General features: G+C 41.9%; 3 protein-coding genes across 9 annotated transcripts in view; 2 read left to right on the forward strand and 1 right to left on the reverse strand.

Moving 5' to 3' along the window:
* Positions 1–1,738: 1,738 nt before the first annotated feature.
* LOC137615386 (dnaJ homolog subfamily C member 11-like) lies at positions 1,739–121,302 on the reverse strand. 3 transcript variants are annotated; one of them, XM_068345208.1, is made up of 14 exons: positions 120,968–121,302; positions 105,302–105,431; positions 93,313–93,445; positions 92,962–93,081; positions 84,452–84,549; positions 83,636–83,854; positions 61,108–61,315; positions 60,656–60,772; positions 37,289–37,480; positions 37,020–37,127; positions 36,698–36,833; positions 33,444–33,573; positions 14,220–14,255; positions 1,739–3,265 (listed from the first exon to the last, which is right to left on the reverse strand). In XM_068345208.1, coding segments are annotated over exons 1-13 (1,662 nt in total). In that variant the 5' UTR covers positions 121,037–121,302; the 3' UTR covers positions 1,739–3,265; positions 14,220–14,253. The 3 variants fall into 3 exon arrangements, with proteins under 3 accessions (XP_068201309.1, XP_068201307.1, XP_068201308.1); XM_068345206.1 differs by lacking the exon at positions 14,220–14,255 and having other exon boundaries at positions 120,968–121,300; XM_068345207.1 differs by lacking the exons at positions 1,739–3,265; positions 14,220–14,255 and adding an exon at positions 31,183–31,872.
* Positions 80,769–82,307, forward strand: LOC137615387 (uncharacterized). Its single transcript, XM_068345209.1, has one exon. It carries the CDS (start codon positions 81,208–81,210, stop codon positions 82,180–82,182), a length of 975 nt encoding a protein of 324 aa, XP_068201310.1. The 5' UTR covers positions 80,769–81,207; the 3' UTR covers positions 82,183–82,307.
* A 6,134-nt stretch (positions 121,303–127,436) lies between the features above and the next one.
* Positions 127,437–132,920, forward strand: part of LOC137615388 (unc-112-related protein-like) — a 96,433-nt gene continuing 90,949 nt past the window's right edge. For 2 of the 5 annotated variants that reach the window (XM_068345210.1, XM_068345214.1), the window contains exon 1: positions 127,437–127,556. The gene's annotated coding sequence lies outside the window, so the exon portion shown is untranslated. Of the gene's footprint in view, positions 127,593–127,715; positions 127,816–132,920 lie in introns of those variants that run through there. The other 3 variants (XM_068345213.1, XM_068345211.1, XM_068345212.1) reach the window with 3 other exon arrangements.

The following is a 132,920-nucleotide window of genomic DNA, read 5'->3' on the forward strand; positions in this document are numbered from 1 at the left end:
TTGCTACGTACAAGTACTGTATAATTTATATTTGTAAGGTAACATATTTTGTAAATGCTTTGTACTGTAAATACTGTATGTACTGTATCATTATTTATCACTATCATCATGCGTGTTAAATGCCTTGTTTGTTCTGAGCGTGGTTGTTTACTGAGCGTACACGCCGTCGTTTCAGGCGGCGTCATAAAGAAAAAGATTTCATTTGGAAGTCCTAAGAAAAATACGTAAACTAAAACATTGGTAATAAAAAAATCAACATACAGTACTGTATAATCAATATAATCGATGCAAAAACTAACCATACGTACATATATGTGTACACTAAATGAGTTTGTTTCTTCATTATGATCAGAGATGAACGTAAACAAAACATTGGTTGCCATTTTTTATCGTGCTTTTTAGGTGTTTAGGAAACACATGATATAAAATCGCCTTTAATATTTGTGCCTGTTTTAGTTTAGGGTGCTGTAGTACATGCATTAAGTGTTCTGTACATTACAGGGTGTAAAGGGTGGTTTGTTAACAGTACTACGTACAAGGGAAGGTTTTAAAAGTCCGAATATACATGTTAAATAAATAGGTAAATATGCTGTCACTACTTCGCGGATTTTCACCTATCGCGCCCGCGTCTGGAACCTATCTACCGCGATAAACGAGGGTTCACTGTATGTTGGTATTAAAATAAGCTTTAAAAAAAAAGTATCGACATCAGGTAAGAATAGAAATAATAAATGTTATTCAAATTCTGATTTTATGATCTATCGGTGGAGTACTTAACCAAATGCAAAAGACAAGGTTGATTATATTTCTTGTAACTTTTTCAAAGTATTTTAATTATCGTCTAAAAATGCATTAGTATCTGTGTGATGCTGAAAACACTCTTATTTTGTAATTAGGAAATTTCAATAAGGCATGTTTTTTACCATCCATACATTATACCGTTTTACTTTAATTATTCAAGTAAGTTTGTTAAAATTTTATTAAGACTTCAAGGATGGTACAAGCTGGAAACATTGGTGATATTTACTGGTTTTTCATAGACATGGAACATGAATTTGAGATGTATAATACACCCACAAAAGTTTTTTTAAACCTTCTTGAGTTGTTGTGCAGTAAGAATTACATGTTCCCAAGGTACTCATTCCATGTTGTATAATCATAGTTGCAAATAGTGACATAGAATGTTTAAACAATGTTAGTATTTCCTGCAGGCAATAGGGCTTAGCAACATAGAAAAAATGCATTACATATGCTTGTATGCCTGGCATTCAAAATTTGATTGTATGTTATGATGAATATAAATTTGAAAGAAGCAAAGTCCAGCTTTGGAACAGTATGAAGATTGGATAATTTGTTAAGAATGAAAAAGGAAATAAATTATGGTTTGAAAGAGCATTGGCCCATTAAAAACAATACCATTATACTGGACAATAGTTTTTGTTCATTCACTTTAATTACTATACATTGATACACTAATCTTAAATTATTATTATACATTATGTTATCAGCAGTATACCAATTGAATTTTATTTCCGACTGGAAAATTTAGATAACGATTTTAGGGCTTATTATTCGGATGTTTTGATGTATAAGAATGATTGTTACTTCAAGTGATATATATTTGCATATATTTTGTAAAAATGTCAAATAGTGTCAAGACTTACTTTCAAGATAGTTTTATATTTTTATTATGAATATATTGTGATATCTTTTAATAGAAGGGTAATCAAACTAAACAATATTCCTAGTTTTATTCTAGTCCAGGATTTCACTTCTTTGTTCCACACTCAAAAATAAACTAGATTTTAATTTAATGAATTTACTAACATCTTAAATTTCTTTCCAATTACATACCAAGGTCCAGCTGTACAATGTAACAATTTTATAAGCGTCATGAAGATGTTATGAGTGGCAGTATGAGTATTATCAACCAGCAGGACAAGAACATTTATTTTTAGATATATATGTGACAAAAATTTTGTTTTACCAACAAAAAAAAAATGTTGGTACATTTCTAATTCTAACATCTCATACAAAAATCAAGTGATAAATGTTTCTACTATTTACATATTAAAGTGTACCGGGGAACAATTACAGGATATTGTGGAGGAATGATTCATTAGCACTTTATATGCCAGTACAAAGTGATAAATGTTTCAATTTTCATTAGGGCACATTTGTGGGACAATTGAGAAGTATTCACTAGCATTCTATATGCCAGAAAATTACTCTCATAAAGGTACCTGATACTTTCTTAAATACTGCAAAAGTACATAAAATTAATGCTCACTTAGTACAAAAAATTTTAAGGGATTGTAAATGCTAAAACCAATGTGTCTAAACAGATGTTTTTCAAGACATTTCAAAAATCCTTAGTTTTAATCATTTCATTACGATTGCCTTTCAAGAGAAATTTTTTTTTGCTCCAAATTTAAAAGTAAGCAAAATTGTTTTTATGTACAAGTGGATCAAATACTTCAAATCCCCTGATACTTTCAAATATATGTACTATCACTTTGGATTATCATATGATTTATTGCCATATTTACATAGTACTGTAGCTGAAAAACTACAACTCAAAACCAGGTAAACTCTTGAACAGTCTACTGGAGGAAGCTATAACAATTAATTTTTGTCACACATATTCCTTTACATAAAATGTTCCTTTTTCATATTATCATACCATTTCAAGTTGATAAAAATAAAATTCAATTTTTTGTTATGACAATGCGTGTATTGTATATATGGCTGTTAACTTCTTTTAATCTGTTAATTTCTCATAATTCACGTAGGTTCCCAAGTGGTTTTCCCTTTTCTTCCCAAATAGCATTCACTTACCAACAATTGAGAGAACAATGAAGACATGTATAAACATATGGAGACAATGAAAACTTATTTAGAATTGCCAAGACAGTAAACTTATAATGAAATTAAAACCAAATTCTTGACAAACAAAATAAATTCTGCATAAATTAAACCTATAAGTCAACAACCTGTCTAACAACTGTTATATCACCTCGACCAAAGCAACAAGATTATGAAAATGTCTTGAATGTCAAATAAAGATAAAATATAATTACAGTTTCATAGCCAATGATCCAACATTGACATTCTGTAATGACTATAACTCTCACTAAAAGAAATGTACATTATAACCCTTCAAACTTTAAATTATAAAAGAAACTATACATGTCTATTGGAACATTATATACATGTAATATGTACAAATTCTACCGTTAGTCTCGTTAGGTTTCCAATCGGTGTGCTGAAAAACAAATAACATTACAAAGTACTTTCATTGAAAATTAACATTTTAAAAATTTAATGCAATGTTTTAATAATTTTTCCATGAGATCAGGTATTTGTATGTGTGAATAGAACTGATGAGTAAGACATGCTATAGTTCATTGGATATTGTGTACCTGTCCTATGGATAAGCAAGAGACAGCGACACATTTTCCAACCATATAAAACAATTTTAATACAACTGTATTTGAAAAGGATATCTCCAAAGTAAAAAAAATTGTAAAATGCAATAGAAATAACATTTATGCTGAAGGTACAGTACTGTTATTTAATAGAGCTTAAAAACTATTTTTATCAAACCCTTATCAATCATTTTATGCTCACATTTGTGGTCTTAATTGTTCTCAGCCACAGCTATCTATCTTCCAGACAGAAGAATTATTGCTCATGCAACACTTGGAAGTACCTAACTTCTTTGCTGTAAGTGTATCACTGTACACAACCCTAAACTTAATCTCCTCAGGGTATTGCACAGCAATGGTGTCAAGTCATCAACATTCATAATTTGTATTATATTTTTTATTTTTCATTGGTTCTCTCTTTTCATACAGGCAGCCATAAGAAGTTCAAAGCCTTAGACAGTAAAGCAAGGTCAAGGATAATATTGCAGGCAATCAAGAAGGTGCAGTATGAAAATTATGAGTTTATAATTATAGCCATGTTCTTGGTTTCTGCAGTAAGCCCACAACAGTCTCATGCAGTTTTCCATGAAGGAGGACTTCTGGACATCCTTGGACCTGAATTCTGATCCACTCATCAACAAATTTCCACTCTTTTAGTTGGATAGGTAAAGAACTTCAGTTATGGGTGCCGTTCATTCTGGCTACAGATGTACAACATTATTGGTTTTAATCCTTGAAGTGTTTTGTTAACTCATATCTACAGGATAGAAATCATTTAAATAACAGATATTAACATTCTCTGCAAGTCATCTTCTGGGCTTTAGGTTCAATGGCCTATCTTGTGAGATCCTTAAATGATTGGCTAGTGATAGCAACCAATATCCGAACGAGTTCTGCAGTCAAACTTCATCTAAAGGGAAGGAGTCTGAACTGGTTCCTGTGACATTATTTCAATCACTAAAGGTCAGCATCAAGACTGTCATACACAATTTGACTGTTTTAGTGCTATCCAAGCCATCCAGGTAGTCTCTGACTGGCCCTCCTTAAGAAGTTGGTCTCCAAAAGAGGTCCAACCAATATCAGCTGTTGAAATTGTGGTCTACAGTCAGTCTTGAAGATGATCCTATCATATTTTTGAAGCACTAAAGAGAATCTTATGAGCTAACAAGGTTTCAGTACCCTCTAAGAGATTTAGATTAGTTCATTACTCTTTGGAGATATACTGTTCACATGCAGACTTTGATGAGAAATGGATAATTTTAACCATCAAGTAAGAGGTACCTGACCAAGATCCAAGACAGTAAAGGTCCTCTATAGACAACGCGCCTGACTAAAATTCACTTGGAAAATTCTACCATTTGTAGGCATTGCTTTTCTTCAAAATATGTAATATCAAATCATATATGTATTTATAACTATTCAGCAGCAGTGACAAATGTGATGCATATTTAGTGGTTTTTTCTCAAGACCTGAGGCAAAACAAAAGACCAAACTGATTAGCTTCATCGCCAAAGAGTCCTACTAACAAGGGAAAATGCTCACGGAACTTCCAGTGACTTCCCATTTCCCTTTACTGTCTTTGATCAAGAACAAACGGTAAGAAACACATTAACTTCTCAATTTGCAGAACTCTAAGCATTCACACCATTATTGAGAGTAATAGACATTAGTCAAGTAATAGACGTCAGAATGGAGACAGGCATTTGAAGATCGATGCCTGAAGATAAGCCAAACAAACACAATATCAATACATGGAAGAGAGGGTACAGTCAGTTAAGAACACCCTCCTCACACGTTTGTGGAACACGGGCTCTTGCATTAGCAGCCCATATAAAAAGAAGGTAGATAACTGCATAGGTGTTTTGAGGGTTCTTCATATCTGAGAGATTGGATGAAAACCATGCTGGATCAGCACAGTTACATGACAAACTTATAATAGAGTTTGTATTTTTCCTAACATACAAACCTGAATTATTTACTATAGGAGATATTCTAGCGCGAGCTGGAAAATACGGCAGAAAAACCTTAACAAGGTCGTTATCGACCGGCCAGGTAATTACCCACTTGTTAGTGGTAGGCGGACCGCTGTTCGGTAGCTGCTGTTTACCTTCAATCAGATTCTAGCTAGGACTATCCTAGGAGGCGGTGATGGAGGGAAGATTTGTGTAAAGAATTCAGGTTTGTATGTTACGAAAAATACAAACTCGGTTATAAGTTTGTCATTTGTTCCTACACTGATACAAACCCTCATTCTTTACTATAGGAGACTTAAATCTTGAGGCCAGGGTGGCCAAGGAGTTCCCTATTCCTAGGGAAGATAGTCCTCAGACTAGACTTTTGAAGCAACAATCTTCCGTTAATTTTCTTTCTTTGTAGATCCCCATAATCTCAGTACAGTACTACAAGGTTTGTAACTTCATGGAAACAAATGTTTCAGGATGAAGTGGGTCAGGAACATTCGACTCGGACCCCTTCAAACTTAGGATTTCCCCAACCTTGCAAAGGGGAAACCTCGAGACCACGAGTATAACTTATACCCTGTGAGAGGAATCAGATGAGTATCATACCTTACTCCCATTGGCGAGTCCAGCTGAAACTGGATACAGACTAGGATCCCCAGATGGGAGGGAGAAGGAGACGAAGAAGAAAGATGGATGTCCTTCTTAAAACCTGGTGCAACCCAGTACCCTCAGCCAATGGTTACTGTCCCCTGAAAGGGCGTAAGGTAGCTACAGCACCCGTTGACCTGTCACAATAGGGCCTACAGAAAGGGTGTCTAGAGACCTCTTGTCACGTCGCTCAAATAGTGAGCGATGCATGTAGATTAGCGTTTCCAGACCCCAGCACTTGAGACTTGGGAGACTGACTTGATGGGCTATGGGTTGTGCTGCCTCTGGGTCTCCGTGAAAAGACCTCACAATAACTTTCTTGAGCCAGAAAGGGATGGTGTTGCGAGAGGTTCTCTTCTTTACCTTGTTGGTACTAAGGAAGAGATGACGGAGACGTGGTCTGAAAGGTCTGGTGCGCTTCAGATATTTCTTTTACGCCCTAACTGGGCATAAATCTCAACCGGGGGGGGGGGGGGGGGGGAGAGATACTCAAAACCCGAAGGAGGACGTCGCCTAAGACAAGTTTTCTCCCAGTTCAATGGGAAAAACGTAGGCGTAATAATCTCCCTCTCGTGAACGACAGAGAAGTCTTCCCGAAGGAGGAAATGGCCTAAGACAAGCTTTCTCCCAGTTATATGAGAAAAAAGCATAGGCGTAATAATCTCTTTCACGAACGAGAGAGAAGTTCTCTCTTAGGTGGACATTGCCTAAGACAAGCTTTCTCCCAGTTCTATGCGAAAAAAGCATAGGCGTAATAATCTCTCTCGCGAACGAGAGAGAAGTTCTCCCGAAGGAGGACATCGCCCAAGATAAGCTTTCTCCCAGTTCTATGGGAAAAAAGCATAGGCGTAATAATCTCTCTCGCGAATGAGGGAGAAGTTCCCCCCCCCCCCCCGAAGGAGGAACAAGCCTTAGACTTGTTTGTCCCCAGCTCAAGGGGAGAAAACAGTCTTCAGGGACGACATAGCAGAGGTAAAACTCATCGAGCTGTTCGCAACTCTTCACGAAGGAGGGAAGGTTGCTGAATGCCTGAAGTGGGGAAGCTTTCCCTCGGAAGGGGGTTGGTTCTCTCACGCAGCCCAATTCCGGGGAAGGTTATCACTCCCTCGTAAGGGGAGGTTCTCTAACCCCTAGAGGCGAACCTCCTGGCAGCAAACTCTGTTTCCCAACAAGTTGATCAAGTTGCAGGTTGACAACGAGTGCTACCTCGTAACCTGGGCAGCTCGTGAGCTGCCACATGAAGCACAGGATAACGAACAGAGTGGCCGAAGCCCTCAGCATTGTGTTCTACGTCGCTGCTATCTGGGTGTTTTCTTTTAGCCTCTCTAACCGTTTCCCCTTTCCCTCCTGCTCTCAACCCAAGAGAGGAAGGGCCGAACCCCTGCATCTTCCGAGGTTTCCGAGAGACTCGCAATCCTTAACTCATTAGGGAGCAAAGGAACAGGGGAGGTTGTCCTGTCTGAAACACGAGAGCGAGGGATTGACCCCGCGAGTGTATGACCGGAGATTTGTGTGTGTAGCGCTAATTGCGCGCGAACACCTTGTGTGACGCGAGTCTGAAGACTCTGCCATAAAAGTAAAACTCTTGATGGTCATGGGCGCAGTGTTGGTTGAGCGTACGCGAACACTCCGCGCGACAAGAGTCCGAAGACTCTCTGTCATAAGAGTAAAACTCTTGGTGACTTGTTTCACGAGAACCAGAAGGTTCAGCGTGATCGTGTGTGCCCCTAGAGGTTGTGTTGCGAGAACCCGAAGGGCCAGAGCAACAGGAAACGGAAGTTTCCCTTGTCACGAGACATCGAAGTGTCAGCGAGACTAAATGCACAAGAGCCCGAGGTTTCATCAACTTGAGTTGCGAGAAAACAAAGGGATAGCGCACCGGGAAACCAATGTTTCCTTGTCACGAGACCCCATAGGGTCAGAGATTGAGAAGTCGAAGGCGAGAGTGATCTTCTCTGAAGATAAGGAGTGAAAGTGAGGAGAAGCGCTCTAACTGACTTTTCTAGAGCGAACGGAGACCCTCAAACTATTATGCAAAGAAGAGGGTTCGAAGTCAGGACGTGCTTTGCCCTTGGCCGTGCTCCTTAGATGATCCCTCGCGAGAGAAAGATGATAGCGAGGCAGAACGATGACGAGAGGGAGCGCTCTTCTTAGGTTTATGACAAGAGCACTTATAGTCTTGAGGAGAGACAGAAGGTGAGGAAGAGCAAGAACGATGATTTCTCTTCCTATATCGCCTGTCTCTTCAGCAAGAACATCTAGGTAAAGGAGCGCTAGCTCTCCTTTTCCTCTTTTCTCTCTTCCTCCTAACCTCCGAAGAGGGCGATGACAAGGAGGAAGCGCTCTTCTTAGGTTTGTGACATCTAGTAAAGAGATAGAAGGTGAGGAAGAGCTAGAACGATGATGTCTCTTCCTATGTCGCCTGTGTCTCCGGCAAGAACGTCTGGGCGAAGAAGACCAAGCTCTCCTTTTCCTCTTCTCTCTCTCCCTCCTAGCTTCCGAAGAGGGCGAGGTGATGATGAGGAGAGGGGGAGGAGGAGGAAGTACTGCGATGTTTGCGCTTGCGACATTGTAATTTGTAGATACGCAATAGAGTGCGAAGCAGGCGCTGCACGAGCTGAAGTTACTATATCCACTAAAACTTCTGTGGGCCCCGAGTGAGTTGATGGGAGGTAGGCGAGGTCCGGAACTCCCGAGGGTTCCAAAACAGAAGGGACCTGAAGCACTACCTTGCCCGTGAGGAACTGGTTCCAAACTTCCTCCGAAGGGGACCCAGGAAGTCCAAGGGCAGGCCATACCGGTCGTACATGATCTGGAATGGAAGCGGTAACAGAGTCATTCCCGGTGGCGGAAAGTATTGCCCCACTGGGGGAGGCAACGTGATCCGCCTGACCAAGAGGAATGGGGGTTAAATCACGCAAGGCTTTGATCTGGAATGGAAGCGGTAACAGAGTCATTCCCGGTAGCGGAAAGTATTGCCCCACTGGGGGAGGCAACGTGATCCGCCTGACCAAGAGGAATGGGGTTTAAATCAATGGTGCCACTCTTCCTTGACTTCCCCCCGGAGGAAGGCAGGCAAGGAAGAGAGGAAGAGTCTGAAGGGGGAGATCGAGAGGCCGAAGAAGAGGTCTATGACTCCTTACCTTCGACGGAGATCCTTGAGGTAATGAGTCCTTCTAGGACTTCCTATTCTACTCTCTCGAACTTCTCCCACTGAGAAGGCGACCACTTCTACATACTTGGCAGGGGGAGCCTTCAAAATGCCTATGACCTCTGTACCCAGGACATAGGGAAAGAGGATCCACCTTCAGCAGCGACATGAAGGTGAACGGAACACTTCCTCATAATAGAGGACATCACATCTAACAAAGAAAAAGAAAAAGGATTAATCAAAACACCAAAAAAGAAAGGCTAGTCTGCCAGTAAATGAAAGCAGGAGCAGCGGTGTTACCACTGCGACGGCTAGAATTCGACTGATGGTAAACAGCAGCTACCAACCGGCGGTCCACCCCACCACTAACAGGTGGGTAATTACCTGGCCGGTCGTTAACGACCTTGTTAAGGTTTTTCTGCCGTATTTTCCAGCTTGTGCTAGAATATCTCCTATAGTAAAGAATTCTGGTTTGTATCAGAGTAGGAACAAACAGAAAATTAGGACAGCCAGAACATTCGAGTGATAACTAGACGGGAGGGAGTCCAGAGCTGAAGTCTAGGGGCGCTGGTAGCTGCACTTCAATATGAGCTGTACCCGAAACCTCTGGGGTCTTGGAGTAATTTTCTTGTACTGACCTTACTGAGTGCCAGAGAAGAAGAGTAAATTGAAAATGGGCTTAGATGGCATCAAGAGGGTTGAATCAAATGAAACAAAAGATGGAAATGTAGGCTCAGAAATTAACCAAGAATAAAGTGTGCTTGGATATGGAGGTCATCAGGAATCTTGAGAGACAAGAGGATTTTTGTGAAGTTTAAAGGAAGTTACATAAAAGTGTAGTTGGACCACCAATGGTTTGCCAAGACATGGACAAAAAGGCTGAAAAACATAAAATGAAAATTGCTCATCCACCTCAACTTTCTCATTTTTGCAAAGTTAAGAGATAGGACCAGTAATGTTTTTAATAAAAGAACAGTCAAAGTAGTGTCAGTATTGAAGAAGGTTCAACTGAAAGACTACAATGGTTTGGTCATATAATGCATGAAGAGGACCATATTTGTTGAAGGGACATAAAACCGGAGATGGATGAATGTTAGAATGGAAACATAAGATGGAAAAATAAAAGTTATGGCATGGAGGCCAAAGCACTAGGGAGCAAAATATGCAAGTAAGAAACTGGAAAGGGCTGATATGAAGCAGCAACTAAATACCATGAACCTTCCTTGAGAAAATTTCTTTCCTAGGGAAGGGTCATTTTTTTAAAAAGGTATTTGCAACTCATGGCTATTCCATAGCATCTATACCACGGTATTCCACTCCATGGCATGGGTTAGTGTTTTCTTGCTTGAGGGTACCATCAAGCACACTATTCTATCTTTCCTTATTTCCTTTCCTCACTGCGCTATTTCCCCTGTTGGAGCTCCTCAGCTCATAGCATCTTGCTTTTCAGCCTAGGGTTGCAATTTAGCTGGATATAATAAAAAGTCAGATGGTTTTTGTATTTAAATATATGATGAATATCCACGCACTTTCTCTTGGTTCCCACTCTGACCCTACAACCTGGTCGTCTGGGTGTGCTTCCCACCACCTCCATCAACGTATCTGAGAACAGTTACATGACTGGAGGCAGAGAATCGAATGGGAACAAGACAAAACAGAAGACCCCTGTCAGCTGACCAGGGATCCTTCAGATGCCACTGAGAGAGGAAGACAGGTACGTTCAAGATGACTCATGAACAGGCCCTTGAAAGATACCCACTGGCAAGACAGGCATGCCCCTAATGTAAGCAGCAGGATAGGGGAAACACCAACATCAGTGTTTCCCTCTACCTCTTCCCAGCACCACCATTCCTGAAAGGACCAGGTTGGGGTGTTCAAAAAGGCCTGTGCATCCACAGGCTCTCTATGTGAAGAGGTTGCGGGTGGTGCCGATTAAGGTCTCAGAATAGGTGCTGGGCCCTTCTACGATCCCAGTACCACAGGCTTGGCCACACCTGAAGGTTTGGTTACTGCTGCCTTTGAAGGGCCAGGACCCCTGAAGAAAACAAAACACTGGATCAGGGAGTTCTGCAAAGTAGTCCACCAAGATTCCAGGGTTGGCTGCAAACTACTCCTAGGAAGGAGAGACTTGGCCCCACACTGACGAGTTCCTAAGCGACAAGGCCACCTCCTGGGTAACTTGTTTTGAGAAACATGAAAGCTAAGTGTCCCGTCACTTCAGAACCAAGTTAACCCGCTTGTATGTCGACTGCTGACCGAGAAGAGTTGCATCCTTCCTGCCAGACAGCAAGAATCTCCTAAGACTTCTGGGTTGACTTCCGTGTTGTCTTTGCACAGTGCGTAACTGCTTCCGACCTCTGGTCAAGCCAGAAAACACTGGAGAAAGTCCAGGACAGACAACTCAGAGGCCTAGAAGGATTTGCCTTTTGCTGAGTCTCTACAACAAGAGGCCCCCCCCCCCCTCATTACTGCACAATGCGGATTTTATTTGACCAAATGGCCTCAAGTATGTTTTCAGATTCAGAGATCTAATTATCAACATGATCAAGGCCCAAATCAACTCGTTCCGACCATTGCAACTCCAAAAAGGGTCCTGAGCACTGAGAGGCACTTAAGTGCCAATCGAAGACCGAGGTTCTTAATCAAGGAGGTGCCAAGGTTGCCTCTCCCAGGTCACCAACCAACACTCGCCAACTCGGGTAGTCTGCCACTGCACTCCAGTGTTTCTGGGACAGCCAGACCCTGAGTGCAGAGGGTGTTGGACGATGCACCTCAGGTTCTACACCCTGCCCACGGGTATGCCTCTTCCACCCTAAGGACAGAACCTTGTACATAATCAGTGGCTGATGAAGGCCAACAGCAATTAGAGGAGAATCCCAGCAGAGACAGACAGAGTACCAAATACTTCTCCCTATGCAGATCAAGGCGGAGGAACAGCACGGAAAAGATCCGTCCGCCACCACCTCCCAACCATGACAAGTGAGATGGAGGTCAACAAAGCTCTTCTATCAATTTGGAAATAGAAAGTGTATGGAGCTGGTTGTGCACTCCTGTTCCTGGCAGCAATCGTGATGGCCGGGGATGTGGTATAGGGTCAAAGGCCACATGGGTACCATCCTCCCCACACTCACCCAAGAGAGAGCTGGTATCAAATGAAGCCCTTTCCTTAAGATTATGATGGGCCTTCCTGGACTTCTTCCATCTCTTCCCTCTTAGAAGAAGAGGAAGAACAGCATGCATGTTTCTTCATCTTCCTGGCTCCAAGCTCTGCAAGGGTTGAGATCCGAACGACAAGGAACAACAATGTTCCCCTGGGGAAGAAAACATATGGGTTGCTCCAACAGGAGCCACAAGATTTGGAAGTATTGTCACGGGAGAGGGAAGGCACGCTCATAGGGCCCAACGACACTGCAACGAACAGGGCCAGAGCAACCACCACTGGCACAGAGGGAGCAGGTAATATCAATATTGGACCTCCGAGCACAAGGGTCAAGGTGACAGACACTGAGGAAGAGGTTGGGTACACTGGGAACAGGTCATGGATTGGAATAACCCCAGGCACACAGGCAACATGCACACTGGCCCTTGAGGACTTTTTATACTGAATCTTGGGGCCAACACCTCTGGTGCCAGCAAAGGAGTCACTTTACAAGTATTCACAGTCCTTTTGGGAGGGAGGGGAGAACAGGAGTCCCTGATACAGTGGGCACCACTATGCCTTTCACCACTGGCATCACCAGGGACACCAACTACAAGCTCTGTTAATAGTCATCGAACAGCTACCTGATGAACCTAATGAAGTCCAAATCTTTCATAGGTCAAACTCGTCGTCAACACATATGTATAGTAACAGACAAAGAGCTTCCAATTTCCAAAGGTGTTCGGCAAACACTGGGAGTACCCAAAACCTAAAAACGCCGCTGAAGCAGATCCGAGGGCTCCTTGCGCCTAACACGGGCAGCGGAAGCATTCACATCCCCTGGAAAGACTGAAGCAGAAAAAGACTTCATTGTCTTCTTGGCCATTGCCAAGACATACTGTGGTGAAGGTTTAGCTCGCATCTTCCCCTTTAGACTGTACGCCTGCCACTGCACAGGAGGTCACAACCTGCACTCAGTGCATGAAGATAATTACGAACAACCATGCCCCCTACAAGATGCATAGGGGGAGTGTGGATCTACAGCCAGTTTACTCAAAGCAGTTACAGCATTCAATCTTCCCCAGCAGGTACAAACATCCTGTTTCACTTTCATTATTAGAAGTCCACATCTGAATTCACTTCCTGCTATATTAAAAGAAAATGAGAAAGTTTGGTAAGATACTGGCAGACATGCATATTAAACAGCAGCCGAATCAAAAGTGAATGTCTCGGTTGGGAAGGGGGCGAAGCTCCTAGCTCACACCCTTCACCTGCGGGGATAACCAATAGTTATCCAAGTTTAAACATGTGTCTTATGTTGTATACAAACAAAGAAATAAAGTCTACGATGAATTTTACATTCTAAATGAACATAGCATTGAAATCAAGAATAAAAAATTATAAAAAAAAATGGTAAAGTTTAGAATGAAAGCATTCCTTGTAAATCTTTACAAGACTACAGTAAAATTGCTGCCTGTATTTTTGAACTAAAAAATCAAGTTTTACATTTTAAATAAATTTTACATTTTAAATAAAAAGCTTAATCCTACTTGTAAATCAAAGAAGCAATTATACAGATCTCATAGCTTCTAAAATTAGGTGGAGGTTTGCTAGGAGGATTGTCATTCTTGGTAGACAAAATTACATGCAATATGAAGCGTGTGGGATATGGTTAAATTCTACCCAAATTCAGAAACACAGCATGTCAAGAGGTTCAGAAATACAGAACTTTAACAAACAATATAAATCCAAACATATTTTTCTAATTACTTCTTGAATCAAAGAAACGACCCTTGCTATGGGATTTCAATAATTAATACAGTAGGTCAAGCACTCTCTCACTGCAAACAAAACTGCATACTAACACTTAGACTACAAAAGTGTTTGCTTACTTAACAGCATGAGGTATTTAGCAGCACTTGTGATTCCTGAAGGAAAAATATTTAAATACTACTGAAGACTAGTAATATTCATCAAACTATCCAAACCATGATACAAAGATAAAATCATTCTTTTCTACAAAATACAAAATTCTATACAATACTAAAATATATTAAAGGTCTCCACATCATTACCAGAGTATAAAACTAATATTGTTAAGTGGGAAAATTGTACACATGATGGTAATTTGGTAATTCTTCTCCACTACGTTCACTTGAAACATGAATAAACGGTACATCAACACCATATAAGTGAAGGGGGTTGAAGTTAAGTAAATCTATACTTTCACTATGGCTTATAAGGGTTAAGGTTAGGCAAATCTATACGTTCACTATGGCTTAGGAACCTTTTGCGCTAAACATTATATAATGCTGGACCTATTGCAGCATTATGCTACCCTACTCTGTCATTCATTTCTAAAAAAAAAAAAATTTAATCAAATTTATTATTTCAAACCTTGCCTGGTTCACCTACCTTGCTTTCTGCATCCATCATTAAAAAATCTGAATAATTCCATTACCATCTGTGATACTCAATGGTAAATAACATCACCTTTATATACTTCATATTTGAAGTGTAAAAACTTTTTAACATCACTATCCAGTTGGGTTGGGAGGTGGCAAGGGCCACTGGTAAGTACATACAGATCCTCAAATTACAAACGAGATCTGTTCTTACGATGCGTAGTCAGTATGATTTATAGATTACATAACATATTGTACCCTATGCAGATACATACAGTACAAACAAATACTGCATATGTATAATATACTTTCAGAAGAAAAAAAATCCCTCACCATTCATAAATTACTATGCCCTATATATACAAATACCTGTACCCTATAAAGTAGTATAACTACACCAATACAGTACTAGCAGGCACTAAATAATACTGTACGTTATAAAAATTCCTTAACTTCATCCAGTCTGCACACTGGTAGGAATATTGCTTGTGGTTGAGTGGAAGGGACGCTGCTTGTGGTTAAGAGACAAGCTTATTGGGAGGATGAAGTAGTAGATGCTGGAGAGTCAGAATGAGATGTTGAAGAAGCTAGAGAGTTGGAATGAAATACTGGAAGAGGTGTTTGAGAAGTTGGAGGTGCTGCAGAGGAAAGGGTTGACGTTCAAGTGCAGGCCTCTACCTTTTAAAGTATATACACAGGTTTATCTGCCAGGATTGCAGCTTCTCATCCAAGATCTAGTAACACCTCACAGCATCCATGAACCCCTCCCGACACCTTTATAAACCTTTCCATCCTTGGATCTTCTTCCTCAAACTTGCCATTGCTCCTTCTAGCAAAGCAAAACCTTCTCTCACGACCTTGGCTGTAAATTTCTTGGGCTCTGGGATCGAGGTGTTCCTCTTCTGCAATCATCTGGCTCTTCAGCTAAATGAGGTCCTCAGCAGACAACTTTCCATGAGATACCAGGAGCTTGATGACATCATCATGCACCTCAATATCCAACTGCTTTATAGGGTCAACAACTTTCTTGGCGACAGCCTCCACTGTCTCATCAGTCAAATAAATATTTGACAAACTTGGAGGAAAGCTTCTTCCACACACCATTCATGTTGGTGGCTTCACCTCATTCCAAGTTCAGCAAAGTTCTTGAAGGCATCTCTGTTGTTTTAGGACTTCCAGAACATCTTGAGGGTCATGTCCTTTTCCTTCTCTGTTGCCACGAAAAGCATGGCAATTGTCCTATGAAGGAAGTAGTCCTTAGGAAGCTATTACCCCTTTTATAGGGTGTAACAGGGAAGTAGCGTTAGGTGGCAAGTAAATCACCTTGACATTGGGATGGAAGTCAGCGAAGTTGGCAGTTACCAGAGGCATTGTCCAGCAATAGCAGCACTTTAAAAGAGTTGCCCTTCTTAGCACAATACCACTCATCCTCAGGTACAAAGTGGTTGAAAAACCAGTCCTCAAAAACCAATAGGGTAACGCATGCCCTCCTATTAGACTTCCAGATGATGGGTAGCCGACTCTTCTAAACCCACTGGGATTCTCAGCATGATACAAAAGCATAGGTTTCAGCATGCAGTCAGTCTTTCCTAGCCAACTTGTATCCTGGTGCGTCTTCTTTATGATGTATTTCATGATCAGCATACGCTTCCAGAATAAGCCAGTCTCATCCACATTGAAGACATGTTGAGCACAAAACCCACCTTCCCTAATAATCTCAGCCAACACATCAGGGAATTCGCTTTCTGATTCATTATGAGCACTAGGAATTTCACCTTATACCATAAGGTTATGCAAATGGGCACAAGCCTTAAATCTGATAAATCAACCCCTACTGACCATAAACTCTTCACTGTTACTCCCTTACCCCTTTTGACTTTTCAAGGCCTAAAATAAGGGTCACTGGAATACACCAATGATTCTGGTCATCCAACCAGAGCACTAACAACCTCTCCATCTCAATCATGTGACCACTGCACTGTTTCATAAAAATGATCAACTCCATAAGGGGCGGTTCCTTTCACGACTTCAAGGATACAATGTTTATCCTTGATGATAGTTGCAAACGTAGAACAACTAACATCTAACACCCGACATACGTTAGTAGGGATCTCTCATTTTTCCTTTCAGCTTATTATGCCCATTTTGAGCTCCATCGTAATGGCTTTCCTGTTCTTGGATGCACTGCCATCAGAAGTCTCCCTTATTTTTTCCAGACATGATGCAAAGTAAAAAAAAAAAATGCATAAAAATAAAAAAATAAGAGCAATACCGAAATCCCAAATGCATATCGTAAGCTAAGACGGCGAACTGATGCTAGTTATGCGTAACACACTATTATGCTGCTAGACAACTGCGTTAACTACTCTAAGCATCGGCAAGGACTCGAAACCGAATTACACTAATTTTTAAAGTATCATATGGGAGGCTGTTCGTAACCGTGAATCATCATAACTCGATAACATTGTGACCAGAGTACCTCCCATATTGAAATAAGTTTAATTATTAAAATTCTGTTTATTTCAATGAATCTTACCCATTTTATTTTTTATGAATCTTATGTATGGTTCACCTCCCAGAATCCTACCCTTATATGAAGGTGGCTAAGATAAGAAAAGAGCCTAAATACTATAAATAAAATTTAAACCCTGCACAAACTAACCTGGATGAACTCACAAATTTGATCAATATTCCATGGATTTACAGTATAAAAAAGGGATTTTGTCGAAGGAAAAATCTATTTCTGGGCGAGGAACCTGTGTCGCCCAGTGAAATGCTCCATTACACCTAAAGCTAGAGTAACTCCCCCTTTGTGTTTTGTAAATCACGGCACAATTCCTGGAGGAAATCTAAATAAACTATTGGCATGAGGGAAAGAGAAAACAAATCTCAAGGTAGCACTGGGTTCTCAAATTGGTCGATAAATAACTATCGGGTTGGTGAATGGTCATTGCTCGAGTCACAAAACCAATAAAGCTTCAGATTTCAAATTCTTGTTAAAAATTTGCATTTATCTTAATTATACAAACCTAAGCAGACACCACAGGATTTGCAATGCTTGCTTACCAGAATGCATGAAATATTACATGAGGTTGGGCTAAAGATACATAGAAGAAAGACAGAGATGATGAGAACGGAGTATGCAATGGAAGACGAAATATCATTGGAAGAAAGGATTAAAGTGGTGAATCATTTAAGTATTTAGGAACTATGATCTCCAATACACGGTCTTTAGAAATAGAGTTTAGTGAAAGATTGAAAAAAGTAAATCAAACAATGGATAGGTTAAGAAAAATTTGGAAATCAAATTGCCTGAATTTACTTATAAAAATCAGATTATATGACAGTTTAATGAGATTGATGTTAGTCTATGGACATGAGTCATAGTATGACAATGAAACAATCCCCAATAGATTTAGTAGATTTGAGAACATAGTCCTCAGAAGGATATTGGGAGTTGAATGGCAGGACAGAATTAGAAATGAAATTATAGGAGAGATTACTCGAGTATCATATGTTGATGAGATCATGATGAAGGGTAGATGGAGATGGTTTGGGCATGCTCTTCGCACTCCCCAAGAGAGATTAGTTCACCAAATGTTCAGCTGGGCTCCACAAGGCACTAGAAGAGATGGAAGACCCAGGCCTACATGGCTGAGGACTATGAAGCGCAAAGTAGGAGATGATGAATAGAGAAGTATTGAATTAAAAGCTCAAGATAGAGACGACTGGCGAAATCTAACAGAGGCGTAAGAGATGATGAAGCTTTTTAATATGGATATAGATGTTATCGCAAGCTGGGAAACAGCCATAAAACTTTTAACGAGGTGTCAACAAATATATCAGCTGTTAACGGTAGTAGCGGGGGAAGCACCCCACACAGCTCACTCATACCTTCTTCATTTTGATTGCAGATGGGACTTTCTTCAGGGTAAGTGATGGCAGGTAAAGGACAGTATGTGTAAAGAGCTTAGGTTTCTATAGTTAACTAATTACTCCCAAATTTATCATTAGATCCTACACAAATACAAACCATTTTCTCTTTACTATGGAGACTTACCTAATAGGTGGGTGAAAGTCCCTTCAACTGGCTGAAACTTTTGTCCTGGGATAACTGCATCCGAGCATGGTGCTGCGAGGGATGAGCATCCTGACACCTTGTTGACCAATGGCCTGACAATACCAGGGGGTTAACAGCCCGTGCGAAAGTGATTATGAACGCAGGAATGTAACTGTGATGGTCTATATATAATTCACAGGTTTGTGAATCTATACAAACGGGACCAGACGTCTTAACTCCCACTCGTAGGGAGATTGTGGACGTAACAGGGAATATAAAAACATATAATCTTGCTACCAGCGATATGGGGCACGCCTAAAGTTGAACAGATCCTGCTGACAGGGTCTTCGGCTGCTGTACACCATTGTCTTGCTTTCTAAACAAGTGATGCACTAATTATCTGATTTAGGCCGACATTATAGACAGGTAAACACATACTGATACAAGATAAACGTAAATATTTTGGCATATTAAAGGAAAGTAAATGTTGTATTGCATGAGACACTTGTACAACAATAAAGAAAATGGGGCAAACATATTTCAGTGTTGCTGTTCTGCTCTGTTACAATGCCCTGTGGAACATGTGCTCAGCGTTGTTGTATATGTGAGCCGGGTATAACGAATGAATGGTCATTCTGATGGGAGCTAAGAAGTTTAAGTTTTAAGATCAGACAAGCCACACAATGCAATAGAATGTACATGTGTACATGAGCCATATTTGATTAATGGGTCATTTGAGAGCTAATAGACAAGTTAGAGATTTAAAATCAGACAAGCCACACAGCTCAGTAGAGAAATAAGCCGGTGACTTTTTTTTTTATATATATATATATATATTATACTGGCGACAGCCCACCAGTACTCTGTTCTCTTTATGTGTTGATACAGACGCAACGACAGCTCATCAACTCTCTCGGATCTACACAGCCACACCAAAGAAATTGCCTTCAACGTAAGCCAGTATTTTCAACAGACGAGGCAAAGACAGGTAATATAAAGATTATAACCACACAAAGAGAAAGAGAAAACAATGAAAATTATTGGCAATGGCCAAGCTGTAATTCAATCTAACTCACATTACGTACTTTATGACAATATGTGGTGTTCACACAAACGCACATTTCAAGCCTGACAATGCACATTCAAATTTGGTGACTCACTGACTAACAGTCAAGTAGCATTGGTTGAAACATGGTAACACTGCGCGAAGGGATATCCGCAGCTGGACTCCCCCAGACCCTTGGTTTCAGATTGGTAGGAATATAATAGTCTATCTAGTGTAGCTCTACTGAGAGAGTGAACAAGAGAAATTGCTAAATAGATTGGTAAAATCACCCACTGGTGGAAAATGTTTCAATGTTTGAAACATCTGCTGTGTGTAAATGGACTTGAACTGCATGTCTCGGAGTGTCAATCCAACGTTTGCTTGCCCAAAGGAGGAGGCAAGACGTAAACGGATTGTAATCAAGGATTGTTTAAAAAAGAAAACTAAAAAACGTCAACTATTGTAGTTTCTTCGTCTTAAATAAAGGGCTGGTTAACCCTATTTCTTCCAAGGGAGGAGAAAAGAACGGAAGACGTATTCATTGAAATTCCAACTCAACGGTCTTTAAAGACAACATACTTAAACAAAAGAAAACGGGACTGTTTTGTTTCGTTTGATCGCCATCAGCTAACAGCTACTTCCCTGAGGCAGGTAACTTTAATGTGAAAACAATAGTTCATCCAAAAGAAATCTATATGAATAAAACTTTCAAGAAAACTAAAGGCAAGTGAAGAAACAGATAAAAAAGAACACGATCGATCTCACATCATGCATAATGCTAGGCAAACGCATTACCATTGTATTAGAGCATTCTATAGTTTCTAACTTTGCGAAGGGTAGTGTCTTACACAAGCATGTATGAATTCTTGTTGCTATCTCTAAGATTGAGTCAAATGCAAGATCATGATCGTGTATTCACAAAAAGAGAAGTTACAAACCTAAAGCAATTTCTATTTCTTTTATACAACTGAATTCTCATCACTGAGTCAGGTCGTACAAAATTTTTTTTAAACCTTAACAGTTTAACCCAGGATTTTTATTTCATTCTTATATATATATGAGAGAGAGAGAGAGAGAGAGAGAGAGAGAGAGAGAGAGAGAGAGAGAGAGAGGAGAGAGAGAGAGAGAGAGAGAGAGAGAGAGAGAGAGAGAGAGAGAGAGAGAGATATATTAGTATCATTATTATTAATATTACTTGCTAAGCTACAACCCTATTTGGAAAAGCAGGATGCTATAAACCCAGGAGCTCCAACAGGCAAAATAGCCCAGTGAGGAAATTTAACAAGGAAAAATTAAATATTTTAAGAACAGTAACATTAAAATAAATATTTTCTATATAAACTATAAAAATTTTAATAAAACAAGAGGAATAGAAATTAGACAGAATAGTATGCCTAAGTGTACCCTCAAGCAAGAGAACTCTAACCAAAGACAGTGGAAGACCATGGTACAGAGGCTATGGCACTACACAAGACTAGAGAGCAATGGTTTGATTTTGGAGTGTCCTCCTAGAAGAGCTGCTTACCATAGCTACAGAGTCTCTTCTACCCTTACCAAGAGGAAGTAGCCACTGAAAAAATACAGTGCAATAGTTAATCCCTTAGGTTAAGAAGAATTGTTAAGTAATCAGTTTTTTCAAGTGTATGAGAACAGAGAAGAATTTGTAAAGAATAGGCCAGACTATTCAATGTATGTGTCGGCAAAGGGAAAGTAAACCATAACCAGACAGAAGGATCCAATGTAGTACTGTCTGGCCAGTCAAAAGACCCCCATAACTCTCTAGCGGTAGTATCTCAACATGTGGCTGGTGCCCTGGCCAACCTACTACTTTACATCAAATCATCTGAAAACTTTATTTCTTGCCTTACGACAGAGACTCAGGCTCTCAAATGAATGTTTCCATTAACTCTTCAATTGTGAACGCTGGATAGCATGCAAGCATACAAGTAGCTATTGCAGGTACTCAAGTGTCTCATAAGAAAACAAACTTGAGATCAAAGGTTTGAGTGATGTCCATGAACAAGCTGTAAAACTATTTTTGTATTCTAGATTCCTAAATACTTCATGAACTTTAGAGGCCTAGTCAGCGTCACTGTCCTAAAGAGCAACTGTGTGATCCAAATTGCATGCAATGAGAGTGCTTGTTACAAGTCAAACTCAATGGTGAGAGGATACCTTTCACGTTTGGCGTTGCGATCTAGGTTCACTCCAAATCCGGATTGCAAGGGTTGCAAGATCACTTGTGTAAAGCAACTCCCAGGTGAAAGACTAGCTTTCACCTTATAAGTAGTAGGTTGGCCGGGGCACCAGCCACCCGTTGAGATACTATCGCTAGAGAGTTATGCGGTCCTTTGACTGGCCAGCCAGACAGTATTACATTGGGTCCTTCTCTCTGGTTACAGTTCACTTTCCCTTTGCTTACACATACACCGAATAGTCTGGCCTGTTCATTACAGATTCTCCCTTGTCCTCATACACCTGACAACACTGAAATTACCAAATAGTTCTTCTTCATCCAAGGGGTTACTGTAATTTAATCGTTCAGTGGCCACTTTCCTCTTGTTAAGATACTACCGCTAGAGAGTTATGGGGTCCTTTGACTGGCCTGACACTACTACATTGGATCCTTCTCTCTGGTTACGGTTCACTTTTCCTTTGCCTACATATACACCAAATAGTCTGGCCTATTTTTTACAGATTCTCATCTGTCCTCATACACCTTACAACACTGAGATTACCATAAAATTCTTCTTCACCAAAGGGATTCACTACTGCACTGTAATTGTTCAGTGGCTACTTTCCTCTTGGTAAGGGTAGAAGAGACTCTTTAGCTATGGTAAGCAGCTCTTCTAGGAGAAGGGCACTCCAAAATCAAACCATTGATCTCTAGTCTTGGGTAGTGCCATAGCCTCTGTACCATGGTCTTCCACTATCTCGGGTTAGAGTTCTCTTGCGTGAGGGTACACTCGGGCACACTATGCTATCTAATTTCTCTTCCTTAGGTTTTGTTAAAGTTTTTATAGTTTACATAAGAGATATTTATTTTCTTATTATTCTTAAAATATTTATTTTTTCCTTGTTTCCTTTCCTCACTGGGCTATTTTCCCTGTTGGAGCCCCTGAGCTTAGAGCATTCTGCTTTTCCAACTAGGGTTGTAGCCTAGCAATTAATAGAATAGACTCTTTAGCTATGGTAAGCAGCTCTTCTAGAAGGATACTCCAAAATCAAACCATTGTTCTCTAGTCTTGGGTAGTGCCATAGCCTCTGTACCATGGTCTTCCACTTCCTTGGGTTAGAGTTCTCCTGCTTGAGGGTACACACGGGCACACTGTTCTGTCTTGTTTCTCTTCCTCTTGTTTTGTTCACGTTTTTACAGTTTATATAGGAGATATTTATTTTAATGTTGTTACTCTTCTTAAAAATTTTATTTTTCCGTTTCCTTTCCTCACTGGGCTATTTTCCCTGTTGGAGCCACTGGGCTTATAGCATACTGCTGTTCCAACTTTAGTTAGCTTAGCAAGTAATAATAATAATAATAATAATTACGATCTAGGTTCACTCCGAGTCTGGATCGCAAGGTGTTGCGAGATCACTTGTGTAATGCAACTTCCAGGTGAAAGGCTAGCTTTCACCCTTGGTGCTGCGATTCAGGCTCAGTGAGACTGAATCGCTTTGCGAGCCAAGCTCGCAAGGGGGGGAGAGAGATTGCTTGCTTCAAGCAAACTCTTGGGTGAAAATAAAACTCTGCGGTGAAAGGAAGCTTTCACCTTGGGGGGACCGCGATCCAGACTCGCTAGAGCTTGCATCATGACGCTTGCTATGGGTTGAAAGATTGCTGGCATGAAGAACAAACTTTTACTTAGTGTTCAAAACAGAAAAGGTTAGGCCAAGAACACTGCCACCTACTGTATCACAGGAACTATTCCATAAAGACTGTAAGCTTATCACTCTCGGTCTGAACACTAATTTCTACACCACCACCCAAATCAACTAGTCTAGCCTGGTCTCAACCTTTGCCCCGATTTCCCTATCAATTTTTCTTTCATGTTTAGAGTCCCTACATAAACCCTTTTATAAATTGATGTAACATTCTTCCACAAGGTTATTTTGGAACTCTGCACATCATGAACTTCGTAACATCATTGCTCTCGACAAGAACTCGAGGAAATGAGGATCTTTGTCTTATCAAAGTAACCTATTCAGAGAACATTTAGCACAAAATTTACAAATTTGGAAGTAATTTATATTTTTCCAAACGATGCAAACCTGCAGCTATTTATAGGGGTATTACTTTCAATGAAGCTGGAAAACAAGCCATTAGACTTTTAGCAAGGGTTAACCACCCATACTGGGAGAGGTGGGAGGTAGTAGCTACCCCTCTCTGCTGATTTCCCTGAGAGGGGCGGATGAAGAAAAGAGAGAGTAAGTCATTCTTATTCATTCACTCAGACTAAAACCGGGTAACCAATGCCCTCAACCTCCTGCTACTTGTCCATCAAGAAGCTTGAAGTGGTAAACCAGTTGTTGTGCAGCCACCATAGGACCTATAGAAAACGTATCAAGTCTCCTGTAGATTACGTCTTGCAGATAGTGGGCGGTGAAGGTCGTTTAATGGTTCCACACGCCTGCTTGTAGAACCTGCGATACAGAGTAGTTTCATTTGAACGCCTGGGACGTAGCAATTCTCCCAATGTCATGTGCTCTGGGTCAAAGTGTCTGAGGAGAATCTGGATTCAGTCTAAAGTCGATGACCTTGTAAATAATACTTACAGAGATGGTGTTCATGATTCTCCTCTTGACCTTCCTCCTGCTGATGAAGTGTGTTGACGCTTGGGGCGAGCTCTTGTGGTTTTCTTGAGGAAGGGCCTCCAGTTTCCCTTTGGCATAATAACCATTTATCTAAATCATTGGTGATGTTGCGAAAGACTCCCGGACCGAAGGGCTCGGATTCTGGAATCTGAGCTGCCAGAAACTAGGTGGAGCATTACTTGGCCCATCGTCATGAATGAGAGACGCTAAGGGTGTCCCATGGGCTTTGCCAACACAAGCCAGAGACCTGTCATCAAGGTCAGGAAATCTCTGATGCATGGAGTCCTGGAACAAGGTCTCCTTTCCGAGTAAGGGTCCATTGGCTAGAAACTCCGTGTGAGGGGCAATGCGGACATGGAGAAAGGTTAATTCCTTACGGTCTGAAGGTGAGGCTCAAGGACTAGCGGTGGCCTTTCCTTGCCAAGACCAAGAGAAGCTTTCCTCCCAAAGGTAATCAAGGAACACCCAGAATGCTGTCATAGTGATATCAAGGGCGGGATATCCCTCTTCTATGATACCAACTTACAGTCCACTTAGCCTGAATTGGCCGAAACCAAAGATCTATCCAGGTATCCAGATGCAATATTCTTTTTAGGGTAGTAGGTTGGCCAGGGCACCAGCCATCTGTTGAGATACTACCGCTAGAGAGTTATGGGCTCCTTTGACTGACCAGACAGTACTGCATTGGATCCTTCTCTCTAGTTATGGTTCACTTTTCCTTTGCCTACACATACACCGAATTGTCTGGCCTATTCTTTACAGATTCTCCTCTGTCCTCATTCTCCTGACAACACTGAGATTACCAAACAATTCTTCTTCACCCAAGGGTTAACTGCTGCACTGTAACTGTTCAGTGGCTACTTTCCTCTTGGTAAGGGTAGAAGAGACTCTTTAGCTATGGTAAGCAGCTCTTCTAGGAGAAGGACACTCCAAAATCAAACCATTGTTCTCTAGTCTTGGGTAGTGCCACAGCCTCTGTACCATGGTCTTCCACTCTCTTGGATTAGAGTTCTCTAGCTTGAGGGTACACTCGAGCACACTATTCTATCTTGTTTCTCTTCCTCTTGCTTTGTTAAAGTTTTCATAGTTTATATAGGAAATATTTATTTAGATGTCATTGTTCTTAAAATATATTATTTTTACTTGTTTCCTTTCCTCACTGGGCTATTTTCCCTGTTGGGGCCCCAGGGCTATAAGTATCTTGCTTTTTCAAATAGGGTTGTAGCTTAGCAAGTGATAATAATAATAATGTTGCGGGAGAGACTCCCTGAGAGGAAAAGTTAGATAATCTCCAGGTGTGAAGTCACAGCAAAAGTACTACTTTGTGAAAGGTGTTCATATGTGGCTGTTAAGAGTCGCTGAGGGGTTCTTTCGGGATCTCCGTTGGGAGTTACAAATGAGTCGACTAGGCATGAAGAGTCTGCTGGGCAAGACGAATCTTGCTAACGGGACAAGTCTGCTGGGCAAGAAGAGTCTTGTTGGCGAGACGATTCTGATGGCTGTTCCCAAAGATCAAAGGCAGGAAATGGATGAATCCAATTCCCATAGGATCTTTCAGGATCTACGTCAGTAGGTGATACGAGTCTTCTAACGAGATAAGACTGAAATGGACGAGGCCTGCTCAGATGGGAAATGCCGGAGAATGGGCGAACACAATTCCTGGGGGAGGACTCCCCCGAAGAGGAGACCAACAGGAAAAGGAAGATTCTCTCGCGGATGGGAAAGGTGCCCACCGTTTGCTGCTGCTGTCGGTGATCCTTCGAGCGAGCAGGAAGATTGCTGCATAGTGGCTGGTGGAGGAACTACTCCCTCGGCAGGGGAGTGGATGAATCCCTATTTTCGATGGAAGAATCCTCTGAAGGGGTGACCAAAGGGAGAGGAAGACTTTACTGCAGAAGGGAAAGACACGATCAACATCTGCTGTCATAGTTGGTGATTCGCCCCACAACGGAAGGGAGAGTTCTAGCACCCAGAGGCGATCCTCTTTGCCGTACTCTCTGTTTCCAATCCCCGAGTTCTACCCCAAGTTGAAGGTCGACATCAGGTGTTGTATGAGAAACGAGTCGGAGTTCAGAGTTCCCCTCAAAGGGGGGTGACCTCTTTCCCACAAGGAGGTTGCCCTCATCTCTCAAAGGTTTAAGAGGTGGTCTCGTTTGGGCGCTAACCACAGCCCAGAGGTTGAGTGGTATAGCATGCCTCCCCCCTCTTTTTTTCTATGCATCTGGAGGGAGAAATCAATTCAGGGAAGAACAGAGGACATTGACTCCCTGGATGAGATCCTCATCTGGTAACCTCCTTATCAGGACAGTCTCTTGCTCAGAACTCGTAGAAAACCATAGGAAAGGAAGATGCCTAGTGCCGAAGGACCTGGGATCCGGCTGTTCCTGAGGAGGTTGGATTCGACGGAGACTGATGCGGTCTTGTCGAACCTGGGGAAGTTTCTGCAGGCTGATGACTATGTCTATAGATATCCGCATTCAATTTGACAGTCGGGTCTCTTCTGAGATTACTTTAATCCTCAGGTCGTGGTAAACTTGAGATGTCTTGGAGGAACTGGAAGCTGTTAGGATCAGCCAGTTGTCCGAAGTCTTCGGAGACAAGGTCGATCCTGAAGGGGAAAGTTCATCTTAAGGTAGAAACCCTTGTGACAACCCTCGGTGCTTGGTTAAACTGAAGCACCATTCCCCGACATGACAGGTTGAAGACGGATATCCCGAAAAGGGATGCTAGGATTATTAGTCTTAGGGGTCGATCCTGTACAGGAATCCATGGGCTAACTGTTTGTATGATCACAAGCCTTCCCCTCGTATGACAGGGTTTGAATATTAAACGCGTTCCATGAGGAGAGGCTAAGTTGGAGACTTTTGTAAGAAGTGACCGAAGAAGCTCGGCAGTATCTTGACGAAATGCGTCTACCTATGAGACCTGATGTTCCGACCACGAGGATAAAAAGGGACTGTTTCCAACCTCCTAAAGGAGGATGGAAGAGACAAGAGAGTATCTCTTGCATTGGATGTGGATTCTCTGTCCTTGGTGAAAAACATGAGCCACATATTTCTAACTCATAGGAGGGGTTTTACCTTTACTAGAAAAAACCTCCCTCTAGGATGAGAAAGGAAGATCTTTTCTAACAACTCTGGCTGAAGGGAGAGTTCCGGTTACGGAAGAGTCATTGTCCGAATTCACGAACAAGACTGAGTTGGCAAATTTCTCAGATAGAGGCTGAAGGTGCTCAGAGGAAGGTCCAAGGGTGTACAGTATAGGCCAACGGAGACTGGGAGTACACAAGATGACGAAAGCCTCTGGTATTCTAGTGGGTCATCCATGCCAGGGTTGAATGGAATTCTAGCAACTAAGTTGCCATAGCTGTCATGTTGAACAGCAATGAATTCAATCTTCTACGAATGAGAGAATGAGTGGGGCTGGTAACCCCATGGTGTTGTGCCTCCCAATGCAGGGGGAAGAACAGATTCAAGTGATCTGCCTCCTTTTGTAGTAGGAACGAAGTAAAGGTGAAGAGCGTACATTCATGAGAGATGAACGTCCGCTAATGTGCGGGATTCGATGAAGAAACCTGGCAACATGACTGCGGTTTCTTCAAAGTTCACAGGTGATGAAAACTTTGGGAACTAAACCCTGTTTGTGAGAAACAAATAAAACTCAAAAGGGGTGTTAAGTGCCAAGGGTAACCCTCGTGCATTACCCCAATCATCAATGGAGTGTGCTGGGTTAGGTTCCCAGAAGGAGATCTGTGTTAAACTCCAACTCTAGGTGGGAGGGATCCCAAAGTAGCATAAGCCCAAGAGAGAGATGAGAAGACAATCTATGTCGTCTAGATGAGAGCACTCTCCGAAGAGAGAGACTCGGGAGTCGCTCCTTCAACTCTACGTGAGAGGGCTACCGAGGTGGCATAAGCCCAAGAGAGAGGAGAGAAGACAACCTTGAGCTGGCTTGGTGAGGAACACGAGCTGAACACAAGCTTGCAAACAGCAAACGTAAAGTCGACGAACTGAGACCTGTTGCCTGTCAAGAACGGCAAAAGACGAGTGGTCGAATGCCGATCAGCGATCGGTAAGAAGCTGAAAATAGTCTAGCCACTGAATCGGCGATTGGCGAACAGCAAGCTGGCAAATCGGAGATCTGGTGACCTGCAAGCAGGCAATTGGCATGGCAATCAGTGAGCTGGCAAATGGTTAGGTGGTGATTGGCGAGCTGATGATTAGAGAGCTACAAATAGGCGAGCTGTCAAATGGTCTAGCTGTAAGGTGGCAATCTGCAAGCGGAGGTCTGAGATGACGCTCAGCAAGCTGGCAACCGACAATCGGTTAGTTGAACAGCAGTACGGCGATTGGCGAGACTGGAGATCGATGATCGGTGAAAGACAACCTAGCAATCGGCGATCGGCAAGCCTGACGAATGGTGATCAGTGATCAGCAAGCTGACAGATGGTGATCAGTGATCAGCAAGCTAGCCATCAGCGATATTACCTAAATTGTCAAAGGCATGTCAGGAAATTCAGAGATTTGATAGGCGACGGCGAGCCATAAATAGCAGTTCGATGGCGAGAGGTCGGAGAGGAGCGTTGGACAGGAGAACGACGCAAGGCTGGCAAACTGTAAGTCCGAGGAGTCCAGTGAGGCAGGCGAGGGTTGGGAACCACAGGGTGAAAAGCGACTCATCCAGCTGACGATATCTTGGACAAAGGCAATAGTTGAGGAGTGGGCGAACGGTCAGGTCCTTCACGATCCTCCGAGGGGATCGTTCGACAGATGTCACCGACAACCCAAACAAACTTCTCTTTGTCAAAGGCAAAAGAGCATGTCTGAGGCAACGAAGAGAACTACAAACTCGGGGAGCTTGCCAGTGACAATGATGATCCTGCGCAGGGAAGACTGCTCAGGAAGATCTGTAAGGGTGGTCTCTCTCGCGAACGAGAGAGGGGACCACCTGCAGGAGAGACTTGTTCCGCTCCCAACAGAGGAGTCGGCTCAGCATGAAGGGAGCATTGTCTTTGGCGAAGAAACTGCAACAGCCGATGTGATGTGGCTATCATCAATTCTCCCCGCAAGCGGGAAGGTTGCAGGACAGAGATGATGAAGCAGGAGAGAGATGATGAAGAGAAGTTTCCCTTCGCGAAGGGAGAACAGCCCAACACCTGAGGAGGATAACTCTCCCTCGGAAGGGAAAGTAGTCTTTCCTTCCCATCAACTAGCCTTGTTCAAGTTGAAGGTCTGCATCAAGTGCTACGTGAAAACGCATAACCGGAGACAGTATCTCGAGGTTAAAGTGCTGTTCAGGAGTTGCCACAGGTGCAAGAGAACAGGAATGTGACGGTGCAGTGACAGCAGGTTCCACAGGAACGAACGGCATTGCTCTTCTACGTCAGCTATCTTAGCAGAACAAAGAAGTACGGCATCGCTGAGGAAAACTAAAAACAAATTATTCAAGAAAAAACTCCCTCGGGAGTCGGGAGGATCACCTAACACGCAGACGGGAAAGGAGTGCCTGAGACAGCAGACACAAATTACTGCGCACTCCCCTCCCCGGCCCAATCGACGGGAAGAGGAGAGCGGCAACATAAAAACTGTAACAAAACAAGAATTACAATTAATCAATTTAGCTGTCAAAACAAGTTACTCAGGAGAACCGCAAGCAGATTCCCTCTAAGAACACCGGGGGGGGGTTGTTTTTTTTTTTTTTTTCCCCCACATCCGAATGAAGGAGTATAAAAACAATGATAACTCCCCTGCGGCAGTGTAACTCGGAAGGCTACCCGCCTACGGGATATCCATTGTCCAAAGGAGGAAGGTCGTAAGGGAAGGTTCTCCGCCCTTTAGAACCTTCCATACTATGCTGTCACACAAACAGCAACATTCACTGTAAAGAAAGCTTAAAACATATATAAAAACATAAAGAATGTTTTCATAAATACTGAATAAAAAAAAAATAAGATTAAAAAGTCCAAAGCCTGGTCAGTTGGAGAGGAGAGAGACACATAACGTCTCTCTCCCCGAGCCATAAGTAAAGGTAGTTACAGTCACAGGTGTGTGAGTGAGAGGGGTAGCTACTACCCTCACCCTCGCTAAAAGTCTAATGGCTTGTCTTTCAGCTTCGCTGAAAGTAATACCCCTATAAATAGCATTGGTTTGTGTTCCAGTTATGGAACAAATTAATCTTAGATGCAGCAGAAGATATACATGTATACGGTTAAACTATCCAATATACGAAAAACCATAAAATAGTCAAAATGAAAAATCAAGTTGCCAAATGTAAAACTTCCGGATTTGATAGATTCAACAAGAAATATAAACCCTACATAAGATGATATTATTTACCATTGAGTGTGATGGCATGCCTAACCATAACATACTTATGGGGGCAGGCAATTGGAATGAGGGAAAGTTGGAATTTTATATTTTTTTAATCATAGACGTTGAAAACAGTATTTCTGTTTCACTTAGGAAGCTAAATGAACCACAGGTAAGTCATTGACATAATTCTGATTTCTTTAATAAATTTTCTTCCTCACTGTAGCTTTGTTTTTTGCCCAGTTCTCAAATATATGAACTGACACCATCTACATCTTCATCCCAAAATTAACTGAAAACATTCCATGATAAATGGGAAAACATATAAACATTACACACCATCAATAATTTATCACAAAGTTGTAACTACTATATGTGTGATCCTCTTGGTTGGTGGCAGCTTCCACCAATATTACAAGGACTGACTAGATCATGTTGGCAGGATCTTCATGGGTACGACTTTCTAACTCATCCCCTTTCTCTATGTCTGCAATTCTCATATTTGGATTAAGATTAACTGGGTCAACTCTGAAAAGGGCTAGATCAACTAGGTAAGTTCTGTTACCCAATTGATTGGCTTCAATGCAACGTAGGGTAGTCAGTTTTTTGTAGCCGTACCATGATGATTCAATCGTTACTTCTCCTAAAATCACAATCTTTTCTACCACTTCTCTTTTTCTTAAAGTACTGCGAAATAAAACTACTTTTAATCCTTGCTCAGTCTTTGAAATGTACAGTTCACAGCTGGATGGTGAACTTCTGCCCTTAACGTAAAAGTCCTAAGGTAGCTGGGAGAATCAATATCCCCTTGGCAAATAATCATATCTGCCCTCATCTGATCAAAGGGCCTGGGGTACAAGACCACAGAGATTGATGGTCTATTATGCTCAGTCTGATTAGATTCTTGGGGATCCTAGACTGTTCACCCACAAAAAAAGAGAAAAGAATTAGGAACCTAGTGTGATACGATTTGTACCACATAATATAGAGCTAAGACGACAATTCATCTCAAAAGATTAAGGCTATTTTTAAAAACCTAATAGGATTTTTGTTAACATTCAAGAATAAAATTCTTTGTTTACAACCCTTAAAAGGATTGAGACTACTGTTCATGCTTTAGCCTGATGATTCACTTCTAATATTGCATACGAAAGTCAACCACTTCCACCTTCCACAACCAAATTCACATTCATTATGTCATATCTCGCTTGTAATTAAACGTACAAACATTTTCTTTAAACTTTCTATTTGAAAAATGCTTATGTCAGGCTTTGCATCTTTTCAATATAACCAATCAACCATGCATCATCTGCAAAGATCACTAAAACTATTTTTTTTACAACAACCACTAAATAATCTCTTTGACATAGCTATTACAGTACCTGTTCAACAGGACAGCAATAGAATTCTCTATATCAAAAACATCTTATGCATAAGCAAAATCAAGGAAAAAGTGCCAGTCAAGTAACAAGGAAAGTGTAATTAGAAACTGAATAAACTCCAGTAGCAAATGCACCACCAATACATGCAGTCTTTCACCAATATGAATTACACCATTCTAATCAGCTAAAAAAATTATATACAACATAAACCTGAAATTTTGAATGATGAAATCATTGATGATTAAAGATGAAAATAAACTCAAATTTTTATAAAGTAGCCATTCATATCTTTCAAGATCAAAGAGAGAACAGCTAAAGCTTTGTAACAGCTATCAACTCCTACTGCTTTTCATAAGGCAAGAAGTTTGAAATTCGTATGGACACAGCATATGCACGTATGTAAAAACTATTATTTGGCTCCTGCAAGAGCAAAACCACAACAAAAGAGCTTACCAACCATAACTTGAATCTCACCTTTTGGAAATATCATGAGCAACATGATTAGTTTCCTTACAGAGCATGGACAAATATGAGTAATGGTTGTAGACTACCAATTACTTATGATGTACAGTACTGTACACTTCACATGTATAAGAAGGGAGATCTTTGGGAAATCATATAATCTTTCTATAGTTATCATTGCTAAAGATGTAGAAGATAAAATGTCACAAATTTGGTAGGGAAAATTTATGAAAAGCAGCAAGCTCTCATTTGAAAGATGATAATGTTATTCCGGATGAAACAAAAGTGAGCAGGGTAACACAGGTGTGAAGCCACCAATAAAAAGAAATACAGCTTCACATTTCAGGAACAGTAGTTCTATTTCCTAATTTTAAGGATTTTATAAGGGAAACATACCAGATGGAATTTAAAAAAGTACATTCTTATGGGACTACTTCCATTTAAAATAGAAATTTATGGTACTTGTTTAATCCACCAGTTAAATATATAACACTACCCATGAATTGCTTCAATATTTTTTGTACAATTAGTAAATCTATACAAAATGCTATAATTATGTGTACTGTAGTTATAACTCCTAGAGTTTGACTGACATGCTAACTACAACAGCAATAATTACAACTTTCTGGACAAACTAATACTTACATTGCTTCGGTATCCTCAAAGAGTCATTATCACTTATAGTAACTTCATGGGTGACCGCATGAAAAAGGTAACGTACTCTAAGGCTCTTCTCTTCCCCAGGACAAGGATCATAAAACCCAGGCAATGAGCACTGTAATAAAGCAATTTATAAGTAAATTACAAAAACATGTAACTTTTACTAATGAACTGTGCACATTGTGAGCTTAATAAACACAATGAAAAATAAAATTTTAAAGGTAATTTCTAATTTTCCTACCCATACAAACCTAAGTGATTTAAAAATAGGGATATATTTTCAGCAGCAGTGGAACAGCGACTGAATCATTAACAAAGTAGTTAGTTAGCAACAGGTGACACGGAGGAGTAACCCTGACCCCCTTACTGGACATGGCCTGAAGGAATCAGTCAACAGATTAACTCTGATTTTCCCTCCTGATGGAGGAGAACCGCTTTTAAGACTCAAGGACGTTCTTCCTACTCACAGCAGACACAAGTTAAGTGCAAAACGTCTTACCTTCACCTGGCCTTTATAATCAGTTGGGTCCTGGCTGAGACTATTCACCTGCATCCAGTCCAAGGAGACAACCGTAACACTGGATTCACAATCACTCGACCAACCGCGAATATACCAGCCAAAGGATGAGAGCGATATTCACTACAAAAAAGGAGAGCAGTGTTCCTCCTATGTCACGACAGGCAAGTTGAAAGTCAGAGCAATGCTCACCCTCAAGTGGCCTACAGATCCATCTGACCAAACCGCAAAGAACCGTCATCGGTCGAGACCTGGCACTCTCTCCCAAAGGAGAATAGAGCACTCTAGAATCACCATGGAACTTTGCAAGAAGTCTCCTGTACAACTATTATTGCTACTGTTTTCTTCTAAGAAAAGTCTGAGGGAGAGATTTGGCGGAGGAAGGAGGAGTTGGTAGAGAAGAAGTAGAGAGAGAAAAATCTCTCGCCTCCCATTGCAAAACAGTTCTTCCATGATACCTAAAGTAGTTAAGTGGTTCCTACTGATCAGGAACAGATATGCTTCTTTTTGAGTTGGCTGATGAGTACATTGAAAAAATTCACAGTGGAACAGCATTACCAGGTATTCACCTTTTGTTTGGGCATGAGACCAGACTCCTTAATCACAATCCTCAGATCATAAGAGCAAATGCAGTCTCAATCTCGTCCTGGAAAGACACTAAAGAGGTAATTCCCAGCTGCCCAAGCATAAACCCTCAGTTGGACACTTGAGTAAACACCTGAGGAATGAAGAAAGAGCTTTTGGAATGACTGAAAACCTCGAAGTCTTCCTCTATGGTGGCTGAGTATGGCACAAAAGCTCTAATTGGACACGGCATGACAATTACTGGCTCAACCGAGAATAGTACGGACTCATGATCTATCCCTGCGATGACTCATGAAGAGCAAACGGAAGAAGACTGAAGGTCATAGATGACTCGAAAAAAAATTCCAGGATCATTCTACCTATGACATATCCAGAGATGGAACCTGCTAGGTAAGTATGGAATGTATTTAGATAAAAGGAAAAGGGAATATGCCAGGCAAGGCATCCCCTTACTGATAGCAAGGTACATACCTCTCTTAATTCCCCCAACTTCTTCCTCCTAACACCCTTCCAGGACTAAGTATAGGAGGGGCAGGAACAGGCGAGCAGGGTTCAATCCCTCTCTGGAAGGTTTTTGGTGGTAATTGCTGAGATTTGGAGAAAGCCACAATGTTCCTTAAACACAAGCCAATTGGCATGGCCAGTTCCTGAAGCTTGCCGGGGGTGTTCCTCAAAGATCAGAGAACTTGAAGGAGACCCCTCCTATACTGATACACAGAATCCCCTTTCCCCCACTACCTCAACTTCACCCTCCTCCTCCTCAGAGGTAAACAAGGCGTCTAGCACCTATCCAAGTCTACTGCATGTGAATTCTTGGTAGGCTAGTCAACTTTCTTGCATACAATGATTGTAAGTTAGACAGCTAAGACATTAAGATAGATAAAATGTAAATTGTAGAAAAAAAACAAGGCATGGATAAATGGATGCAAGAAATTCAAGGAAATAGCCCAAGCACTGGGATCCACAGATCATTGTTCAGTGTATGTGTAAGCAAAAGTAAAATGAGCTGTAACCAGAGAGAGATCAAGTCAAAGAACCCAACAACACTCTCATGGTAGTACCTCAACAGGTGGCTGGTGCTTCCGTCAACATATTACCTACATGCGACACCTCATGACTGGTGCCTTCGCCAACCTATTACCTACATGCGACCTCTCATATTCTATCTGTTATTTATCTTAATTTGTTTTATTCTTTTGTATTTCTCTAAATTTTTACTTGTAAGTTTCTTTTTCTTAAAGGGCTGCTTTCTTATTGGGCCATCTGGCTTGTAACATCTGCTTTTCCAGCAACGCTTGCAACTTGACTTGTAATAATAATAATAATAATAATAATCTATTCTATTTACCATGGCACTTCCCCAAATTTTGGGGTGGTAGCCAACATAAAAAAAAAACAAAAGGGGATTTTTCTTCTTCGTTCCTCCCCGCCTGACATAAAGGATTCAGCCGAGTTTGGTTGGTACTGCTAGTGTCACACAGCCCACCCTCCTCCTTTATCCATCACTATGAAGCTTCATATGCTGAATCCCCTACTGCTGCTACCACACTGGTCACCATAGCGACCATAGGAAGCAGCAGGGCCTATCAGAACTGCACCACAATTGGTCGCCATTCATTCCTATTTCTAGCATGCTCTTTTGCCTCTCACATATATCCTTCCATCACCCAGAGCTTTCTTCACTCCATCCATCCCCCTAAACCTTGGCCTTCCTCTTGTTCTTCTCCCATCAACTCTAGCATCCATCTCCTTCTTCAGCAGACAGCCATTTTACATTCTCTCTGCATGGTCAAACCCCCCTCAACACAATAATATCCACTCTAGCTGCTAAGCCATTTTTTACACTTGTTCTCACCCTCGCTACTTTGTTCGTAACCCTATCTAATCAAGATACACCAGCCATACTCCTCAGACACTTCATCTCAAACACATTCGATCTCTCTTTCTCAGTCACTTTCATTCCCCACAACTCCGATCCATACATCACAGTTGTTGCAATCACTTTCTCATACAAAGCTCTGTTTACATTCATTCTTAACCCTGTATTCTTTACCACTCCCTTCACTGCCCCAACACTTTACATTGTTCATTCATATTAACTTACTGTTCACTCAGCCCAAGACAAGATGATTCTTACCTTTGAAGAATCTTGTAAGATGAGCTTTGAATCTTTTACTAAACATTGCAGAGCAATTGTTACATCCACTACTTCTTGAGATGATCCACAGTCTTCTTCTGATGTACCTTCAACCACTAATTGACCATACCAGGCTCTGAAAATATTCCGCATCTTAGATATAGAAACACTTCTGATAACTTATGTTCATAACTTAAAATTACATTTCAAAGTATTTTTCATTAATAAACAGAACAGTATTTTGAACAGTTATATCTTCTGTAGCTGAATCAGACCACTCAAGGCCTGTCCGTAAATAGTAGTAACAACAACAGAGACTTACTGCAAAATAACTAATCCTTTTCGTGCTTCCTCCTGTTCTACAATTCGTCTAACTGTTTCACGCATTAAGTCTACAGCTGCCATAGCTTCCCTACGTTTTTCTAATAACCTGAAAAAAAATGTGGGAAATAAATATTTTTAAGTAAAAAGACACTTACAAAACATCATTTATCAAACAAACATTACTGTATATATAACTAATATATATAAGATGATGACTAGTTCACCAAAAATAATTGAGTTCTCCATAAAAAGAAATAAAACACCTACCTGCTCTTATTAGATTCCCTTTGTTTCATCAATTCCTGTTGCTTCTGACGACGAAGATAAGGCTGTACAATAAGTTTATGTATTGCTAACCAACTTACAAGGGGCACAATAGTACCATATATAATTGGAGCTGGCATTATTTCTTCACATAATATCACTGTTGTTCCATAAGTTTGTGACGCTCTGTGTAACCTAAAATAAGAAAATAAAATTAGGTTCAATCATTACAAGGGCATAAAATGCTGCATACTGTACAGTACGTCATGAAATGGCTCTTCAGTTGCACAAACTTTATAATAAAAAGAACAAGTCCACTCCACCAGGCTAGGCCCATCAAATGCTCCTTGAAGCATCAACAGCTGGGCTTCACTCTTCCTACATGTTGTTTTGAAAATGAAACGATTCCATTATACAAAAAATAATTTTCCCATAAAGAAATCGATCAATCATAAGAGCAGGTTCCATCTTCCAATACACAAATACATGCAATCCCAAGGTTGGGTTTCATTGAATAAGGTTAGGCATAAATAGAAACTACAGTATTCGCATTCTTTTTCATCTAAATTTGGTGCAACTGAACAGCCATTATGCAACAGTCAAAGAATCATAATTAATGGATTTCAATATGAAAAATATTTTGTTTGAGAGAAGGCTCACAAGATTACAAAATAATTTGTATTAGAACTATTCAAACCTGGGTCCTTTAATAGGAATATGTTATCAAAGAAGCTAGATATGACTGATAAAACTCTAATAAGAAGGCAGTAATTATTGCTCGGTGGTGGGGAAGTGCTATCCACCCGACAGCCCACTGAACTAAGGCTTGAAGGGTGGTGAGGAGGAAAGTATAACTAATAGGACTCAGGGTAGGAAAAATATAAATCATTTAAAAAATGTGTGATTCGTTCTTATGTGAATACAATCATTTGTCCTTTAATAGGAGACTTATTCTAAGGAGGGAGGAAGTCCCTAACCAATCTGGTTGGTTTGCTATCCTGCGAGATGTCATCAAAGCACTTTGGTCCTGTACAGGAGCAAAAGTGAAGACTCTTGTCAACCTCCTAAAATGATCTGGGTATGAAGGTGTGGCAAGTGTTAGGCTAGGTCACGATTAGGAACTGATAGACTATGAAGGAAAACCTATATCTGTGTGGAGAATATGGTTTAAGAATGTATGGTCATTATGATATAAATTTTTAAAGTAATCTGTATTTTTCCTAACTATACAAACCTAAGGCCTTTAATAGGAATATGCTGTCAGCAAAACTGAATGAAGTACAGTTGTTAAAACTTTAACAAGATGGCAATAGTTACTGCTAGGCGGTGGGGAAGCATTGCCCACCCAACATTCCACTCACAGCTTACTTTGACCTTCGGCCTAGGACGTGCAGGGTGGTTGAGGCAGTAAGTATAACCTAAAGGACTCAGACTTGCATGATTAGGAAAAATACAAATTACATTAACAATTTATGATTTGTTCCTATATGAATACAAACACTAATTCCTTAGGCGAGAGGAAGTCCCTATAACCAAAATGGCTGGTTTACTATCCAAGGTGATATTCAGGCCCTTCTATCCTGAACAGGAGCAAATTTGATGAATCCTATCAACCTCCTAACGACCTGGTCATGAAGATGCAGCAGATGTTAGGCTTTGTCCACAATCAATGAAAACGTATAATTGTGGAGAATATGTAATTATGAAAATGGGGTACACACTTTTGGCCCTTTGTCTGGATAGATGAAGGAAAAACTTGTACACAAAAGTTGCTTGATCATGTGGCTCAACTACATCTAGCATCCAATATAGCAAATAACAGAGAAACTGCTGCACCTCAAGGAAGGGGTAGAAGAACCAGTCGATATATCTCTCATTCTTGATTTATATTATGACCACTATCTACATGTTTCTTGTCATATGAAGGAGTTATGTTTGCTACAAAATCTGTCTAGCAACTACAACTGGGCAAAGGATACCGCTATCCATAGACCTATGAGTATACTCCAGCAGGCAATGAGCAGACGCAGTTCTTCATGAATTGCCCCTCCACAATTTCTTCCTGAGAACTTGGATACTTCCGATATGTCTGACTTCGTGCACTTCATCTCCTTGTCCGCCAAAGGAGCACAACTTAATGTTCCACTAAGCCAGACAGAAAATAGTGTTCTAGAATCTTTTCTCTCATTCCTTCCTTCCATTCTTGTAGGAAATCAAATCGATATCCCAGGACAAAAAGGTAAGTCCTCCTGGTCCCCACTAGTCCTTTCTTGTAGGGAAGAGATGAAGGACTTGAAGTTATAAATGGCTTGGTTCTAGGTCCTGACCACAAACTCTTGAAACATGATGATGGAGATCATCTATCCTCCACAATGAATTGTGACATAGGCCAACATATGCCATTTCCTACTTACTTGTTAGGGTTAGGCTGGACTAGCAGAGGTTGGTCTTGAGGGTTAAAACCCTTTCTGCCACCTGCCACTCAGGTTAAAGTGAGATAACTGGAGAGCCCTGCTAACTTGCGAAACTTTCCCTGCAACTTGAGCTTCTCCTGAGTCTAGATATCTCTTGCATGGAATCCAGACCTAGGTCTAGTTGAAAACTTGTAATGGGGGCTGATGGCTATACTTCACCCTGAAGATAGTGGAGCTTCCTCAATGAAGTTAAAAAGAAAATGGCTGGTCCAGATACCATTGGCGTGTGACTGCTTGGGAAAGATCACTGTCGGGCTGAGCCTCAATGTCGTCTAACAAATGCTGGGTAATTGGCAAAATGGGAACATGGACGGAAAGAAGTAAGCATCTAAAACTCCCTGGAATCTTGAAAAGTGTCCTTGAACCCTCCAAACAAACGGGGACAGGGGAATACTGGAAGTTTCCAATTAGTCTGAATGGCGAACTGGTCAGGTGATGATGAACACCTGAAGTAAGAAGACTTTCTGTCAAGCAATGATGTAAGAATCACAGTTAACCTTTACACAAGTGTCCCTGTCAACTGAATATGTTTTCTCAACCACCTGCTGTCTAGATTAAACTTGGCAACCATCTGTGCTGAGTTCAATATTCCTTAGTGTGAACTTGCTTCATAAGGTTCTGTGAAACAAGCCTCTTGTTGACGTAACAAATGGAAACACTTCAGTTCATCAACATGAGCTTTGGAGAGCTTACAAAGTAGCAAACGCTGCATGTATTACCAGTAGGTTGAAAAGCAGGTGCATTTCTTAAGTTCCTCATATCTCTGAGACGGATATATGCAAGTGGGATCCCCATCCCTCTTTGGATACGTCTGTGGCTGAAGAATCTTTGAAGGTGAGGAGTTCCCAAAATAGCGATTGCCCTGCAGCTTCCAGGGTAGATAGTTTCTTATCTAATACCTATCATGCAAATGAGTTTGAAGATCTTTGTGTTTGGTCAAGTATTGGAGTAAAAGATCTCCTGTCCTTAACTGGTCTCTTGAGTGTGGGAAGGTTACTCTCTTATACAGTCTCAGCCCATGCAAGGATCTCAAGTGTTTTAAGACCTCCAGATTGAGAGCACAGGGGTAGAACTGATAAAAGTTGAGGTATTAGTTATCTGATGACTCAAAAGTAATGATCCCTCAATGGAAACATGTTAATGCTAAATTTCATGTCTGACTTGAGCTTTTTAACATTAAGCTTTAAAGTATTTGGCAATTTAACGAAAAAAATTTATGCTTTGAATTGTGTTGTGTGGCAATTTTTCCCAGTTACCAAATTTGGTGTCAGATTTTGGGTTTTTGTATTGTACAAAATTTGCAAACACCAAACACCCAGATAAGTCAAGCCGTTATCTGGTCGGTCAAAGAAGCCAATAACTCTACAGAGGCAGTATCTCAACTGGTGGCTGGTGCCTTGGCCAGCCTACTAATAAAGGAACACCAGATATCATATTCCTATATTTACTATGGTGGTCAACAACAATTCTTTCCACTCTATTACTTAAAAATTCAATAAAGATGCCAAGAAAAGACCAACTTACTCCCAACTGCTTGAGTCTGAAAACAAGAGCACCATGCTTAACACAGCCTATCATATAAACTTCCTGACCACAATCAAGGAATTTCTGTATAGCACTGAAAATTGTAAGAAGGGCATCACATCCTCCATGGCTTTTGCAAAAGTGAAATTGCAAACTAGGGAACAATTTATCAACTTCCGCATAACTATTTAGATATTTTCCGAAAAGACTTTCAAAAACTTTACGAGTTACGGAGTACATTTCTGGGGTCAGTTTAAAGGCGGGAGGGTATTGCAGTGGGGGGAATTTTCTTAAATGTTTTTTAGTTTAGAAGTCATCAAGTTCGGCACATCAGCTTAATAGCTATTCAGAGATAAGATTTCATGGCAATAATATAAATTACAGTACTAGATTAACATATATATCAAGCTGCAGTATCAGTTACTCTACTGAATTATACCGAAAACTTTATGCTTGTAGGTAGTAGGTAGGCTAGGGCACCAGTCACCTGTTGTAATACTACTGCTAGAGATTTATGGGGTCTTTTGACTGCTTAGACAGTACTACATTGGATCCTTCTCTCTTGTTACAGTTCATTTTCCCTTTACACACACACACAAATAGTCTGGCCTATTCTTTACATATTCTCCTCTGTCCTCATACACCTGACAACACTGAGATTACCAAATAATTCTTCTTCACCCAAGGGGAGACTGCACTGCAATTATTCAGTGGTAAGGTTAAAAGAGACCCTTTAGCTATGGTAAGCAGCTTTTCTAGAAGGACACCAAAATCAAACCATTGTTCTCTAGTCTTAGGTAGTGCCATAGCCTCTATACCATGGTCTTCCACTGTTTTGGGTTAGAGTTTTCTTGCTTGAGGGTACACTCAGGCACAATATTCTATCTTATTTCTATTCCTCGTTTTGTTAATGTTTTAATAGTTTATATAGGAGATATTTGCTTTAAAGATATTACTCTTCTTGAAATATTCTATTTTTCCTTGTTTCCTTTCCTCACTGGGCTATTTTTCCTGTTGGAACCTTTGGGCTTATAGCATCCTGCTTTTCCAACTAGGGTTATAGTTTAGAATGTAATAATAATAATAATAATAATAATAATAATAATAATGTTTAGGTCCACACTAATTTTCATAAATTCTTAAAAACATATTCTGTGTTTATCTTGCACTACACAGGAGAATGGCATAGCTTTATATTACAATCAATGACTAATAAGGTTGGTTCTCCAGTCGGGACATCTGATCATGCCTTGATTTCATTATTAGTGAAGACTGAGCAGCCTGTCCCTGATTTATCATATTCTTGTAAAATTTATATGAAATCCCAAGCAGACTGGAATGGGAATTTACATGATCTTTTGTGCTTGAATTGGTCACAATTATATAATAGTGTAGATCCTGTTGTCCCTTTGAATGAGAATCTAGTCAACATAACTGATAGGCGTATCCCTTCTCGTGTGCTAAGGTACCGAGTGAAGGACAAACCGTGGTTTAATGATGATTGTAGACGTGCTTATTTGGAGAAACAGGAGGCCTATCATCTTTGGAAGGGTAACAGATCAGATTTGACCTGGAACAACTATACTCAGCTTCGAGCTTTTGCTCAGAGAGTTTATGCCTCAACTGAAAAGGAGTACAATTTAACCATAAAAGAAACACTTTCTGATACATCTCAGGAACATGAATGGTGGTCTACCCTTAAATCTGCACTCTTTGGTGTAGATGCAACAGTTCCTCCTTTACTTAAACCAGATGGCTCAGTCACTCACTGTCCAAAGGAAAAGGCAACCCTTTTGGCTGATGTTTTTGACAGTAAACAGAGTAATGAAGAACTTGAACTTCCTCATTCCTGTTTTCCTGAGGCTAAACTAACTAGTTTAGCTGTTTGATCTCGTGAGATTAAAGCTCTGTTGGTGGACCTTGATGCTTATGGAGGTGTAGACCCAAATAGTATTTTTCCTTTGTTTTTTATAAAGACAGCAGATTTCTTAGCTCTAAAGTTATCTGTTATTTTGCGCAAGTTTGCAAGAAGAGGAGCTTTTAGCACTAGTTGGAGAATTGGTAATGTTACTCCTCTATGTAAATGTGTTTGTGGTAGCTCAAATCCCACTGATTACAGCCCAATTTCCATAACTCCCATATTATCTAAAGTTTTTGAACGTCTTAATAGGTTTGCTGAAGGTAATCATCTACTCCCTCAATTCCTTAGATTGGGTAAAATTATATTTACGTTAGGGAAGATATATGTTTTCCTGTAATAAATAATGTGATCCCCCATTATTGGCAGAATATACATACATACATACATACATTCACGGATGGGGAAAACTTTCCTACTACAGAGCAACTTCTTCCTGTGGAAGGGTGAGTTTTCTTTGAAAATGACACTTGCTGTATTTTGACCCCAAATAAATATTTAGGGATGTGTATATATATATATATATATATATATATATATATATATATATATATATATATATATATATATATATATATATATATATATATATATATATATATATGTGTGTGTGTGTGTGTGTGTGTCGTTGGGTATTTGTTTGGGGTCAAAATACAGTGTCATTTTCAAAGACAACTCATTTTTCTGTGGGAGGAAGTTGCTCTGTAGTAAAGGTTTCCCAATCCGTAACTAATAAAACCATTGAGATACTACCGCTAGAGAGTTAGGGGGTCCTTTGACTGGCCAGACAGTACCATATTGGATCCTTCTCTCTGGTTACGGTTCTTTCCCTTTGCCTACACAGACACCGAATAGTCTGGCCTATTCTTTACAGATTCTCCTCTGTCCTCATACACCTTACAACACTGAGATTACTAAATAATTCTTCTTCACCCAAGGGGTTAACTACGGCAATGTAATTGTTCAGTGGCTACTTTCCTCTTGGTAAGGGTAGAAGAGACTCTTTAGCTATGGTAAGCAGCTCTTCTAGGAGAAGGACACTCCAAAATCAAACCATTGTTCTCTAGTCCTGGGTAGTGCTATAGCCTCTGTACCATGGCCTTCCACTGTCTTGGGTTAGAGTTCTCTTGCTTGAGGGTACACTCAGGCACACTGTTGTATCTAGTTTCTCTTTCTCTTGTTTTGTTGAAGTTTTTATTGTTTATATAGGAAATATTTATTTAAATGTTGTTACTATTCATAAAATATTTTATTTTTCCTTGTTTCCTTTCCTCACTGAGCTATTTTCCCTGTTGGGGCCCCTGGGCTTATAGCATCCTGCTTTTCCAACTAGGGTTGTAGCTTAGCATTTAATAATAATAATAATAATAATAGTTTGCAATTTGGTTTTCGTAAAGGCCTTGGAGCATGTGATGCCCTTCTCACAATCTCCAATGCTGTACAGAAATCCCTTGACTGTGGTCGGGAAGTTCGTATGATTGGCCTTGATTTTAGTGCTGCCTTTGACCGTGTTAATCATGAGGCCCTTGTTTTCAAACTGAAACAGTTGGGAGTGGGTGGGTCGTTTCTTAGCATTATTATTGATTTTTTAAGTAATAGATCTCAAAGAGTTGTTGTTGATGGGCACCATAGTGATTATAGGAATGTGATATCCGGTGTTCCACAGGGTAGTGTTCTTGGCCCATTACTTTTCATACTATATACACATGACATGTGGTTTGGCCTAGAAAACAAGCTTGTTGCATATGCAGATGATGCTACTCTCTTTGCATCAATTCCATCCCCTGAATGTAGATCTAGGGTTGGTGAATCCCTTAATAGAGATTTAGCTAGAATTAGTGCATGGTGCAAATTATGGGGTATGAAGTTGAATCCTAACAAAACTCAAAGTATGATTGTAAGTAGGTCAAGGACGGTGGCTCCTCAACATCCGGATCTCAGTATTGATAATGTTTCTTTAAATATGTATGACTTTCAAAATTTTAGGTGTGATTCTCGACAGTAAATTTACTTTTGAGAAACATATAAGGTCTGTGTCTTCTTCAATTGCACAAAAAATAGGCTTATTGAGAAAGTCTTTCAAGATTTTCGGTGATCAATCTATTCTGAAGAAGTGTTTTAATTCTTTCATTCTACCTTGTTTTGAGTATTGTTCTCCTGTCTGGTCTTCAGCTGCTGATTCTCATCTTAATTTGTTGGACAGAAACTTACGGTCTATTAAATTTCTTATTCCTGATCTAGATATTAATCTCTGGCACTGTCGTTCAATTAGTTCATTATGCTTGTTGCATAAGATTTTTCATAACTCTGACCATCCTTTACATTCAGATCTCCCTGGACAATTCTATCCTGTTCGTAATACTAGGCAGGCAGTTAATTCTAATAGCCAGGCCTTCTCCATCACGAGGCTCAATACTACGCAGTACTCTAGAAGTTTTATTCCAGCTGTTACCAAGTTGTGGAATGATCTTCCTAATCGAGTGGTTGAATCAGTAGAACTTCAAAAGTTCAAAGTTGGAGCAAATGCTTTTTTGTTGACCAGGCGGCCATGAGTCTTTTTATAGTTTATTTATGACATATTTGTTTTTGATGTTGTTGTTTATATATGACATGTCTGTTTTGACGTGTTACTTATTTTAGAATGATTTATTGTTAATTTGTTCTCTTCATTTATTTATTTCCTTATTCCCTTTCCTCACTGGGCTATTTTTCCCTGTTGGAGCCCCTGGGCTTATAGCATCTTGCTTTTCCAACTAGGGTTGTAGCTTGGATAGTAATATGTTATTTTGATGATAAAATAAATTTTTGAATATACTTACCCGGTGATTATAATAGCTGCAACTCTGTTGCTCGACAGAAAACTCTAAGGTAAAAACTCGCCAGCGATCGCTACACAGGTTGCGGGTGTGCCCAACAGCGCCATCTGTCGTACAGATACCCAGTACTCAATGTAAACAAAGAACTCAATTTTCTCCTCGTACCACTGCGTCTCTATTGGGGAGGAAGGGAGGGTCCTTTAATTTATAATCACCGGGTAAGTATATTCAAAAATTTATTTTATTATCAAAATAACATTTTTCAATATTTAACTTAGCCGGTGATTATAATAGCTGATTCACACCCAGGGGGGTGGGTAGAGACCAGCAAAATATGTTTACATTATTATGAGCTAAGAGTTTTTATTTCATTTTAGAAGTTATCAAAATAACAAAAACAAAATAAATAGGTACCTGGTAAGGAAGTCGACTTGAACAATTACTCTGCCTTTTTAAGTACGTCTTCCTTACGGAGCCTCGCGATCCTCTTAGGATGCTGATCGACCCCTAGGATCTGAAGTATCAAGGGTTGCAACCCATACCACAGGACCTCATCAAAACCTCTAATCTAGGCGCTCTCAAGAAATGACTTTGACCACCCGCCAAATCAACTAGGATGCGAAAGGCTTCTTAGCCTTCCGGACAACCCAAAAAACAACAATAAAAACATTTCAAGAGAAAGATTAAAAAGGTTATGGAATTAGGGAATTGTAGTGGTTGAGCCCTCACCCACTACTGCACTCGTTGCTACGAATGGTCCCAGTGTGTAGCAGTTCTCGTAAAGAGACTGGACATCCTTAAGATAAAAAGACGCGAACACTGACTTGCTTCTCCAATAGGTTGCGTCCATTATACTTTGCAGAGATCTATTTTGTTTAAAGGCCACGGAATTTGCGACAGCTCTAACTTCCTGTGTCCTTACCTTCAGCAAAGCTTGGTCTTCCTCACTCAGATGGGAATGAGCTTCTCGTATTAACAGTCTGATAAAATAGGATAAAGCATTCTTTGACATAGGCAAAGATGGTTTCTTAACTGAACACCATAAAGCTTCAGACAGGCCTCGTAAAGGTTTAGTTCGTTTTAAATAGAACTTAAGAGCTCTCACAGGGCATAAGACTCTTTCTAGTTCATTGCCAACCATATTCGATAAGCTTGGAATATCGAACGATTTCGGCCAAGGTCGAGAAGGCAGCTCGTTTAGGCTAGAAAACCAAGTTGTAGTGAACATGTAGCTTTTTCTGACGAAAATCCGATGTTCTTGCTGAAGGCATGAATCTCACTGACTCTTTTAGCTGTGGCTAAGCATACCAGGAAAAGTCTTTAAGGTGAGATCTTTCAGGGAGGCTGATTGTAGCGGCTCGAACCTGTCTGACATAAGGAATCTTAGTACCACGTCTAAATTCCAACCAGGTGTAACCAAACGACGCTCCTTCGTGGTCTCAAAAGACTTAAGGAGGTCCTGTAGATCTTTATTGTTGGAAAGATCTAAGCCTCTGTGACGGAAGACTGATGCCAACATGCTTCTGTAACCCTTGATAGTGGGAGCTGAAAGAGATCGTTCTTTCCTCAGGTATAAGAGGAAGTCAGCTATTTGAGTTACAGAGGTACTGGTCGAGGATACAGATACTGACTTGCACCAGTTTCGGAAGACTTCCCACTTCGATTGGTAGACTCTAAGGGTGGATGTTCTCCTTGCTCTAGCAATCGCCCTGGCTGCCTCCTTCGAAAAGCTTCTAGCTCTCGAGAGTCTTTCGATAGTCTGAAGGCAGTCAGACGAAGAGCGTGGAGGCTTTGGTGTACCTTCTTTACGTGTGGCTGACGTAGAAGGTCCACCCTTAGAGGAAGAGTTCTGGGAACGTCTACTAGCCATCGAAGTATCTCGGTGAACCATTCTCTCGCGGGCCAGAGGGAAGCAACTAACGTCAACCTTGTCCCTTCGTGAGAGGCGAACTTCTGCAGTACCTTGTTGACAATCTTGAACGGTGGGAATGCGTAGAGATCCAGATGTGACCAATCTAGGAGGAAAGCATCTATATGTATTGCTGCTGGGTCCGGGACTGGAGAGCAATAGATTGGAAGCCTCTTGGTCAGCGAGGTTGCAAAGAGATCTATGGATGGTTTTACCCCAAGTGGCCCAAAGTCTCTTGCACACATCCTTGTGGAGGGTCCATTCGGTTGGAATTACTTGCCCTTTCCGACTGAGACAATCTGCTATGACGTTCAAGTCGCCTTGGATGGACCTCGTTACTAGGGAGATGTCTTGACCTTTTGACCAGATGAGCAGGTCCCTTGTGATCTCGTACAACGTCAGTGAGTGGGTACCTCCTTGTTTGGAGATGTACGCCAAGGCCGTGGTGATGTCCGAGTTAACTTCCACCACTTTGCCTCGAAGGAGAGACTTGAAGCTTTTCAAGGCCAGATGTACTGCCAACAGCTCCTTGCAGTTGATATGCATGCTCCTCTGACTCGAGTTCCACAGTCCTGAGCATTCCCGACCATCTAGTGTCGCCCCCCAGCCCACGTCCGATGCGTCCGAGAAGAGAACGTGGTTGGGAGTCTTAACAGCCAGGGGAAGACCCTCTCTTAGGTTGATATTGTCCTTCCACCAAGTCAGACAAGACTTTATCTTTTCGGAAACCGGGATCGAGACCGCTTCTAGCGTCTTGTCCTTTTTCCAGTGAAAAGCTAGATGGTATTAAAGAGGACGGAGGTGTAGTCTTCCTAGTGACACAAATTGTTCCACGGATGACAGCGTCCCTACCAGACTCATCCACAGCCTGACTGAGCAGCGTTCCTTCTTCAGCATCGATGGATAGCAGGGCTTGATCTATTTTGGGGGCTGATCGTCTTGTTGTTCAGCAACGTCCTCATCAGAGGGTTCCTCATCCTGATGAGGAAACGGCAACGGAGTGGGCCACGTCTGGCTCGCTGAGTCCGGTCGCACTGGTGGATGCGTGACGGAGCCGGACGCAATATCATGGAACTGCTGCACAGTCTGTGAACTGTCAACAACCATGGGTGCGCGAGGAAGCACAGCGTCAACCCGAGACTGTCTAGACCGTCTGGGTTGTGCAGTCAACACCCTACCGGGTTGCTGAGGTTGACGCACTGCGTCAAAACAAGTCACCTCTGCTGGTTGTTGAACGTCCTGAACGTCAACAACCACCTCCGAGCGTCGCTTAACGTCAACGTGCGGCTGGCAACCCACACTGGGTCGCATCGGTGGAGGGACCACCTCAACTGGCAGACGCGAGTAGGTTACCTCAGCGTCGACAGGGCGCACAACCGACCGGTTGGAAGGTTGTTGGCCAGAAAGTTCGGTAGCAACCTTCTCCGCATTAAAGTCCTCTAACAAGGACACAAGCTTGGACTGCATGTCTTGCAGCAAAGCCCATTTAGGGTCTACGGGAGCAGGTGTGGCAACAGACGGGGTTAGCGACTGAGGCGGTACCGTTTACCATCCCTGAAAGCCTTGTTATGCGTGACATAATTGTACAGCAAAACTTCAAAGGCTCGAAAACAGCTGTGAAGTTGACCTGTAAACAACTTGGAGCGTCTCCTGGCCAGGCGCCAGGGAGAGTCTACGAGAATTGAGAAGTCTATCTGGGCAGAGGCATGAACTCCCAAGCCGAGAACTTCTCTCGTGTCATATCAGACTCTCGCTCTATAAACCAGTTTAAAAGAAGGGAAAGCAAAGGCTGTATCCCCCAAACTCCTCCTGGTGAAAAACCAGTCGCCTAGCCAACGTAACGCTCTCTAGGAGAGCGAGAGAGCACTAGCTTAAAAACAACGGCTTCGAAGTAGCTAGGCCTAGTGTAAGCTCTGACGTTTAGGCGAACGAGAAGCAGCAGTTACAAAAGATCCGGACAAAGATCCTTAAAAAAAATCATCATGATTTGATTAAAGTCCATAGGAGGCTAAGCAGCTTTAGGCTTCTCTCCATCTGACAGAGTCCTCAAGGGAATATCAGTAGGAGGGAGAACAGCAACTTCCTCATCTACAGGAACCTTGTCCGATAAAAGCTGAGTCTCAAGCAAGGGAGAGACCTACCGTGGTGGCAATGCTTTACAAGCAGAGTCCACACTCACTGGTGCATTAGTAGCGGATCAGAACGCAACGTCATGTAACTGCTTGACAGTCTGTGAACTGTCAACAACTGAACTGTCAACCACAACAGGTGCGTGAGGACGCACAGCGTCCACTCGAGACTGCTTTGACTGCCTAGACTGAGCAGTCAAAACAACTCTAGAATGCGGAGGTTGACGCACAGCGTCAAAACAAGTCAACTCCGATTGTTAGTGAACGTCTTGAACGTCAACAGGAGCATCAGCAAGTGGCCTAACGTCCAAATGCGGCTGAAAAACCACACGAGACCGCATCGAGTGTGGTTCTAAACAACCTGACTGACGTGACTAAGCTACGCCAACGTCAACAGTAAGCACAAAGGAACGTTAGGTTGGCTGAAAGCCAGGATATCGATGAGATAAACGGCTAGAATCAACGGACTAATCGGCAGAATAGTCTTCCATAAGGGAGGCAAGCATATACTGCATGTCTTGCCATACAACCCATTAAGGATCAACGGAAATGGTTGTGGTAAGAGACGAGGGTAACGTCTGTGACCGCAACACTTTGCCTACAAAAAAAGACTCTCGAGTCTGTGTTACGCTTTGTTAGGCGGCGAGCAGTTATCCGATGACTGCATAGGGTCAGAGCTGTCCTAATGGTTGTAACCAGGACGCTGGACCTGTCCTGAAAGGACTGACTTTCGCTTAAGGGCTTCGAAACCTTGTGACAGGTTTCTTATGCGAAAAGCCTTCGGATGACGAGGAGAAACAAACGTCTCTCTCGTCTTATGGTAGGGGAGATCTTGGTAAGATACACCCGATACCATAGAGGGAAAACGTCTGTTCGTTGGTCAAGGCCTCTCGAACCCATAAGTCGTTTGACATTACTTCTCCCCTGGGCTTGGGAGCATGTAAGAGGTCCCGGACTAGGTGAACGACAGGCACGAACAGACGAACCCTCGGACGCAACACTGTAACACTTTGCGCCTCGGACGCAACACTGTAACACTTTGCGCATATCACTTTATCACTTCGATTTTCTGTTTTGCACTTATTTCTACCTGAAACACGCAATTCTACCCTTCATTAAAAGGTAGTAATTACGAAATCAGTCGTATAATGCAAGCTCATTAATACCAGCAAAAAACAGAAAACATATTTTAAGATAAAAAAATCAGTGGCTGGGAAAGAGACTAACACTAGTTCATATAAACTACGTTTTCAATCTCTCACCGCACATAGCCTGGGGAAGAGAATAAAAACCTAAAAACGTTTTATCCTTCCTCCCCGTACAGCGACTAGGGACGCGAGTAACACGAGAACAACGTTACCCGCTTGAACGGAACGTTTTCTCTCCTCTCTCTCCCTCCGTCTCTATCTCTCTCTCTCTTTCTCTCTTGATTTCGCACCTAAGAGAAGAGCCCAATTACATTTCGTCAAAAAAAAAAAACATGTTATTTGACTAAAGGAAAAAACTGAAAGGTTTTTCAAATAAAAAGTTCCTTTAAATTAGAATTTAAAACATTTAAGCTAAGAAAGAATGAACAAAACGTCAGAATCGATTTACTCTTACTGCAAAGTGAAACCGTGATACACTCTCTCTCTATCGTAACGATAGAGCGCATGTTGAACGTCCTGAACGTCAACAACTGCGTAGCATAAATAAACTAAACGTTAGTTCATCTTTGAAAACAGTACGAAGACTATCAAAGAAATTCTTCCATAAAATATTACATTTAAAAAGTTTTAAATCCTTAGCTCTTTAAAAGCTAATTACGATATAAAGGGCTCAACGTTGATTAACTTCGGTTTCCAAGTTAGGACCGCCTACTCACAGGAAAGGTCTATATAAACAAAACATTAAAATTTATTTTTATATGTTTATAATAAATGGAAAGTTAATCGAAGAGGCCTAATAAAGGCGGAGAGATATAAAATATATAGAGGAAAATCTATAACGTGATAAGATAATTACTAAAAGCCTCAACACACTTCCGTCTAAGGGAAGGGTCGGCCATTTAAAAGTGAAAGAAAGTCCATACTCTCTTTGTCACCATAATTAAATCTATCCAAAACGAGTTCAAGATTTAAGATGAAGATAAAACACCTGCATAGCGAAAGCTCAAAACTAGAATAAAGTACTTCACCAATTAGTTGTGAAAAAACTCCAGTTTAGCAACAGCGAGTAATTACGTCTTGTCGATAGCTCGACAGAGAGAAAATTGAGTTCTTTGTTAACATTGAGTACTGGGTATCTGTACGACAGATGGCGCTGTTGGGCACACCCGCAACCTGTGTAGCGATCGCTGGTGAGTTTTTACCTTAGAGTTTTCTGTCGAGCAACAGAGTTGCGGCTATTATAATCACCGGCTAAGTTAAATATTGAAAAAATAATAATAATAATAATGTAATAGCATTTCAACCTGAAATTACAGGACTGAACAAAGTCTAGTACAAGATACAGCTGGATCAGCGCTAGGAACAGTAATTAATTCACCTGTCCACTGGGATGATTTCCTCAACTCGCCTGAGAAATGTTATTTTTATTAGTAAAATAAATTTTTGAATATACTTACCCGATAATCATGTAGCTGTCAACTCCGTTGCCCGACAGAATTCTATGGAGGGATACGCCAGCTATCACAATACTAGAAGGGGGTGTACTTACCAGCGCCACCTGTGGCCAGGTACTCAAGTACTTCTTGTTGACACCTCCTCAATTATTCCTCGGTCCACTGGTTCTCTATGGGGAGGAAGGGAGGGTCGATTAAATCATGATTATCGGGTAAGTATATTCAAAAATTTATTTTACTAATAAAAATAACATTTTTCAATATTAAACTTACCCGATAATCATGTAGCTGATTCACACCCAGGGGGGTGGGTGAAAAACCAGTGTACAAGACTAAAGGATAGCTAAGTATCCCGTATTTCATATAATCAGTTATCCACAATAACAATGAAATAATAAGTACCTGGTAAGGAAGTCGACTTGAACCGTTACTCTGCCTTTAATAAGATCGTCTTCCTTACTGAGCGCAGCGTTCCTCTTGGGAGGCTGAATCAACTCAAAGGTGCTAAAGTATACAGGGCTGCAACCCATACTAAAGGACCTCATCACAACCTTTAACCTCGGCGCTTCTCAAGAAAGAATTGACCACCCGCCAAATCAACAAGGAAGTGGAAGGCTTCTTAGCCGACCGTACAACCCATAAAAAGTATTCAAGAGAAAGGTTAAAAGGTTATGGGATTATGGGAATGTAGTGGCTGAGCCCTCGCCTACTACTGCATTCGTTGCCACGAATGGTCCCAGGGTGTAGCAGTACTCGTAAAGAGACTGGACATCTTTGAGATAGAATGATGCGAACACTGACTTGCTTCTCCAATAGGTTGCATCCATAACACTCTGCAGAGAATGGTTCTGTTTGAAGGCCACTGAAGTAGCCACAGCTCCCACTTCATGTGTCCTTACCTTCAGCAAAGCAAGGTCTTCTTCCTTCAGATGAGAATGTGTTTCTCTAATCAGAAGCCTGAATAGTAAGAAACTGAGTTCTTAGAACTTGGAAAAGAAGGTTTCTTGATAGCACACTATAAGGCTTCTGATTGTCCTTGTAAAGGTTAAGACCTTTTTAGATAGTACCTAAGAGCTCTAACTGGGCAAAGTACTCTCTTCAGATCATTCCCCACCAAGTTGGACAGGCTTGGGATCTCGAACGACTTAGGCCAAGGACGTGAAGGAAGCTCGTTTAGCAAAAACCGAGCTGCAAGGAACATGTAGCCGTTTCAGATGTGAAAACAATGATCCTGCTGAAGGCGTGGATCTCACTTACTCTTTTAGCTGTTGTCAAGCACACGAGGAAAAGTTTTTAATGTGAGGTCCTAAAAAGAGGCTGATTGGAGAGGTTCAAATCTTGATGACATAAGGAACCTTAGGACCACGTCTAGATTCCAGCCTGGAGTGGACAACCGACGTTCCTTTGAGGTCTCAAAAGACCTAGGGAGGTCCTGTAGATCTTTGTTGGTGGAAAGATCCAAGCCTCTGTGGCGGAAAACCGCTGCCAACATACTTCTGTAACCCTTGATCGTAGGAGCTGAAAGGGATCTTACTTTCCTTAGATATAACAGGAAGTCAGCAATCTGGGTTACAGTGGTACTGGTTGAGGAAACTGCATTGGTCTTGTACCAGCTACGGAAGACTTCCCCTTGAGACTGATAGATTCTGAGAGTGGATGTTCTCGTTGCTTTGGCAATCGCTCTGGCTGCCTCCTTCGAAAAGCCCCTAGCTCTTGAGAGTCTTTCGAAAGTCTGAAGGCAGTCAGACGAAGAGCGTGGAGGATTGGGTGTACCTTCTTTACGTGAGGTAGACTTAGAAGGTTCACTCCTAGAGGAAGAGTCCTGGGAATGTCGACCAGCCATTGCAGTACCTCTAAGAACCATTCTCTCGCGGACCAGAGCGGAGCCAACCAACGTCAGCCGTGTCCCTTTGTGAGAGGAGAACTTCTGAAGTACCCTGTTGACAATCTTGAACGGCAGGAATGCATACAGGTCGAGATGGAACCAATCCAGCAGAAAAGCATCCACGTGAACTGCTGCTGGGTCTGGAATCGGAGAACAATACAACAGGAGTCTCTAGGTTATCGAGGTAGTGAACAGATCTATGGTTGGCTGACCCTTCCGTCTGAGGTGATCTGCCATGACATTCATACCGCCCTGAATGAACCTCGTTACCAGTTAGCTTTCGATCTTTAGACCAGATGAGTAGGTCCCTTGCGATCTAGAACAACTTCCACGAAAGAGTCCCTCCCTGCTTGAAGATGTAAGCCAGGGCTGTGGTGTTGTCAGAGTCCACCTCCACCACTTTGTTAAGCTGGAGGGACTTGAAGTTTATCAAGGCCAGAATAACCGCCAACTCCTTGCAATTGATGTCAAGTGTCCTTTGCTCCTGATTCCATGTTCCCGAGCATTCTTGTCCGTCCAAAGTCGCACCCCAGCCCGTGTCTGATGCGTCCGAGAGGAGACGGCGGTCGTGTTTCTGAACAGCCAAAGGTAGACTTCCTTGAGAAGAAAGCTGTTCCTACACCACGCGAGAGAAGACCTCCTCTCTTCGGAAACAGGAACTGAGACCGTCTCTAGCGTCATGTCCTTTATCCAGTGAGCAGCTAGATGATACTGAAGGGGGGGGAGGTGGAGTCTCCCTAACACGATGAACAGGGCCAGCGATGAAAGTGTCCCTGTTAGACTCATCCACTACCTGACTGAGCATCGGTTCCTTCTCAGCATGCTCTGGATGCATTCTAGGGCTTGGAAGATCCTTGGGGCCGACGGAAAAGTCCGAAAAGCTCGACTCTGAAGATCCATACCCAAGGAGACAATGGTCTGGGATGGAACGAGCTGAGACTCCTCAAAATTGACCAGGAGGCCCAGTTCCTTGGTCAGATCCATAGTCCATTTGAAAATCTCCAGACAGCGACGACTTGTGGGAGCTCTTAAAAGCCAGTCGTCTGACGGAGCCGGACACAAGATCATGGTACTGCTGCACAGTCTGTGAACTGTCAATCATGGGCAAGCGAGGAAGTACAGTGACAACCCGAATCTGTCTAGACTGTCTGGGTCGTACAGACAACTCCTTATCGGGTTGCTGAGGTTGCCGCACTGCGTCACAACAAGTCACTTCTGTTGGTTGTTGAACGTCTTCCCCGTGACACATTGACTCCGTAAACAAAAAATCCTCTAACAAGGACTAAGCTTGGACTGCATGTCTTGCAACACAGCTCAAGGTCTATGGGAGCAGGTGTGGTAACAGACGGGATTAGCGACTGAAGTGGAACCATTACCTTCCCTGGAAGCATGTTACGCTTAAATAAAAGTCCATAGGAGGCTATGCAGCTAAAGGCTCCCTCCAAATGACAGAGTCCTCAAGGGAATATCAGAAGGAGGGAGAAAAGAACTTTCTCATATACAGGGACCATATCCTAGAAAAGCTAAGTTCTCTCAGTGAGGGTTCACTGGTGCAAAAGCAGCAGACTAGAAGGCAACGTTATGAAACTGCTTGACAGTCTAGTGAGTTGGCAACAACCAAAGATGTGTGACTGAGAAGCATGCGGTAAGGTATGCAGAGCATGTTGTATGCAGAGTATGCTGTATGCAGAGCATGCTGAATGTAGAGCATGCTGAATGCAGAGCATGCTGTATGCAGAGCATGTTGTATGCAGAGCATGCTGAATGCAGAGCATGCTGTATGCAGAGCATGTTGTATGCAGAGCATGCTGTATGTAGAGCATGTTGTATGCAGAGCATGCTGAATGCAGAGCATGCTGTATGCAGAGCATGTAGTATGCAGAGCATGCTGTAAGCAGAGCATGCTGTATGTAGAGCATGCTGTATGTAGAGCATGCTGTAAGGTAAGCAGAGCGTGTGCATGGCGTTTAACATTTCTCAGAAATTCCATGACCAGTGCTAGAGTGCTTTATGCATGCTTGCATGGGGTTTAAATATCAACATAATATTTACCTTACATTCATAACTCATGATTCATATTTTTTTGCCATATTCTGCGATATTGTTAAAAATATATTGCAAGGAATACAAATATATTTTTATAAGTAATACAAATAACCTCCATTATCATAAGGTTTGAAAATGGAGGTAAGGTATGCTGAACAGCAGAGTCAGAACGAGCTGGAACAACAATAGTTGTGGTTTCCTCTTCAAGACTCTGTTGAGGGAACACCTGAGGCTCAGTCTGCAAAGGCTGATCAAAGGAAGTAGCAGAAGGTAGGCGCATGGGTGGAGGAGGCTGACTCCTGGCATGAGTGGCTGAACCCAAGGGTTGCGCTTGCTGAGCGGTTGGCGGAAGCGGAGTAGCAAGTTCCTGTTCCTGTGGTGTGAGCGGAGCGCGATGAGGTAGAGGCTGCGCAGAACAAGGTAAATGTCTCGCAAGCTGAGGCTCCTGAGGCGCAAGGCTAAGGTGTAGTGGTGCTTGCCTTGTGGAGGGTTGAGCTCGCTGCAGCGAGAGCTGAGGAGACTGACTCATGGACGGGAGAGGTTGTTGTACCTCAACCGAGTGTCGCATCACTGGTGGAGCAGCAAGTGGAGGCGGAGGAAGAGAGGTATAATCCTCCTGATCCCATTGTAAAGGTTGCCTTAAAGAAGGCGGAGGCTGAGCACCACTGGGAACAGCCAACTCAGAACGTGGCTCAACATCGTACGCCTGGCAGGTGGTACTACGATCAGGCGGAGCGAGCGCAGGCGGAGCGAGCGCAGGCGGAGGGAGTATAGGCGGAGGCGGAGGCGCAACACTCTCAGCCCGACACTCACGCATCAAGACCGAAAGTTGTGACTGCATGGACTGCAGTAGAGTCAACTTGGGGTCGGCAGACACTAAGGTCTGCTGAGGTAAAGCCTTAACAGCAGAGATCTGTTGCGGCAGAACCTTACTCCTCTTAGGCGGAGTGCATTCAACTGATGACTGAGGAGAGTCAGAGCTAACCCAATGACTGCATCCGGGTTGTTGAACTCTAACTTCGTACGTCTGGCATAGGTCTGGACTTTATGTTTAAGAGGTCTTGAGACCTGAGACCAGCGTTTTCTCCCCTAAATTTCTTCTGCAGACGAGCAAAATAAGGGCTCAATCGTCTGCGGGTGGGAGTGACGGTCTCGGTAAGACACGCCCACAACCACCGAGGATACTTCTGTGCGCCGATCAAGGCCTGCTGAACCCTTTTGTCCTTCGACATTGCTTCTCCCCTGGGCTTGGGAGCTTGCAAGAGGTCCCGGACTGGGAGAACGACTGGCGCGCACAGAAGTACCCTCACGCACAACACTGACACACTTTGCGCTAATCACTTATCACTTTGATTTTCTGTTTGCACTTATTTCACTGAACTCGAAACTTTAAGTGGTTTGTACCTGAAACACGCAATTCTATCCTTTCTCAAAAGTTAGTAATTGCGAAAACAGAATTACAATGTAACAGAAAAATCTAATGAAAGATAAATAATTCAGTGGCTGGAAAGAGACTAAACACTAGATCACTCTAGAAACGTTTACTTTCTTCCCCTAAAGAGACTAGGGAGAGAGCAAAAACGATAACAACGTTACTCGTACGCCTGGCAGGCTTGAATGAAACGTTTATCCACCTCTTTCTCCCTCCGTCTCTATCTCTCTCTCTCTCTCTCTCTCTCTCTCTCTTGACTTAGAACCTGAGAGAAGAGCCCAATCATATATATCGTTAAAACATATTATTGTTAAAGGAAAAAACTGAAATATTTCCCAAAATGAAAAGTTCCTTTATTAGGATTAAAACCATTAAGTTAAGAAAGAATGAACAAAACGCTAGACACGGTTACTCTTACTGCAATGTGAAACCGTGAAAATTCTTTCTCTATCGTAACGATAGAGTGCAAGTTGAACGTTCTGAACGTCAACAACTGCAGAGACAAAACAAAACGTTAGTTCAACTTTGAAAACAGTACTAGACTATCAAAGAAATTCTTTCAAAGACATTAAAATAGCATAATATGTTAACAGGTAAAACCGAAATGACGGGCTCAATGTTAATTAACTTCGGTACCAAGAAAAGACCGCCTACTATTAGGAAGGTCGAATATAAACAAATATAAAAATTAATTTTAATAAGTTTATAAAAAAAGGAAGTTAATCGAAGAGGCCTATAAGAGGCGGAGAGATATAAAATAAATCTATAACTTTTGTTAAGCAAAATTAAGAAAGAGAGTCTATACTCTCTTAGACACCAACACTTCCGTCTAAGGGAAGGGTCGGCCATTTAAAGGTGAAAGAGAGTTCATACTCTCTTCGTCACCATAATTAATCAAATTAATTCCAAAAGCTAACTAAGCTAATATAGAAGTTTCCAGTAAAGCGACAGCCGAAATCAAAGAGAAATACTTCACCAAAGTCGTGAAAATACTCCAAGAACATAAGCGTATCCCAGAACGTCTTGCCGGAAGCACGACAGAGGAATAATTGAGGAGGTGTCAACAAGAAGTACTTGAGTACCTGGCCACAGGTGGCGCTGGTAAGTACACCCCCTTCTAGTATTGTGATAGCTGGCGTATCCCTCCATAGAATTCTGTCGGGCAACGGAGTTGACAGCTACATGATTATCGGGTAAGTTTAATATTGAAAATTAGGTATTGCTCATCCATACAGCAATAGTCTCATACTTCCTCTCAAAACACAAAAAGTAATAAAGTGAACCTTAATTTACTAAAATAGAAATACAAGTTAAAATTCTTTACAAAAAATTAAATGTGCAGCAAAAATCATATTACAGTACTGTATCATCCCTTGGTTATACAATGGTTAGTTTGTGTTGTGGTTTGTTCCTATACTAATACAAACCAACTTTCTTCACTATGGGAGAAGGATAACAGCAGTTCAAACTTTTTAGCGAAGTATAAGCCATCAGCTGCTAATTACCCTGCCGTCAACATGTTACCATGAAATATTATTATTATTATTATTATTATTATTATTATTATTATTATTATTATTATATCAATATCATTATTATTATTATTATGATTACTTGCTAAGCTACAATCCTAGTTGTGAAAAACAGGACGCTATAAGCCTAAGGGCCCCAACAGGGAAAATGGCTCAGTGAGTAAAGGAAATAAAGAAATACATTACAAGAGAAGTTAAAGAATAATAACAAACATTAAATAAATCTTTCAATTATAAACTATAAAAATAACAAGAGGAAGAGAAATAAGATAAAATAGTATGCCCGAGTGTACCTTTAAGCAAGAGAACTTTACCCCAGACAGTGGAAGACCCAAATAGAGAGGCCATGGCATTACCCAAGACAGTGGAAGACCATGGTAGAGGGGCTATGGCAGTACCCAAGACAAGAGAACAATGGTTTGATTTTGGAATGTCCCTCTCCTGGAAGGGCTGCTTACCACAGCTAAAAGTCTCTCTTCTACCCTTACCAAGAGAAAAGTAGCCACTGAACAACTACAGTGCAGTAGTTAACCTTTTGAGTCGAGACGAATTGTTTGGTAATCTCAGGGTTGTTAGGTGTATGAGGACAGAGGAGAACGTGGAAAGAATAGGCCAGACTTTTCAGTGTATGTGTAGGCAAAGGAAAAATGAGCCATAACCAGAGAGAGGACCCAATAACTCTCTAGCGGTAGTATTACAACAGGTGGCTGGTGCCCTGGCCAACCTACTCCATATGAGATGAGACGAACTTGCAGAAATCAAAAGACTGATTAAAAAGAAACACTACACATGATAATGATCAGACTTCATGAAAAACCGATGAAAGAACAAGGTTCTCCTACCGTGTTATGTTAATTTGTAACTGCATTTTCCCTATTGTAAATACTGTAGTAAATCAATGCAAATCCTTGACATAATCAATTAATGCAACTAAAGGTTTTTTACCTGCATTTAGAAAATGTACAACTTAACAAAGAAATGAAACAGTACAATACATTGTAGTAATTACAAAAATCCTACTAAGAAAAATTTCCCATTATTTTCCGAGCTACAATATAACTTATTAAACACATAAAATGAGAATAACATAACTTAACACTTACTTAATTTTAAGTTGAACACCAGTGGGAACACCAAGCCCTATACTGGCAGCCAAAGAACTATTTTGAGATATTTTTCTTTCTGCCCCATATTCAAGAATTGCACCAAATGTTCCAGCCCTGTAAGAGAGAAGCACAAGTTTACTAATCAATAAAATTGATAAAAACACTTAATTAAAATGTACATCTTTCAAACTAGGTAAAATAGACTATTGGTAACTTCTGTATAAGGAACCCTGGATCAACAGTGCTACAGTAGTTAACAGATCCACTTAAAGACTCATTAAAATCTGGAATTACTTATGGAGACTGGAGTGATGTGGAGCAGGAAGCAAATAAATATGAAATGAACACCTGCAAAATATTAATCAACTACTGTACTTTTGTTCTTATAACTAAAGTAAAAAAAACTATCATATAGCTTATCTATATACTAAATAACAGCAAACACTCACTTCCCAGTTAACTTTAGCTTGCATTCCTTCTCTGGCATTTTATGAGTAAATGATAAGGCCATGTAAGTATGTGGTATACCAATATACGCTGAGAAAACTATGTGATGTGACGGAGTGTCTCTGATGATCATAGTATTCATACCGCTCTGCATACCAGCCTTCCATGTCAAGTAACCCACTGTATGCTTGTCCAACTGGTTTGCCAAAGCTATTGAATGAAAAACTTGATCATTAATTCTCCATTTTCAGTAATACCCTCAATATTATTCCAAGCAAATAACTAGAATACAGTAATGCTGAAAAAACAATTTCAAAAATAAAATTTATTATTTCTATACTCACCTGATGATCCCATCCTTCTCTCTCGAAGCTTAGTTTAACACAAGACGTTTAATATATACTAAAAATTTCATGTTTACATTCCTTTCAAAGGGATTAGCCTTCTAGCATAAGATTGAGACAATTTGATGGTTAACCCTTTTACCCCCAAAGGACGTACTGGTACGTTTCACAACAGCCATCCCTTTACCCCCATGGACGTACCGGTACGTCCTTGCAAAAAAATGCTATAAAAATTATTTTTTTCATATTTTTGATAATTTTTTGAGAAAATTCAGGCATTTTCCAAGAGAATGAGACCAACCTGACCTCTCTATGACAAAAATTAAGGCTGTTAGAGCAATTTAAAAAATATATACTGCAAAATGTGCTGGGAAAAAAAGTAACCCCCTGGGGGTTAAGGGTTGGAAATTTCCAAATAGACTGGGGGTAAAAGGGTTAACAGTAATAACCTTGGCTTGGGTGAGCCACAGATCCTTTGTCTTTTCAGTCTCAAAGAAGAAACTAAATCACTATCATCTTCACATCACAAGTCAATATATGAATATTTGGTGAGCATAGGAATAATAAATGTCATTACTAAAATTGTTTATTTCTATGAACCTCCCCCTCATGTTCATAATACTGACTCCCACACACTGATGGAGGTGGGTCAGTGAAGAAAAGAAATTAGAAATCTAAAGTCTTGAAGTAATAAACTTATCTAACACCTGAAAATGTTATTTTCATTAGTAAAATAAATTTTTGAATATACTTACCCGATAATCATGTAGCTGTCAACTCCGTTGCCCGACAGAAATCTACGGACGGGATACGCCAGCGATCGCTATACAAGAGGGGGGTGTACTCACCAGCGCCATCTGTGGTCAGGTACTCCAGTACTTCTTGTCAACACCACCTCAATTTTTTCCTCGGTCCACTGGTTCTCTATGGGGAGGAAGGGTGGGTCAATTAAATCATGATTATCGGGTAAGTATATTCAAAAATTTATTTTACTAATGAAAATAACATTTTTCAATATTAATCTTACCCGATAATCATGTAGCTGATTCACACCCAGGGGGGTGGGTGAAAACCAGTGTACATGTTAATCAAGAAGCTAAGTATCCCGTATTTCATTTTATCAGTTATTCAAAATAACAAATGAAATTATAAGTACCTGGTAAGGAAGTCGACTTGAACCATTACTCTGCCTTTAATAAGTACGTCTTCCTTACTGAGCGCAGCGGTCCTCTTAGGAGGCTGAACAACTCTTAGGTGCTGAAGTATAAAGGGCTGCAACCCATACTAAAGGACCTCATCACAACCTCTAACCTAGGCGCTTCTCAAGAAAGAATTGACCACCCGCCAAATCAACTAGGATGCGGAAGGCTTCTTAGCCCACCGTACAACCCAAAACAACAATAAAAGCATTCAAGAGAAAGGTTAAAAAGGTTATGGGATTATGGGAATGTAGTGGTTGAGCCCTCACCTACTACTGCACTCGCAGCTACGAATGGTCCCAGGGTGTAGCAGTTCTCGTAAAGAGACTGGACATCCTTGAGATAGAATGATGCAAACACTGACTTGCTCCTCCAATAGGTTGCATCCATAATACTCTGCAGAGAACGGTTCTGTTTGAAGGCCACTGAAGTAGCCACAGCTCTCACTTCATGTGTCCTTACCTTCAGCAAAGCAAGGTCTTCATCCTTCATGTGAGAATGAGCTTCTCTAATCAGAAGCCTTATGTAATAAGAAACTGCGTTCTTAGACATAGGCAGCGACGGTTTCTTAATAGCACACCATAAGGCCTCTGATTGTCCTCGCAAGGGTTTTGACCTTTTAAGATAGTACTTAAGAGCTCTGACAGGGCAAAGTACTCTCTCCCGTTCGTTACCCACCATGTTGGAAAGGCTAGGAATTTCGAACGATCTAGGCCAAGGACGTGAAGGAAGCTCATTTTTTGCCAAAAAACCGAGCTGTAAGGAACATGTAGCCGTTTCAGATGTGAAACCTATGTTCCTGCTGAAGGCGTGAACCTCACTTACTCTTTTGGCTGTTGCAAGGCAGACGAGGAAAAGTTTTGAGAGTGAGGTCCTTGAAAGAGGCTGACTGAAGAGGTTCAAATCTAGGTGACATAAGGAACCTTAGGACTACGTCTAGATTCCAGCCTGGAGTGGACAACCGACGTTCTTTAGAGGTCTCAAAAGACCTAAGAATGTCCTGCAGATCTTTGTTGGAGGAAAGATCCAAGCCTCTGTGGCGGAAAACCGCTGCCAACATACTTCTGTACCCCTTGATCGTAGGAGCTGATAGAGATCTAACATTCCTAAGATGTGACAGGAAGTCAGCAACTTGGGTTACAGTGGTACTGGTAGAGGAAACTGCATTGGTTCTGCACCAGCTTCGGAAGACTTCCCACTTGGATTGATAGACTCTGCGAGTGGATATCCTCCTTGCTCTGGCAATCGCTCTGGCTGCCTCCTTCGAAAAGCCTCTAGCTCTAGAGAGTCTTTCGATAGTCTGAAGGCAGTCAGACGAAGAGCGTGGAGGCTTGGGTGTACCCTCTTTACGTGAGGTTGACGTAGAAGGTCCACTCTTAGAGGGAGAGTCCTGGGAACGTCGACCAGCCATTGCAGTACCTCTGTGAACCATTCTCTTGCAGGCCAAAGGGGAGCAACCAACGTCAGCCGTGTCCCTTCGTGAGAGATGAACTTCTGAAGGACCCTGTTGATGATCTTGAACGGCGGGAATGCATACAGGTCGAGGTGGGACCAATCCAGCAGAAAAGCATCCACGTGAACTGCTGACGGGTCTGGAATCGGGGAACAGTACAATGGGAGCCTCTTGGTCATTGAGGTAGCGAACAGATCTATAGTTGGCTGACCCCACAGGGCCCAAAGTCTGCTGCACACGTTCTTGTGAAGGGTCCATTCTGTGGGGATGACTTGACCCTTCCTGCTGAGGCGATCTGCCGAGACATTCATATCGCCCTGAATGAACCTCGTTAGCAGCGTGAGCTTTCGACTTTTTGACCAAATGAGGAGGTCCCTTGCGATCTCGAACAGCTTCCTCGAATGAGTCCCTCCCTGCTTGGAGATGTATGCCAAGGCTGTGGTGTTGTCGGAGTTCACCTCCACCACCTTGTTTAGCAGGAGGGACTTGAAGTTCATTAAGGCCAGATGAACTGCCAACAACTCCTTGCAATTGATGTGAAGCGTTTCCTGTTCCTGGTTCCATGTCCCCGAGCATTCCTGTCCGTCCAATGTCGCGCCCCAGCCCGAGTCTGATGCGTCCGAGTAGAGATGAAGGTCGGGGGTCTGAACAGCTAATGAGAGACCCTCCCTGAGGAGAATGTTGTTCTTCCACCACGTTAGAGTAGCCCTCATCTCTTTGGAAACAGGAATAGAGACCGCCTCGAGCGTCATATCCTTGTTCCAGTGAGCTGCTAGATGGTACTGAAGGGGGCGGAGGTGGAGTCTCCCTAACTCGATGAACAGGGCTAGCGATGAAAGAGTCCCTGTTAAACTCATCCACGGCCTCACCGAGCATCGGTTCTTCTTCAGCATGCTCAGGATGCACTCTAGGGCTTGGTTGATTCTTGGGGCCGACGGAAAAGCCCGAAAAGCTCGACTCTGAATCTCCATTCCCAGGTAAACGATGGTTTTGGAAGGAACGAGCTGGGACTTCTCTAAATTGACCAAGAGACCCAGTTCCTTGGTCAAATCCAAAGTCCATCTGAGACTCTCCAGACAGCGACGACTTGTGGGGGCTCTTAAAAGCCAGTCGTCTAAATAAAGGGAGGCTCTGATGTCTGCCAAGTGAGGGAACTTCGCAATATTCCTCATCAGTCGCGTAAACACAAGAGGTGCCGTGCTTAGGCCAAAGCACAGGGCTTGGAACTGGTACACAACCTCTCCAAAGACGAATCTCAGAAAAGGTTGGGAGTCTGGATGGATGGGAACGTGAAAGTAGGCGTCTTTCAGATCCAACGAGACCATCCAGTCCTCCTGCCTGACCGCTGCTAGGACCGACTTCGTCGTCTCCATTGTGAACGTCTGCTTGGTGACATAAGCATTGAGCGCACTGACGTCCAGCACCGGTCTCCAACCTCCTGTCTTCTTGGCCACCAGGAAGAGACGGTTGTAAAAGCCCGGGGATTGATGGTCCCGGACTATCACCACTGCCTCCTTCTGTAACAGGAGCGACACCTCTTGATGTAACGCTAGCCTCTTGTCCTTCTCCTTGTAGTTGGGAGAGGTGTTGATGGGAGATGTGGTCAGAGGGGGGTTGCGGCAGAACGGAATTCTGTAACCCTCCCTTAGCCACTTGACAGACTGAGCGTCTGCACCTCTTCTTTCCCAGGCTTGCCAGAAGGTCTTGAGTCTGGCTCCTACCGCTGTCTGGAGAGGAGGGAAGTCAAAGCTTGCTTTTCGTGGACTTGGCACCTTTCTTGGGCTTGCCTCTGTGACTGTCTGCACGGGAACCTCCTCGGCTGGGGGCTCTGCCACGAAAGGGCGGAATGAATCTGGTAGCAGGTGTATCAGCCACAGGGGTGCGGTAAGATCTCGGCACTGAAGGTACGATTTTAGCCTTACGTGCTGAAGAGGCCATGAGGTCATGCGTATCTTTCTGGATAAGAGCCGCAGCCATCTCCTTGATTAACTCCTCCGGAAACAGGAACTTGGAGAGAGGAGCAAACAGCAACTGTGACCTCTGGCAAGGGGTGATACCAGTAGATAAGTAGGAGCATAGATGTTCCCTTTTCTTGAGGACTCCTGAGACAAAAATAGAAGCAAGTTCGCCAGAACCATCGCGAATTGCTCTGTCCATACAGGACATGATCAGCATGGCCGAGTCTTTGTCAGAAGGGGCAGTCTTCTTGCTCAAGGCCCCCAGGCACCAATCGAGGAAATTAAAAATTTCGAAGGCGCGAAAGACCCCCTTCAACAAGTGGTCCAGATCAGAAAAAGTCCAGCAGACCTTCGAGCGTCTCATAGCCGACCTACGGGGAGAGTCAACCAAACTTGAGAAGTCGGCCTGGGCAGAGGCAGGGACCCCCAAGCCTGGTTCCTCTCCCGTGGCATACCAGACGCCCAACTTAGAAGCCAGCTTAGGAGGAGGAAACACAAAAGATGTCCTTCCCAGTTGCTGCTTGGACTGCAACCAATCCCCTAAAACCCTCAAAGCTCTCTTTGATGATCTGGCGAGGACAAGCTTGGTGTAGGCAGACGTAATAGGCTGCATGCCTAGAGAAAACTCGGATGGAGGAGAACGAGGGGTTGCAGAAACGAAGTGTTCAGGGTATAACTCTCTGAACAGAGTCAGGACCTTACGAAAGTCTAATGAAGGTGGCGACGACTTGTGTTCCTCCACATCAGAAGAGGGATCATCCAGGTGAGCAGCTTCATCCTCAGAAACCTCATCTCCTGAGAGTTGAGAAGCGAGAGGTAACGGCATAGCGGCATGCTGAATGGCTGAATCCTGTAGAACGGGTGCATGCGCACTTGCGGATCCATCATCACGCCTCTGCTGACGAGGATGAGGGCTGGCAATGACAAAGTCATGAGGCTGGGGTGAAGGAGGTTCTGCGGAGGTCTGAGGAGCAAGCGTGGTCAGAAGCGAAGGCTGTAAGGCATGAGGCTCATGCTGCATGGAATGCGGTTCAAGTTGAATGGGAAGAGGCTCATGCTGCGAAGAATGCGGCTGCTGCATGCGTTGAGGAGGCTGCCTCATAGCATGAGGTTCCTGCCTCAAGGGTTGCGACTGCCTCAAGGGTTGAGGAGGTAGCTGCGCAGAGAGAGGCTCTTGCCTCAAGAGTTGAGGCGGTTGCCGCATAGCATGAGGCTGCTGCCTCATGGGTGGAGGCGGTTGCCGCAACGCATGAGGCTCCTGCCTCATGGGTAGAGGAGGTTGCCGCATAGCATGAGGCTCCTGCCTCAAGGGTTGAGGAGGTTGCCGCATAGCAAGAGGCTCCTGCCTCAAGGAAAGAGGAGGTTGCTGCATAGCGCTGGTACCTGGCAACTCCCAATGCGGCAGCTCACGCATGGAGGCAGGAGGAGCCTCAACATCATACGTCTGGCAGGGTGGACTGCGCAGAGGTGGAGGAGCGCTCGCAGGAGGAGGTGTGCTAACCTTCTCTGCTTGAAACTCCTGCATCAAAACCGCAAGCTGCGACTGCATTGTCTGCAGCATAGACAACTTGGGATCAACAGAAGTTGAGGCTGAGGCCTGTTGAGGCATAGCCTTACCTCTCTTAGGAGGTGTTCAGTCAATAGATGACTGCGGCGAGTCCGAACTGGCCCAGTGGCTACACCTGGGCTGTTGGACTCGCTCGGCCGGGACCTTACGCTTAAGAGGTCGTGAGACCTGGGCCCAGCGTTTCCTCCTGGAAACTTCTTCCGCAGACGAGGAATTTAAGGGCTCAATCGTCTGGGAGTGGAAGTGACGATCTCTATCAGATACGCCCGCAACCACTGAGGATACAACTGTGCGCCGATCAAGGCCTGCCGAACCCTTTTGCCCTTCGACGTTGCTTCTCCCCTGGGCTTGGGAGCTTGCAAGAGGTCCCGGACTGGGAGGACGACTGGCACGCACAGAAGTATCCTCGTGCGCAACACTGACACTGACACTAGGCACAGCACTGGCACTAACACTTCCCACTGCACTTTTCACTTTAAGCTCCTTGACATCTGCCAAGAGAAGATTGTGGTCACTCACTAAAGACTCCACCTTATCACCTAGAGCCTGAATAGCACGTAACATATCCGACATATCAGGCTGAGCACTCGTAATAGGTTCGGGGGTCACCACTACAGGGGAAGGAAAAGGTTGAGGATCATGGGGGGAGGAATAAACCAAAGAGCCAGAAGAACTCCTCCTAACTCTCTCCCTCTCTAACCTAGTCGTATACTTGAGGAATTCGTTAAAATCGAATTCCGAAAGCCCAGCACATTCCCCACATCGATCTTCCAACTGACAGGATTTTCCCCTACAGTCGGAACAAACGGTGTGAGGATCAACAGAGGCCTTCGGAAGACGCCTATTACAAGTCCTAACACTACATCGCCTAATTTTAGGAGCTTGAGAGTGGTCGGACATCTTGAATTTAGAGAACAGTCAAGGGGGAATTCCAAAGTAAAGCAAAGATCGTTAACCAATAAATCAATTTAATTCCAAAAGCTATCTAAGCTAAGGAAAAGCTTCCTGTATAGCGAAGGCTAAATTTTAGAGCAATACTTCACCAAAACCGTGAACAAAGACTCCAAAAACAACAGCGTATCCATGTAGGTCTTGCCGGCGGCACGACAGAGGAAAAATTGAGGTGGTGTTGACAAGAAGTACTGGAGTACCTGACCACAGATGGCGCTGGTGAGTACACCCCCCTCTTGTATAGCGATCGCTGGCGTATCCCGTCCGTAGATTTCTGTCGGGCAACGGAGTTGACAGCTACATGATTATCGGGTAAGATTAATATTGAAAATTCACCTCTAAGTTTGGTACCTCAATAACAAATCATCACCAAGCAATATATGATATAACCAAACAATGCATGTTATAAATTGAGCCTCCACATTGTGTTACTAAATACAACTCCACTATCAAACTATACACTTTTATATATTACCTAACACTGTATTTAAAAAAGAAAAAAAAAATATGTAATAAATTTTACATAAATAAAAGAAAATTCTCATTCATACTACATCCCCCTCACCTAAAGCTCAGAATTCCTGTTAAGAGAAGCAGGTTTCTCTACGACAGAGTTTAGTGATAACTGACTTGGTATGCCAATGAGCTGCCTCTTAGACTTTCCAAAGAAAGATGAACTTCTAATATCATAAACCCTAACCTTCCAGGCTTTCATCCGACTTGAATCCAATTCTCCAGGAGCCCCTATGACTAAACTTTTAACAAGAAATGACAATGCCTTCTTGGAAAGAGAACAATTCAAAATTCAACTTTACAAAACAAATATGAACCTTTCCCCTAATGTATTTAGTTTTGTCCAAATAACACAACAGCCCACACGACAAAGTAACTAATTCTCTAACATATCACTAACTTTCCTTTCCAAAGGGGAAATATGGAAAAATAATGGGAAAGCTTGTCTTAAACCTCAGGTGATCCCAATGATGCATTTCTGTGTCGAAAAAATTATCCACCCTGGTGATCTGATGACGTGTTTAGCAAGCCATCAATACTTACTATGCAGAAAAATTCAGCATAAATACACGCATCAACCTACAAAAACAAGATTCATCATGCAAGTGGGGATACTTTATCTAAAATACAGGCCTAAGCTGCCTAACAGAAAATGGATAGTTCCAGCGCATACACGGTAGGGCTCCCACCCCATTCAGTTTATATCAGCGTGTGGCCCAGTGCGGCTGTGTTTGAATTTTGTGGTGGAAAAGTTTTTTGGAGTCTTTTATGGATTGCGTTTTGCAATAATTGTAGTACAGTATTGCTTAATAACATTCTCCAGTGTTTCTTGAGTGAACGTGGATATTTTTAAATACCTGTACTTATTGTGTTTTAGCATGAGAAAATACGAATACTGTAATCATCTCGTCGCTTGACAGCCTCATTCTTTGTTGCCTTAGCTTGTGAAAAAGTGTTTGGAATCTTGTTGTGAATCGTGATTTGCCATTTTTGCAGTAAAATCACAAATTTTTAAGTAATTTGTATTTTTCCTAACATACTTACCTAGAACTACCTTCTTAGGAGTTACTGGTAACTCTACCTAACCGACCAGCTTTTTGTATAGTTTACCCTCTTCCCGTTTTCTACGGGGTCAACTTCAGGCAGTGTGATACGTGCCCTGAGACGACCCGGAGTCGGGCAGTGTGATACATGCCCTGAGACGACCCGGAGTCGGGCAGCGTGCTAGCTCAGGTCGTCGACTCGTCAGTAAGTTTCTGGTCGCGGCGTGATCAACATCTCGCCGCGCTCTCTCTTACCTGTGCGACCCTTTGTGTCCCCCCGATCCTTTGTACTTACCGCGTGTTACCCACGTGTTTCCCTTTCACTTTCCCTTTGCATCCTTGTGTCTCTGGGTGTATTAGCGTTGCATTTTGGATCAACCTGAGATTGATCCCCCACTCCTTGTGCTCCACGTGTAGGGGGAAAGTGTGTTCCCCTGCCTCTACATGCCCGGAGTGTCCTAACTGGAATGAGATCCAGTGGATGCTCTTCGGGACTAAGAAGAAGGCGGCGGCTAAGAAGTCGCCTAAGGAATCCAGTGTCTTGTAGGTAAGTAACCGTGTTGGAACAATTACTGTTTTATAGTTCCCAAGTGTTTTTCGAAAGTATGTGAATACTTGTAAATAATTTTTATTGCTTCATCGAGAAATAAACATGGATAATCATCAGGGCACTTGACCAAGTTTTGCTTTGTTTGATTACTCATGGAAAACATGTTTGATATTATTTTGTTGAAAGCGTGTGGAAGTTGCACCATGGCATACTCCACTATCAAACTATACACTTTTATATATTACCTAGTAATGTATTTACAAAAGAAAAAAAATATAATGTAATAAATTTTACATAAATAAAAGAAAATTCTCATTCATACTACATCACCTTTACCTACTACAACATCTAAAGCTCAGAATTCCTGTTAAGAAAAGCAGGTTTCTCTAAGACAGAGTTTAGTGATAACTGACTTGGTATGCCAATGAGCTGCCGCTTAGACTTTCCAAAGAAAGATGAACTTCTAATATCATAACCCTAACCTTCCAGTCTTTCATCTGACTTGAATCCAATTCTCCGGGAGCCTCTATGACTAAACATTTAACAAGAAATGACAATGCCTTCTTGGAAAGAGAACAATTCAAAATTCAACTCCACAAAACAAATATGAACCTTTCCCCTAATGTATTTAGTTTTGTCCAAATAACACAACAGCCCACACGACAAAGTAACTAATTCTCTAACATATCACTAACTTTCCTTTCCAAAGGGGAAATATGGAAAAATAATGGGAAAGCTTGTCTTAAACCTCAGGTGATCCCAATGATGCATTTCTGTGTCGAAAAAATTATCCACCCTGGTGATCTGATGACGTGTTTAGCAAGCCATCAATACTTACTATGCAGAAAAATTCAGCATAAATACACGCATCAACCTACAAAAACAAGATTCATCATGCAAGTGGGGATACTCTATCTAAAATACAGGCCTAAGCTGAACAGAAAATGGATAGTTCCAGCGTATAAACGGTAGGGCTCCCACCCCATTCAGTTTATATCAGCGTGTGGCCCAGTGCGGCTGTGTTTGAATTTTGTGGTGGAAAAGTTTTTTGGAGTCTTTTATGGATTGTGTTTTGCAATAATTGTAGTATTGCTTAATAACATTCCCCAGTGTTTCTTGAGTGTACGTGGATATTTTAAAATACTTATTGTGTTTTAGCATGAGAAAATACGAATAATCATCTCGTCGCTTGACAGCCTCATTCTTTGTTGCCTTAGCTTGTGAAAAAAGTGTTTGGAATCTTGTGAATTGTGATTTGCCATTTTTGCAGTAAATTACTGTACTGTTTTATAGTTCCAGAGTGTTTTTCAAAAGTATGTGAATACTTGTAAATAATTTTTATTATTTTTATTGCTTCATCGAGAAATAAACATGGATAATCATCAGGGCACTTGACCAAGTTTTGCTTTGTTTGATTACTCATGGAAAACTTGTTTGATATTATTTTGTTGAAAGCGTGTTGAAGTTGCACCGTGGCATACTTCTTTATCAGCTATCATCTGTCCATTGCTGCATCCAACAATTCGGTAGTTGAAGTTCATTCCGCCTCACTGGAATAAAAATTTGGTCAAGACTGAATACCCTCTTCCAATTCCGATTGAGATGACACTGGATAGCTCTCCTCTACAAGCGACCCCTCAAAACAAACTTCCCTAAAGAAGCCATTGTCCGTAGCAATCTCATCCACTTCTAAATTGAAAGTGACTTCATCTTTTCCAACAAAAAATGAAAAGAGTGAATCCTCTTTTCGAAATATTGCTATTATCATTCTCAAGTATAGAATTTCTGTGTTGGAATTACCTTTTCAGCAACCTGATTATCCACAATTTCTAAACTCGACTTCTCTGCAACAAAGCATACAAATATAGCAAGTCGTCACAGTACTAAAGAACCATGATTCTCATTAATTTCATCCTTTTCCAAATGATAAACCTTGAGTTCACAAACTTCAGAATATTCCTTGAATTTTGATGAATACGAATTTAAAACTACGCATCAGTCAATTCTATCAAAAACATCCATTCTCTTTTCCTTAATGTCCCCACAACTATCAAGGGCATTTCGATCATAAACTGTAAACACGTTTTGATTTAAAGCGTGTAGACCTAGTCTCCAAACCCCCAAAATGCTTTGGGAACTAGGAACAACCGGAAGTAATATCCTGGAGATGGAACCAAGACCTCTTCAATCACATTCTTCCCTAGGAGTTTAGCAATCTCTACTTTCAAAACATGGGCCTTTGCTGAATTGCTTAGATAACTTGGTAAAAGGATTTGGTACCTTGGACAAGGGAGGATTGGAGGACAGAGGAGTTCCATACCCCTCTTTGAGCACAGACAGCATCCACGACTTAAGGTGTTGGCATTTTCATACCTGATAACAGTGGGAAAGCTTTCCTCCTACAAGGATCTATTGAGAAAGACCATCATAAAGTCCTCCAATAAGTTCAACAAATCCTGTTGATATTTTGGCCCGAATGCCTGTTAAGAACAAAATCCTGATGGTCTACCACAGTTACAAAATTAATCTTTTTAAGAAGAAAGATTCTGAGACATAGTTACAACAGGACGAGAGAAAAATGGGGGTGTTTACGATAAATATAACCCCAAAAGTGACACTGTATCCTGGAATCCACTTGTGCCACTTCATTATCAATTCTATTCTTAGCAAATATAAGATCCAAAATAAGCAATGAAATTTAAGTGTATTTCTGTGTATTAGACACTGTCCTAACCAGAAAGGAACACACTTGTTTCTTAAGCTTAACCACAACATTTGCAAAGGCTGCTGCAGCCTCAGGAGACCCATCTGAAATATTTTTATCAAACAAAAGCTAGGTTATCAAAAATAACATTAAGATTCTGGTGAGTTGCAAACTTGTCTTCTATAAGAGTTGAAATAACCCATACTATAGAATCTGCAAAGGAGAAAATTTATATTTTACTGTACTCCATTGTTTGTTACCAACAAAAAAGAATTTGTTTAGATAGTAAAGCAGCTAAAAAACTTGTATTTAAAGAATTTCTTTTATTTACACCAACAATGGATTCAAGAGAATTAACTAGATATGGTTGAATAATGAAGGTTTAGGAAATTGTCTTGTTTTATAGATCAAAGATCCCTTTTGATGAAGAAAAGATTTTAACATTGAAAAGGAACCCAAATTAGAAGATTTTCTTTGCACTAAAGTTAGAAAAAAGTTTCAACACTAAAAGCAAACACAAATTAGTAGATTATCTTTGCACTAGAGTTGAAAAAAAAATTTAAACACTAAAAGAGAACACAGGAGACTACATCCAAAGTTTGATACTTAGATGAAAAAAGCTTCTATGACAGTTTGGCAGTCTCAAAGGGTTAACCATACACAAACTCGTTTAGTGGCAACCTGTAATTTTCAATATACGAGATGTACCTTTGCGATTTTGATTGCCAATACCTTTACAAGTGAGGATCTCATGCCAAAGCCCAGTCAATTGCACCGTAGTTTCCCTGTAAGTCATATGACCATACTGAGGGCACGTAATTAGCGCGTTTGTCCACATCTTCATTATCTATTCTAAGTTCATCCCAAAGTAAAATGGGGTGAGAGTATATCAAGAGCAGAAAGTTTGTGAGTTTGAAAGAGTAGCCTTTTGTATTATGTATAGGTAATTGTTCTATTAGCCGCTATAGTATTTGATTCAAAATTAACTTTAAGAGTAAGTGGATAACATAGAATGCTATATTATTCTCAATGAACAGTCTTAACCCCCTCACATACCAACCAGTGAGCAACCTTTTGTGTAAATAGATAGAAGCGCACTAGCATGTGACTGCTCTAACTTAAATTAATGAGTGCGAAAAGATAGGAGCAACCCCTGCTAATACCAAAACATCAGAAGGGCACTCTAGCAAGCAAGTGAGAAGCTGTACGATCGATTGTGAGCAGGTAAAAGGGTGCGTGATCAATCATGAGCAAATGAAAGATCAATTGCAAGCCCGGGAGCAATGGCGGACATGTGTTATAGTGCTCTTTTAAAAGAACGCAAATACCTAATAGCATGCCTAGTAGCATGCAAACAGGTGAGAAGAGCGCGCAATTGCCAGCAGATCTGGGATCACGAGCACGTGTGGTGGCACTTCCCTAGATGTCTGCAATCGCAAACAGCTGAGGATAAAGCAAAGTAGCGCACATTCTTGCCATCTCTTTCTACATCTCCAGTGAAGCATTGGCCAACACTGTCTCTCCCACGGGGATAGAAACGGTAAGTATGACTTATATGAAACTCCTAAGGACCAGTCTCGACGTACTAATCGCCCAATGGGGGAAAGGATAGGTAGCGGCCCAATATTCTTCTGACCAGAGCCTGAGTACGAAGTCAACTGACTACCTACCTAGGCAGAAGATTGGAAGCATGTGGAACTTGCATAGAAAAGGTTTGACAAGGTAGATTTTTCAATCTAGTCATAGAAGGTTGTGAGTGGGAAGCAGCACATTCATTGGTAAACGATAATTCCAAGTCCAAACCCCTGTGCACTCAGAGACATATTGCTCACGAGTGCATGCATCAAACATAGGAATACAATCTCCCTTTTGAGAAGGAGAACTTGTTCCTCGAAATATCACTTTCTGTCCAAACTTGTAGGGGGTTGGATAATCAGAGAAGTCTGACCCATATGTAGAATATTAGTAGGCCACTCGAGCTCAGTCCCAATAATAATGTCACAACATGCAGAAGTTTATTCCTCTTCAAGGGATAAAGTCCAAAGGCATAGCACAGTATTCTTAATGGAAAGTGTTCAAAAATTTAAGCATCAAAATTTTATAAGCCAATTTTGGGCAGAAGCCAATAGCACATCTGTGGTATCTGGCAGCAAAAATCAAAGTGACTGGTCAGTGTACTGGTCGAAGAGACAGGGCTTCCCCCGCCACCGGCCCTTAACTACCAGCTATTGGTGACACCTCATTATATAAGTTTATACTGCTGAGTTCCAGCTGCGCTTAAATCAATTCTCACATTAAAGGAAGGTTTGTATTCGTGCAGGAACAAAAAAGCATTCTGAGTATTCATGCAGGAACAAAAAAGCATTCTGACAAAAGGACAGAACTTGCAATATAATCAAGGATTAATGCCAAACCAAGATGGTAGTCACTAGGGAAAGAAAGATCTCCAGTATCAATCAAAGCAGGGACTGATGAATACCTAGTACACTTTCCACTTGATTGAGGTGGAGAGAAAGCATGATCACATGCCTGAGCATGGGGTTGAGGCTCCTTTACCACCAGCCCAAGGCCATCACCGATGAGCAAAAACAACCTCGAGAGATGTCATCTTCTCAACCCACAATACTGCAGTACCCAGTCCAAAGGAGCAATATTCCATCTTCCAGGTAACAAAAGTGAAGCAAGCACCCCAGCTCTTCCAACATGTAGCTGACAGATGTCCATGAACTTGCCTAGACTTTCAAAAGGCCTTTGCCAAAGTCCCTCATAAAAAAAAAAAATAATGATTAAAATTAGAGTAGGCATCACTGATGAGACAGATGAATGGATTAAAGATTGCCTGCCTGGCAAACAAAAAACAGAGTTGTAAAAACTGGAGAAGCCTCAAAGTGAGCAGCTGTTACAAGTGGAGTTCCTCCTTGGGCCCATTACTATTTCTGATTTATATTTACGACACAGATTTAAGATTTACATCAATACAGTCTTCTTGATATTTTTCTAGTCTTTCTTAATGCAGAGAATAGTTAAATTGTTGTTGTAACAGCGTCCTACCACAGTAAAACTTCTGTCTTCTTTCAACATGACAAGAAGTTTCCCCCCTTCTCAACTATGGTCAGCATCTTTCTTTGCTGCTTTGGCCTGTAATCAGAATACTTAGAAGGAGAAGGACATTTGGGTGACATCATAAGGCTTGAAATAAAAACCTCACTAAATGCAAAAACACAAGTTACAGTAATGTGATGTGAACACTGTAGATATATAAAATGTGAGACCGTTACATTAACTGACGTTAACATATTATCATACCTAAAGCAATGTATGATGTTTCCCATTTATTATGTTTCCCATTTATTATGTGTCTCATTTATTATATGTCTCTTGTAAATAAATACACCCCCTATGTAATCATGTGTATATGCATCATATTATAATGTTATGCATAGATGTCTATTTCATTATTAAATTTGGCAACGCCCCGAAGACATGGCAACAATGTACTTCCCAGCCTTGGGGCATCACACAATGTGCTTGTATTGTCGTTCGTCACCCAAGGCAGACGTGTTTCCTGCCTGTTGTATTTGATTCGTATATTGCACCTTCTCAATAGAACCTACATTAATTTCAAGATTGTGTTTCCTTCCCAACCTCCCAGGAACACCCCCAACATGGCGCAGTGAGTATTTTGTGAGAAGACAGTGCTTTTACAAGTTTTCAAGCAACACAAGACGACGATTACAGCCGCCATTACTCTCCCCGTGAATCTCCATGGATTTATTGTGCAGTTCATGTGCATTTAAGTGTAGTATTCGTTGCCCATAGTGACTTATAAGTGGACCCTTTTAGTGCAGTGTGCCTTAGTGACTGTTAAGTAACTTCCTCATGTGCTGTGTCTCGTAATTAAGTACAAGAACGAGCTTAGCACATAATTCAACTTGACCGGCACACTGACATCTAGTCACTTTGAACGCTTCAGGGCAACTGACCGTGACGTCACCGAGGGAGTGACTACTGTTCTTCGAACAGACTCCTCCCCCTCCCTACCTGAACCGTACCGCCACACTTAGCATAATATACACATATTCGTAAGAATGATATTATTTCTGAATATTGTGGAAAATTGAACTTTTATTTCTTACATATTTCTCTTTGATATGTCAATGTTAATGATTTTACAATAAACCATTTCGGAATCGGAATTTCACGAGGAATCTACTGATATACGAGAAGTAGAGGTAGAGAATGAATTTAATCCTAATGTTGAAGCTCTTGGTGGATTAATTGGGGAGGAAGTGTACCAGTTGCCACCGCCACTCACCCCACATTATACAACTCCTCCATCAGCTTCAGGAGCCGATTTTCTTCATTTCATCAAGTATCTTGAACAATGTCGAATACAAGAGGATACAAGAAGGCGCCAAGAAGAGGATTTTCGACGCAGAGAAGACGAACAACGTCGACAGGAAGAAAGTGCTCGCTTTACAGCATTGTTGCAGAGGTTGCTTCCTGTTACCTCCCAACCTGATAGCACACATAGCCTTTCAGTCAATACATCGTTTACATCGTCAGTACCTACTGTTTCATCTTCAAGTTTATCAGTAATACCTGCCCCTCAAAAAGCTATCACCCAGAACCCGCCACCCCTTCAAGCAGATGCCAGTTTTCAAGTTTTTCGAGAATGGAGACGTCGATGGGAAGATTATTCTATCATTGTGGATTTATCCAAGTTACCTAGAGAGAAGCAACTCATTCAGCTTAGAATGTGCCTCACTCTTGAGACGCAGAGGATCTTGGAGCACACCCTGGATATTCCACCCAGCACAGACAAGACAGTAGAAGAGGTCTTAGATGAGCTGCAGGATCACGTGAAAAGTCTACGCAACGAAGCCCTACGTCGAAGAGAACTCTTAAGTTGTAAGCAGTTTGAGGGAGAATCTTTTTCAGATTTTTACGTGCGACTTAAGCATATAGCTGAAGAGGTGGACGTCTGTCCGGGGAATTCATCAGTGTGTGAAGAAACTCAAATGAAGATGATAATTCTCATGGGTATCAGGGATGGAGAACTCGTCCAGAAACTCATCTCTCTGGATGCAACAGCTTCACTACAGGAGGTGGTCAATACTTGTCACTCATATGAGGCAGCCTGGAAGGCTACTTCTGCCATTCGAGCACCAACCTCCCAGCTACGTGTTGTTTCAACATACAAGAAACAGAAAGGAGGTGGTAAAAATCATTCTTCAACCCCACCACCCAAACCAGCCAGTCCCTGCCAGTGTTGTGCACGTAACCACCATTCCTCCGAAGTTTGCCCAGCCCTAGAAAGCAGCTGCAAGAACTGCGGTCGACGAGGTCATTGGGACAGGACTCCAAAGTGCCCAGCCAATGCAGCACAGTGCCGAGTTTGTAACCGTGTGGGACATTACGATAAATACTGTAAGACAAAGAGAAATGACAGTACACAGGGTGGGTCTTCAAGTGACAAAGCTACCCCATCGTCAGGCAAATCAAAGGTCATAAAGAAGTCCAGCTGTCGTCGAGTCGAAACTTTCGGCAAGTCGCCTAAGCCTGTCTGTGTTCTTCTAACATATGGAGATGTTACATCCCAAATTCAGATGTTACCCGACACAGGCGCCGAAGTCTCCGTGGTAGGACCCCAGCATCTTGACCTACTGAAGATACCTAGGAGTAGTTTGAAGCCATTTCCTACAATTGTAACTCTAACTGCCGACGGTTCAGCTATGACACCTGCTTTGGGTACCTTCCAAGCCACTCTTACTCTGGGTAAGCAGTCCTGTTCTGCTGTTATACAGGTCCATGACGGTGTCCAAACTCCATTGTTGTCTTACAGCCACTGTAAGGAATTGGCAATTATTTCTCCAGACTTTCCCAAGCCAATATTGGAAGTTAAGCATATCAAAAGATGCAAGGAATTGCCCCTTTCTGCTACCACATCCCCTACTGAGGCAAGAGAATTTTTTCTACGGGAGTTCAAGGATGTTCTCGTCACCAAAGAAGACCTCAAGACAACACCACTCCAGCCGATGACTGGTCCTCCAATGAGGATCCACCTCAAGGATGGTGCAGTACCCTTTGCTGTCCACACTCCACGCCAGATACCCTTTGCTTTCCGCGATCAAGTTAAGGAAGAACTCGCCTCCATGGTAACCCAAGGAATTATCAAGCCTGCCGGTGATGAACCTTCAGAATGGTGCCATCCACTTGTCGTAGTAGCTAAAGACTCAGGTGTCCGTATCACTGTTGACCTCACTAAGCTGAACAGCCAAGTGTCCCGACCAACCCACCCTTCTCCAACTCCGTTCGCTGCCATCCGTAGTGTTAATTCGAAGGCAAGGTATTTCACTACAGCAGATGCCTTATGTGGATATTGGCAGATGGCACTTGCTGAAGAGGACCAACACTTGACAACCTTCATTACACCGTACGGCCGTTTCAAGCATTGCAGAGGCCCAATGGGTTTTGCAGCTACAGGGGACGCCTTCTGTCTCCGCGGTGATATGGCTCTTCAAGGAATGCAGAACTGTGTAAAGGTCGTGGATGACATACTTCTTTCTGATGAAGATTACTTCACTCATCTTCAACGAATCTACGAGATGCTTCTTCGATACCGAAAATTCAGGATTACTCTCAACAGAGACAAGTTTGTGGTCGCTGCATCTCAAGTGTCCTTTTGTGGATATCAGCTCTCAGAAGAGGGTATAGCAGCTGATCCTGGCAAAGTCAGTGCAATCCGGGACTTTCCAACTCCTACCAATTTGACTGACCTTCGATCATTCATGGGTTTAGTGAACCAGTTGGCTGAATTTACCCCTGATATTGCTGCTACAGCTCAACCCCTACGACCTCTGATGAGCCCCAAGAGAGCATTCGTTTGGACTCCTGATCATGACGATGCATTTCGTCGAGTCAAGGCTGCCTTGGTAAGCCCCCCAGTCCTTGCCTCCTTTGATCCTGCATTGCCGGTAATCCTCCAGACTGACGCCTCTCGCCTATATGGAATTGGATACGCCCTTCTACAGGACCATAGTAATGGCAGACTTCGTCTAGTTCAATGTGGCTCCCGCTTCCTCACAGATGCCGAGTCCCGCTACGCTACTATAGAGTTAGAATTGTTAGCTGTGGTCTGGGCTATGTCTAAGTGTAGATTGTATCTAGCTGGTCTTCAGCATTTTACCCTGATGACTGATCACCGGCCACTCATCCCAATTCTCAATCATTATACACTTGATGCAGTGGAGAATCCTCGCCTTCAGCGTCTCAAGGAAAAGATTTCTCCATACCTATTCACAGCAGTGTGGCAAGCTGGAAAGCAGCTCAGCATTCCAGATGCCTTATCTCGAGCCCCAGTCAGTCAGCCTACTCCAGAAGATGATATCACTTGTGCTGATGTCGCAACACACGTCAGGTATATCGTCAATGTCAATGCTGTCATCGCCGAAGAAGATTCTACGCCCCAAGATGCAGATAGGACACTTCAGGAACTCCGAGCTGCAGCAAGAGCTGATCCATCGTATACCCGTCTTGTGAATTGTGTGACTTCAGGATTTCCATCAAGCCGTTATAACCAACACCAGTCGTTACTCCCTTTCTGGAAATTAAGGGAAAACCTCTCAACTGATGGTGATCTGGTTCTCTACGGAGCAAGAATTGTCGTACCTGCTGCCCTCCGCCGTCGTACTCTCGCTCGTCTACATGATAGCCATCGAGGAGTGGAAGCCACAAAGCGACGTGCAAGACAGACTGTTTTTTGGCCGGGAATTGATTCAGACATCACCAGTACTGTCAGAGCTTGTGAATCATGCCAAATGTTGCAGCCTAGCCTTCAGCAGGAACCCTTATTGAATGATGACCACCCTACGAGGCCTTTTGAGTCTGTCTCAGCTGACTTTTTTAGTGTCGCCGGGAAGTCATTCCTCGTTGTAACCGATCGACTCTCTGGGTGGCCTGTTGTGGTACCATGTAAAGGAGACACTACTGCTTCCAACACCATACGTATCTTCTGTCGTTACTTCAGGGAAGTCGGTGTTCCCCTTCGTCTCAGGACCGATGGTGGCCCTCAATTCGCCAGCAAAGACTTTCAAGATTTCATGATGAGATGGGGTGTCCACCATATCATGTCGTCACCACATTACCCGCAGTCCAATGGCCATGCAGAAGCTTCTGTAAAAGCCATTAAGCACTTAATTCTGAAGACAGCACCTTCTGGCAATATTGACTGCGAAGAATTTGATCGAGGCCTCTTGGAACTGCGTAATACTCCAAACTTCACAGGCCGCTCTCCAGCACAGATTTTGTATGGCCGCCCACTCCGTACCTGTGTACCTGCTCATCCACAGTCTTTTTCAGAGGAATGGCAGGCCAAGTCTGAGGACTGTGACCGCCGTGCAGCTGCCCGTGCTGAACAAGTAAAAGTACAATACGATCAACACGCCCGCCCACTTCCCAAGTTGGAAATAGGTCAGACATTAAGGATCCAAGACCCGACATCACATCGATGGGAAAAGGTTGGCGTTATCATGGGTTTTGGCAAATCACGGGACTATGAGGTGCGTCTTCCCAGTGGCCGAGTTTGGTGGCGTAACCGCCGCTTTCTACGTCCAGTGCCAACGCCTGGTGTTGACCCCCTCCCCCATTTACCTGTGGCCCCTTGCACGGACATAGAAAGGTCCTTAGTCTCTAACCCCCAAGTGTTCCCACGCAGATCTCAAAGGCTCATTAGAAAGAGTTCGCTCGAGAATGGAACTACGAGCGCAAGGGGGGAGGGAGGTGTAGATATATAAAATGTGAGACCGTTACATTAACTGACGTTAACATATTATCATACCTAAAGCAATGTATGATGTTTCCCATTTATTATGTTTCCCATTTATTATGTGTCTCATTTATTATATGTCTCTTGTAAATAAATACACCCCCTAAGTAATCATGTGTATATGCATCATATTATAATGTTATGCATAATGTCTATTTCATTATTAAGTTTGGCAACGCCCCGAAGACATGGCAACAATGTACTTCCCAGCCTTGGGGCATCACACAATGTGCTTGTATTGTCGTTCGTCACCCAAGGCAGACGTGTTTCCTGCCTGTTGTATTTGATTCGTATATTGCACCTTCTCAATAGAACCTACATTAATTTCAAGATTGTGTTTCCTTCCCAACCTCCCAGGAACACCCCCAACAAACACAACTGATGCCATTCATGAGAAGCTGTGGGGTAAGATGCTGAGAGGTGAAGCTATGCTCCATGGCCAATAAGCTCCCAGAATACAAATCACATACATATTGATATACGAGTAATATTTTAAATAGTGTCGATTCTTGGCAGATCCTTGAGGTTACCACTGTTGTGTGCAGCCCGACGTTTGCCAAACCACCTGCATTTCTTTGCACCTTACCTTCAAGGTTCCCTCTCTGCACAACACCACTTCTCTAGCTTACTCTGTCTCATTCTCCCAGCATCCTTCATCGTAAAAGTATATTCCAAAAGTGTTTGGCAAGCTAGTGTTATGTATCTGTTACATAAAAATTCATTACATTCTGTGTACGTACGATTGGACTTTGTCTACATGTACAGTACACCTCATGTTCAATATTGAATGCTAATACTGCATATCAAGGATTGCCTCATGTGTCACAAGACTGCTATGTAGAACTTTGTAAACAGTAAGTGATGTACGTGAGTTTAGTTATCCTATGTTATTTTCACTGTTAATTGTCTTACAGCATCCATACGTTCAATGAAATTTATAGTAGAGTATACGAAATACAGTACAGTACTGTTCCTTGTTACAGATTAAGTATTGGGTGACAAACTGGTAGGATCATTTAGCGACCTCGCAAAGTGATGTCATCTTGCCTTGTATTGAAGTTGTTAGTATTGTACAACTTCCTTTTTAAAGAAATATAATCTACAATACTGTGCTGTGATAGAAACCACATGAAAACAATGAAGTACAACACAGCAAGTTATTAAGGTTTAGTCAACTGTGCATAGGTAGTGGTTATTTATTTCAGGGGGCTATGAGTTCACTCACCCTCGGGCACCAATATTAGGCGGTTTTCACTCATGGCTGATATCTCTGTTACCTAAACCCCGCAATTATGGAGGACTGACTATACATCACAATACACTAAGTTCATCCCAATTATATTATCAAATACTAAACACAATTCAGTATATAAATTCTAAATAATATAATGTATACCAGAACATTAATCACATTCACTTACTTGCAATGGTACCAATTCGAAGGCCATTAGGAGTAAAATGTGTCATGAGCGAAGCATTGCCAAATACCCCTCTCGAGAAATTCCTGAAACCTTTGGTAGTTACAGAAAGTCCATTTCCCGCTCCAATTTCCAATTCACCCCAGCCCTTCTCAGAGGTTATACGTCTCACAGAACAATTGATCCCACCACTTCCATTACCATTGTGGGAGGCCAAGTTGCCTTTAAAAGAATAAAATAAAATATATAACAGTATCCCTATTTCAATACTGTATTTGACAATAAGACTATAATCACCATTAACTGACTGCCAAAAGCTCATAAATGTCACACATTACTCAATGCTGTTATTCAACAAACAATGGTTTCCCTTATGAGAATTTAAATAAATTTATTAAATACTGTGGTCTACTGTGAAGTGAGATCAGTTATTGAAAAATTTATAACGTTTAACCTAAACCGAAAAACAAAACTAAAAAAGGTTACCTGACAGGGTTTTCCGAGTTTTTTTTATAATCAAAATGGACATACACTACTATACTCTAGTTTACTCTTGTTTTTCCTATACTTAAATAATAAAACAAAACTGCATTTAAACCCAATTAATACCTCATTATCGCTTTCAAATGTCATGGTACATAAATGTTTTAAAAAGAAAAAAAGTGTACTGTAATTAATTATATACACGGAAACTCAAGTTTATCGGCAATATTGTCTTTGTTGATGATGGGTCTGAAACCGAGGATAGCGATACGGTACTTAAATTGGACAATGAAATCCATCACTTTCATGACATCCCCACAGGAAAAGAGATCTTACCTGAAAATACAGCAGTGTCTTTGTTTGTCAGCGGCGCCTCAATAGACTGGTTAATGGACATCCCACTGATTTCTATGTGAGGTAACCCAAACAGATCTCTGAAAAAATAAATGGTTTCAAGAAATTCTTCAAAAGAGAAACAAAATAGGGTACCATCCTTCCTCCTTATTCCCGATACATATTACGTTTTAAGATACTGCACAGTAGTAAACCCCTTAAACAATTACCACAGATAATAGGGGACCCTCATTGTAAACCCCCTTAAATGGATTTATACAAAATTTTCCATGCTTTCTCTCCCTCTTCTGGGATAAGTACATGAACTGTACCTCACAGTACAGAATAAAAAAATAAAATTGGTGAAGATATTTGTGATGATAACTCGGTAGAAATAATAATGATAATAAAAATTATATGTTAATAGGAAAAACCAAATAAATACTATTAAACAGAAATGATTTATATCTTAAATGTCTAAATGTTAAAAATATGCACAAAGAGAGCACTATAACAATCCAGTGGAACCTCAGAGGTTGAACACATATGAATTTGAAAAAAATTGGAATTCGAACAAAATTCCTTAAAAAATGTGGCCCAGAAATTCAACAATATCTGAAGGTTGAATGGACAGTCGCGACTTACTAGAACCTACATGGCTACGACACACATCACTAATAGTATAAGGCCAATCAAGACAAAGGTTTAAGAATAAACTACACTTCTTTTTCACAGTATTCTAGAAGTTTTATTCCAGCTATGACCAAATTGTTGAATGATCCTAATCAGGCAGTTGATTTGGTGGGACTTCAAAAGTTCAAACTTGCAGCAATTGTTTTAATGTTGAACAGAATGACATAAGTTTCTCTCTATTGTTTATTCATGAAAAATCTATTTTAACATTGTAACTGTCCTTAAAATATTTGATATTAATTGTTCATTGCTTCTCTTGCAGTTTACTTATTTCTTTGTTTTCTTTCCTCATTGAGCTATTTTTCCCTGTTGGAGCCCTTGGGCTTAAAGCAACCTGCTTTTCCAACTAGAGTTGTAACTTTGAACAATAGTAATAATATGTTATTTTCATTAGTAAAATAAATTTGAATATACTTACCCGATAATCATGTAGCTGTCAACTCCGTTGCCCGACAGAATTCTACGGGAGGGATACGCCAGCTATCACTATACTAGAAGGGGGTGTACTCACAAGCGCCACCTGTGGCCAGGTACTACAGTACTTGTTGTTGACGCCACCTCACTTTTTCCTCGGTCCACTGGTTCTCTATGGGGAGGAAGGGTGGGTCAATTAAATCATGATTATCGGGTAAGTATATTCAAAAATTTATTTTACTAATGAAAATAACATTTTTCAATATTAAACTTACCCGATAATCATGTAGCTGATTCACACCCAGGGGGGTGGGTGAAAAACCAGTGTACAAGACTAAAGGATAGCTAAGTATCCCGTATTTCATATAATCAGTTATCCACAATAACAATGAAATAATAAGTACCTGGTAAGGAAGTCGACTTGAACCGTTACTCTGCCTTTAATAAGATCGTCTTCCTTACTGAGCGCAGCGTTCCTCTTGGAAGGCTGAATCAACTCAAAGGTGCTAAAGTATACAGGGCTGCAACCCATACTAAAGGACCTCATCACAACCTTTAACCTCGGCGCTTCTCAAGAAAGAATTGACCACCCGCCAAATCAACAAGGATGTGGAAGGCTTCTTAGCCGACCGTACAACCCATAAAAAGTATTCAAGAGAAAGGTTAAAAGGTTATGGGATTATGGGAATGTAGTGGCTGAGCCCTCGCCTACTACTGCATTCGTTGCTACGAATGGTCCCAGGGTGTAGCAGTACTCGTAAAGAGACTGGACATCTTTGAGATAGAATGATGCGAACACTGACTTGCTTCTCCAATAGGTTGCATCCATAACACTCTGCAGAGAATGGCTCTGTTTGAAGGCCACTGAAGTAGCCACAGCTCCCACTTCATGTGTCCTTACCTTCAGCAAAGCAAGGTCTTCTTCCTTCAGATGAGAATGTGTTTCTCTAATCAGAAGCCTGAATAGTAAGAAAACTGAGTTCTTAAAACTTGGAAAAGAAGGTTTCTTGATAGCACACTATAAGGCTTCTGATTGTCCTTGTAAAGGTTAAGACCTTTTTAGATAGTACCTAAGAGCTCTAACTGGGCAAAGTACTCTCTCCAGTTCATTCCCCACCAAGTTGGACAGGCTTGGGATCTCGAACGACTTAGGCCAAGGACGTGAAGGAAGCTTGTTTAGCAAAAACCGAGCTGCAAGGAACATGTAGCCGTTTCAGATGTGAAAACAATGATCCTGCTGAAGGCGTGGATCTCACTTACTCTTTTAGCTGTTGTCAAGCACACGAGGAAAAGAGTTTTTAATGTGAGGTCCTAAAAAGAGGCTGATTGGAGAGGTTCAAATCTTGATGACATAAGGAACCTTAGGACAACGTCTAGATTCCAGCCTGGAGTGGACAACCAACGTTCCTTTGAGGTCTCAAAAGACCTAGGGAGGTCCTGTAGATCTTTGTTGGTGGAAAGATCCAAGCCTCTGTGGCGGAAAACCGCTGCCAACATACTTCTGTAACCCTTGATCGTAGGAGCTGAAAGGGATCTTACTTTCCTTAGATATAACAGGAAGTCAGCAATCTGGGTTACAGTGGTACTGGTTGAGGAAACTGCATTGGTCTTGTACCAGCTACGGAAGACTTCCCCTTGAGACTGATAGATTCTGAGAGTGGATGTTCTCCTTGCTTTGGCAATCGCTCTGGCTGCCTCCTTCGAAAAGCCCCTAGCTCTTGAGAGTCTTTCGAAAGTCTGAAGGCAGTCAGACGAAGAGCGTGGAGGTTCGGGTGTACCTTCTTTACGTGAGGTAGACGTAGAAGGTTCACTCCTAGAGGAAGAGTCCTGGGAATGTCGACCAGCCATTGCAGTACCTCTAAGAACCATTCTCTCGCGGGCCAGAGCGGAGCCAACCAACGTCAGCCGTGTCCCTTTGCGAGAGGAGAACTTCTGAAGTACCCTGTTGACAATCTTGAACGGCGGGAATGCATACAGGTCGAGATGGAACCAATCCAGCAGAAAAGCATCCACGTGAACTGCTGCTGGGTCTGGAATCGGAGAACAATACAACGGGAGCCTCTAGGTTATCGAGGTAGCGAACAGATCTATGGTTGGCTGACCCCACAGGGCCCAAAGTCTGCTGCAAACATTCTTGTGAAGGGTCCACTCTGTGGGGATGACCTGACCCTTCCGGCTAAGGCGATCTGCCATGACATTCATACCGCCCTGAATGAACCTCGTTACCAGCGTGAGCTTTCGATCTTTAGACCAGATGAGGAGGTCCCTTGCGATCTAGAACAACTTCACGAAAGAGTCCCTCCCTGCTTGAAGGTGTAAGCCAGGGCTGTGGTGTTGTCAGAGTCTACCTCCACCACTTTGTTAAGCTGGAGGGACTTGAAGTTTATCAAGGCCAGAAGAACCGCCAACAACTCCTGCAATTGATGTGAAGTGTCCTTTGCTCCTGATTCCATGTTCTCGATCATTCCTGTCCGTCCAAAGTCGCACCCCAGCCCGTGTCTGATGTGTCCAAGAGGAGACGGCGGTCGGGTTTCTGAACAGCCAAAGGTAGACTTCCTTGAGAAGAAAGCTGTTCTTACACCACGCGAGAGAAGACCTCCTCCCTTCGGAAACAGGAACTGAGACCGTCTCTAGCGTCATGTCCTTTATCCAGTGAGCAGCTAGATGATACTGAAGGGGGGGAGGTGGATTCTCCCTAACACGATGAACAGGGCCAGCGATGAAAGTGTCCCTGTTAGACTCATCCACTACCTGACTGAGCATCGGTTCCTTCTCAGCATGCTCTGGATGCATTCTAGGGCTTGGAAGATCCTTGGGGCCGACGGAAAAGCCCGAAAAGCTCGACTCTGAAGATCCATACCCAAGGAGACAATGGTCTGGGATGTGATGAGCTGAGACTCCTCAAAATTGACCAGGAGGCCCAGTTCCTTGGTCAGATCCATAGTCCATCTGAGAATCTCCAGACAGCGACGACTTGTGGGAGCTCTTAAAAGCCAGTCGTCTGACGGAGCCGGACACAAGATCATGGTACTGCTGCACAGTCTGTGAACTGTCAACCATGGAGAAGCGAGGAAGTACAGTGACAACCCGAAGCTGTCTAGACTGTCTGGGTCGTACAGACAACTCCTTATCGGGTTGCTGAGGTTGCCGCACTGCGTCACAACAAGTCACTTCTGCTGGTTGTTGAACGTCTTCCCAGTGACACACTGACTCCGTAAACAAAAAATCCTTTAACAAGGACTAAGCTTGGACTGCATGTCTTGCAACACAGCTCAAGGTCTATGGGAGCAGGTGTGGTAACAGACGGGGTTAGTGACTGAAGTGGAACCATTACCTTCCCTGGAAGCATGTTATGCTTAAATAAAAGTCCAAAGGAGGCTACGCAGCTAAAGGCTCCTCTCCAAATGACAGAGTCCTCAAGGGAATATCAGAAGGAGGGAGAAAAGCACTTTCTCATCTACAGGGACCATATCCGAGAAAAGTTAAGATCTCTCAGTGAGGGTTTCAATGGTGCAAAAGCAGCAGACTAGAAGGCAACATTATGAAACTGCTTGACAGTCTAGTGAGTTGGCAACAACCAAAGATGTATGACTGAGAAGCATGCGGAAAGGTATGCAGAGCATGTTGTATGCAGAGCATGCTGTATGCAGAGCATGCTGTATGTAGAGCATGTTGTATGCAGAGCATGCTGTATGCAGAGCATGTTGTATGCAGAGCATGCTGAATGCAGAGCATGCTGTATGCAGAGCATGTTGTATGCAGAGCATGCTGTATGCAGAGCATGTTGTATGCAGAGCATGCTGAATGCAGAGCATGCTGTATGCAGAGCATGTTGTATGCAGAGCATGCTGTATGCAGAGCATGCTGTATGCAGAGCATGCTGTATGTAGAGCATGCTGTAAGGTAAGCAGAGCGTGTTGCATGGCGTTAAACATTTCTCAGAAATTCCATGACCAGTGCTAGAGTGCTTCATGCATGCTTGCATGGGGTTTTAATATCAACATAATATTTACCTTACATTCATAACTCATGATTCATTTTTGTTTTGAAGATATTTTTGCCATATTCTGCGATATTGTTAAAAATATATTGCAAGGAATACATATATATTTTTATATAAGTAAGACAAATAACCTCCATTATCATAATGTTTGTGTAGGCATACTGCAAGTTATGAAAGTAATGAGGTGTTATTATTGTCATTTGTTATTTCTCAAGTTGAGGAGAAAGTAGCAGATGCATGCGTTGAGGTGGCTGACTCATAGCATGAGGTTGCTGCCTCAACAGTTGCGCTTGCTGTAAGGTTGATGGATGCGCAGTAGCAGGTTCCTGAGGAACGAGTTGAGGTTCCTGAGGTGTGAGCTGCGAGCGTTCAGGAAGTGGTTGCGCAGAACGCAGTAATTGTCTCGCGAGTTGAGGTTCCTGAGGCGCAAGGCTAAGGTGTTGAGGTTCTCGCCTTGAGGAGGGTTGAGGTCGCTGCAGCGAGAGCTGAGAGGGGTTGTACCTCAAGAGAGTGTTGCCTCACTGGTGGAACCGCAAGTGGAAGCGGAGGAAGTAAGGTAAAAGCTTCCTGTTCCCATTGCTGAGGTTGCCTTAAGGAAGGCGGAGGTAGCTGCACACCGCTGGAAACTGGCAACTCAGTACGTGGTAAGGTATCCTGAGGAGCCTCAACATCGTACGCCTGGCAGACAGGACTGCGGTCAGGCGGAGCGATCGCAGGAGAAGGTGTAACCTTCTCCGCCTGACACTCACGCATCAGGACCGCAAGTTGTGACTGCATGGACTGCAGTAGAGTCAACTTGGGGTCGGCAGACACTAAGGTCTGCTGAGGCGAAGCCTTAACAGAAGAGATCTGTTGCGGCAGCACCTTACTCCTTTTGGGAGGTGTGCAGTCACCTGATGACTGAGGAGAGTCAGAGCTAACCCAATGACTGCATCCGGGTTGTTGAACTCTAACTTCGTACGTCTGGCATAGGTCTGGACTTTACGTTTAAGAGGTCTTGAGACCTGAGACCAGCGTTTTCTCCCCGAAATTTCTTCTGCAGACGAGCAAATTAAGGGCTCAATCGTCTGCGGGTGGGAGTGACGGTCTCTGAAAGACACGCCCGCAACCACCGAGGATACTTCTGTGCGCCGATCAAGGCCTGCCGAACCCTTTTGCCCTTCGACATTGCTTCTCCCCTGGGCTTGGGAGCTTGCAAGAGGTCCCGGACTGGGAGGACGACTGGCACGCACAGAAGTACCCTCACGCACAACACTGACACACTTTGCGCTAATCACTTATCACTTTTGATTTTCTGTTTGCACTTATTTCACTGAACTCGAAACTTTAAGTGGTTTGTACCTGAAACACGCAATTCTATCCTTTCTCAAAAGTTAGTAATTGCGAAAACAGAATTACAATGTAACAGAAAAATCTAATGAAAGATAAATAATTCAGTGGCTGGAAAGAGACTAAACACTAGATCAAATAAACTACGTTTAAAATCTCTCACCGCATAAAGCTTGAGAACAAGAAAAAACTCTAGAAACGTTTACCTTCTTCCCCTAAAGAGACTAGGGAGAAGAGCAAAAACGATAACAACGTTACTCGCTTGAACGAAACGTTTATCCTCCTCTTTCTCCCTCCGTCTCTATCTCTCTCTCTCTCTCTCTCTCTCTCTCTCTCTCTCTCTTGACTTAGAACCTGAGAGAAGAGCCCAATCATATATATCGTTAAAACATATTATTGTTAAAGGAAAAACTGAAATATTTCCCAATTTATTAGAATTAAAACCATTAAGTTAAGAAAGAATGAACAAAACGCTAGACACGGTTACTCTTACTGCAACGTGACACCGTGAAAATTCTCTCTCTATCGTGACGATAGAGCGCAAGTTGAACGTTCTGAACGTCAACAACTGCAGAGACAAAACAAAACGTTAGTTCAACTTTGAAAACAGTACGAGACTATCAAAGAAATTCTTTCAAAAACATTAAAACAGCAAAATATGTTAACAGGTAAAACCGAAATGACGGGCTCAATGTTAATTAACTTCGGTACCAAGAAAAGACCGCCTACTATTAGGAAAGGTCGAATATAAACAAATATAAAAATTAATTTTAATAAGTTTATAATAAAAGGAAGTTAATCGAAGAGGCCTATAAAAGGCGGAGAGATATAAAATAAATCTATAACTTTTGTTAAGCAAAATAAAGAAAGAGAGTCTATACTCTCTTAGACACCAACACTTCCGTCTAAGGGAAGGGTCGGCCATTTAAAGGTGAAAGTGAGTTCATACTCTCTTCATCACCATAATTAAATTAATTCCAAAAGCTAACTAAGCTAATATAGAAGTTTCTAGTATAGCGAATAGCTGCAAATTTTAGAGAAATACTTCACCAAACCGTGAACAATACTCCAAAATCATAAGCGTATCCAAGAACGTCTTGCCGGAAGCACGACAGAGGAAAAAGTGAGGTGGCGTCAACAACAAGTACTGTAGTACCTGGCCACAGGTGGCGCTTGTGAGTACACCCCCTTCTAGTATAGTGATAGCTGGCGTATCCCTCCCGTAGAATTCTGTCGGGCAACGGAGTTGACAGCTACATGATTATCGGGTAAGTTTAATATTGAAAAAATAATAATAATAATATTAATAATATCAATAATAAATTGAAGACAGGTAATAATTTAAGCACTGTGAAGGGTTTTTTTTTATTACTTTATAAAATGCAAGAAGGGTTATCTGGACCATTTTCAGCCTGCTTTGGTTTACAACTTTCCTTTTTTATCTATCAATTCAATAATTTTGCCCTTAAACAAGAGACGCCACCTGACTTTCACCGAGACATAAACTTCACGAAATATGTTTAGAGGCCCTACTGCATTCATTAAGGTATAGGATTGTCTTTGTTCTGGATTTCAACTCACAGACAATTGCAATACAAGATGCAGGGTAACACTAAAACAGATTGTGATTAGCACGTGGCTATCTTGATCTTGGGGAGAAAGATGGTTTGCTGGGCTAATAAAGTATTACACTCATGCATGTAGCTGCTGCCTAAGAGATTGGTGGTAAACAATCAGGAGGATGAATGACATGAGGTCTGAAATTTTTCTAGAGCAATTTGTGGCAATAAGCAAAATTTTGGGTATAATTATACCAATGATGCCTATTTGGTTGGCAGCAAATCAAACCTGCAGATGGCGAATCCATGGAGAAGGAGGATGGAATGTATGGAGTGCCTTTCCTGCCCTGACATTCAAAGCAAACTGATGTGAGATCAATAATCTGACTGGCAAGTAAGTGCAAAGCTTTCAAAAAAAAAAAGCCTAGAGTAAAATCAAACCTCTAAAAGGTTACATACCAACAAACACCTGAAGTGTTTATAAAAAATAAAATGGCAAAACTTGATTTTCTAACCTTAAGTCTAAATAAGGAGATTCATCATCATAAACTGAAAACAAATCCGTTGCATCTATTGTCATATTTACTGAGCTCTTTGGATTAGTTCTCTGCTGCAATCGACGCTCTTCACGATCCCTGTAATGAAAAAAAAAATTATTTTGCTTATATTGACACCATGTAATATTCCTAAAAAAATTATGCACTGTATACCTAGCTGCTGCATACAATCATACATGACAAACAAAATTCAATCCCACTAAGAGTTCAGATTTAAAATTTATATGTTATTGCAAAAAATATTTGCATCAGAACTGTATGAAATTAGACCAAGTCATCAACTTAAATAAATGTAAACATTTATTTTACCTTGCTAGACGCTCATATTCTTCTCTTATCTCATGAGGAGTTTTCGTTCTCTGAACTATCTCCCATCCTTGTGTTTCTAGTCCTGCTTTTCCGAGGTTATCATAAATGGCACGCATGTGCCCATCACTAAGAACTGTAAAATAAGCATAAATGGATCACCAAAATATAAAAACAATACATGGAACATTGAAGTCCTAACTTAATAGTTAAACCGTTGTGTAAATGCTATATCCCAAAGATCTCAACTTCACATTACTGAACTCTATTAACCAATATTCATTAAAAAATGTTATTTTCATTAGTAAAATAAATTTTTGAATATACTTACCCGATAATCATGTAGCTGTCAACTCTGTTGCCGACAGAAATCTACGGTCGGGATACGCCAGCGATCGCTATACAGGTGGGGGTGAACACCACAGCGCCATCTGTGGTCAGGTACTCCAGTACTTCTTGTCAACACCACCTCAATTTTTTCCTCGGTCCACTGGTTCTCTATGGGGAGGAAGGGTGGGTCAATTAAATCATGATTATCGGGTAAGTATATTCAAAAATTTATTTTACTAATGAAAATAACATTTTTCAATATTAATCTTACCCGATAATCATGTAGTTGATTCACACCCAGGGTGGTGGGTGGAGACCAGCATACATGTTAACAAAGAAGCTAAGTATCCCGTATTTTATTTTATTAGTTATTCAAAAATAACATAAAATAAATAAGTACCTGGTAAGGAAGACGACTTGAACCATTACTCTGCCTTTATTAAGTACGTCTTCCTTACTGAGCGTAGCGGTCCTCTTAGGATGCTGAACGACTCTTAGGTGCTGAAGTATAAAGGGCTGCAACCCATACTAAAGGACCTCATCACAACCTTTAACCTCGGCGCTTCTCAAGAAAGAATTGACCACCCGCCAAATCAACAAGGATGTGGAAGGCTTCTTAGCCGACCGTACAACCCATAAAAAGTATTCAAGAGAAAGGTTAAAAAGGTTATGGGATTATGGGAATGTAGTGGCTGAGCCCCCGCCTACTACTGCATTCGTTGCTACGAATGGTCCCAGGGTGTAGCAGTTCCCGTAAAGAGACTGGACATCTTTGAGATAGAATGATGCGAACACTGACTTGCTTCTCCAATAGGTTGCATCCATAACACTCTGCAGAGAACGGTTCTGTTTGAGGGCCACTGAAGTAGCCACAGCTCTCACTTCATGTGTCCTTACCTTCAGCAAAGCAAGGTCTTCTTCCTTCAGATGAGAATGTGCTTCCCTAATCAGGAGCCTGAATAGGTAAGAAACTGAGTTCTTAGACCTTGGAAGAGAAGGCTTCTTGATAGCACACCATAAGGCTTCTGATTGTCCTCGTACAGGTTATGACCTTTTTAGATAGTACCTAAGAGCTCTAACTGGGCAAAGTACTCTCTCCAGTTCGTCCCCCACCAAGTTGGACAGGCTTGGGATCTCGAACGACTTAGGCCAAGGACGTGAAGGAAGCTCGTTTTAGCAAAAAACCGAGCTGCAAGGAACATGTAGCCGTTTCAGATGTGAAAACTATGTTCCTGCTGAAGGCGTGGATCTCACTTACTCTTTTAGCTGTTGTCAAGCACACGAGGAAAAGAGTTTTTAATGTGAGGTCCTTAAAAGAGGCTGATTGGAGAGGTTCAAATCTCGATGACATAAGGAACCTTAGGACCACGTCTAGATTCCAGCCTGGAGTGGACAACCGACGTTCCTTTGAGGTCTCGAAAGACCTAAGGAGGTCCTGTAGATCTTTGTTGGTGGAAAGATCCAAGCCTCTGTGGCGGAAAACCGCTGCCAACATACTTCTGTAACCCTTAATCGTAGGAGCTGAAAGGGATCTTACGTTCCTTAGATGTAACAGGAAGTCAGCAATCTGGGTTACAGTGGTACTGGATGAGGAAACTGCATTGGCCTTGTACCAGCTTCGGAAGACTTCCCCTTTAGACTGATAGACTCTGAGAGTGGATGTCCTCCTTGCTCTGGCAATCGCTCTGGCTGCCTCCTTCGAAAAGCCCCTAGCTCTTGAGAGTCTTTCGAAAGTCTGAAGGCAGTCAGACGAAGAGCGTGGAGGTTTGGATGTACCTTCTTTACGTGAGGTAGACGTAGAAGGTCCACTCCTAGAGGAAGAGTCCTGGGAATGTCGACCAGCCATTGCAGTACCTCTATGAACCATTCTCTCGCGGGCCAGAGCGGAGCCAACCAACGTCAGCCGTGTCCCTTTGCGAGAGGCGAACTTCTGAAGTACCCTGTTGACAATCTTGAACGGCGGGAATGCATACAGGTCGAGATGGGACCAATCCAGCAGAAAGGCATCCACGTGAACTGCTGCTGGGTCTGGAATCGGAGAACAATACAACGGGAGCCTCTAGGTTATCGAGGTAGCGAACAGATCTATGGTTGGCTGACCCCACAGGGCCCAAAGTCTGCTGCAAACATTCTTGTGAAGGGTCCACTCTGTGGGGATGACCTGACCCTTCCGGCTAAGGCGATCTGCCATGACATTCATATCGCCCTGAATGAACCTCGTTACCAGCGTGAGCTTTCGATCTTTTAACCAGATGAGGAGGTCCCTTGCGATCTAGAACAACTTCCACGAATGAGTCCCTCCCTGCTTGGAGATGTAAGCCAAGGCTGTGGTGTTGTCAGAGTCCACCTCCACCACCTTGTTAAGCTGGAGGGACTTGAAGTTTATCAAGGCCAGATGAACCGCCAACAGCTCCTTGCAATAGATGTGAAGTGTCCTTAGCTCCTGATTCCATGTTCCCGAGCATTCCTGTCCGTCCAAAGTCGCACCCCAGCCCGTGTCTGAAGCGTCAGAGAAGAGACGGCGGTCGGGTCTCTGAACAGCCAAAGGTAGACTTCCTTGAGAAGAAAGCTGTTCTTTCACCACGTGAGAGTAGACCTCCTCTCTTCGGAAACAGGAACTGAGATCGTCTCTAGCGTCATGTCCTTTATCCAGTGAGCCGCTAGATGATACTGAAGGGGGCGGAGGTAGCGTCTCCCTAACTCGATGAACAGGGCCAGCGATGAAAGTGTCCCTGTTAGACTCATCCACTACCTGACTGAGCATCGGTTCCTTCTCAGCATGCTCTGGATGCAATCTAGGGCTTAATAGATCCTTGGGGCCGATGGAAAAGCCCGAAAAGCTCGACTCTGAAGATCCATAGCCAGGTAGACAATGGTCTGGGATGGGACGAGCTGGGACTCCTCAAAATTGACCAGGAGGCCCAGTTCCTTGGTCAGATCAGTCCATCTGAGAATCTCCAGACAGCGACGACTTGTGGGAGCTCTTAAAAGCTAGTCGTCTGACGGAGCCGGACACAAGATCATGGTACTGCTGCACAGTCTGTGAACTGTCAACCATGGGGAAGCGAGGAAGTACCGCGACAACCCGAAGCTGTCTAGACTGTCCGGGTCGTACAAACAACTCCTTATCGGGTTGCTGAGGTTGCCGCACTGCGTCACAACAAGTCACTTCTGCTGGTTGTTGAACGTCTTCCCAGTGACACACTGACTCCGTAAACAAAAAATCCTCTAACAAGGACTAAGCTTGGACTGCATGTCTTGCAACAAAGCTCAAGGTCTATGGGAGCAGGTGTGGTAACAGACGGGGTTAGCGACTGAAGTGGAACCATTACCCTCCCTGGAAGCATGTTATGCTTAAATAAAAGTCCATAGGAGGCTAAGCAGCTAAAGGCTCCTCTCCAAATGACAGAGTCCTCAAGGGAATATCAGAAGGAGGGAGAATAGCACTTTCTCATCTACAGGAACCATATCCGAGAAAAGCTAAGTTCTCTCAGTGAGGGTTTCACTGGTGCAAAAGCAGCAGACTAGAAGGCAACGTTATGAAACTGCTTGACAGTCTAGTGAGTTGGCAACAACCAAAGATGTGTGACTGAGGAGCATGCGGTAAGGTATGCAGAGCATGCTGAATGCAGAGCATGCTGTATGTAGAGCATGCTGTAAGGTAAGCAAAGCATGTTGCATGGCGTGCGGCTTATGCTGCATGGGATGAGGCTCATGCTGCATAGGATGAGGCTCATGCTGCATGGTATGAGGCTCATGCTGCATGGGATGAGGCTCATGCTGCTAGGGATGAGGCTCATGCTGCTAGGGATGAGGCTCATGCCGCATGCGTTGAGGAGGATGCCGCATAGTATGAGGCTCCTGCCTCATGGGTTGAGGCGGTTGCCGCATAGCATGAGGCTCCTGCCTCATGATTTGAGGAGGATGCCGCATAGCATGAGGCTCCTCATAGCATGAGACTCCTGCCTCAGGGGTTGAGGAGGATGCCGCATAGTATGAGGCTCCTGCCTCATGGGTTGAGGAGGATGCCGCATAGCATGAGGCTCCTGCCTCATGGTTTGAGGAGGATACCGCATAGCATGAGGCTCCTGTGAGGTTCCTGCCTCAAGAGTTGCGTCTGCCTCAAGGGTTGAGGAGGTAGCTGCGCAGAGAGAGGCTCATGCTGTGAAGAATGCGGTTGCTGCATGCGTTGAGGCGGCTGCCTCATAGCATGAGGTTCCTGCCTCAAGAGTTGCGTCTGCCTCAAGAGTTGAGGCTATTGCCTCAAGAGTTGAGGTTCTTGCCTCAAGAGTTGAGGTTCTTGCCTCAAGAGTTGAGGCTCTTGCCTCAAGAGTTGAGGTTCTTGCCTCAAGAGTTGAGGTTCTTGCCTCAAGAGTTGAGGCTCTTGCCTCAAGAGTTGAGGTTCTTGCCTCAAGAGTTGAGGCTCTTGCCTCAAGAGTTGAGGTTCTTGCCTCAAGAGTTGAGGTGGCTGCCGCAAGAGTTGAGGTTCTTGCCTCAAGAGTTGAGGTGCTTGCCTCGAGAGTTGAGGTTCTCGCCTCAAGAGTTGAGGTTCTTGCCTCAAGAGTTGAGGTGGCTGCCGCAAGAGTTGAGGTTGCTGCCTCAAGGATGGTGGATGCAAAGCATAAGGCTCCTGCCTCAAGTGTTGAGGAGGTTGCCGCATAGCAAGAGGCTCCTGCCTCAAGGAAAGTGGAGGTTGCTGCACAGCGCTGGTATCTGGCAACTCCCAAAGCGGCAGCTCACGCATGGAGGCAGGTTGAGGAACCTCAACATCATACGTCTGGCAGGGTGGACTGCGCAGAGGTGGAGGAGCGCTCGCAGGAGGAGGTGTGCTAACCTTCTCTGCCTGAAACTCCTGCATCAACACCGCAAGCTGAGACTGCATTGTCTGCAGCATAGACCACTAGAGTTTAAGAAAGACAACAACAAACGGAGCTACTGTCCGTTGAGACTGAGGGTCTAAAACAGCTGGTGCGGCAACAGACGGAGTTACTGCCTGCTGCGATACCACCTTGCCTCTCTGGGAGGTGTGCAGTTGTCGTACTGCAGCAAGTCCGAACTGACCCAGTGCTAATGGCACCACCTAGGAGTTGGACTTGCGCGGAAGGGACCGACTTGCACTTAAAAGCTGCAAGATTTGGTCCATGGTTTCTGCGAGAAACCTCTTCCGCAGACGAGGAATAAAAGGGCTCTCTCGTCTTTGTGTGGGTGGGGTGATCACGTCGGCAACGTGTGTAGATACACCCGAAACCACGGAGGGAAACGTCTGTTCGTCGATCAAGGCCTGATGAACCCATAAGTCCTTCGACATTACTTCTCCCCTGGGCTTGGGAGCTTGTAAGAGGTCCCAGACTAGGCGAACAACTGGCACGAACAGACGAACCCTCGAACGCAACACTGTAACACTTTGCGCTTATCACTTTATCACTTTTGATTTTCTGTTTGCACTTATTTCACTGAACTCGAAACTTTAAGTGGTTTGTACCTGAAACACGCAATTCTATCCTTCATTAAAAGTTAGTAATTGCGAAAACAGTATTACAATGTAACAGAAAAACATAATGAAAGATAAATAATTCAGTGGCTGGAAAAGAGACTAAACACTAGATCAAATAAACTACGTTTAAAATCTCTCACCGCATAAAGCTTGAGAACAAGAATAAAACTCGAGAAACGTTTACCTTCTTCCCCTAAAGAGACTAGGGAGAAGAGCAAAAACGATAGCAACGTTACCCGCTTGAACGAAACGTTTATCCTCCTCTCTCTCCCTCCGTCTCTATCTCTCTCTCTCTCTCTCTTGACTTAGAACCTGAGAGATGAGCCCAATTATATATATCGTTAAAACATATTATTGTTAAAGGAAAAAAACTGAAAGATTATCCAAATAAAAAGTTCCTTTATTAGAATTAAAACCATTTAAGCTAAGAAAGAATGAACAAAACGCTAGAATCGGTTTACTCTTCTGTGAACTGTCAACCAGAATTAATCAAATTAATTCCAAAAGCTAGCTAAGCTAATGATAAAACTTCCTGAATAGCGAAAGCTAAACTCTAGAGCAAATACATCACCAAATCGTGAGCAATAACTCCAGAATCAACAGCGTATCCATGTAGGTCTAGCCGGAGGCACGACAGAGGAAAAATTGAGGTGGTGTTGACAAGAAGTACTGGAGTACCTGACCACAGATGGCGCTGTGGTGTTCACCCCCACCTGTATAGCGATCGCTGGCGTATCCCGACCGTAGATTTCTGTCGGCAACAGAGTTGACAGCTACATGATTATCGGGTAAGATTAATATTGAAAAATTCAATTGTTACTAACTGTACAATCCTAAAATATTTCCTACCTCAAATAAAATCAAGTTCCAGTAGGATACCTTTAAATCTATGGTTATGAAAAAATATGAGACTGAATTGAACAGAATAAAAACTTTCTCGTCAAAATAACTCATCTACTTGTCCAAGGAGACAGCTTTTTTGTAGCTACTGGTGGAATACCACAGGAGAAGCGGTAGCATAGACACAGGAACTAGGGTTACTGGCACAAGGATAAAGGGAGCCACGGGGCCAAGGGTGATGAACATTGGGGTACCAAACAGTTTTCATTGGCAACAGAGTTTTCTCACACCCTTAACTAGCTTCAGCACTGGCACTTCTTTGACTTTGAACACCAAGTGGGAATCACCACTGGAGTTGGTGACACTGGCATCAGCACTGGTGTCACCAATGGCATTACTGGCACTAGGAACACCAGGGGCAAAGTAGCTTTAGCACTCACTCAAAAATGACAGAGGGCCTACCTACAAGAGTTCGGCTAAGCCTTTCTTAGGTCAACCTCATCATTAGCGGTCTGCATAGGAAGAGTTTTCAACACATGTTGGAGTGTGGCAAGCATTTCACTCTTCCACACTCCACCAGCTCCTAAAGCATACTCTTCGGGACCAATACAGTGGAATATAACCAGAAGCTTAAGTGACCAGTGAACTCAAAGAGGACAACAAAGTGCTATACAGTCTCTTCAGCATCGTCTTGGACGTTGCCAAGAATGCCGCCAATGAATACACCTGCACTTTTAATGGACTCTGCCATCTATACTCAACACATTGGGATAAGTAACTGAAACAGTAATACTAATACAAAAAGCACACAGTGAGTGGGGATCTATCGCTGGTTAGGCATAAACCATTGCAACCTCAGACAAAAGTGAAGGGAGTTCTACAGGAGAGTGGGTGGGACTATTCACCTGTTCTCACACCTGTCAATTACCCCGTTAATGATTTCAACAGCCATTCCAGCTCCACTGATGACATTTTCCATGTTAAAGGACAAAAGGTTTGCATTTTATACATGTCGGAAAGAAAGTGAAGTAAAGAACTGTATTTTAATAGATGGGAAAGTCTTAGTGAAGAATAATATTTCTGGTACTTAGAGGACACACTGTGCTGTGATACAGAAGGTGGAAGGGGAGTAAGAAAAAAGATAACAACATTACGGGTAAATGAAAATATCCTACATGTAAAGAAGGAGAGACCTAAGCTTGTTACAGACAATATAAACAAGGGCTCTGACAAGGTCTTCCGATTCATCACGATCCTTAGAAGGTGATAAAACGTAAAGAGCCTTTTTCAATGAAGTAGAACTTCCTCGGAGTCTGCCAATATCAACCAATCATCTAGGTATCCCGAGACAAATGCCGTTGACATGTGCCCATGCTGACACTAGCATTAGAAGATTGGTGAACACTTATGGTGCCATCAAAAGCCAGAAGCAAAATACCTTGAACTGGTACACCTTGCTGGCTATGACAAAGAGAAGATACTTCCTAGAGGCCAAATGTATAGGGATCCTTTAATTCGATCGTCATCATGAAGTCCAGAGCCCTGACTCCTTGCCTGACCATGGCCGCGGGCTCCATTTTGAACATCATTTGAAAGACAAATTTGTTCAAGAATGACAGGTCTATGACTGGCCTCCAGCATCCAGATGCTTTTTCGTCAAGAAAGTCTTCTGAAAAAGTTTGGAGAGCCGTCGCTGACCTCTTGGAGAGTGCCCTTCTCTAGCATGGCTAAGTTCTTCACCGATCCCTGACAATGGGTCGATGATGTTGCTTGGTGAAAGTAGGGGAGGAGGCAGGCTGATGAACGGAAAGAGGTATCAAGACCAAAGGACGTCTACCATCCAACTTTACACCCTATAATACCACCACCTCATCCATTTGGCTTGTAGGTATAACCCCACCCCTACAGGTGGCATCATAGGGGATTGTTCCCCATAATAGGATTGGCGTCCTCGTCCTATCCCCCTTCTCCTGACTCTCCTTTGTTCTTGTCAAACCAAAAAGGGCTGATTCATTCCCAGCTTCAGAATGGAAGAAGTGTGTGAGAGTCACTTCTTTGAGCTGGTTTTTGAGCCTGCCTAGTTGACAATGAAGACCTAGGATGTCCAGAAGTAGACAAAGACTGTGGTTGCTAAAGGGAGACTGAACAGTGGCAAATCCTACCTGGACTTGCTCCACTTGTTTGATGTAGCCTCTATTTCACACAAATGAAATAGAGCTGAACCCTTAAGGAAGGCATTCCTAAGGTTTATCTTCTCCCTCACGATGATCTGTTTATGGAACCTGAAGGCAACGGCATCATGCCTCTTCAAGATCCAGTTCATCCATTGGTTGGCCATTTCATAGGTCAGGAACTCACTGCTCTTGCTCTTGTTAATACGATGTCATTGAGACCACTTCTTCTTGCACGAGTTGGACAAGTCCTCAGTATCGACCCAGTAGCCGACCACACCATGCCTAACCAGTGGTTGATCAAGGAGGCACCCTGAAGGGTCACCATGGTTGTGAGCTCCATAATTGTAACCTCCAATGCAGAAAAGGAGATACTGTAATCTGTGTGGCTTGACAGTTACCGGTGGTACCAGGGCCCAACGCAACTATTAAGGGATCAAGGGGTAAGGGTGAAGGAGACGCCTCCAATTTGCGGTAGTATTTCCTCTGCCGCACAAAAGCTGGAGATATTATGGGTAGGATCTCCCCGCCATTACAAAATCTTTCCTCAGAGAGAACTACGTATCCACCTTGTCAAGGGCTTCCAAAGCCAAGATTGACCATGGAAGCTCCAGATGAGGTCTGGTGGCCCAAGGTGCCCGCTAAAGTCTGTCTATTGCTGCCTTCCTCATCCTGGGAGGGGAGCAAGGAGCATTTCACAATCCATTGACTCTTCAGATGCAATTTAGCACCCAAAAGCAGGTTGAATCTGACTCTCCCTCTTCGATGTCAGGCACCACAGGCGCAGCTGGCAGGGGAAGCATCTTCAGATTTGTCAGAATTGTTCATCATAATCATCCCTCAATAAAACCGTATCCACCCAGGTGTCAGGAGGGGTCATGAGTCTAGAAATGATTCCTATTCCTGTATCTAATGGAGAGACCGAGACCAAGAGGGACTGACAAACCCCTTTTCCTAGGATCTCTTGGAACTTACAATTCCTGGAACTCATTCCGAGATCTAGGGCCTGCTGGGATGTTGGACCTGATCTTTAGTACACATTTGAGAAACTTTTTATCCTTGAGGCGGCCGACCTCAGAGAAAGGCGAGAGGTGGCCAGATGGGGGACCCCAGATGCATACGAAGCTAATGATCACCTCAAGGAAGGATATCCTGGCCCCTCTGATTGCATTGTTTCAAATCTAGTTTGATCGGGGCTATCTCCAAATTGTGAAACTTTGGAAAAGGCGGCTGAGAAACGTGTGTCTTACACTGATGTAGTAGAGGGAACCACAATGGCAGAGTCTTTCCTAGTGTGAAGATATTTTAACCGGCGGGTAGGCGATGTATGTCTAGGAGAGGCGTGTTTAGGTGAAGCGAGTATGGGCGAGGCGCGTCTGAGCGAGATGCATTTGGGTGACGCGTGCTTAGGTCAGATACTTCTGGGTGAAACACGTCTGGATGATACAAGTCTGGGTGAAGCATTTCTGGATAAGGTGAGGTGTGCTCAAGTGAAGTGCGTCTGGAAGGGGTGCATCGTGACGACGCGCGAGTGGTTTTGGCGTCTCTGGGTGAAGTGCGTGTAGGTGAGTCACATGTGGGTGAGTCTGTCGATGAGGTTAAGACTTGCCAAGGTGAGGCATGCTGTCACGCACACCTGTGTGATGCACGTTGTAGATATTTATCCTTCAAAGAGGAAGGGCCTGGCTAAGGTTGCCTACCAAAACTGCAGCCATACTCTGGGAAGCTAGTGTGCTCTGGAGGAGTACTCCTCTCGTAGAAATGAAGGTCAGGAGACATGATCTGCAGGAGGCATGTGGTCATCTGACGAGCCCTCCAAGAAAGGCTCTTCCCTAGGGAAGAGCACTTGGGAGATGTACTGTATCTCCCTCAACGGTCTCTGGAAGAAATGAGCCAATGAATTATCTGGTAGTGTTTGCACTCTGTTGCTGGGGGGACTTGACGAGATCACCTCCACAAGCTGCTCCTTGGAAAGAGGTCCTTGAAATCTCAATGAGAGCCACAACAATGAACAAACACAAGGCATCATCAATCTGTAAAAAGGAAGAAACAGGAGACTCACCACTGAGGAGGAAGCCCTCATGTTTTACCAGGAGAAACGGGAAGGTCTCCTTGCCTCGAGGCTCTCCCCAAGATTAAAGGGTCACCACATTTACCCAACCAGCCCTCAGAAGAAACCAACAGAGAAGGGTCATAGGGCAGAGTAAAGGGCATAAGGATAGGAAGGTGGGATTTCTTCGACCTCGAGGATGACCCCAAGGACGAAGGATCCCTGTTAGTAATAATAATAATAATAATAATAATAGACTTAATTTTCCTCCTCTTGACGTATATTTCTCTCAGGGAGGCCGACCACTCCCAACATTCATCACAGGGTAAGGTCTGACTGCAGGAGTGTCCTCTAGAAGCAAGACACAAGATGTGAGGATCCGTCTCCCTTGAGCTCAACAGACAATTCTGCATTTCAGTAGACATCCTCACAAGTCACTGAAGTTGCAAACACGCAGGAAAAGTAAAGTACAGTAATTCTATTAGAAGTCCTCTAAAACTCCAGCCAGTGAGAATGTCTGCTCTTGCTAACGGCTCTCATCAAATTGACAACTAAGTCAGCAAGTAGAGGGTCAGGATTATCCTGTTCCCAGCCGGTAACCACGAGCCAACTGATTAAACCTTGTTATACAATTTAAATTATTGTATTCTAGCTTCACTGCTTTCATCCTCCTATGTAAAGGACAAAGATTTGTATTTGTACCAGAACAAATGTTTCTATAAAATGTTAAGAAACATAGCTAGAGTACGATGGGAAGATCGCATGATGAATGAGGAGGTGGCAGAGAGATGTGGTGGCTAAATACTAGAAAATAAAACATATCGCAAAAATTGAGAGATTGGAAATGTGATGAGAAAGAAGGAAGAACTCTTGGCCAAGAAACTGTAGACATGGAAGTAACAAGAGGAAAACCTCTAGGAAAGATTTAAGTTAAGAAAATTATGGAAAAATGATGTTGATGAAACCTTGGACCTGACTGGATAAGCATTCAAGCAGTATGAACAGTAGAATGAAAAGTGGAAAGAAATCCTTTCATGTCTAACTCCATAAGGGGAAAAGCTTTTATAAAGATGTTTATGGTGGTGATGATGGGTGGTGAATACTAACCTTCATAGGCTCTCTTGGTTTTACTGAAAAGTAATTCGGCCTCCCTTTTACGATCAGGATCAGTGTGTTTATCAGGATGATACAGACGACTTAATCTTCTATAGGCATTGTTGATTTCCTCACTAGATGCCTGAAAAAAAAGAGTAATATATTTAAAATTGCAATCCTTTACATATCTCATTCAACCATGTCTTTCAAAGATCTTACTAATTAGCAGTACAGTAGTTTAGTATCAGGTACTATCTTCAGGATTTTACTACAGTAGATCAAACACAATATTGCAAATGATTAAGTCATTCATCAGTAAAGAAGATACATATACTGTAAAAACTCAAACTAATGATACATAAGGAACAAAATTAACGCCAGCAAAAGGAAAGAACACAAGGTTACCCCAAAAATTCAGAACTAGTCACACAATAGAATATGTACTAAATGGGCATGAACAAGCAGACTGACTGCAACTAATTATCCATATACAGTATCCTTCACATTAAGACAAGGTAAAATAAACATGACAAATTTGGAAATAAACTGTTTTTCCTAACGATACAAACCTGGAGATATTCATATGGGATATTACTTCTAGCGTAGCTGAAAGAAGAACCATAATACTTATAGTGCTGGATAACTACCCCAACAGATAGTTAGCAGGAGGAATGGCGGGTAGCAAACTACCCTGCTCACTCACATACCTGGGCTGTGCACCATTTTGCTTGCAGGCAGGACTTCTTGGGGGATAGGTGCTGGCGGGCCAATCTGTATAAATAGCTCCAGGTTTGTATCGTTAGAATACAAATTACTTCCAAATTTGTCATTTGTTCCATCACTCTATACAAACCCTCACTTTTTATATGGATGACTTACTTCTTAGGAGGGTGGAAGACCATACCAACTGGCTCTTAGCATTTGAACCAGGGTTCTCTCCTTACAATATAGATCGTAAGTGGTAGGAACCCTGCACCTCACTAAAATTGTCGTGACTAGTGACAATCCCCATGCTAACAGGAGTGCTGAGGTTGCAGTGAAAACCATCAATAGGATGCTCACTGACAACACAGGCCCAGCTGGATCCCTCAACACTGACGGATTCCAAAGAGTGATGCCTATTTACCAGAACTCGGTAGACCCGGAAACGAAGACCTCGCCAGTGAGGGTCCTATTTGGCAGACCTATCAGAGACCCCATTCCCATCCATTTAGGTAGATATTGCCCTCACAACACATGGCAAGAAATGATGAAGAACAGGGAAGTGGCCTTGGCAAAGCACCACTCACGAGAATGTGAGAAGTGGTCCTTACGTACCACACAACTGCCACCGCTGAAAGTCGGGGATCATGTGTACTTACAGAACCTGGTAGGCAATCACCCTAGACGCTGGGACCGCAATGGAGTGGTTATCGAGGTCCCCCAGTTCTATCAGTATGCTATTAGGGTTGATGGATCTGGTAGAGTGACACTCAAAAATCACCGACATCTTAGGAGATTCCGACCATCCCAGCCTCCTCCTGGTAGGATTGATTTTCTTCTTCGCACACCCCCCAGAACCGGCTGGCCGGTTCAACCAGCCCGCGAGCACCGCACCTACTATGACTGAAATTGCAGAAGGTCCATCTGAGCCAGAAACTGCACCAGCTCGAGTTGAAGTCCCATATACAGAGCCAACGACTCCACAGCTCACAACCCCAGGGCTAACAGCTACAACTTCTTTGCAGTTACCAGATCAACAGGAACCAGTCACCACTCCATTGGGTCCATCCTCACCAATGTACACAACTGTGCCACCAATTACTAAGCTACCATTATCCCTGAGCCGTCCTATGCCTCATAAAAATACAGGTGCTAGGGAAACGGTGCTTTAAAGACTACATTTTAAGGATTAGTGTGACTGTTCACTTCAACCCAGGATCTTTTGTGGGTCACAATAATACCCCCCTTGAAGAGAGCTGAGGTCTCTATATTAAGTGCATGGAAGTGCTATTGATGAATGGCCTTTAAGTCACATGTATAATTTTTAATCAGGCTATGTGAATTGATCAAGTGCTCTAAAAACTATTGATGTTTTTATATTTTGGCAACCAGGACTATTACAAAACTTTCATAAGTTGCTGTTTCCAGCCTGTCAAGTTTTATTTGTACCCTTTAAAACTCCCCCCTAGGGAAAGGAAATAAGAGAGATATGTCATTTACCCCAGTTTATTCATTACTTATGGTTGTATTTTCTATTACTTATGTTTGTATCTTCTATTACTTATATTTGTATCTCCTGTGTTCCAGGTGACTTATCAGTCATCCTTTTGACTAAATAAAGAGTTATACAAGGAAGGTGTCCATCGACCTCCTGATTGACTCACGTGACCAGTTCCATGACCTGATCAGGTGTCCCACAAATCCCAACCCGAGATCCACCCACGAAGTAGCCTGCATGGCATACTTCACAATTTTTGCCTGGTTGATGATTTCTAAAGCCGAGGGTCCCGACAATCTCTCGAAGGGAATCACTCTTGAAAGAGCCTCTATAGAATGGTCCAGAGGTAATGCCAAAACAGGCTCATTAATCATCTCATAATATCTCCTCTGCTGCACAAATGGTGACAAGAGGAGCCTGCTCAGAGGGAGCTAGAGGAGTCTATAGCTTGAGAAACTGCCTTCCTCCTGGCACTCTTCAACCCATTCAACCAGAGCAAAGCTGCACTGCCCCACAGGGGCCTTTGAGTGACATTGGCAAGTTCGAGGACCGTATGTTTACCAACTTGTGGGGCTGTCGATGGATTTGACAGCCCATTGACGGTACTAATACAGGCCAAGACCTACCAGAAGGCATGCTCGGACTCTCTGCTCCACTTCCGTGAGGTTAGGGATAGCAACTCTAGGCAATAGATTGTCCTAATAATCTCATTGCTCATCCCCCTCCAAGCTATCACCCATAGGAGCCCGGGGTGGGTCCAAATTGTCAAAGTCCTTGAGAAAGACTTCCCTCGACCTCTCTTGTTGAGACACGGAAGCTCTTGCCGAGGACTTGGGGATGGTAAACAAGTCCTATGGCTCCCTGCGCGAAGGCAGGTATTCCTCTATAAGAGACGACCTTGAGGCTACCTCTTTTCTGAGCGGACATTGGTACTCTCCGGAGGGAAGAATAATATCAGGATGGGATGGAGGATGAGACTCTGGCGGACCCACCTCTATATGCGAGAGGCGAAAAAAAGTGTCAGGGAGATCACCCTGTCCTCCATGGGGGGAGACGGCATAATCCTCTTACGTTTCCCCTTTGGTCTTACCGGTGCCACACATACCTGCAAGGGCTCCCAGACTTCTCTGCGTCTTCTTCCTCCCAATTCCTCTTCCTGGTGGAGAGAGGTCTCTCCTTGGAAGAGGGTCCTGCAAGGGTCGACCTTTGGAACTCCTCCAAGGATCTGAAGGAGGAGAGGAACCGGGAAGGAGAGAAGCCATCAGGGAAATCCCACGGATTGAGAGAGGGGAAGGGCCCCTGCCACTGCCTGTCGCACTATGCAGGTAATTGCAGCACCAGTCTAACTGCTGGGGGTTTTGCTGAGAGTTGATACCCCAAAGCGGTGCTTTAGTTCGGTACCTTCTTCTGTCGTCCACCCTGGGCCCGATGTACCTTGCAATGGGAATCGTCACCACGCTGCTCGCACAGGGCAAGCTGGCTCATGGTGGGTGACGATCCCTTGGAACAGGCGCTTGCAAGCCTGCGAGAGAATCGTAGCAGTCGGTCTCGGGGACTAATGTGAGGGTAAAAGGCTAGGGAGTGAAGAGTGAGTCACTGGCACTTAACAGGGGAGCTCTGGGAAGATGGAGTCCCACGAGCCTTGGGGGCTTGTTCAAGCGAGTGACACTCGCACGGCTATCAAGACCGATGTTCGTCTCGTCTCATGTGGTCTCTCTGTGCTCTGTGGCGAAAGGCAATCACTCGTCACCTGATGGTGAGGTGACGAGTAGTCGGCAAGACCCACCTAGCTAACGCGTAGAGAGCAGCTGGCAGAACCATGCGCACCTGTCAAGTGACGAGCAGCTGTCAAGGGACAAGCAGCTGGCGAGTTGTGCGTACCTGACGCATAGCGAGCAGCTGACAACTTACAAGAGCTTGAAAGCTCAGCGTGACGAGAGCTGGAGGCTTAGCGTGACGAGAGCCCGAAGGCTCAGTGTGACGAGAGCCCGAAGGCTCAGCGTGACGAGAGCCCTTAGGCTCGACGTGACAAGAGCCCGAAGGCTCAGCGTGACGAGAGCCTGAACGCTCAGCGTGACGAGAGCCCGAAGGCTTAATGTGATGAAAGCCCGAAGGCTCAGCATGATGAGAGCCCCGAGTCTTAGAATGTCGGTCCTTTACAGGATTGAACAGGCGTCTCCTAACAGCAAGGGGGGGAAGAATACCCAGGGTGACAAAGAGTCAGAAAATCCGATACCCGACGAACCCCCAGAGGAGAACGCTAAGCAGGTTCCTCCGAAGAGGGAGCCGGCTCTGACAAAGTCAACGAAGTCACACGTTAGTTTCTCGTGAACAAGATATCTCACGGGGATCTCACTCGTGGGCAAGAGAGATGGCCACTCGAAGGAGAAACCTGCCTCAGACTTTGCTCTTCTCCAACAGAAGAGTGGTCGTTCGGAGCTGCACCCAACGGGGAAGGATCCACCTCCAAGTCCTCTCGGCATCCAACTGAAGAAGCTCATACATAACTTCCTTTGACAGAGGACCAGCCAAACCCTGCAATGGCCCCATCTGGAAAAGATCAGAAGAGGAGCAGGCGCTCCCCGGAGGGAGAAGGACCATTTCGCCAGGGGAAACAGTACCGTCCCTCGATCCCCAAGGTTGACTTGGGGTCAATTGGGCTGCGCTGCTACTCGGCTGTTCCACAGAAGAAACCAGTAGAGGAGCAGCTTCAGGAAGAGATCGGGGGTAAGAAGAAGTCCGAGACTTCTTCGACTTTGAGGAAGAAAACGAAGGTGAAGAATCTCAATTGGACTTCTTCTTTCACTTACACCCAAACCTCTCCCAATGGGAGGCAGACCACTCCTGACATTCAGAACAAGTGTTGTCCCGGTCACACCACCTGCCTCGGCAAGATGGACACAGTTCATTGGGGGTCCGTCTCATGGGTGGACACAAGGGTACCGCAGGAGCGGCCCTCAGGTCCACGACGCGTGCGCATGAGGGCGACAAAAGAGCAACACACACACTGCAAAAGGAAAAGGAATTAAAGAAGAAACTGCAACAAATCAATATTTCAACAAGTCAAATGGCAGTCAGTTAAGGAGGCAGAGAGCAGCAACGTCCGCACTCTACCCGAGCCAAAAGCAAAGTGGGTGCTCACCCCAGGTGTACAAGTGAGCGAGGTAGCTGGCTACCCCCCTTCCACTAACAAGCCGTTGGGGTAGTTATCCCTCGCTAAAAGTCTTATGGGTTGTCTTTCAGCTAAGCCAAAAATAATATCCAGTATAATTAGTGAGGGTTTGTATAGTGACGGAACAAATAAGTTTTTTCAGGAGTACCTTCCTGAATTTCACTCATCCTTATAACTTCAAAAATACTGGTTTCTGACAGTTATTGACATGAAAAACTGTTCAAAGCACAAATAAATATATCAATAACACTTAGTTTCTCCGAAATGGACATACTGTATTCATCTATATTATAAAGGACTGCAACAGGAATTTCCTATTCAAACAACAAATTCAAAATAACCATTTCAAAATGATGAAAGCAGCACTTCTTTCTTTTGAAATAGAATTAGGTTATTAAAATCTGTGATAGTGAAAACAGCTCTAAATAGTAACTTGAAAGGTTTTAATGGTATGCTATAAAAACTGAGAAAACAATATACAGTACTCAGGTATCTAATTTGTGAATTCTTGAGGTGAATGTAGTTTACTGGCACAGGCGTAAACTTCGTATTATTTGTCAAATTGATTTTCTTTATGGGAAAAATTTTGTTTCTCTTAGTCTGAAATACGATATGAAACTACAGTACTTTTACAATTTACGACATATTATGATTTAGCGTTACCTTCCCAGAAGAAAACACAGGGTGGAAACCTAGGCTTAAGATAAGCTAAGGATACAGTAGTCTAAGGGAGGACTCAAGTTTATAGGTAAGGATACGACTCCTAGGTTAGGTTAGGTGGGGACATTAGATAAGGCGGTGTTCTTGTGATAGTTTCTCTTTTAAAATGAGGTTTTTCCCTCATAACCAATGAAATTTTACACCCGGTATGAGAAAGACTGTGTAAAATTTCAAAAGGTATGAGGGAAAAAAACACATGAACACTGCCTAACCTAATCTAGGAGTCGTAACCTTACTTATCTAACACGGGGGCAGCGACCCCCCCCCCCCCTCAAACTACTTTATCCTTAGCTTACCATAGGACTAAGTCTCACCCTGTGTTTGCTTCACAACTGGCTACACTCCTGGCAAGGTAACACAATCATATTTCATAAATCATAAAACTAGCTTCATATTACCAGGACTTCATCATGAGGGTTAATACTACATAGTATTCTAGAAGTTTTATTCCAGCTGTGACCAAGTTGTGGAATGATCTTCCTAATCGGGTAGTAGAATTGGTAGAACTTCAAATGATATGTTGAACAGGCTGACATAATTCTTTTTATAGTTTATATATGAAATATCTGTTATGAAGATGTGACTGTTTTTAAAATATTTCATTTTAATTGTCCATTATTTCTCATATCATTTATTTCCTTATTTCCTTTCCTCACTGGTCTATTTTTCCCTGTTGGAGCCCTTGGGGTTATAGCATTTTGATTTTCCAATTAGGGTTGTAGCTTAGCTAGTAATAGTAATAATAATAATAATAATAATAATAATAATAATTCAGACCAAGATAAGCAGCATTTTCCAAATAAAAAAAATCAAAGTAATTCTATACAATAGTTCTGCCCGCAAGTTATCAAATTTAAGTACTTTCACTAAGAAGATGGAAGTCTAAGGTTTCATTAGATATATAAATCTAAGTGGCGGTAGGTCTAGAAGTGGTTTAAAAATCAAAATTACATTTGACCCACCTGAAAAAACTAAGTCCCTCGACTTCATAACTCTCCAAAATGTTATTTTCATTAGTAAAATAAATTTTTGAATATACTTACCCGATAATCATGTAGCTGTCAACTCCGTTGCCCGACAGAATTCTATGGAGGGATACGCCAGCTATCACAATACTAGAAGGGGGTGTACTTACCAGCGCCACCTGTGGCCAGGTACTCAAGTACTTCTTGTTGACACCTCCTCAATTATTCCTCGGTCCCACTGGTTCTCTATGGGGAGGAAGGGAGGGTCAATTAAATCATGATTATCGGGTAAGTATATTCAAAAATTTATTTTACTAATGAAAATAACATTTTTCAATATTAAACTTACCCGATAATCATGTAGCTGATTCACACCCAGGGGGGTGGGTGAAAACCAGTGTACAAGATTAAAGGATAGCTAAGTATCCCATATTTCATATAACAGTTATCTCAAATAACAATGAAATAATAAGTACCTGGTAAGGAAGTCGAATTGAACCGTTACTCTGCCTCTTTTTTAAGTTCGTCTTCCTTACTGAGCGCAGCGTTCCTCTTGGAGGCTGAATCAACCCAAAGGTGCTAAAGTATACAGGGCTGCAACCCATACTAAAGGACCTCATCACAACCTTTAACCTCGGCGCTTCTCAAGAAAGAATTGACCACCCGCCAAATCAACAAGGATGTGGAAGGCTTCTTAGCCGACCGTACAACCCATAAAAAGTATTCAAGAGAAAGGTTAAAAGGTTATGGGATTATGGGAATGTAGTGGCTGAGCCCTCGCCTACTACTGCATTCGTTGCTACGAATGATCCCAGGGTGTAGCAGTACTCGTAAAGAGACTGGACATCTTTGAGATAGAATGATGCGAACACTGACTTGCTTCTCCAATAGGTTGCATCCATAACACTCTGCAGAGAATGGTTCTGTTTGAAGGCCACTGAAGTAGCCACAGCTCCCACTTCATGTGTCCTTACCTTCAGCAAAGCAAGGTCTTCTTCCTTCAGATGAGAATGTGTTTCTCTAATCAGAAGCCTGAATAGTAAGAAACTGAGTTCTTAGAACTTGGAAAAGAAGGTTTCTTGATAGCACACTATAAGGCTTCTGATTGTCCTTGTAAAGGTTAAGACCTTTTTAGATAGTACCTAAGAGCTCTAACTGGGCAAAGTACTCTCTTCAGATCATTCCCCACCAAGTTGGACAGGCTTGGGATCTCGAACGACTTAGGCCAAGGACGTGAAGGAAGCTCGTTTAGCAAAAACCGAGCTGCAAGGAACATGTAGCCGTTTCAGATGTGAAAACAATGATCCTGCTGAAGGCGTGGATCTCACTTACTCTTTTAGCTGTTGTCAAGCACACGAGGAAAAGAGTTTTTAATGTGAGGTCCTAAAAAGAGGCTGATTGGAGAGGTTCAAATCTTGATGACATAAGGAACCTTAGGACCACGTCTAGATTCCAGCCTGGAGTGGACAACCGACGTTCCTTTGAGGTCTCAAAAGACCTAGGGAGGTCCTGTAGATCTTTGTTGGTGGAAAGATCCAAGCCTCTGTGGCGGAAAACCGCTGCCAACATACTTCTGTAACCCTTGATCGTAGGAGCTGAAAGGGATCTTACTTTCCTTAGATATAACAGGAAGTCAGCAATCTGGGTTACAGTGGTACTGGTTGAGGAAACTGCATTGGTCTTGTACCAGCTACGGAAGACTTCCCCTTGAGACTGATAGATTCTGAGAGTGGATGTTCTCCTTGCTTTGGCAATCGCTCTGGCTGCCTCCTTCGAAAAGCCCCTAGCTCTTGAGAGTGTTTCGAAAGTCTGAAGGCAGTCAGACGAAGAGCGTGGAGGATTGGGTGTACCTTCTTTACGTGAGGTAGACTTAGAAGGTTCACTCCTAGAGGAAGAGTCCTGGGAATGTCGACCAGCCATGCAGTACCTCTAAGAACCATTCTCTCGCGGACCAGAGCGGAGCCAACCAACGTCAGCCGTGTCCCTTTGTGAGAGGAGAACTTCTGAAGTACCCTGTTGACAATCTTGAACGGCGGGAATGCATACAGGTCGAGGTGGAACCAATCCAGCAGAAAAGCATCCACGTGAACTGCTGCTGGGTCTGGAATCGGAGAACAATACAACAGGAGTCTCTAGGTTATCGAGGTAGTGAACAGATCTATGGTTGGCTGACCCCACAGGGCCCAAAGTCTGTTGCAAACATTCTTGAGAAGGGTCCACTCTGTGGGGATGACCTGACCCTTCCGTCTGAGGTGATCTGCCATGACATTCATACCGCCCTGAATGAACCTCGTTACCAGTTAGCTTTCGATCTTAAGACCAGAAGTAGGTCCCTTGCGATCTAGAACAACTTCCACGAAAGAGTCCCTCCCTGCTTGAAGATGTAAGCCAGGGCTGTGGTGTTGTCAGAGTCTACCTCCACCACTTTGTTAAGCTGGAGGGACTTGAAGTTTATCAAGGCCAGAATAACCGCCAACAACTTCTTGCAAATGATGTGAAGTGTCCTTTGCTCCTGATTCCATGTTCCCGAGCATTCTTGTCCGTCCAAAGTCGCACCCCAGCCCATGTCTGATGCGTCCGAGAGGAGACGGCGGTCGTGTTTCTGAACAGCCAAAGGTAGACTTCCTTGAGAAGAAAGCTGTTCTTACACCACGCGAGAGAAGACCTCCTCTCTTCGGAAACAGGAACTGAGACCGTCTCTAGCGTCATGTCCTTTATCCAGTGAGCAGCTAGATGATACTGAAGGGGGGGAAGGTGGAGTCTCCCTAACACGATGAACAGGGCCAGAGATGAAAGTGTCCCTGTTAGACTCATCCACTACCTGACTGAGCATCGGTTCCTTCTCAGCATGCTCTGGATGCATTCTAGGGCTTGGAAGATCCTTGGGGCCGACGGAAAAGTCCGAAAAGCTCGACTCTGAAGATCCATACCCAAGGAGACAATGGTCTGGGATGGAACGAGCTGAGACTCCTCAAAATTGACCAGGAGGCCCAGTTCCTTGGTCAGATCCATAGTCCATTTGAAAATCTCCAGACAGCGACGACTTGTGGGAGCTCTTAAAAGCCAGTCGTCTGACGGAGCCGGACACAAGATCATGATACTGCTGCACAGTCTGTGAACTGTCAATCATGGGCAAGCGAGGAAGTACAGTGACAACCCGAATCTGTCTAGACTGTCTGGGTCGTACAGACAATTCCTTAACGGGTTGCTGAGGTTGCCGCACTGCGTCACAACAAGTCACTTCTGTTGGTTGTTGAACGTCTTCCCCGTGACACATTGACTCCGTAAACAAAAAATCCTCTAACAAGGACTAAGCTTGGACTGCATGTCATGCAACACAGCTCAAGGTCTATGGGAGCAGGTGTGGTAACAGACGGGATTAGCGACTGAAGTGGAACCATTACCTTCCCTGGAAGCATGTTATGCTTAAATAAAAGTCCATAAGAGGTTATGCAGCTAAAGGCTCCCTCCAAATGACAGAGTCCTCAAGGGAATATCAGAAGGAGGGAGAAAAGAACTTTCTCATCTACAGGGACCTTATCCTAGAAAAGCTAAGTTCTCTGAGTGAGGGTTCACTGGTGCAAAAGCAGCAGACTAGAAGGCAACGTAATGAAACTGCTTGACAGTCTAGTGAGTTGGCAACAACCCAAGATGTGTGACTGAGAAGCATGCGGTAAGGTATGCCATGATGTATGCAGAGTATGCTGTATGCAGAGCATGCTGTATGTAGAGCATGTTGTATGCAGAGCATGCTGAATGCAGAGCATGCTGTATGCAGAGCATGTTGTATGCAGAGCATGCTGAATGCAGAGCATGCTGTATGCAGAGCATGCTGTATGCAGAGCATGCTGTATGCAGAGCATGTAGTAAGCAGAGCCTGCTGTAAGCAGAGCCTGCTGTAAGGAAAGCAGAGCGTGTGCATGGCGTTTAACATTTCTCAGAAATTCCATGACCAGTGCTAGAGTGCTTTATGCATGCTTGCATGGGGTTTAAAAATCAACATAATGTTTACCTTACATTCATAACTCATGATTCATATTTTTGCCATGGTTTGAAAATGGAGATAAGGTATGCTGAACAGCAGAGTCAGAACGAGCTGGAACAACAATAGTTGTGGTTTCCTCTTCAAGACTCTGTTGAGGGAACACCTGAGGCTCAGTCTGCAAAGGCTGAATAAAAGACAAGCAGAAGGAAGGCGCATGGGTGGAGGAGGCTGACTCCTAGCATGAGTGGTTGAACCCAAGGGTTGCGCTTGCTGAGCGGTTGGCGGAAGCGGAGTAGCAAGTTCCAGTTCCTGTGGTGTGAGCGGAGCGCGATGAGGAAGAGGCTGCGCAGAACAAGGTAAATGTCTCGCAAGCTGAGGCTCCTGAGGCGCAAGGCTAAGGTGTTGTGGTGCTTGCCTTGTGGAGGGTTGAGCTCGCTGCAGCGAGAGCTGAGGAGACTGACTCATGGACGGGAGAGGTTGTTGTACCTCAACCGAGTGTTGCATCACTGGTGGAGCAGCAAGTGGAGGCGGAGGAAGAGAGGTATAATCCTCCTGATCCCATTGTAAAGGTTGCCTAAAGGAAGGCGGAGGCTGAACACCACAGGGAACAGCAAACTCAGCACGTGGCTCAACATCGTACGCCTGGCAGGTGGTAGTGCGATCAGGCGGAGCGAGCGTAGGCGGAGGGAGTGTAGGCGGAGGCGGAGGAGCAACACTCTCAGCCCGACACTCACGCATCAAGTCCGAAAGCTGTGCTTGCATGGACTGTAGTAGAGTCCACAACATCGTACGCCTGGCAGGTGGTACTGCGATCAGGCGGAGCGAGTGTAGGCGGAGGGAGTGTAGGCGGAGGCGGAGGAGCAACACTCTCAGCCCGACACTCACGCATCAAGTCCGAAAGCTGTGCTTGCATGGACTGTAGTAGAGTCCACAACATCGTACGCCTGGCAGGTGGTACTGCGATCAGGCGGAGCGAGCATAGGCGGGGGGAGTGTAGGCGGAGGCGGAGGCGCAACACTCTCAGCCCGACACTCACGCATCAAGACCGAAAGTTGTGACTGCATGGACTGCAGTAGAGTCAACTTGGGGTCGGCAGACACTAAGGTCTGCTGAGGTAAAGCCTTAACAGCAGAGATCTGCTGCGGCAGAACCTTACTCCTCTTAGGCGGAGTGTATTCAACTGATGACTGAGGAGAGTCAGAGCTAACCCAATGACTGCATCCGGGTTGTTGAACTTTAACTTCGTACGTCTGGCATAGGTCTGGACTTTACGTTTAAGAGGTCTTGAGACCTGAGCCAGCGTTACTCTGCCTTTATTTTCTCCCCTAAATCTCTTCTGCAGACGAGCAAAATAAGGGCTCAATCGTCTGCGGGTGGGAGTGACGGTCTCGGTAAGACACGCCCACAACCACCGAGGATACTTCTGTGCGCCGATCAAGGCCTGCCGAACCCTTTTGTCCTTCGACATTGCTTCTCCCCTGGGCTTGGGAGCTTGCAAGAGGTCCCGGACTGGGAGGACGACTGGCGCGCACAAAAGTACCCTCACGCACAACACTGACATACTTTGCGCTAATCACTTATCACTTTGATTTCTGTTTGCACTTATTTCACTGAACTCGAAACTTTAAGTGGTTTGTACCTGAAACACGCAATTCTATCCTTTCTCAAAAGTTAGTAATTGCGAAAACAGAATTACAAAGTAACAGAAAAATCTAATGAAAGATAATTCAGTGGCTGGAAAGAGACTAAACACTAGATCACTCTAGAAACGTTTAGTTTCTTCCCCTAAAGAGACTAGGGAGAAGAGCAAAAACGATAACGACGTTACTCGAACGCCTGGCAGGCTTGAGTGAAACGTTTATCCTCTTTCTCCCTCCGTCTCTATCTCTCTCTCTCTCTCTCTCTCTCTCTTGACTTAGAACCTGAGAGAAGAGCCCAATCATATATATCGTTAAAACATATTATTGTTAAAGGAAAAAACTGAAATATTTCTCAAAATGAAAAGTTCCTTTATTAGGATCAAAACCATTAAGTTAAGAAAGAATGAACAAAACGCTAGACACGGTTACTCTTACTGCAACGTGAAACCGTGAACATTCTTTCTCTATCGTAACGATAGAGTGCAAGTTGAACGTTCTGAACGTCAACAACTGCAGAGACAAAACAAAACGTTAGTTCAACTTTGAAAACAGTACGAGACTATCAAAGAAATTCTTTCAAACTCTGTGGCGGAAATAGCATAATATGTTAACAGGTAAAACCGAAATGACGGGCTCAATGTTAATTAACTTCGGTACCAAGAAAAGACCGCCTACTATTAGGAAGGTCGAATATAAACAAATATAAAAATTAATTTTAATAAGTTTATAATAAAAGGAAGTTAATCGAAGAGGCCTAAAAGAGGCGGAGAGATATAAAATAAATCTATAACTTTTGTTAAGCAAAATTAAGAGAGTCTATACTCTCTTAGACACCAACACTTCCGTCTAAGGGAAGGGTCGGCCATTGAAAGGTGAACGAGAGTTCATACTCTCTTCGTCACCATAATTAATCAAATTAATTCCAAAAGCTAACTAAGCTAATATAGAAGTTTCCAGTAAAGCGACAGCCGAAATCAAAGAGAAATACTTCACCAAAGTCGTGAAAATACTCCAAGAACATAAGCGTATCCCAGAACGTCTTAACCGGAAGCACGACAGAGGAATAATTGAGGAGGTGTCAACAAGAAGTACTTGAGTACCTGGCCACAGGTGGCGCTGGTAAGTACACCCCCTTCTAGTATTGTGATAGCTGGCGTATCCCTCCATAGAATTCTGTCGGGCAACGGAGTTGACAGCTACATGATTATCGGGTAAGTTTAATATTGAAAAATTCCTCTTCAGACTGAGCTCTCGTTTGTTCAGTTATACGTTAAAAACATAGATTATGTCATTTTTACATCATCGACTATATTCTACGTAGTAAGACATCACCCAAACGTCATAGTTTTTAACCAGTGATGATAATCCATATTTTACTTGGGACTAGCATTTTAACAAAACTAGAATCACGTGACTTGAATACTTAATCAGGTGACGGTTTTAATAATAAACACTTTTCGCCACTTTTCACACAATTTCCACCGTTAATTTTTCAGTCTCTTGGGAGCCACGGAGGCGTGTGAACCTTGAACTTCTGGTGCGGTTTCTCATTTACCATCTATTTTGACATCAATATCCGTGGTTTTCTCGCAAGTTCTCGTCTCAGTTGTTATCTAAATTACAAAGACTTTGTTTTGCATTTTTGTGGTAACATCAAAAGAATAATAAAGTACTGCCAAAATCAGGGTGTTAATAAAAGGGTATTGAAAAAGAAAGAAGAAAGTGAAAATAAGGTGTAGTTTTATATATACATTATTAAGGGAACTTGGTTTGAAAAGTCTCATTTAGATATAGAATGTAATTTGTTACTTGTATATAATGTATATTGGTGTTAAATTTAGTTATAAATTTGTTGAAAATGAATTAAGAATTTCTCACAAAACTATAAATGATTGGTGCTCATTCATTCCCCCTCCCACCCGCTAGGTAAGGATAAAATACAGCTACAAGGTTAGGTTAGGTTAAGTCATATGTTTAGGTTAGCTGGTGGCCTTGTTTATTGCTAATTCTACATGTGCCATTATTTTATCGGTAAAACGGATTCTTTAATTCACTCCCCAAACGAAAATCCCGGTTTCCCACTGGGGGTCCCCCAAGATTGGAAAAGTTAACAAATATGGTAAAAATACTGTTCCTCAATAAAAGGTCAGCTTTAGATAAAGCATAAAGTATTTCATTAAAAAAAAAAAAACTACCAAATCATTAGTGGCGTAGCTATTGTATAGAATTACCAAAATCAATATGACATATAAGAAAGTTTAAGCATGTCCCAACGAACTACGTTAACCTCTTGCCCTCTTATATAATAAGGGATGTATGTATGATAGCGGCCACCTATATGTATTATTATGTCTAACTTAGAATACGGATGTGTAAGGGGGGTCGCAGGGCTGCCCCCAGTTAGGTAAGTAAGTAAGGACACGGCTTGTAGGTTAGGTTAGGGGGGGAGAATTTAGGTTAGTTGATGACCATTTTTAATGAACGCGTGAGGAACTGGCCGCTGATATACAAAGGCTCCAATAATAATACAGAGATGGTAAGGAATGTAAGATTTTGACATTTCCATACTAAATAGGTGCATGGGTAAAGATATTATCAAACGACCTCTATATATGTTTAAAAGAAACATTTATAGTTGTCTGAAGCAAGCAAGCTCTTTGCTTGAATAAAAGATACTAAACATCGGGTTGGCCACCCAAAAATATAAAAAAACAGTATACAAAACAGTTTGCTATGCATACTGTTAATTCACCATTAATTTAGTCCTACACGTTAGCTAGAGTATCAACCTTAAGGATTGAGTCAGCCATTTTTAACCACGAAAATAATTCAATGACTAATAATTTTGCCATAATTAGGTCCCATCTACAGGTTTGGTTATTGACTAAAATTATAAAATCATAACAAAATATTGTACGTCGAGGCCAATGTGGAGGTCTTTACCGGTAACATTAACAAAACAGTCTAATAATTTATGTGTACACAAGCATACTCACTTTTCGAGGAATATTTAAAAACGTATAGTAATCCTCGTCATCATGTAGTTCGTCTATTTCTTCAGACATCTTGCTTAATACGGGTAATTAGCTTCAATGACAACTCGGGCGAAATATATTGGTGATGCTTATGTACCATTCAATCTTTACATCAACAGGACTGAATATAGAGACGCAACGCTACTCAGCACACACCTAGCCAGATTACTAATAGACACATTTCGTCATATAAGAGTAAATTGTTACTATTTTCAACTAAAAGTTAAAACTTTTACTATCACAAGTATATCTGAACGACATTATACGAAGGATAATCGCTATTTTCCTATTTACAGTGATTTCCCCTATTATGCACAAGACAGTACGAGATAGCGGTAGCTTGTTGTCCTTCATTCACGGCATAGATACTGTATTCACGGCATGTATGTGCATGATAAGGAACTTTCCTGTGGCTTGATGCCAAAATCTGAAATACCAAATGATACCTTTTAGTATTACGTTTCCAACTTTCCATTTTCATCTTTACCTTAAAAAGACATAAAATTGATTTTATGTCAAACAGCTTCAATAATAATTTGCACGCCAAATGCCCAAATAGAAAATCTGATGGGGATTATTGTCAATCAATGTATCACTTTATCACTTTACCAAAACTGGTGCAACTATATATATATATATATATATATATATATATATATATATATATATATATATATATATATATATATATATATATGTATGTATGTATGTATGTATGTATGTATGTATATATAACATTAGTGATTGAATTGTAGGATTGATTGTCAAAATAAGTATGCACTGAAGATCATCCTCACGTATGTAGACTACCAACAACATCACATGGCCATGCAGAGGAAGAAATAAGAAGACCTTGAAATATCTTTGAAAACATAAGACTCAATTTACATTTGTTTTGGGCAATTTCAGTGTTAAAGTATGTCAAAAGAAGAGAGGAGAATCAGATGTAGGCATAAATAAATTTGGAGTAGGCACAAAGAATGATAGAGGAGACATGCTTGAAGAATTGGATTAAAGAAACAATCTAAAAATAATGAACACCTTTTATTTATCAAAAAGGAACAGAAAATATACCTGGAGAAGCCCAAACACAGAAAAAAAAACGAAATAGTTTTTATTCTCAGTGAAAAGATTAATTTAGTTAAAGGTGTGGGCTAACTGTTAAACAAGTTTAAGTCCAGCGACCATGGAATGGTGAGAAGTAAAGTTTGTCTAGAGAGAAACTAATTTTAAGAAAGAAAATAAACACTCCTGTGATAAGACAACATTGGATGTGTTTAGTTTATCAACACAAAATAGGTATTCTCATAGCTATATGATGAAATGGAATCAAGCAAGGAAGAAATTAATTGTAACTTTACAAAATTTGTATTAGATTCAGCACAAGATCAATGAAAACTATCAGAAAACACAAAAAGCCTAATAAAGAAAAGATTGGAAGTAAGCGTAAAATCAGAGGGAGTTGAAATAGAATTAGCAGAACTATAAATAATAAAAAAACTAACTAAATTCCCAATACATTCGTAAACACAATCAGACCAAAAATTGTGGAAACGCTCAAATAAGGAAAAAAAGCATGAAGTTGGTGAAAAGAAGAATTGGAACAGGGCACTAACAGATATTTACTTTAAAGAATTAAAGGAGAAATGTCGACAAAGATGGAGTGATTAGAATTGATGAGAATTTCTATACAATGCTATCGAGTAGTTATATAAGAAATAACCTAGCCAATAGAAATAATGAAACACCTGAGCCGGTACCAAAAGTAACATTGAGAAGTAAAGAAAGCATTAAAAAGGCGTGGAATGAAGCAAAGCAGCAGGAGAAGATGACATAACAACTGATATAATGATAAATCGAGGAAATTTCCTAACAGTAAAACCCACTGAACTTTACACACAATGTCTGCAAGAATGCTCTATACATACAGATTTGAATAACTTTATTATTATATTAATTCACAAAAGGGAAATAATCTGGAAAAAAATGCCGGCCAACAAGTTTACTCTCAGTAATATATAAAGTATTTATAAAGTTCATATTAGGCTGAATAGAAAGATAGATATTCATCAACTAGCCATATCCTTATAATTAACAAGTTAATGGAAAAGTCAACAGAGTATGAAAAACCACTATGTATGGTATTTATAGACTATGAAAAATATTTTGATTCTGTCAAAACTTCATAAGTAATGAAAGCCCTTAAAAAACAAGGAATAGATCAATCTCATATTAGAAAACTTATATCTATACAGCTAGTACGGCAATCCTAAAACTACATAAGGATAGTGAAAAAATTCTGATTGAGAAATGGGTAGGACAGACGGACCCCATCTTTTGTAAATCATTCTCATCATGCCAAGAAGAAGTTTTTAAAAATTTAGTTTGGGAAAATGTAGGAATTGATATTAATGGAGAACACCTTAATAACTTAAAAATAAGCTAGTTACAACTGAAAGAGTTATGGAAAGAATAATGATGGAAATAACACTGAGAGACAGAAAAAGAGCAACATGAATACGAGAGTAAACTAAAATGAAAGATATACTAACAGGCAAGAAAAATAATTAGGCGTAGGCAAGACATATAATGAGAATGACAGATAATAGATTTACAAACGCAATAACAGAATGGGTCCCTAGACATTACAAACGAAGCAAGGGAAGGAATAGAAGACAATGAAATGATGAGCTAAGAAAATTTGCGGGCATAGAGTTGCAGAAAAAGATCACAAACAGACTCGAGAGGAATGATATGCCTGAGGCCTTTCTTCTGCAGTGGATTAGTAACGGCTGATGCATATATATATATATATATATATATATATATATATGTATGCATACATATATATATATATATATATATATATATATATATATATATATATATATATATATATATATGTATATATATATATATATATATATATATATATATATATATATATATATATATATATATATATATATATATATATATATATTTGTATTTTCAACATTAAGAGGTGGCTTGTAAAAGTTTTTTTTTTCTTTAAACGCAAAACTATAAATTCAAATATTTGAGCTACTACGCATAATATGATAGTTGTATCCCTCTTGTTTTTTTTTCTTGTTTTTTCCAGCTATTGTTTGCTTTCTAAGTCTATCCCTTTAACTTCCTCCCAACGCTTTCACAGGTGGTGACACGAAATGTCTTAAGCAAGATGCACTGATATTATCATTTCTTTAGACAATCTACCAAAGTGCAGCGTAAAAAATTACAAAACATAATAAACATTGAAGCAAGACTCATAAAAGGTGCCCCACCCTGAGAAAGGATCGTTCCTAGAATAATTGATTTACGATAATCGCATATTAAACCAAGAATTGAGCTTAAAACACGTATAAATAACCGTCAAGTTATCAGAACCAGACGTCCAAAATATCCAAGAGAATTATTGCATATTGTGGAGCCAACACATCGTGTTGACATGAAAAAAGATTCAAATTATTGGAACCAAGATATGTCTTCTGAAGGTTCTGGAGCTTTCAAATATGCGGTCAAAGACTATACAAGAAGCTCCCACTAAACATCTGGAAAAAAAAACGGAAGATATTAAAGCTTTCAAAAGGAAACCGAAGACTGTTTTTTAAGTGCTACGATAACATGGATTTAACAATAAACGAGCAATATGCAGTGGGAAATGTTGAATGCATTGGAATGTATACGATAAAATTAATTACTAGAGGTCCTGTCGACAGTAGGGTTCTCTTGCAGTATAGGACCATAAATGAGCCCTTAAAGTAAAGTATGAGATAAAACTAAATTCTGTACGCCTTATTTACCCTCAGGGAAGTAATTCACGGAGGGGGCGTGTCCCCAAAAGTTTGAGTTAAGAGTACACTATATTCCATCTCTTCCAAAAATAAATACAGTTAAATATCGCGATTATACAACAAAGGAGCAAGGAAATTGAGTTGCTACACTTTAAAAACAACGTCATGAATAATTTCTCTCAGATGCTTAATGTTAACTTAGCCATATTAAGTTTACAACCCATAATAGGCCTTACAGGGCCCTCAAAAAGAGCTTAAATTTAATTTTTGGGGGGACCCCTAGGGGGCTGAACAAGCTTAATTTGCTTGCCCCCTACTTCATTACTCCCCACTAACTTTTGGGAACCAGTTATACCTCGTCTTTAAGGATAAAACTTCATCGCTTTGTTTCAAATGAATCTCCCTATTATCCTTACTTTCTATCTAATGTAACTCCATCTCTTACAATCTACCCAAAGTGCAACGAAATAAACTACAAAATATAATAAAGATAAAGAGAAGAGCAAGATTGATAAAAGGTGTCCCACCTTCAGAAAGGATTACTCATATATTAACTGAACTACAGTGGTTGCGTATTAAACCCAGAATAGAATTTTTAAGTCATCAAAACAGGACGTCCAAATTATCGAAGAGAATTGTTATACATCGTGCAGCTAATGAATTGTATCAGCACGAGAATAGTTAGGCCAGATTATTTCAAGTTATTGGAGCCAAGATGTGCTGGTATTTGTCTAATGTAGGTTCTAGGACTTTCAAATATGCGACCCAAAAACTATATAACAAGCCCCCATTAGATATTTGAAAGACTGAAGATATTAAGCCTTTTAAGAAGAAACTGAAGACTTTTTTGTTTTATAAGTGCTTCGATAATGTGGATTTGACAATTAAAATGGAATACGTTGTGTGATACTCTAAATACACGAGAATGTATACGAAAAAAAGATCTTGTAAGTACTGTAGTGCGTAGTTTCCCTGTGTAATAGGACTAGGAAAGCAGCCCTTAAAGTAAGTACAGTATCTTTTTTTATTCCTAATCAATTGTTATTTTACGTCATTCCATTTTTCATTTTAAAGCTATGATGCAATGTTAACTAATTTCTTGAAACAAAGAAACAGATTATATTGTTGAAAAAAATCTAATGTAAAGTTGACATTTGCTCCATAAAATGTAGAATAGTGGATGATTTTATAATGCTCGCCATTTAATGCCAGATGAAGGCTGATGACTTAGTTTGTCTTAGAATAGCATATACATAAGAAGACTCGTTTTATTACTTAGTGAAACACATAAACCAATATCTAATGTGCAACAAGCTTCAATAGTACGCAGATTAACAAAATAAAGTATTCCGAGACAATGTAATACATTCCTAATATTGGTTTATGTTCCATCTTATGACAACTTTCTGTAGTTACCCCCCGACAAATATAGTGCTTCACGTTTTCTATGTCAATCTTGTGACTTTTAAGTTACTAAGTTTTCCATCAGTTTAATTAATTTTGCATACCCCTCTTTCGTTACAAATTATATTTTTGGTTAACAATGCTACCCTTTTCTACAAGTTTATACAATGTAAGATAACTAGGTTAAGCAGAGCAAGTATGCTATTGGAACCTAGATAGTGGCACCTACACTTGACTAGTATCCTTATTCGGAGAAATAGTCTCACAGTAGTACCATGTCAAAGAGTAACAGGGTATAGTTAGCAGTCATTTAAATGTCTTTGGTTGCTTTGATATATAATTGCTAAATAGGAATAAAAAAAAACAGTGTTTTCGAAGTTCAAGGATGGAACATTTCGGTAATGATTTGAAATAGATATAAAAAATGGAGACCTCTCTCTCTCTCTCTCTCTCTCTCTCTCTCTCTCTCTCTCTCTCTCTCTCTCTCTCTCTCTCTCTCTCTCTCTCTCTCTCTCTCTCTCTCTCTCTCTCTCTCTCTCACGGGTTTTTATGAAATGAGTATTTTCTATTTAACTCTAAGACAAACCAGACAGGCCGTGATTACGCAAAGAATTGAAAATTTTTAAGATATAAAGAAATAAAAAGGTAATTTTTTTTATTAGCATGTAGTGTATCAATGGTAGGCACTTTGTTGTGATGGTGTTGTTATTATTATTATTATTATTATTATTATTATTATTATTATTATTATTATTATTATTATTATTATTATTATTATTATTAGCAAAGCTAAAACCCTAGTTAGAAAAGCAGGATTCTATAAGCCCAAAGGCTCCAACAGGGAAATGTAGCACATTGAGGAAAGGAAATAAGGAATTAGATAGAATACATGAGAAGTAATGAACAATGAATATAATATACTTTTAGATCGGTAACAACGTTAAAATGGATGTTATGTACATAAACTATGAATAAAGAGAGACCTATGTGAGCCTGTTCAGCATATGAACATGTTAAGGATGCATTTTTGATACAAGATAAAATAAAAACAGAGAATAGATGACTAAAAAAAAAGATGAGAAATGAGAAATATATAAAACGACTTAAATGTATTACTGTACTTGTAAATTACAAGTGTAAACAAATTCTCTTTAGCAAGTAGCGCTAGTTTTCGAGCACCCGAGATCAACGTAGCGAAAGTCGACGTGAGACAGGTGCGGATCTGGCAACAGTGTTATCAGTGCCGTCTTGACGCGGTGGGCGGAGGCTGTCGTCTCCCTACTGTGTCTTAATTCTGTTTCCCAGTGAACATAAGCTAAGCTTTGGTAGTTGTACGTACCATGTTGGTTCATATTACGCGATAAACCGTAAGAATATAAACAAGCAACATTGGAAATATGCGTGTGTTGTGTTTTGCAGTGGTTTGTTTACACAGACTGTCTATCAGAAACTCTCAACATCCTCTGTTCAGCTCTCCCTCATTCTAAATAGTAAACAGTCACCCTTCGTGCTACTTAGACGTAACTGAAAGTGTGTCTCATTAATTGAACCCAACGATTAGTGTGGCCATTGGTGCATCTGTGTAATAGCGTATGTTCCCCGTGTAATGTGGGTTACTGTAGGTTAGGCTATTTGGCCCATGGATAGTCACTGGTAATCGCCAAAGATTAACCTACTGTTCGTTGACGTAGCCTGATGGGGAGCTGACGGCGGTGCCAAGTGTTTGATTTGCTCTGCAGAGGTTCGGAATACTTTAGGGAGAAGATTTACTTTTGGTCTTACAGAAAATTTGCCTTGAAATAAAAAAAAAACAGCTATTTAAAGTAATATTTGTAACTTATAGAATGTAGGGGTACACTGTAAAGAAATTATCCCCTTAGAGAGACCTACCCTAGGGTAGCAAATTGAGTAGAACTGGAAAGTAATGACACGGCTTGTAGATTAGGCATCCCGGAAAATTTAGGATAGTTGATGTCCATTTTTAATCAACGCGTGAGGAACTGGCCGCTGATATACAAAGGCTCCGTTCGATGTTACTTGCGTACCAGGTACAGGCTTAACTGGTTGCGTCGAGTTTGTTTGAGGTGAAGGCTTTAGTTCTATAATGCCCTATTTTAGGCTTTAGCATAGCTTAACCATAGATTTATTATTTCCATTAATTAAATCTTGTGAGGATCATCGTTGTTATAGTGAAAGATATACTAACCAAGGGAATATTTTGATGTTCACATATTTCCCATGATCTCGGGCAGATTGTTTTGGTCATAAATAGGTACTAACATATCCAATTGGTATAATCTCTTTTTGTGATAGTCATTAGTTGCAGGATTGTATTTGTGTAGTGCAGTGTTGCTAGGAAATAGCTTTTTGTTCAAAGCAATTACTAGCAATTGAATCTTGTAACCATGAAACATTTCGAGTAACTGCTTTCTCATCTGTAACATTTATTATTTGACTTCATAATTTTTAAGAATGCGGTCAGGATTTTGTTGAGTTATTGGTCATTGCCTGTTGCCTTTCTCTCCTTAAGCATATCACCCCATCATACATTTCCCCCTTTCCAACTATATAAACTTATTTGAAACATGAATTAAGAAAAGTGGTGGACAATTGCAATGCAGATGTATATTGCTAGGAATTATAAGGATTGAAAATGTTGTAACTCTCGTTTTTTATGTTTTTAAAGCTGAATTGTATTCAGTCGACACTTCCCCATTGAGATTGATACGGCACTTGTCATCCGGAATCAATTCCCGTCAAGTGTGCTTTTCACGTTGAACTATGTTCGTAGGCAAAACTAAACATGGGTGCAAAAAAAACCTTCTGGGTTTCCAATTATTTTTAAATGCTTTGGATATTTTAAGCTTATAGATGTATTATTTTTTTGATATTCTTAATCTAGTGGTTATGAGTCACCCTCATTTTGTATAGTGCTTGTGTTCGATTCCAGTGACAAATGGAATGATTACATACTGTACTGTACATATTTTTTCTTGTAATTGTTGATCAATGTCTTTTCATCTCCTGTGTCAGTATAGTATTCAATTCAATACAGTTTTTTATTTAATTTTATCCAGGGTATTGTCTCTTGATTTACATAAAATATGTACCGAGTACTGTAGGCTTGAATTTCTTTCAATAAGTATTGGACGTTATGCATTTGGTTCTCTTTATGCACAGTACCGTAATGAATATAAATAATTCGTTGTTTATAATGTCAGTGGGCCAACCCCTATTTTGCCTAGTCCACAGGATAGTGGTCTTTGATATTTGTTATAGTTTTTATTAGTGACGTAAATTGTTGCTCTGAAAGTATTTGTAAGTTATACAAAACTAACTTTTTTTTCTTTTAGAGAAAATGAAGTGTCTTGCTGTCTTTCCTTTGGTCTATATTGTTGTATGTTATAATTATTTTTGGTTGTAACAAAACATATTCTTGATCACTTGACAACACATTCTACATAACTCTTCTTGGGTGCAGTTCACTATAGCTGGGTAATTGAGGAGAAAATAAAGGTTATGACACAATATCATATGGCCTATATTTGAAGCAACACAATCTATTGATAGAAAATTGAGGTTAATTTTAGTTTGAATCACTCAAGAATAGAGAAGATGAAACTAGTACCTGCCTGTGCCTGTATATGTGCAGTTTATCATAGGACAGTGTTGTAATGTCTATAGTTTACAGTATATTGCAATTCTTGAAAAAATTTCAGGAACCCATTTGAGTATCATAATCTTTCTGTATAGTGTACAGTACTGTATATCTATTCATATTCTTCTTCTTTTACTTCTTTTCAAAAACACATAATGAGAACACTATTGACTGTCAGTGTATAAGGTTTAGAGTAGCAATAATGTATGCTGTACAGTACATTGCAAAATACCATATGTTCGTTTATGAAAACCATTATGCAGAAACTGAATCCTCTGCCTGAGGGAAGCTTCTTGTTATTCACGCAGTGTCTTTTAGCCTTAGGCTAGCCTGTGTATGTATGACCTGCATAATAAAGGTATGAATATTTTAGTGAAGGCTTGCAGTGTTGACTGCATGAAGAGTTGGAGGTATATGCTGAGATTGACATTCTGCGCCAAGTCGTAGATATCTAAATGCATTATTGCTTAGCTCAGTACTAGTTAAATAGCATATACAGTATTATACATCCATAACATTTGGGAATTCTGTGCTAGATCTTACAAAACTTTATATCACCCATGTTGTAGTAATATCTGCAGTTAATTCTTATTTTTAGTTAAACGAATTTGGTTTCAAGGATGCTTATAAACGATATGCAATGTTTAGACAAGCTTTTAGTTTTTGTCAGCCTTGTATGAATTGAGGAAGCTTTGGTGACATCTCCCAATACACTAACCTCAATGAAATATACAATATAAGTTTGCATAAATAATACAATTATCAGATGTATCTCGTCATTACAATTCCCGATAGAATAGGTTATAAATAGTTAGAGGGTAAGATGCATTTATAAAATTTTTGCTCCATATTGGAACCAGATTCTAATGTTGAAAAGCCATAAGGGGCCAAATGGCAGTGATGTGGAGTGTTACAGGGTCATTGTAGGAAACAAGAGTATTTATAATACCTTAGAACTCATAAGCAAGTCCTTTTCCCATCTAGAGTTAGATTATTTGGTTAGAAGGGACATACCGTGCTGCTGTCACGTGTCATCTAAGGGTCAAATATTTTATTATAAGCTTTCTGTGTTCTAATAGTTTAGGAAACAATAGATAGCTTCATTATGATTTAATGGAGGATTATGTATCTTTGATACTTATCTGCAGTAAGTCCAGTAGGCTGCATTACACAGGATTTATTCTCGGAATAATTGCACAAACGTTGTGGGGGAACAAGAAATTTCAATACAATTATTCTAAATATTTTGTTGAACTGTTTTGTTTAATTTAAGCCTTCCAATGCTACCTTATTTTATTGTTAAGCAAAGAATGTTCTTAATGTTAGTTGATGGTATTTTCAGTATATTACAGTATTAGCTACTTGTTCTTGATCAACATACAAACCTTATGATATTATTTGACACGCATGAAACGTCATATGACCTCTCTGCGTCATTTTGAACTGTACTTTTGACAAATGAGACAAATGCTCTTCACAATCAACTGGATTGTGAGACTTCCAAACAAAAAGTATTTTGTACCTCTTCATTAGATTTTGATGAAGTCTTATAGTTTTTGTGAGAGACTTTTAGTTTTTTTCCTCGTATGATTGGAAAACAATTTTGAAGTTTTAGGAATGTTGTTCTGCTCTTCTGTGTACTTGGAACTGCTGTGCATTCCTGCATTTTAAAGTCCATTTTGGTAACAAACCATTTCACTTCTCATTGAATCTTCTTAATGTAGTAAAATAATCGCGAATGACACACATGGTGACAGCTTCTTGAATGGTTCAGGGATATGGGCCCTTGTTTTATTTTCTGTGCAAATTTTGAGTTCCCCTTGTATTTGAAAAGATTGCTAGGGTTTGTGGCTGCTTATCCATATATAATTCTCTGGTTTTCTTTTTCCGTTCAGTGTTGTTTTTATTGGGCTATGTCTCGTAGCGGCATAGTCCTTACTATGAGATTCTTATTGCCATGTGAGGACAATTGTCATTTCCCTATCTTATAAATTTTCTGTCAGACTTTTGGATGAGATTGTGATTTTATAACTTTTTCATCCAGCATTATCAGTATACTGTAGCTTCGTTTATTAGTAGCTAGAGCACTTCAAAATTAAATATAGTAACTCTATCTGTGACGTTATCACTCTGGTATGGATTAAAAGTATGATAAAAGAAGGATCTTAGTGTTAAAAGACAATCAGTATCAGCCATAACTATTCCACAGTAGGACAAAGGCCTCCCTTTGTATTCGTGTCTATTTATGGTCTTTCTATGCCAGTATATTCTGGCAAATTTTTACAGGTTGACAATCTATCATCTTCTCTCGCTTCCCCTGCTTCTTTTGCCATCTCTAGGTACCCATTTTATTAATCTTAATGTCCACCTATTTTCTGTCATTCTCATTATATGTCCTGCCCATGTTGCTCTTTTTTTTTTCCCTAGCTCTTTGAGTTGTAACTAGCTTATGTTCTAAGGCTTAAGTAAGACAAGTTTCTGATGCAAAAGTTAATACTGGTAAGACCATCTGATCGAATACTCTTGTTTTTAGAGAAAGTGGCATTTTACTTTTCATAATCCCATTTTGTTTACCAAAAGCTCTCCATCCCATGCTTAATCTTTTAATTTCGGTCTCATGTTCTGGGGATAAACCCATCTGTTCTAAGTACCGTCATGTATATTCATTAAGTCTCTAGAGGTATGTCTATAACCCTTATTTGTTGTCTCAGTATTTTCATTGAACATTATTTTAGTTTTACTCATATTCATTTTCAGTCTTAAATTTTTGCTTTCTCTATGTAAATCTTCTGTCATCCTTTGTAATTCCTCCCATGTTTCACAAACCAGAGCTATGTCATTTACAAATGTCAAGGTACTCCTTCATTTTTCCAAGCTAAATTTTTATAAACTACTACCAGGCATGCTGTGAATAACAGAAATGTGGTGACCCTGTCTAACTCCTATCTCAATCTGTTTTTTCTCACTATCTATATGTAGTTTTAAGACTATATATTTACTTGAAGCATCGTGGTTATGATAGCAAAAGTATCATTGT

Source organism: Palaemon carinicauda, chromosome 21, assembly GCF_036898095.1.
Source record: "Palaemon carinicauda isolate YSFRI2023 chromosome 21, ASM3689809v2, whole genome shotgun sequence".
NCBI classification, from domain to species: Eukaryota; Metazoa; Arthropoda; class Malacostraca; order Decapoda; family Palaemonidae; genus Palaemon; species Palaemon carinicauda.

Coding starts and splice junctions, on each gene's coding strand:
- LOC137615387 (XM_068345209.1), top strand. CDS start 81,208: ATGTTGCAGCCTAGCCTTCAGCAGGAACCCTTATTGAATGATGACCAC.
- LOC137615386 (XM_068345206.1), bottom strand. CDS start 121,036: ATGTCTGAAGAAATAGACGAACTACATGATGACGAGGATTACTATACG. Junction 60,773..61,107: donor AAGCTAAAGTTAACTGGGAA/GTGAGTGTTTGC, acceptor TCTCTCTTACAG/GGCTGGAACATTTGGTGCAA. Junction 37,481..60,655: donor GGTGTTCAACTTAAAATTAA/GTAAGTGTTAAG, acceptor TTCTTATTTTAG/GTTACACAGAGCGTCACAAA.